Source organism: Cydia fagiglandana, chromosome 1 (genome assembly GCF_963556715.1).
Source record: "Cydia fagiglandana chromosome 1, ilCydFagi1.1, whole genome shotgun sequence".
In the NCBI taxonomy this organism is placed as follows: Eukaryota; Metazoa; Arthropoda; class Insecta; order Lepidoptera; family Tortricidae; genus Cydia; species Cydia fagiglandana.
Window position 1 is genome coordinate 1,733,954 of NC_085932.1, and position 144,179 is coordinate 1,878,132.

At 37.5% G+C, this 144,179-nt stretch overlaps 1 protein-coding gene across 2 annotated transcripts; it reads right to left on the bottom strand.

Moving 5' to 3' along the window:
• Positions 1 to 9,087: 9,087 nt before the first annotated feature.
• Positions 9,088 to 111,450, bottom strand: LOC134672593 (pyrokinin-1 receptor-like). 2 transcript variants are annotated; one of them, XM_063530579.1, is made up of 5 exons: positions 110,619 to 111,450; positions 88,682 to 88,788; positions 68,799 to 68,906; positions 34,306 to 34,482; positions 9,088 to 9,382 (listed from the first exon to the last, which is right to left on the bottom strand). In XM_063530579.1, the coding sequence occupies exons 1-5, from the start codon at positions 111,403 to 111,405 to the stop codon at positions 9,170 to 9,172; spliced, it is 1,392 nt and encodes a 463-aa protein (XP_063386649.1). In that variant the 5' UTR covers positions 111,406 to 111,450; the 3' UTR covers positions 9,088 to 9,169. The 2 variants fall into 2 exon arrangements, with proteins under 2 accessions (XP_063386649.1, XP_063386714.1); XM_063530644.1 differs by having other exon boundaries at positions 9,231 to 9,382; positions 34,301 to 34,482.
• Positions 111,451 to 144,179: the final 32,729 nt, after the last annotated feature.

Sequence of the window (144,179 nt, forward strand, 5' to 3'; positions counted from 1 at the left end):
TTTCAGATTATAATTTATATAGGGATGCTGATACGCAATAATGTGTCAACCCACATTAATTTTTCAAGAAGATGTCAACTCAAAAAATTTAGCATAAAGTTGACATTTGATTGCAAAATGGATGTGGGATAACTCATTTTTGCTAAACACCATCCATAGGTAAACTCTACAGTTTCAACTTAAAATAACACAAACATAACATAATTTGAGTTGTTTCCTAATATTAAAAAAGGAAAACCATTTTTAATATGCGTGCCACTCCACAGCGCCATTAATATTTGGCGCCCGCCTGACAGCTTTGGGACAAGTTAGTTGACATTTAACAAATGTTAAAATACCTAATATGGGCTTACAAAATTTTACACTTTTATACGTCACCACGTCAGCTTTCTAAATATTCCGTATAGTACCGTATTTTCAAGTTAAAATTGATTTTCCTTTATCACTTATGAAACTGTTGCTATGTCAGTTATGTATGACTGTGTTTTCTGAGAGATGTTTTAACTACCAATATACCGTCCGTACCTATCTACATTTTATCACAATACTTTATCAATTAATAATAAAACCATTCATACTTTCGTTCGCCAAACATTAAATGCATGGATCTATTTACATTATAAATAGATATATATTTATTTACAATGGATTAATTGTCTGTCCTAAACCTTCTTATCATGTTCGCAGGACGGAATGAACAAATTGTTTAGGCCCTTAAGTAATTAAGTTTATACGGCATTGTAATTTACAACATTTTATGCAAAATCAAACAACAATTTGCATAAATTTGATCCTTGTCGCTATTTATGTCGGGTTTATAATTTTCAACAGACTAGTTTGTTATTATAATGAACAAAAAGTAGCTTTACAGTTGAAACAACTATTATTTAGGGGTACTAATATGGAATATTTTCTTAATTAATTAAGGAAACTAGACAATATGAATAAAACATTTATTTAAATAATTTCAAAACTAACCCGGAGAGCCTTAAGGGCCTTAATGACAGGAACTTAAGGTAAACTAGCTCTTATCTAAATAACATGAGCATCAGACTCTTATTTAAGTGTTGAGGGAACAGTTATGGGTATAGCGAACTCTTTTTTAAAATGTTTTGGTAGAAGCGGCCTACTGACGGACAAACTTAAAAGTTACTAAGGGTATGAGGGCGCCAGAACCAGCATCTCTGGTTCAGTAATACATATTAGATAAAGGGTCGATCTAACCTCCAAAACTTCGAAAGACCGTAAACAATACAACCGCCACGTTGGTCAGGAACCTCTGCGTGGAAGTATGGAAACGCCAGGCACAGCTCCTTGCCACTGGTAGCTCGGCTTGCAGAAGCTGGCATCTTGAGGCCACCCCGTAAACTTGTAATAAAGACGGTAAATCTTGAAACCCTGAAATTTATAAAACTACTAAGTAACGGAACAGACATTCACAGAATCGAATAAATATACTGGACTACGAGTAGGTCGCTGCTTACCCGGGGCAGACAATAAGCGGGCGTAGGAAAGGACTTGCATAATTTCAATGCACCCGGGGCTTCCATTTCCAGGACGATTCACATCCAACGAGCTGCAATAATATAAAAACAATCAGCACTGCACTAACAAATCCATCCAAAACAATTAAGGAATCGACTAGCTACTTACGATTAGGCGGCTTAAACCGCGATATAGGTAGAAGCCATCAGACAGCACCAGGCCGCTGGGCAAAGGAAACGAACCACCTTGCTACGATCTCTTCCAAATCCAAAAAGAACGGCTAGCTACGTGGCGAGCCATCGGTGACAGATCAAACGACGGGGTTACCAGAGTCCGAACGGGGCTCGGCCGAACACCACATGACTTGACAAAAAAAAAAGCTTTCTTTCCTATTTAGTTTGCTTAGAATAATATTGAATACAACGCGCCGACGAATAAAAAAAATATTTGAAGACAATTTTAATTTACAACGACCTGCGATAAAAAAAAACCAAAAATGTAGGAAGGCACCGAAATTATTTTTAATCTAGCAACCTGGACCATGTTGTTATCGACTGAGCTCGCTAGATGGCGTTAAGGGTATCAAACGAATATGGGTCAGGGTCACATACTGTTCAATATTGAAAAAAAAATGAAGAATTAAAATTTTGTTGTTACACAGTATTAAATATGTGCTAGGTACCTATTGGAGTTGACCAAGAAAGTGTTATTTGTTATTTAAACGTCATAGTTTCATAGAAATTTGACGTTTAAAATAACACTTGCATTGCGTGTGCTATCAAAATCGTTGCAGAGTTTTCTTGCTCTAACTCTATAAGTTTAAAAGAAGTAAAGTCAGCATCAGCAAAGAGAATAGATAGTATAGAGGGGTCCTGTCATAGTAAATTTTGTAGTCACAGTAAATTTACTGCCATCACGAGTATAATTCAAAATAAACACGTATAAAATTATCAAAAATATGAATATATATGGATAAATGATTTTATTATTTTTATATCATTTTGACCATCATTCACTGATATCTATGTGTTAAAATTGTGAAATATGAAACGGTGTCGTTACGTCATCTGCCCGAGCATAGGCCTAAGGTGTGTGCGCCATCTATCCGAGAATGACTTTTTCTTGATTTCCGAGGCACGTTTTTTTCTTAGACTTTATTCATCTTATACGAAGTTACATATATGTCTTTGGTTAGGACACTGAGTACACTAGAGAGACCTCTAGTGTAAATTTCATTTGATAGCGTGACAAGCGTTTGCGTTATGTCTATTTTTGAATGGGATTATGAACAGCGCGCCAAGCAAGACGTTTTGGAAACACAAAATGACACTTTACGCAAACGCGTACTCCGCATCACGCTATCGAATGACATAAAATTACTTTTCCGATGAACAATTTCCTACTCAAACAGCCTGCTTTTGTGCCAATATCACGCAATAATTAATACAGAGTATCCAGCGGCAGATTTCCGATTTCAAATTCAAATTATTTTCGGACGCAGAGTACGAGAGAGACGCGGGGGGTGTTTTAGTTTCGCGAGGGTTGCGGATTTATTACCGGGTCGCAATACAAGTTTGAAACTGACATCAGAGGGGCTACCGCCAAAACCGAAATCCGTAATTTGCGGGGATCTTTCTCTTTTACTCCAATGAAGGCGTAATTAGAGTGACAGAGAAAAATGCCCGCAATTTGCGAACTTCGATTTTCGCGGTTATAGCCCAGAGCAGCGTGGAGTGAGGCGTATTGGCGTGAAGGCTTTTGATTTATTTAGTACCGAATGAATGTTCACTTGATTGAATGGTTCATTTTTCTTTCATTGCATTTTCACACGGTGCTGATGCTAAGATTATTCACTTTTTATTTTCTTTCACTATGGCGTCGAATGTAGTTGTGCGTCTTGGATAATTTTTTATTTGTGATAGTTTCATAAAGATGTTAAAAAGCAAAGAAAACGTCGACGTTGGTGGGTGCGAGCTTCGAATACATTAGGGAAACTAGCCATTGAATATCGTGGGCAAAAACAGCAACCAATTGGGTCCCACATCAAACCCGGGGTCGCGGCAAACCTCGACGGCGTTGGCGAGATGACCTTGACGCCTTTGATAGGAACTGGTGGGAGACGGGTCAAAACCGGGATGCGTGGAAAGGGAGGAGGGAGGCCTTTGCCCAGCAGTGGGACACTCTAGGCTCATATAAATAAATAAATAAATATTGCAATCATTTGCGGATGAACTTCAGTAATTTTGAAGAACTTCTACTATTAGTTGCATCAGCAATGGTAGCATGGTTCCATTTTTATTGCCTGTCAGCCTGTCACTATGCCCGTCACTTTCGCACTTACACACTTATTAGAAGTTGACAGGCATGGTAACAGGCGATAAAAATGCGACCGTGCTACCGCCGCAGTATATTTAATTACATAGCCGAATAAATCTTTAAATTTTACTGCGATACCTTGCTACTGGCGATTGTTTTGGATCTCTGGAATACTTTTACAGAATACCTACAAATACCATATGCTGCTTTTTCCAACAAGTCTAGGTACTACTACCCACAGGATACGAGAAAATATGCAAAATCGGAATGAACATTCACTCTGTGTTCACACTGTTCACTTTTTGTTCATTCGGAGTGCCGAATGAAAATATCCAACACTGTTGGATTATTTCACTAAAAATTCATTTTTCACATTTGTTTCATTTTATGTTCACACGTGTCACTTTGAGTGTAAGATGAATAATGAAACGGGAAAACGAACACAAAATGAACCGTCTGATCCCACCTTAAGACAAGCAAGACGCACGAGACAAGAAGCAAGTTTTGCATTAATTTCGGAAAAGGTTGGAAGATAGTGCGTAGGTACACAGTGAAGGTCGACATTCAGATAATATAAACGTACTAGTGCTCGACATGTTAATGCCCAATAGATGACGCCTTGCTGTCATCTTTATTGACAATGACTTAAGTTTCAAGATGACATGTACTTACTGGGACCGCGTTGTGCACCAATACGTTTACCTTACCTACTTAATGTGAATTACAAAAAATAAATCATTAATATAATCAAATTTTGATATCATAAATGGCCCTAAATTCAAAAGTGTGTGTGTGTGTGTGTGTGTGTGTGTGTGTGTGTGTCAGTTCTGACGCGCGACTGGAGTTTACTTCTTACGAACGAATATAAAATACGTACATAAATAAGTAATTTGTTAATTATCTCAATTATCACATAAATATCAGTTTAATGAATATCAATTGACTTAGGGGATGCGCAAGATAAGCTACGAATACCCACAAAACATAATCACAAAATAAGTAATAGCCATAACGTAACGTAACGTTTGATTTTACTCCCCATACATTTTCATACCCCCGGGCTTATATGTGAAGGATTTATATAAGGAGTAAACGCCACTTTAATTTTGACTATTATGCGTCATGAATTCCTACGCAAGCCTACATTTTAAGCAAACTCTCTGAAGCTACAATATCAAAGAGAAATGAGGAATGAGGAAATATTTCGAACATGGGATCGCATAATGTGACGTTCTCATTCAAAAGGTACCACAATGTCGCTTGCTACAAGGTCGCTCTGACAGGTTATTCGTATAAAGATGCAACCAAATTTCGTCTTTATCGTAAGCGACAAAATCGTACCTTTTGAACGCGAACGTCACATAGAGGTATCTAATAATGTATATTAGTTACAAGAGAGTTTAATTATGCGGTTAACCTTCCATCCTTTATTATGTGTATACAAACACATTCGTATTTATTTACCCCGCAAGCAATATTTACTTAACCGCAATAGGGGTGAGGTGGGATGTATAAATAAAATTAAAATAAATCGTATTTCATCATGTTTAAATTTGTTTGAACTTTGTCAACTTTACCTTCATTTATTTTTCCTTCAAAATGGTAAAACAAATTCAACTCTTTCTCTGTTGATACGTACCTTTGATGATATCTCTTTAATTGCGAAAACTATATCTAAATTATTTAAAGAAACATCAATCACAAACAATTAGAATTTATTACTTCTGAGCAATTTGTCCGGCTGACTATTTCCAGTATTTCCATCACTAAAAGGATTTAAAAATCTAAGCACGGACTTTGATCTGACGAAAATATTTTGCATCAAAAATGTCACATCTTAATGTGACGTACTCGATCAAAAGGTACCACTTTGTGTCGAAATTTGCTTGTATCTTTATACGAATAATCTGTCAGAACGACTAAAGATATCCGAGTTTATTTTGGATCATAGTTGTGAGATCATGGATATTAATTGGGTAATCTTACGGTATATTTTCAGGTAAACAGAACGATGGCACAATGCGAAGTTAATGACTTCATAGAGAATCAAAATCGCAGCAAAAGTAGGTAAAAAGTGCCGAGAGGCGTAGGCGAAGTGTCATCAGAAACATTGATTGAACGCTTTGCGAGCCGTGTTGGCGAACTGTAGTGCCGACCGCAGCCGAGCATTGGCCTCAGCTCAGCCGACTTGCGTACGTACTGTTGGAAGACTCGTCTCAACTTTTGGAATTTAAGTGCTGAGTAAGTATGAGCTAAATGAGCTTTTAAGCTAGTTGAGTCGTCTGTAGAGTTGAGTAACACAAACATAGCCGCCGCCATAAATCGAAGCAAGACATCTTACTGAAATTGAATGTTTTCGCTCATAAAACTTTCAGGCGTTAAGTCCGCCATTTGTACTCTTTTTGTGTAAATTTGTGCAATAAAGTTTAAATAAATAAATAAAATTACTCGCATGTTATTCCAGCTTGTCGTTCTAAGTATTCCTAGCAACTAAAAAAATATTACCCGCCTGTAAGAGTGCACCGTAAAAATTAACTTAAGATTCTCTTAACTTTGCAATGTCTACAGGAAAGACGCGAACGATACGAACTATAAAATCTGTATGATCCAATTGTCTAGTCGGTGAAATAGGCGTCAGATCCTGTGGTTAACTCGCCAAGCAATGAGATTGACTTCTCTTCCGGCTCTCTAGAGACGAACTGATATTTATTTCATCCATACGTGACATACATTTACCATCCATCCTTAACTTAAGATACCTACAGAAAAGACTAATGGGCATTTTCAGAAAAACGTGATCCTATTAAGGTTAAACGGTTTAAATGCAAATATGGGGTTATTGCGTTCTTTGAGTTCTTTAAACAACGTACATTACAAAACTCCGTCATATCGGGATAAAAGCCCGAGTCACTTAGAGAATAAAACGCATAGAGGGCGGTCAGACCAATCGTATTCGAGAAATAACGAATAGACGTAATAATCCCATAGTTGCATTTTAACCCGGTTGACCTTACTTATTTCCAAAAGTTAGAAAGTGTTATTTTATTTTTTACACAGAATTAGGAGTATTTACTGTTGAGTACATAAGTATTTACCCTTATTTTATTCACAGAAAAAATAACCAAAATTTACTGATGCGTAAAACATGGGAAATCTATTTTTATGTCGAAAGCATATACTCAATACAGAAAGTATTCTCAATATAAAAGCTCAAAATATAGGTGACCACTGACGAGCCTTCCAACAGTCCAAATAGCGTGCCTGCAAATCCAAAATCGGTCTGTGGATGTCAAAAACATACAATGTTTAATATTAGGATGCCGTCCATTTGGATGAATCCATTGTAACGGCATCCATTTGGAAGGCTCGTCAGTGCCCTGCTTAAGTAATTTGTCGAAAACCAAATAAGAGATATATTTTTCTGATAATGCTCTGTACATTTACGAAATGTAAATATCTCTATTTTATTTACGTTTCTAAGTTTTTATTGTACAGTCGACGTCAAAAATATCTTTACATTTTCCGCCTTATTACAACGGAGTAAGGTGCAAAAGTGTAAACATATTTTTGACCTCGACTGTACTTAAATATTATTGGTTGTATCATTTTTGACTCTTTCTTTTCTGTATTTTTGACTTGAGTAATTACAAATGAATGATTTCATTTACATTGGCATATCATAAACTTTATAAAAATATTGATTTTGTTTATGACTTTCCTATTTTACAAATTATTACGTTTAAAAAGGTACACTTTCATACACAAGTCCTTAAACTTGATATTTTACACCAATCACTCTATTATTATATAGCTATGCTTGGATAAAAAATAAACTAGCTATTTACAAATAACTTTTAACAATTTTACAACCAGAATTATAACAGTACGGGGTTAATTCAGATCCCAAATATATAAAGTATATCAAACGCTGGCATAAAATAATAAAATATCATTAAGGATAATTGACGCTATAAAATACAAATGTCAAACAATCAAATGGAATTTATGAGTTATCGTTCCAAACTTATAATGGAACCAGACGGTTAGGTTAACTTGGAAAATTGCTTTAAGGTCAAAGATTCTTAACCCTTTGAACGTCACGCCTATTATATAAAACACACCATTATATCCCGTATCGGAATGTACCTACGAAGGTTGATCTTAGCGCGTCAGTTGACACCGTTAGCGGTCAAAGGGTTAAACATATCTATATTAAGTTGATTTTTTTATTGTTTCAAACTAAGTATTTTTATTGTTATATAACAATAAAAGTACACAGAGATACAATTTTTGTTATAGTGGAGATACATTTTATTGAACCATATATTATAAAGATAATACAAAGATCAAAGGCAGCAAGTCGCCACGAGAAGCATTAGGAAAAATTCGAATGATTCCCACGAGTGGTTCCGAAGTCCTTGTGAAATGCGATCACATACTTGTATTTCTATTTTGAAGTTGATATTCAGCTACGGAATGTACATAGATATAGTTAGATCAAGCAAATTCTGCAGATACTTATTTAAATAGCACTCGCAGTGCAGGTGTTATTTTAAACGTCATAATTTCATAGAAGTTTCTATGAACTTATGACGTATAAATAACACTTGCACTGCGTGTGCTGTCAGAATATTTGAAAACTCCAAGGTCCTTCGATCCTAATAGAAAAAAAAATCTGAAATTTCGATAGGTACCTACTTTTTTCATTCTTCCCATACCGTTACATAAACGTTAAAAATTGTCGACACTCTTTCTCTTATTAAAAAAATCGTGATTAATAGTAGAACTGTCATTTTTTTTTTAAAGTGGAGCCTAAGGCCTGTATCCTCTACCCACAAAGGTGACTTCGTTAGGCTGTAATTGGTCTATTTAAATATTCGTCGCTCGTTCAGTGTAAGAAAGTGTACAGTGATATGAAAAATACATAATCCGTAAAAAAGAATGTTCTATGACTTAACTCTTCAATTGATCTTTGTATTAACGCTTTAAACAAATAATTCGCATTAACACTCAACTCGTTAACATAGTAAAATTAAATGCAAAAAATCTCCTAACTATGCCACAAAATGAAAGAAACCTCTTTCACATTATTCGATTCATTATTGTCTAACATAATACTACTTAACTCCCGGGACACAATTTGCTTTTCAAACAGCTCGAGCGGTATTCAGACTCAAATCCGTTACGATTCCGATATTGATATGATACGAATTTCTCCTTTTTCGTGCGCGTTCACTGGGTCGGTGTGGTGTGTATTCTTGTGCGCCTGCGTGTCGCGTCAGTCATATCATACCAATACCAAGATAAACAGAATCCTCGGCCATTCCGTTCCCCCTAAAGCCGGTCCATAGCTTTAGAGGGGCGTTTCTCAAGTCAACCCCCCTATATTACAATTCACTTGGTACATGTACGTGGCCAGTTCTTCGCCGGTGAGTTCGTCGTCGACTTCGCGAAGGCTGGAGTTGGATATGCTTCGGGGGGAGCCGACGGAGTCCGAGGGGTCCCGGAGCCAGGGGCGCCCCCAGTGGCCGTTGCCGCTGGGGACTTCGTTCACGACTGTGAGCTCCCTTCCGTTGAAACACTGCAACAAGGCGATGAATTAGTTTTTGCAGATAGCTTTGTTGTACCCGACACCTAACCTTTTTTAATCTACCTATAACTAACTAATGGAGCTGAGTTATATATGTTAATTTTAATATACATGTCTGGACAAAATGAGTTTTGTGGCGTTGTGGTTATCGCAGCGGTATTGTTTTAAATGGAAGCCTTAAACAAATTCTGGATTCTGAAACTTATATCCTTCGAATGTCGGTTAAAGTGTTCTTCATAGATAGACACTGCTATCCGTACATAACGAGGTCTCGCTCACATAACAGCGGCGTGCCAAGTGCAATATAACGTAACTTTGGATATCAATCAAAGCCACTAAGCGCTCTGAGTACCGTGAGACGCCCCGTAATGGCTCAACTAGGATTCGCAGGATTTGCGACTTTTCATCTTCCCTACTTCGAAGTCAGTGAATATAATGTTACACCGAAATGGAGTACGTAATTATTTGTTATTAAGTCAGCTCTTATTAATGTCGCATTCAAAATGTACGATGCCAAATAGGTCATACACAGATTGAGGTCTCTATTAGCCCTGTCTGTACCAGATAGTAAACAACATTTTGGTGAAGCAAATATAGATACTCGTATTTGCTACAGATTGGCTACTATAGCCTAAAGGTACCGTTCGAGTTCAGACAAGACAGCAGCATCAATGCAGCAGTATTGCAGCGCGACATCTGACTGCATTGCTGCGGCACATTCCAATCCGGGCAGCAACATAGATTTTGACATTTCCAGCAATGTTGGTGTAAACGGTGTAGCTTTGCTGCAGCGGTAAGCGGCCGATGTCACTGTCAAAATTTCCTAAATAAATTGGGTGCTGGACTAAGGGCAACATTCCATTTCTGGCCGCAGCTGCACTAAGTACGAACGCGTCGGTGTTTTTGTCAATTTCCGTAGAAAAATGAATGGTAGTGCTGCTGTCGTTGGAAATGAACTGTCACCTTAAACGTTCTAATCGCGACAGTAATGCGGCAACGGCATGAACTCAATTTATCAAGAAAATTGTCAGTGACATACCGCTGCTGCAGGGATTTTCTCGTTAAAACTACGACTGGACCCTTACCATGACTTCCGTAAACATTAAGCAAAACGTATAGAGTTGTACCTACAGTGCCTCTACCGGTCAATTAAAGAACTAAAACTTTCAACTGGTACCATGACCAATATTACCAGAAATTACTAGGCTGGCAACGAAAGATACAACTTTAGGTTTTATATGTGTGTATATTCTTGTTAAATGTAGGAACTTTATTAATAATATTTATTATTGCGATACATTTAAAACAAAATTTACAAGCAAAATATCTGGAATAAAGTTAAAAAAAATATTCATAAATGTGCGCCAACGTTTTATTGGTCCGGTCCGAGATCCGGCTCGATATTGCAAAATTAATCTGTTTGCCCACTTAAAACAAGAAATACTGCCTGTGGCAGGTATACGGAATTCAGATATAAACAAAACAACGCATGCTTATTAAAATATACTGAATCTGTTCAATGCTTTGAGTAAAAACGCTACAAAATGCTATGTAGGAGAGATCGAGGTGAATTGTGACAGGAGAGAGTTGTGATATTGTTGATTTTTTTGAATCTATTAACTAAAAACAAGGTCGCAATAGCGCGCGTTTGTTAGTTCAAGTTACGAGATTACCAACGCACACTGTTGCGAGCTCGCTAACAGTCATTAGATTCCAAAACATCGACAATGTCACAACTCTCATCTGTCAAAACTCACCTCGGTCTCCAACGAGTAAAAAACATAGAGGTGTACCAGATACTGTAGCTCTACTATGAGTTCCGTGAATGACAGTGAGAAGTGAAGATAGTGAGAAAGTTAAGGAAAATGTATGGAGTAATTGTACAGTGCCTCTACCGGTCACGTAAAGAACTAAAAATTTCAATTTGTACCATGAGTTACAAACGTTTTTACGCGAGTTTTCCATACTTGCCTAACTTCACACCTAAAACGCTCTCTTTCTAATTATATAATGAAAACTGAGCCAGAATTATTCTGCGTAAATACTTTACGCGAGTAAACGTGACAGATGTTATGGAAAAATACGTGCGTTTCCAACGTGACATTTCTGTCAACTTGTAAACACAACAAATACGCAGATTTTTCACGAATATTAATGCAATTTTCAACGTAATATGTATTAATTTATAACAGTACCATGTGAACTTCAAGCAAAACTTTAAGGGATAAATCAATTAATAGTTCGATAAAAGGCTGATTTAGTACAAAGGTAATGAGTTATACTTGACATCATATTTTCCTATTTCTACTGCTACATTTGCGAAAATCACATTGCTTACGAGCAGTTTTTGGTTTTAGGCAAGAAGCTGATTGAAAACAACATTTCCATGAAAACCCGGTTTGCATCATGTATGCATGTAGAAGTTACATATGTATTAAGAATTAAGGCTCAATACAAGGAGCGGTACATAGACATGTTGCTGTTTTTGTTGCTGGGTGCACATAACACATAGTAAGAATAAGACATACCGCAAGACCTATTATAATATTTACACAAGAATTGCTACGTATTTTATTAAGCATTATTATCTTAAATAAAATAAAACATACAAATGTTCTGTGGGTTTATTTATTTTTCTTTACTAAGTAAGTATTATTTTATTTTCCGTTGTTCAAATTATTGTGTTTGGTACCTAGGTAATCGTTTTTCATGTCAACTTGGTAACAGGAAATATAAAACTTTCTTCAAAAACTTTTGCTGGTGGTTCTGAATCTGAAAATTTAAATAAGATTTAAACACATTTATTGCCAAAAACCCGCTGCGTGGGTTCATTTTGTATTGGAAATGGGGCGCTTGGCACTGAAATATACTCGAGATCATAGAGGTACTATAAAATTAAGATCGCTATTAAGGTCATACGTAGGGTCTGTGCGGAAAGAGAAGAGTCGTAGGTATAATGTATGGGCTCCCCTAAATTTCACGACTTTTCTCTTTCCGGACACTCTATTAGATAATGTTACTTAGCAGTAGGAGACGGCCGCTGTCATGATGCGGACTGAAGCGGACCATTATAATACATACCTATTTTAATATTTCTTCTCATGTGTGTACTATTTTCATCATAGGTAATAAATATGTAGCCAAATGTAGCCTGTATAATCGCGCCGTATACTTTGCTTCCTATTTTTTAACACGCAATGTCATAATTTTAACTCGATTATTAATGATGTTTACGTAATTATCATATTTTGCAATTTTTGTCTTGAATACAATTATATTTTAATTTATACATTGTTTACTAACATTGATGTTTATTATTTTCGTAACTATGGCAACGTCAAATCTTTAAAAAATTGTAGAATGAAGGTTGAGTCAGTAACAAAGTGACAAAACTGGTCTTAGAGCATTTAATAACTGGAGTGGCCATTGAGTGCTTACTGTTAGGATTTAGGATTAGGGTTCCAAGCAGGAAAGAAAAGCTTGTTTTAACACCATATTGGTAATGTTTATTAATCTCAAGCAAGATCACATAGTAATGGCGTCTCATACGAGAAGAAAGAACACCTACATTTGTTTTATATTGACAACCGAATAAATCAAATATCATAGTCGTAGTAGTCTCGTAGGTATACTCTTTATTTTCTTCCTGACATTATTACTTACCCCTCTGCCGAAAAACTTGCACAATTGTGCAAACTTTTGTATGGACTGACATGGCTATTTGTACGTTACGTACAAATCATGTAGAAATAGCAATACATTTGACGTCCCCTCCCCCGCAAAAATCGGCAGACTGTTTTGTAAAGAAAATGACAGCGATGACATCTCCCTTCTAAATGCTCTTAGTGGATGGTAGAGATAAGGAATACAATCTCCATGTAATTAATAATGAAAAAGTGTCCGTCAAAAACCTTAAGAGGGAAGTATACTACGTAATCGTCCATACAAAAAGAGAAAACGTTTTTCCACTTCTAAATACGAGTATCTTCCATTCCCCATGATTTTTAGTACGGTATTGATACAATGAAAAACTAGGTTTATGGGTTTTCTTTTTTTGGCTACTCTGGAGAGATTTAGAAAAATTATAATAGCTGACAGCGTGCCCAGTTTTTGCAAATATTCTCCCATAAAGGAGTTTTCTCATAAAGTCATAAAGGATTCTCCTTACCTCTACCCTCCATATTCACGGCTACCATCAGTATATGTAACATTACTTTCTGTGCATCTCATTTGCACTAATATGCGAGAGCGAGATGCATAGATAGTAAATTACGTAGACGTGAGTATGTGTCAATTTTGTTATTTAGTTCTTTAGGTGAATCCTAGAGGCGCTGTATAAAACTCCGATATAACTCTTGCTCTGTTTTTTAGTATACTTAGAAAGGGAGAGCATCGTTTGGAGTGGAGTGAAGTTAGGTACATAAGACCGTAAAGAAACGTAAAACGTGACTCACGGCACGTTTATTCACCGAGTGTAAGTGAAAAATACTCTGCCAACTGATGGTAGAGGCACTGATATATTTAAATGAAAATGAAAATATTTATTTCAGACACCAGGAATCCATATTTTTGTCTACAAGACTATTAGTAGGTAACAAACAAAAAGAAAACTATAAAAATAAATGTTAATGTAAAATAAATAAAAGTAAGCAGGGAAAGTTCTTGTAAATAGGTAGGTAACTAAAGATAGCATCTAAAGATTAGTTTAATCCAATTAGTATGAATTACTGACAGGGTATTAAGTTTAAAAGAAAGAGATAACTTTGATTAATTAATAATAGAAATGTATTGAATAATGAAGTTTTCTTTTCAGTAAAATTTAGGTGGCAAAGTTTTATTTTTTTAAGGCGTACTTATGTCTGTTTATTCCTCATAATTAAGGCTTTATGGCGTGACGGTTGTCTGGCAAGAATGGCATTTAATTTAGTACTTCATTTTTTGCCTCTTTAGCCTTTTGCCTAAAACTATTCAATAAAATTTAACTGTATAAACCATTGAAAATGCATAACTTTTAGCAAAAACTGTAATAATAAGCTACCTTCTATAAAAAAACTTCCAAATCTAAACCTGATCCGTATAAAAAGAATCGCCCGGTCCATTTAGTTTCATTTCACTTTCATTACATTTTGCATGCATACTTGTGTAAGTTTAGAGTGCTCTCGACTTGACCTCTTCCTTAATATTGCCGAGTTGATGGCAAAAACTTCTTCTGAATTGTTGTCCTTCGTCTCGTGTGATATAGTAATATGTAGATTGTGAATAAATTAAATATAACCGCTAGAGAAGACAAGCTGACTGACTGACCTTCACACCGGGGCCTGTCTATATGTACCACGGACGTAGAGAGTAAACGGGATAGTGTACACTGGCCAAAAAGTGTGTCCACATGAGACATCAAACCTGAGCCCTCCATCTCTTTCTAATTAGGGTGACCATAAGTCATATGTATGTGGGATATTAGCATAAGATGGAATGTATAGTTTGGCCAGGATCTTTTCTCATTCGTACATAATCAGAGAGAATCATACTGTATTTTCCCTATGCTAATACAATTGTCCCAGAAAAGAGATGGATATAGTTTTTTTCTCTCCTGTAAAACACTTCACACAACCTTACTTAATTTAGTCGTTATAACAGCTTTTAGTCGTTATAAAAGCTGTTTCAGATGGGATGGGCGTATTTAATCGCGATCATGGTCGATTGTGAGGAAGGTGTGGTCCGCCGTACGTACATCAAAAACACAGCTATAAGAGAGAGCGAGACAGATATCCAGGATGGGGTAAAACGTTGTACTACGTAACTAGGTAATTCGCAAATCGTGTCGATTAAAAACACTGCCTTCGGTCGTGTTTTAATTTATCACTACTCACGAATTTGATTCCTACTTTCAACACTTGTATCGCAAATTATTTTATATTAATACTATACCGACTAGTTATCGATACCAGTCATTTTGTCAAGCCCTAGCGTAGCGTAACAATTTATGTTTATACACGAAATTATCTTGAGTATTGACTAAAATAATAAAATATTAGCACACAACGAAATAAAAACTTACATTTAACTGTGTAAACCGGCATCTTACACTATTTATGCTTAACAAAATACCAATCACTAACAATATCATACTCATGGTGTGTTCATATACGTGGTGACTTCCCTTTTGCATACTTAAGCTATTCTTTAAGCGTAAGCGTCATCGTAGATCTGTGATTGCAACAAAATTTTCTAATTTGCCGCCTTTGTATACTGACGGAAATGTGTGTCCAACCTATATAGAATCGATTACATATATATAAATAGTTAGAATTAACGTTTCAGTAATGAAATATTATGTAAGTAAGTATAAATATGAGTCTGTAATGTCTAAGGACTTTGATACTTTAATTTTTGGCAATTATATAGCTCTCATTACATGAATCGAATAATTAAACATGCCGAAATAAGTATATCTTTATTTATTTATTAGTATACTATTTAGGTAAACTTATTTTTACATTAAGTACGCAATAACAATTCTGTAAGACCGATCCAAATCGCACCGATATCATAGTCACCCTAATGAGTTTGACAATGTTTTCTTGATTGTACACGTGTGTGTGTGTGTGTGTACACGAAAAATATGTCATCAAGTTGGGGATACCAATTAATATCCAAAGTTACTACAATTTCTACCATATTCAATTTAATGTTTTTTATGTTATACACATGCTTGGTTTAATCAGTTAATAATATTGACATCATAATGATTAACAAATTATTTAAAAGATATCAGAACTGTAATCGGAATATAGCACTAAAATAGTATATGAAGGTAATTACTTTCAGTAGTATATTGATATAAATACTGCCACAATGGTATCTTTTTTACATTGGCAACATGTGCGAGTGAGACACGGGGCTCTGGTTTTTCTATCTCATGTGGACCGTTTTCTCTAGTCTGGTACGAACAACTTTCTGGCTCGGTGATAAGTTTCAATTTAGTATGACAAAAAAAGTGACAGTTCGCTCCCGATTAATATCTAACTTCCTGATATGTACACATTGATTAATATTTAGCGTGAGGACATATATTTGCCACTAAACGCACGCAGCAAATGTATGAACTCGCAACAAATACTAAATAATCAATGTGTAAGTATTTTACTACTACTACTACTAAATAGGTCTAAATGTGAAGAACGTGCTGACGTAAAATTGTAGGTTTTATTTTGAATATTTACACGTTTTAATGAAAGGCCTAGGGCAGACTCCATTTAGCCGAGTAATTTTAAACCGAAGTATACTTTCAGAGTTATTAAGGTGAAAAGTCAAAACCCGCGCGATCGACGCAAGTTCACTTCATACTTTCGCGCCACTTACGCTACTATAACGCTTATCAAATATATAATGCTTCTGATTTCGTAGGTAATTGTTATTTTTAAATTTACCCCGTGCTCGAAGCTATCCCAATACACTTTTAGATATTTTGATCCCAGAATTTGCTGCAGACGTTGGGAGTATGAAAGTACCATAAACAAGTGCTGGGTACCAAGCGAACGGGATCACGGACATTAGCTAATAAACTAAATATATTGCTGAGTAGAAATAAAATCGCTCATAAATCCAAAAATAAGGCCCGCAGGCCTTCGTAGGGTGCAATAAATTCTTACTCCAATCCGAGCCTAATAGTCTTATACAGCCGAAAATATTCAGGATCCTCTGACATAAAATATTACTTTGAGGTTTTGCCGGGTTTGTGAACGAACGCAGACAGAGTGAATAGATGACGCAGGCGTTATTACCCTGGCGTTCTTGATCAGATTTTATTTAGCCTTCTCAATGTTGCGGATTTTCAGTGGTACTAGTTTTCTGTAATCTATGATCTAATGTAGGAACTTTATAGCTTCTACATAATGGCCCTACTTTGAAAAAATCTCGCATCTTGTTCTGTCAATGAAAAGAAACATGTTGTGGTATGGTGAATGCCTGCCTTTCAACTTTGGGTGGTAGTGTGAGATACGAGTTTTTTTTAAAGTAGTGCCGATATGTATGTACTAGGTATAGCTCAGACGCTTATAATAAGGCCTTCCATTTCATTGTTTCCGTGTCAATGGTACGAAACACTGATCACCAAAATCGTGACTCGTGCTTGGCCGTTTTTTTTAACAAAGCCCAACTAAAAGAGCCTTGAAGGAACTGTTGTAGGGACCATCATTCGACGCGACAGGTATAACTAATCGAATAATTGACTATTTTAATTAAAAAGAAAACGCCCGGTTTCCAAAACCTTTCTGACCCAGAACCAATCACAATGTCAAATAAAAGTCACACAAGGGCGTACATTCGACCGCGGCCTACCACGTATCGACCGAGTCATTTGGCGAAGACGTTACGATCGGTCATCAACTCATCACATTCGCTCTTCCGACACAGACCATACATTGAACTAGAATTCAGCCATACTCAACCTTTTTTATGGGGTTCAAAAAGACGGTTTTGCCTTTTAACCCCAGGCCGCAAGATAAATTATGCTTTAAAGTGACGTTCGGGTAGCCAGAGTATGTATTTATTAACAGGATCACCTGGCGGGCCCCCAAAAAGGTTTGGTATGGCTGAACTAAATGCCGCAAATGCTGGTACTGTGTTAGTAATTTCTAACCATTTAAAATTTTGAATGCAAAGTCTCAACTCGTCGGGATCTTTTTAGATATAGGCCATGGGTCATCATCATCATCATCATTTCAGCCTATATACGTCCCACTGCTGAGCACAGGCCTCCTCTCATGCGCGAGAGGGCTTGGGCTATAGTCCCCACGCTAGCCCAATGCGGATTGGGGACTTCACATACACCTTTGAATTTCTTCGCAGATGTATACAGGTTTCCTCACGATGTTTTTCCTTCACCGAAAAGCTAGTGGTAAATATCAAATGATATTTCGTACATAAGTTCCGAAAAACTCATTGGTACGAGCCAGGATTTGAACCCGCGACCTCCGGATAGAAAGTCAGACGTCATATCCACTCGGCCACCACTGCTCGCCGGCTGCTCGGCGGCCATGGGTGCCATGCACTAAACAGTTAAGAACCAGGTACTCTATCGCGCTTGCATTTCGTACGTTCTGTATAAGAAGTTTGTTGCTACTGTTATATATTGGTATAAATTGCTTCAGTGCAAATAAAATAAATAATGAAATAACTATCAATATTTTGGGGACAATCTGACACTGATCGACCTGGCCCCAAATTCACCTATAGCTTGTACTATGGGTACTATGCGACGATATACATACATATGTACTTATATAAGTAGTTCCGTACATACTTATATACACAGATATGTTATCTATGTATGTATTGTTTTATCTATATACATATTTAAATAAATAAATTGAAAAATTTAATTGAATTGTTATAGTGGAAGTATTTACATACATGTGTGTTGAACTGAGTTGGATATCCAACACACTACACACTACAACACACTTATGCATGCTTTGGTCGCTACACTATTAATTAAGAGTTGATGATACGTCTGGTGCAATCAATGGTCTGTGGCTTCTAAGCCATTAAACTTGTAAACATGGCGTCAAGGATTAACAAATAAAACAAAACTAGGGCAACAGTAGGCCGCTTTCCTTTTCTCCACACTTGCACCAAAAGTGCTTTACTCAAGGAAGTAATGGATTTATTCTATTTTATATATATATCGTATGAGCCTTATTTCCTCACTTATATATATACACGGCAGGAGTAGCAATTTGTGGATTCGACTCAGCTTCGCATCGTTCGACAAAATCAAATCTCATCGACGAATTGTCTATTTCCGGCCCTGCAATAATGTACTCACTAGATATTCATATCCATAAAAAAACCGGCCAAGTTCGAGACGGACTCGCGTTCCAAGGGTTCTGTGCATTAAGTCCGACTCACGCTTGACTGCACATTTCTAATCGGTTTTCCTGCCATCTATATGTAAAGTACAGTACAGTAGCTTATTGTTAGCATAACTCTTGATAGTTTAAATTCACTTTATAATTTCAAATACAATTATATTTACCTTACCTTTAGTCTGGCTTGTATAATTATGTAGGTATTCTAGTTCGTCGTAAATATTATAGATTTTTTTGTGTGTTTTTAGGGTTCCGTACCCAAAGGGTAAAACGGGACCCTATTACTAAGACTTCGCCACAGTATAATAAAGAGTACTAACGTACAGTATGGACACTCCCTGCCTCCCGTTGAAAGTGCCGCCCACCCGCTCTCGGTTACCTCACAGTTACCGGCTGGCAAGGACGCGACGACGCGGTGTGCAGAGCGGAGGCCACGTAAAATATTCAAATATTAAACAAATATTTACAAAACCTATCAGATCACACTGAAACCAGTACAATACCTATATGAACAAAAAATCATGTTTACAACTTACGTAATATGTTGGTGGCCTGAATTTCCTTACAAAATTTTCGTTACTTTGTTTATACTGATTCAAAATAGGAAACTATTGTATAAATTGAGCTTAGATACCCACCTTACAACATAATACGATTCTTATTTCTTCCTAATTCGCGCAATGAGTTTTGAGTAATTGAGGTTATCGAACTTGACAACAAACTGGCGAGAACCCTCACACGTCTTATCTCACTCACACAAGCATGGTACGCGTTTACCTACACGAGCTTACCTACGCACACAGTCTGTGCGTAGGAACGCGTTTGTTTCATACATTTTATCGCCAGTGTCCGGGGTGTGACTTCGCTGTCCGTCCGTCCGTCCGTCCGTCCGTCCGTCTGTCACCAGGCTGTATCTCACGAACCGTGATAGCTAGACAGTTGAAATTTTCACAGATGATGTATTTCTGTTGCCGCTATAACAACAAATACTAAAAACAGAATAAAATAAAGATTTAAATGGGGCTCCCATACAACAAACGTGATTTTTGACCAAAGTTAAGCAACGTCGGGAGTGGTCAGTACTTGGATGGGTGACCGTTTTTTTTTTGCTTTTTTTTGTTTTTTTTTTTTAATTATGGTACGGAACCCTTCGTGCGCGAGTCCGACTCGCACTTGCCCGGTTTTTTTAGCTGTATTTTGTATGTAATTCGACATTAAGAGACCATATACATCTCTTAGTAATTGTAATACGTTAGATTGAATTGTTAGTTTTATTTTATAAAATTGTTGATGTTATTATTTTTGCTTTTATGTAAATTCAATGTTGACGTGTAAAAGTGCCCTTGTGGCCTATTTGCTGAATAAATGTTGATGTTTGATGTTGCATAATTATTAGTAAACTAAACACAAACAAGTAAACAATACATTCTTCGCCAAGCCTGCGGGCTGGTAAACAAGAGCCCATAATTCTAGCGGTTTATTAGTACCTACCTACACCGTAACTTTCTACATATGTAAACACATGTAAACAAGAGCAAAAGAAACCCCTTAACACGTTCGCTGCGGCATTCATGTAACTCGTAATTAACCATATTTTGCATCCGTTCTTTCGGCACATTGCCACCGCAGTGAGCGTATTAAGGCTCATACTAAAGAAATTAGGTACCTACCTAACGTTATTTTGACGAGAAAAATCGTGTGATTCTTGTAGAATTCTTGTTTGGTTAATCTGTCTTGAAAATATGTGTGTGATTTTTAGAATATCTCTTTAAATAGATTTTTTTACGCTACATATTAATCTCCCACTTCTACTGTATAATCAAGCGAATAATTAAAAATTATATTATAATTTTATAATTTAATATTTGGTGTAATGTAAGTAAGTAACTGTAACGGTTATGATCTTTTTTGATTTTGAAAATCGCTCACGCCGATTAGTGCATGCGAAATAAAGTGAAAGTCGTGCGTGATATCAAAGTGAAGGTCGTATCAAAACCAGTTCAAGACTGTAACAAGTTGTTACATCTGAATCGTGCTGTTGGGCTAAATGTAGTTGTTGTAACTTTGTAACAATGTAAAGTTGGTAGGTACCTAGGTAGGTAGCTATTACAGTAAATGTGCTCAGTCACACAGACTTACTGTCCGATTCGAACTTTAAGATACGTCAATTAATAGATCTAGAAACGATATGGATGACATATGTCGGTGTCAAATGTGAATTTCTTAAAACAAAAACCATACCGTTCTAATCCATATCGTTTCTAGATCTATTAACTGACGTAGGTTAAAGCTCGAATCGGGCCGATTGCTACATCAACCACAGCTGCCGCCCCAAAGTCATTTCCCTTGATGCTTTGTCTTTATCTTCCCCATATTATATCCCACACATACGCATTACAATTGAATGAAGAAATATATGAAAATATGTGTGTTATTTCAAAGGGACAAAAAGGTTATGTTCGAAAGATAATGTGTAAAGGAAAGTGAGAAGTGACGGGCGACGGAAAATATAATGATAGTATCATATGGAATAATTGTACCAATACAAAATTATCTCGCTTAATCAAGATGATATCACTTCAATCCAGATAATATCATTTCTGTGAAGTTGTAGCGGCAGATCACAGCATACTACTTCGATTTCGATCCAACAAATACAATAAATAATATATATTTGTTTGTTTATTACTAATATTTGTTCCTGAGGTGAGTTATGGATATTTTCTATATAAATACATATAGTATTTATCTATAACTATTATCTATTCTAGTAGGTACTTACAACACAAGCGTTACCGTAAAAGTATAAAACTTTGCCCACTTACATTACTTTCATGTTTTTCTTTTCTTCACTTTCATCAAAAAGTGTATCTATAATTATTTTTAAGTTAACTATACCGCTTTTACTGAACTATTACGGTACTGAGCTTATAACGGAACTAGGTCGATCTGTGTAAAAATATTATATTTTATAATATTACAAAATGAAGCAAAATTATGTTGTTTATTGCTATAAATTGCGACGAACTTGTTATGCGTTCGTGCATTTTAATTACGTTTTATATTAGTATGACATTGAAATGAACTCGTTTAGCAAGTTATTCATCTTTAAGTTAACCCATCTTCAATTCATACGGATTCGTAAGATTAAAAACAAACAGTTCTACTAGGGCCACTTGTGCGTGCTAGGGTTAACCAACTAACTCTTAGTTAATCTTTTCATCATCATTGGCCTTTACGTCTATTGCAGACGATTTATGGTGTAACATACATTACACCGCCTGGGACGGAATTAAGGAAACGCAGGGATGCCCAGCACCTGCATTACCCTCTTACATACAGGGCTAAACTCTACACAGATTACTTACTGCATAAACGGTTAACTCCGAGTTAGTCGGCTAACCTTGGAACCTGGAAGTATCTTGTTATAAACACATTTTGTTGAAAGCACAGACTAAAGGATGTGTTATTGCATTTTAGTACCTTTATGGAATTACATAGTTGTTATTTGTGACGTTCCACGGAAAAGTTCCCTAATGGCGGCCGGCGCTTACGTCGCATAGCGCCGCAATAATATTGGAGCGGTGTTAATAATAACGTAAGCGCCAACCGCCATAAGGTACCTTTACCAGTGGGACGTCACATTTGGTGAAGCTAATTTCAAATAACTAAGTTTACCGATAGAGAACGTGATTCGTTTCGAAATACCTATGTAAATTATTTTGATTATTAGGATTAGATAATTTACTCTTTTTTGTGAGAAAGTTATTTAGTATTGGGTGCCATATAAACAATCAGCAAAAAAATAATTACCTAACCTAACCTCAACCTAATTGCTCGGCAAAACAACATTCTGTTGTGCAAATCAGAATTTTTTGAAGGCCGTTGTTTTAGAGACGTTTAAAAATATTTCTTTAGTATTTATAAGTAGTCCATGCTTGAATTAAACAAGTCATAACATAAGTCATACTAACATGAAAATTATTTTAAATACTACAAGACCTTGAATATCGCTCACGCTATGCTGCTGCATGTGAAATGAAGTAAATGTGTATGACATGCGTCAACCACCAAGACAATCGTCTAGGTCGTATCAAAACCAGATCCAAACCTAACACGTTGTTTAATTAGAAACAACCTCCAAGTAAAAAAGTTCACAAAGTTTATTTAAACAAAAAATACTGGAATGAAAATATTCTCACAACAAAGGGGATATAGTTAAACATGTACGTGGCTGCAAATTGTGTGATATGAAAACATTTTCCAGAGGAAATATTATTTTACTCGTATAATATTATTATGTAGTCTGAAACCTGATTTAATTTAGTTCCTCTGAACATACTTTAAAAATTTTTGCTGAAAGAGAATGCGCTTACGTCGCATAGTGCCGCAATAATATTGGAGTGGCGTTAATAACAGCGTAAGCGCCAACCGCCATAAGGTACCTTTACCCGTGGGACGTCACTAGTTAATCTCTAATTCATTTCCCGAATCGCGCCGTAAGTAAGTATATAGGCTGAAATATACTCTGCGTAGTGCCTATATAGGTCATACTGAACAACTTTTATTATGGGACCACTGCCTAAATCGCGAGAAAACTTAAGGATATTTCATACATTTCGTTATTATTGTATCGTTAATATATCGATCTTAGGTTTTTTATATGTAGGTACCTAAGTACCTAAAGATTTTTCTTGTTTCCTTCCCGTCAATGAGTAAGTAATATTTTACGCATCGTTTGTAATTTATATGTGTAAAAAACCTGTTATTTGTAAATATTCTGTGTTTTGTCATGTCATTGTTATTATATTATGTATGATGTTGATTTTTTTTCGACTTTTTTATTTTATTTGTATTAATTGCTGAAAAAAACATTCATTCATCACCGGCGACCCGACAGGCTACATAAAGTGTATTGCCGCAAATGGACTCATTAAAAAGACATAAATCTTGAACTGTTAGCATTAGTCCGTACCTACACGTATAATATGTACAGTATAGTATGTACACGCTCACGCGATGTCTTCATGCCGTGTAAATCTTATTGGTTTAGATCAGTGGTGGGCAAAGTACGGCCCGCGGGCCATCTGCGGCCCGCGAATGGATTTTATCCGGCCCGCCACCGGTCGTATAAAATAATTAGAATATGGGCTATATGGCATTGGCCCACGATTTTCACGAATCAAAATAAATTTTGACTACAACTCTGGCCCTCCACTTAAATTTCCTAAATTTCTGGCCCCCAATGAAGAAAGTTTGCCCACCACTGGTTTAGATTTTTAGAGATATGCCAGCTCTATTATACATTGAGCTCCGTTCGTACAATAAAAACCTCAATAGTTTAGTTTTAGTTAAACTAAACTAAACTTAAGCAAATGTCATATACTAAGAAAAAGTGACCAAGGCCTCCAAAGCCCCAGGCTGGAATTGAACTAGCGTCCGGCCGAGTGGTTCAGGCACCTGCTGCGATAGCAGAGGACGCTGGTTCGATTCCAGCCTAGGGCACTGGAGGCCTTGGTCACTTTTTTTTAGTATATGACATTTATTTCAGTTTATAATTTATATAGTAGTGTTTCTACTTGTTAAAATCAAATTAAAATATTTTACTGAAAAATACTTTAATTTGTTCAAATACTTTTAGTTTTAGTTAATTTATCTCAACTATATAATTTTCACACAGGTAAAATATACATACATTACAGCTTGAACTATTTCTATTTATATATAAAAATAGTTTTTTTTAATCATGATACATAATATCATGTTATACTGCGACGCAGCACAAATTCATATTGAGATTTTTAACATGTCCTTCCCCGGTTTTCAAATTACATATTTCCATGCCGAATTTCATCTAAAGCGTTTCCTAAGAGATACAATAGAGACAGACAGAGCTTACACATTTATAACATTACGAGTAAACAACTAAAAACTTTGATTTAAAATTTCTCGATTTTCGCCTTTGAAACATAATAACATAATTTAATTTCCAAAATTAATTTACCCCGAAAAATAAGAACTGTAGGTTTTTGCGTAATTCCTAGGAATTATAATTAATTTTTATGGCATACAATTATTGAGAGGAACATGCATAATACCTGTATTAGTGGAAACAAGTTATTCGAGGCGAATTTTAATGATTTTAGGGTTCCGTACCTCAAAAGGAAAAAACGGAATACTTATAGGATCACTTTATTGCCCGTCCTTTCGTCTGTCCCAAGACTCCCAAGTCTGTTGTCTGTCTGTTGAAATCAAGTCTGTCAAGTCTGTTGTCTGTCTGTTGAAATTAAAACTATACTCGTATACTCATGTCTACAGTCCCTTGAAGCTGTGAAAAAATCTAACTGCCCAAAAATCCGACAAACTATAAATTTGTAAAAAAATAAAAAGTAAAACTAATTAAACTAAGTTCAATTTGTACGGAACCCTCGGTGGACGAGTCTGACTTGCACTTGTAGGGTTTTTAAGAATATATAATTTTGTAAACGTTGTCTTGTCGGCCTTCGACTATGAATTCTAATAATTTAAATACTTACTAGTTTTTATATATAACCCGGTTCGGTCACATCTCATCGACATTGCATATTTAAGATATGGATTTAATATCATTAATTAGGACCAAATATGTTAAAAGTAGGAAAAATTAAAATCTTTGGTATAAAGTCAGCATTATATTAGAGAGACCAAAGAGATCTTTTATATTTTCATCTTTTTTCCCCTGTATCTATGTACCTATATTAATGGACGTAGTGAAGCAAAAACGTTCCAACCCACCATGGGCGCGTTTTGGGTTGGAACGTTGTTGCATTGACTACGTAAATTTGTATTAATGCTATCTCAATTCTCAACAACAAATTATTGTGAAAATAGAAATATCAGCTATAGAAATTAAAGTATAAAAGAGTACCTATTAGCTAATGAATTGTTTTTTTTTTTTTAGAAGCTGTCCAGGTGTGAAGTATCGCTTCACCTTATTTAGGACGCCCAGCTTTCTGGCCGCAGTTTGTGCTTCGTTCGTTTGTTTGTGTTTGTGTTTGTGTCTTTTGAGATAGCGCTTTTTGGTTTACTGAGGCAGAATATTTACGCGTATTTTAGACTTTATAGTGACTTAAATTGGCCTGAGGATAAAAATAGTGACAATACTGACAATTGAAATATTTAGGTATTTCATAATATTAAATTTTGACGACCGGTCTGGCCTAGTGGGTAGTGACCCTGCCTATGAAGCCGATGGTCCCGGGTTCGAATCCTGGTAAGGGCATTTATTTGTATGATGATACAGATATTTGTTCCTGAGTCATGGTTGTTTTCTATTTATTTAAGTATTTTATTTATATATTATATATATCGTTGTCTGACTACCCACAACACAAGCCTTCTTGAGCTTACCGTGGGGCTTGGTCAATTTGTGTAAAAGCGTCCTATAATATTTATTTATTAAATTCCTCATTTATTTATTTAATTAAATTTATTGCAATTAATATACAGGATGATAAACCAACGCAGCGACGGAATATATAAGATGAAGATCTTAATATATTTTTGACTTAAAAAAACGGTCCATTGGGTAGGCACTTATCTGACACAATATATCACTGAAAGTTATCCCATAAATAAACCCCGCTCGAAGCTTTGACCATAACGCAATACACCATTAGCCGCTATTAAAAACGGATTAGTCAATAAAAGTTTTGATTGGTAATCTATAATGTCAAAACCTTTTGCATAGCATCACCATTATGGTAACATTCCATTTCTAACCGCAGCTGCATTACTGTCAATTTTACTATGGAAATTGACAGTGACAGCGATGCGTTAGAAATGGAATGTTACCATTACATTAAGTACAACATTTATTTTGATCATGAATGATGACATGAATTAATTAAAAAACATTTGACGACGATGACGATACAGTTTTACTCGCGACACAGTTCTACATAATAGTAATACTTCAGTAAGATAAGATAACTTAAAAAAAAGTTATTAATAAATTGTTAAATTAGAACCACTTTCAGGTGTCTAAGCTGCAATTTGGGATGTTAGGTAAGTTCGTACTTCCGATGACCAACATGGAGCTGATCTGAAGATGCAGCCGCAAGGTAGCAAAAGAAACACTTCGATGGAAAAACATAAACACGTTGAGTTTAGGCTCTTTAGAAAGATCTTGAGAAGTAGATAGATAGAATAGGTACTCTTTATTGGCACACCTCAGTAAAAAGATACAAAAGAACAGAACAATTGACAGAACACTGATTTAAACTTTCACGATTATTAAACATTATTAACATACAGACAACAGGCGATCTTATCGCTAAATAGCGATCTCTTACAGACAACCTTTGGGTAGCGGAAACAGAGAAATAACCGAAAAACAACTCTGAACTACTCGATAGACATGAAAAGAAAAAGTACAGGCGGCAGTAAAAATGTGTAGGTATCAAAAACATTTTAACGGTAACTTGTTTCTAATCAAAAGCAAAAAATCAAATATCATTTATTATCAGGCAACTAAGGCCTATAGATACATACCTTACAAACTAACATACATACAATAGTAAAATCTTAACTACAAGCTAAAAAATTGATTCTAATGAAATAATTGTTTGCCATACTATAAACAAGTACCACAGGTACTGAGAATGTCTTTAAATAAATCCAATACCGTAAATTAAAAATGATAAAGACAAGGGTTTAGTCTAAATATAACCCTTCAATCAATCTTAAGCGAGGTTGAGACATTAATAATAAAGGGATCAATTTCAAAGGTCGTTTATCCCTGTAGATATACAGAGTGTAAATCCAATACGGGCAATAAATTAAACCGGGCCCCAATTTCACATCGGTGACAGGTGCGAGAATTGTAAAACATCACTGTTGTTGACGTCACAGGCATCCATGGGCTACGGTTACCGCTTACCATCGGGCGGGCCGTATTCCTGTTTGGCACCATCATTATTATTTAAAAAAACTATATTATATTGGAAAAAAACAGATATTTCTCTTGCGAAGTTTCTGACAATTGTCAAGATTTAAAAGAATTGTAGGTAATTCTTGACAGGTAATGAGTTATATGTCGGAATTTTGTGACAATTGTAGTGTTTCTTGTGACAATTGTCATAAACTTAGCAAGAGAAATATCTGTTCTTTTCCGATATAATAAGGTTTTTTTAAATAATACAATGATGGTGGCAAACGGGAATACGGCCCGTCCGATGGTAAGCGGTAACCGTAGCCCATGGATGCCTGTGACGTCAGTAACAGTAATATTTTACAATTGTCGCACCTGTCACCGTGGTGAAATTGGGGCCTGGTATAATTAAATTTATCAGTGTTGTTACACTTAATACTGATCGCATAATTAATTTTCAGAAATTTACCTAGCAACCATCCACGATAACGTATGGTTCCAAGACCTTGCCCGAAAACGCGCAAAGAGGCATAATCCACCCGTCATGACTCCCTGCTTCAGCTGCCTTAAATGCGGTCGCAAATGCCGGTCCCGCATTGGCTTATACAGCTACGAGAGACGTTGTTCCTCGCTAACAAACGCTGCATAAATCATCTGTCAAGATGCTAAAGGCCTGAATAACCTAGCAATGTATTGCAAACATTACGAAGAAGAAACGAAACGAAAACAACACACAAGTCATAAAATACGAGCTTTTTATACTAACTGCCAACAAGCGTTGACAGTAAGTATTTTAAAAAGCTCATATCTCGTAACTTATGTGTTGTTTTACATTGGGGGTCGAATTATTTTGTATCCTGACTGATATTTTCATTGTATTTCTAAGTAAAAAATATTTCAATATACTTCTTAGGTCCTATGCTGACCATCGTTTAAATATTCGCCCGTATTGGATTTACTATGATAGAGGATGTAATTTTGATTTTTTTGTTTCTACCTACTTTAATCCCACAAGCTATATTTACGTTTTTGACATTTAGCTAGAAAATAAGAATGTTAAAAGGTCGTGCGTGGTGCGATATCCTTTGATTCGATTACATAAAAATCTTATAATTATTTTTATATTAATATCTCGATAAGATCTTTATACAAGGTGCTCTTAGAAATATATACCTAGTAGCTATATATTTAATCAAGGGCGACGAACGTACCGAACTCAAAGGTTAATTAGATACTTATTAAGGGATTCACACACTGACACCAAGATTTGCCGCAGCGAGCGACAGAATTAACAATGTGCGTTAATACTCGTAAGGGGATGTGCGCGGATATTGCATGTTTATGCCGACAGACTGCCGTATTCGAACTTCAAGATATTCACAAGAGACGTCTAGATACGTTATAGTTTAGATATCAACTAGTTCTCTTTTGCAGCGCAATTCGGCCAACTAATGTCACTTTTACGTTAGATCGAGTAAGATATCTATTAGATGTGAATTGGATCTCTAAGTCATATCCTGTGGAAAACGTTCAAGAGTATCTCCAGAATCGCGCAAATGTCAAATTTGACAGGTTAGATTTTAAACATATCGTTATCGTATCTTGGTGATGTCTATTAGATGTCTATTTCAAAATCCGAATCGGGCCCTGCATTACTACCGCTAATCTCAAAATTGATGTTGCTTCCCGGATTTTTGGAATCCTCGACTTAAAATAAATACCTGAGCAGTCACAGTTGGTCGCTTTATAATTTGTGATTGGTTTATTAGTTTTCAACCTATTTGTACCCCGTAGTATTTTAATTGCTTACTTAAATTTTTAACGAAAATACGTGTTACGTGTTGGTATTATTAACACTTTTACTACGCACATGCTCCAGTCCAGAACACATCAAAAAGAACTTATACCTATTATATGTGTAACTAAATACTGTAGCTATGTAGGTACGTAATTAACTAATTATGCATTAAAAAACTCTTGTGATCCTATTATGAAACGAACGAAGTGAGTTTCATAAACCCAGACTCGTATTTAATACCTTTCATTATGTAGTTTTCACATAAACTACTATTATCCTAAAGTACGAGTATGGTCCAGTTATAATTAACGTTGATTCTTAACGAGCCTTTACATTTTGTACTCGTCATATTTATTTTTGAACTTCGATACACGACTATTATTTACATATAAATACTTAATTTGAAAAATACTTATACATAATTTTACTGGAACTTGAATTTGGACCAACTTACAACAAGTTGTGGACTAAACGTTACCTGATTTATTACTAAGACTCTGCTGTCCGTCCGTCCGTCCGTCCGTCTGTCACCAGGCTGTATCTCACGAACCGTGATAGCTAGACAGTTGAAATTTTCACAGATGATGTATTTCTGTTGCCGCTATAACAACAAATACTAAAAACAGAATAAAATAAAGATTTAAGTGGGGCTCCCATACAACAAACGTGATTTTTGACCGAAGTTAAGCAACGTCGGGCGGTGTCAGTACTTGGATGGGTGACGGTTTTTTTTGCCTTCTTTTGCATTATGGTACGGAACCCTTCGTGCGCGAGGCCGACTCGCACTTGCCCGGTTTTCTTTCAATGGTTATTCCCAAGGTAATAAAATAATAAAGCTGGCGAAATACCGTTATTTAGAGAGGCTTATATTTAGCTATACATATATGGCTCACTGATTTTTATTTGATTAAACTACTATGCAATTACTTACATGCGGCTATCTACAAATTGGATTATTATTATATTTGAGCAGCAGAACAGAGGGCCTACCGCGAACCACGTTCGACGTGTTGTCCACTTACTGTCACACTTACATACGAATTTACAAGTGTGACTGAGAGACAATATGTCGAAAGTGGTTTGCGGTAGGCCCTCAGGATACAATCAGTCAATCACAATACTTACCTAGAACGGCTACCACCAGTTTTGACATTAACAGATACGCTCGCGTCTACGTAAATTACTTTCTATACATCTCGCTTGCACTAATATGCGAGTACGAGCGAGATGCATAAAAAGTAAGTTAGGTACTTAGACGCGAGCGTATCTGTCAATGTCAAAACTGGTGGTTGTGGTTCTGGTATATTAGTGCGATTGAGATGTATAGGAAGTAAGTTACGCACACGTTAGCGAATATGTTCGTAATAGTTAAATTTTTTAAAGGAAGTTTATAAGTTGTCCACAAATTTGTGTTGGTCACAAAGTTGATTCCCTCTAATAATCCCTTGATCGCCGTGTAAGAAAAAAAACAACGGGTTGCACTCCGGGAGTGCCGAGATAAGTGAAAACTAGTCCAAAATGTCTGCAGCACTATTTATAATTGATCCATCCTCCTATCTATTGAAAAACTTTAGTTCTGAAATTGCTGGCCAGTGAGCTTAAATTATTAGCGATAATTGTTTAAAATTCGAATAGTCATTTTGATATTTGTGTTTGTTACATATGCTATAAATTTCAACGTGACTTCCATTATGGCTTTACGTACAAACAGCAACACTCCTAACTGTACATCGGTGGACCTTATTACAAAAGGCATAAGGTCCACTGATGTACAGTTTACAGCGTGGCACACATGGACATATATATTACTTCGTAAGGACGCGGCTAACGAGCACTAAAAAGGGGGCCGCTACATGGGTGTGATATTTGCATTTATCACACCCCGGCGCTCAGTCGTGTGGCGAATTGCGCAGTAGAAAGTTGTCACGCAGCATAACACAAAAATGCCTTATTGCGTTGTAAAAGGGTGCAAAAACCATTATAGGAAGTATAAGAAAAAAAATGGGATCTCATATCATCGGTAAGTAATTTCCAATTAGGTTTATTTATTGCTTAAAACCAATTTTAAACGATAATTTTATTTCATTCTCACGAGCAACTGATGTTCGCTCGTACGTCATAGCGCTAATGCATTAACCTTGTAAGGACGTCATTTCTCTTTGGAAGTTATTATGAAGTAGAAATGCATACTGCGTGATTTGTATAGGTAAATTTACTTAAATATGATTAGTTGATTACCTACCGGATATAATTACCGAAATTAAAGTACCTATTGTCTGTCTTACAGAGTTTGTTCCCGTTTCTTTTACATAATTATTAAAAACATTCAAAATAACAAGATCAAGTATTTGTTATTGTTTTATTCGTTGACTTAGGTACCTAGTATATTAATTCTTGTCAGGTACCTATAAGTTTTTAATTAACTGTAGGTAAAACTCAAAAAAAATTAACAGGTGAGCGCTAGAAACAAAGCGCGCATTTTCAAACACCGATTAATTCACATCGCTGTATTTAATACTTTCCATTACCTACTTATATTTTTGCATCATGTTTGTGGACAGGTGGCACGCTCTCATTTCGGAGGCCAAGATTATCTTTGGATCACTGAGCCAAAATAGTTAGTTAGTTTGTATTGCTGTTTCCTTCTTTTTTACTCTACCTGTTTTGCAAGCAAGAAACTAACAGAAATAGTTGTTCGCCCCATTTTACTCGCGAAAGCTCGGGAGGTACTTATCAAACTGTACTGCTGTAGCTAGTAGCTCCCCCAACTTGTCGACCTTGACAGAGCCGGCTTACACAGGGCGGCACACCGCACGGCGCGAATATTTAAAATATTGCATTGCCGCCTGAGACGATAATGACATCACGAAATAACGTAGAAGAACGGAAACTTATAAGGATAAGTTCGCCCATTTTAATACAATACATATGTTAACTAAAGCATTTATTACGAGAATCATAAGTAATACATAGGCAAAGGGTTAGGTTAAGACATATGTAGGTAGGGTAGAAAATTGGTTTCAGTCGATGTGTGGAAGGGCGGCACCGTCGTCGAACCCAAGCCACCTGGCGGGGGACTTCAACCGGTGGCGTGTGCCTCGGATGCACATGCAGGTGGCACGTATAACGGCGTTACTGATCCTGCATCTCAGCCAGCTCAGTATGGTACTTAGAGAACGGTTCCAACGTTGATATATGGTTTCTGCCATATGTTTTATAACGGAGGACATTTGGGGTGCATAGACGCTGTCAACAGATGTTTACAAGTGGTGTGAAAGTTGCATGTCGCATTTCACAGGCCGTGGAATATTTTCTCTGGTTTTCGTCTTCAGCTGATTTTAGTACAGATGTCACGGGTCGTGAGAGGTAAGAAGGAGCGTCAGTGTCGACAACACGGATATCAAACAACGCCAACAAATACAACAAATAATTTTGATTAACCATAAACTTAATCGACGCTCTTCTGATATAAACCGCGAATAAACTTAACAAGCCTTGTACGCCCGTACAAAGTTATCGCGAGAGTCGAGTTCACGTAGTTGTACGCAGTGTGTAACAGATGGCGCTTTTTTGCTGACATGAAGATCGCAACGGGCAATTCGTATGCATGCGCTCATCCATAGTTTATATCTATGGTGGCACATAAATGACCAAAGTCGGTGAACAACAAAATACAAAAAGGGAAATAGGATCAAGTTGGGTGTTAAGTAAATCGACTCTGCCGAATTACCCTTTGGATACGGAACCCTAAAAAGGACATCGCAGATGCGAATATGCCCACGGCTAGATTAATACACAATATGCCATTGCTGTTTAACTAGTTATATACCCACTTAGGTACTATAACTACTTATATTAGATATCTGCACATGATCTGACATATTAGATAGTTGTCACCGTCAGTCCATTTCCAACGACAGCTGCATTACTGTTCATTTTACTATGGAAATTGACAATGACAGCGACGCGTTCAGTACCGGTAGTGCAGCAGCGGTTAAAAATGGAATGTTACCATAAGGCCGAGGATATCGCGACCGGCGGCGCGGTGAGCGGCAAATCAATACCATTCATATAGCGCTCGAACAAACGTATGAACGGCCATGATTTCCCGCTAGCCGCACCGTTAGTCCGCCGCCTTATGAGACATAATATATCTTGAGGCAGGATAAGGGCTGATTTAGACGGCGCTTGGCGCGCGGCGCGCGGGTTGGTTACGTCCAATTCAACCGAGCGATCAAAAACCGAAATATAATAAAATTCACATGCGAGTTCTCGCATCGTCTAAATGAGCCCTAAAGAATGAAGCCCAATTTATTGCGATGTCTGACCTCACCTGCGCTCGAGGCGGCGCGTCGTACAGCTGCGTCGTGGCGGTCGACAGACGCCGCAGGCGGCGACCGCTGCGTATACGCTCGTCTCCCGCGCGTAAACGCTGCGACGCGAGCAGCGCGCTGTACGTGCGGCCGAGACGCGGCGCGTTTTTGCGACCGCACCAGGAGGATAGGGTCACCTGTACAAAAATGAGAAGTGAGAAAAGTTCGTAGGTAAGAATAGTGATGAGTAGATCTTATTTAAGGTATATTACAAGAAAAAAAAAACACTATAAAATGCGTAATTTTCATTTATTTTTAGTTGTATATCGTTACTCTGCCTATCATACTATAATCTCAGTATAAAATAGTTATTGATATAGACGAAGTGCCGGATAAGCAATTTTTTTAAAGAGAAGTATCTGCTTATAGATATTTTCAAAGTCAGTAATTGAGATGAAAGGTAAAGACCCCCGCGAGTGCCGCGACAGCCATATCATCCGTCGCAAATTTCGCGCGGCGCGGCATAGGTATCCAATTTCCTGGTTTTAGGTCTCTCTTAACTTAAATAAAATTGTTTTCAGAGAAACGAAATACGTCATGGAAAATAAAATCCGTTGCGTGTCCACAAGATTCGAATAGGATAACAAATTGTCGTGGGCGGTGTCAGAATGATATTTGATATTTACTAGTGATGTACCGACTATTGATTTGGCCGACTAGCCGACTAATCGGCGCTCGAATGGCCGATTAGTCGGCCGACTAGTCGGCTAGTCGGCCAGATTATTAGTTTCGTATAAGTTTAGGTGAAAAACAATAGTTTTGCTCTTTTGGTTGCGCAATTCATATATTAGCTTGGCTAAAAGGTATTCTCTACAGGTTCAAAGACCTATTACAGGAATCCTCGTTCAATTTCTGTCTTTCTTTTATTTTGCGATCCTGAGCAGATCGTCAGTAGGTACAACTTGTAGGAGGTATTTCCAAGGCTCTATTTCTCGTACGTAGTCGCCAGTTAAGAACCTATCCCCTGTGGTCAGCGTTTTTACGAGCAACGTGCCCTGTTTATAAGTCTCTAAAATTTGCAATAACATTAATAAAAACTGAATTATAATAAAATCCTTTAAGTATAGAACTTGGCCATGAAATTACACGAGAATCAGTTGAGATCGACCTGTAGAAGAAAACACCAGCCACCACCACCATACGATAACGATCAAACGGTCAATTATATGAACAAAAGTTTTCACACCCTGAATAGGTATTTTGGTAAAATAGACATAATATGCGAAAGACAGAGGAGAATGGAAGAGAAAAACATGTTGTGCCGACCCCACATGACGTGGGATAAGGGCAGGGGAAAGAAGAAGAGACATAATATGCTAAATATTGACTGTTGGTTTCATTTTTTCTGTTTTTCTTTCACTAATAAAGTGCCGACTAATCGGCCATTTTTGCCGACTAGTCGCCGACTAATCGCCGACTACAAATGTGGCCGGATAGTCGGCTTTCCCGACTAGTCGGCGACTAGTTGGTACATCCCTAATATTTACCACTAGCTTTGCGGTGAAGGAAAATACCAAGACACAACCTACACACCCATATATGCGAAGAAATCGAAATATTCTCTTCTTGTTGTAACATAAACACAGTGAACTTATTTACAACGTTATGAAGAAAAAAAACGTTATGATTATGTTGGAGTTTGGAATTTCATCGCTATTTATTTACAACATTATTATTTTGGATCGATGTAATAACGTTATTAATGAACTTGCTGTTGCCACTCGGTATATCTAAACTTAATAACTGGCCGCAGCGGGCAAGGTGCAACATATTAAACTAATTGTCTACCTACGTAGCTACCCGGCTCCATGATCCTATTCGAGGTTGTCAAAAACATGGCGAAAATTGCATACTTACAGGTTAAATATGATTAAAATAATGCTTGAATAACGTGCTCATTTTATTTATTTTCTTTAAGGGTACAAAAATTTGTCAAAAACCATCAATAAAACATCTTAAAATTTAAACTACTTATTAAAAAGTAAAACCACACTAAACTAAACTAAACTAAACTAAATATTGGACGTGATGATAACGTTATAAATTATAACCACGACGGTATTACAAGGTCTGAAAATAGTTTATTATGGGCCAATCCACACATACCTATACGTAGTCCGTGGTCCCTTTAATATTTACCTGTTAGGTACTAAAAATAGCAATACCAATAACATAACATATTAAATATCAAAGCCCTTAAAGATCAATCTCAATAAATTCTTCTTCGATCGGTTTTTGATTACGGTATCTCTTCCCATATCAATATATACCCCCTTTATCACCAGTTTAGTTATTTATACATCGCTCAGACCTCGATGGGTGAAAACAAGCAATTTCGTTAATACATCATGTAGAATAATAATTTTCTTAATATAATTTTTGATTTTCATAAGAAAATTTGCTAACCGTTTTTTTTTCAATTCTTAGTTACAATTTACTCGGGTTCTAAAAAAATATAATGTTTTTATTGACATCGCTAAATTTTCGCGAGACACTTTAAAAAAATTAAACCCTTCTTGCTCCAAATTATCAGTGCCGGATTTAGACATTTGCCGCCCGTAGGCTATGCCGATTTTGCCGCCCCGATCCGCCGCGCTTATAGGTTTTTATTAGTGTTCCGTACAAAACTTTGTTTACGGAACACTTATGGGATCACTTCGGTCTTGCAAATCAGTTAAATACGTTTTTCTCAGAGACCGTTTGACATAGATACCTAAAATTTGGAACAGTTATAGCAATTACCACCACTCATATTGTGAATAAGTCAAAACTGCTTATTTCTTATTAAAGGGGGAAATTTAGGGGGTTGAGAGGGGTAGGCTGAAACTTTTTTCATTTGTAAGAATCGTGTGGGGTACCATTAGAAAGCTTGCAAAAAATTGAGTCGATGGACTGATTTTGACTTCATTTTAGACTGCAATAGTTTCGTCAAAAAATGCATTTAAAGTTGCAAGTTTTCATACAAAAATTTTCACCTCTGTCCTGGCGATTTTCGCGAAAACTATAGCTAACAGGCAGCTGACCAGTCAATACCCAACTTAAAGAAGCATGGAGACGGCGGGAAAATTATCAGCTTAACTTTATCTTTATTAGTTTTTCAACTGCAGCTTGACCTTTGGTTGCTTAGGGCTAGCTAACTGATGCTTACACTGGTCAATTCATATTAGGCGAGAAACATCCTTAGTTAAAACTTTGGCATTGAAATTTATGACTTATGTCTTTGACATAAAGTTTAATTCTGCTTGCTTATTTTTGTGGGATATTTAATTTTATCTTAATAGCCTATTATAAGTATGAGAGAGATCTACAAAATACGACCTTATTATATTGCAAATAAGTTTCAATTTCGAACGGGCTTTCCAAGCAATGGACTAGCATCTCAAAAATCTGAAAAATTCAAATTAAGAATTCCGTTCTTGACTGTCGTTGTGTTTTTTTTTTCACAATAGGACACATAGAGTTAGTAAGGCGTATAGAGATAATAAAGTCATTTAATATTTATGAACAGCTTTGGCCTCATGTATAGATTTTATTGAGAGTATCTGATTCGTCGAAACAATATACACAATATTCCTTTTCATTAAGTACCATTACATTTCTGTATTAATTGTATAATTATAATATCTATTAATTATATTCAGTACTTATGTATATTTTTGAACGGATCGGTGAGCAACAAGATTCAGGGCTATAACCGCGAAAATAGAAGTTCGCAAATTGCGAGCATTTTTCTCTGTCACTCTAATTACGCCTTCATTGGAGTAAAAGAGAAAGATCCCCGCAAATTGCGAATTTCGGTTTACGCGGTAGCCCCTCAGTCCTGTTACGAGAAAATAATTTTGGAAGACATTAATAAATAGTACCTATATGACAGTTAAATATCACAGTTTTTTAGAAACAAAGGTAAAATTGACGAAATATTTAAAGTAAGCCGATCTTGTTTTTTAGCAGTTCTAAATAATATTAAAGTCTATATATATGGCATAGAACTAGAAACAAAATCAAATAAAAAATAATAATGAGTTCTAAATTCAAATTGAAGGAGTTATGTTACATTTTAAGGTATTATAGGCCAAGCGCGCACCACGATATAAATTTTTGCGACACGATTTTAGAATCGCGCTGTAATATATCGCAGAAAATTCACTGCGCGCACTGCGATGAAAATGAAAAAGTCGACCAGTCGCTTGTCATGAAACGTGTCTTTAATATGCGATTGCTGTATGACTGGTGATCCCCGTCTATTTCCATAATTAAATGGTCAACATCTAGCGTCTCATTTTGAGACTCCATTGGAGGTGCAGGTGCCGAGATGTTGGGGTTTGGAGAGCGAAATGCCGACTGAGGTCCGGCCGGGGTGCGATTTTATTATCATAGTGCGCGCGGGGCCATACAACTCCGCATGCTGCAATTCACTTTGCGACAATCGCGTCGCGAACAATTGCGGAAAAATGTGACAAATCACAATTTAAAAATCGCTGCGATTTTTTTGTCGCATATGCGCCCACTAACATATAAACACATACGTTGCATTTCTGCGACAAAATTATCGCAGGACAAAAAATCGTGGTGCGCGCTTGGCCTTACTCTAAATTATTATAATACATCAAGCATTCGCGAGATGCTCGACTTCGGTATTCAAACACAAAGCAATAGTACAAGAATCTAACTAAATGCAAAGGCCGAAGGAGCGATTCGAAGATCCGAAGCGTCCGACAGACGCGCGCCTCCCGTAACTTTTCCAAGTATTTTTAAGTACAAGTGTCTAAGTCGCAAAATCCAAAGGCTGAAGTCGCATTGGGCCGAAAGTCCGAAGCATCCAGGAGGTCAGTTCTAAACACAGGTAATCAATACAAGTGTCTAAATGCGAAGGCCGGAGGCCGAGCTCCGCGTAGGGCCGAAGGCCCGACGCCTGCAAGATATCAGTGGTTAAACACAGAACTGACAGCCTGGACGCTTCGGGCCTTCGGCCCTACGCGGAGCTCGGCCTTCGGCCTTCGCATTTAGATACTTATACTATTGTTCTGTGTTTAAGTACTAACATCCTGGACGCTTCGGGCCTTCGGCCCTACGCGGAGCTCGGCCTTCGGCTTTCGCATTTAGACACTTGTACTATTGTTCTGTGTTAAAGCACTGACATCCTGGACGCTTCGGGCCTTCGGGCTACGCGGAGGTCGGCCTTTGGCCTTCACATTTAGACACTTGTACTATTGCTCTGTGCTAAAGCGATGACATTTTGCTAAAGCTCGGCCTTCGGCCTTCGCACTTAGACACTTTGTACTATTGTTCTGTGTGCGTAGTTGAATACGGTACCCTAAAAACAGGCAAACAACCTCTGTAAAATGTAACGATGCGAGCGGTACGGCTACCATCAGTTTGGCATTGACATAAACGCTACCGTGGGCGTGAACGTAATTTACTTTCTATGCATCTCGCTCGTACTGACATATTAGTGCGAAAGAGATATACCTATAGGAAGTAAATTACGTTCACGATATCGTTTATGTCAATGCCAAACTGATGGTAGCCGTACGGAACACTAAATGCCTCGAGCTATCTCGGACTTGGCCAAATTATTTAAATTACTTTCCTATCAGAGGCGTTTCATTTTTTAGTACAACACACCACAGCCATATTAAAATGCATATAAGGTGACGTCACTAATGTCACATTTTAGATACAGATATATATGTGCCGTTTTTGTCACTCAATGACGATGCGACCTCGTTATATTTGCCTGATCTGGTGTTATGGTGGGTACGGCTGGGTTTTTTGCCATTGAAAAACAAGGTGAGGCATTACCAATGCCTAAACATTGGCAGTCTGGCTGGATATAGCTAAGGAGTTCGGTCGGGTCTAGCAACGAGTCTGCTCGAGGGACTATGCTATACAAATGGATCGCTAGCTTTTTGTCCGGTAGACGCATATGAGCCGTATAGTAGACGGAAGCTGCTGCGATAGTGTGAACATTACCGCTGGCGCTTCACTAGGTTCTATCAATGATAATCATTGCTATGCAGATTGCAGATGACAGCTGTAGTAGGGATACGTATTACACAGGCCGTGCTAATATCCCTCATTCTGTGGTGCTGGAAAGTCATGAAAAGCTTGTATCTGATATTGAGAGCTCTCTATCCATCCTGAGTTTCGGCATGGGATCGGAACAATTTAGTGAGATTCAATACCACGAATACACAAGAATCGACGATGATCCCAAACTCACAATGTAGTCAGATGGTGGTCAGATAGGTCACAAAAAATGTAGTTAGATAAATGAAAACGCGAGCGTAGCGAGCGCGAATTTTTTTCGAGAATATAGTAGGTAGGCACATTTTTAGGGTTCCGTACTTCAAAAGGAAAATATGGAACCCAGCATTATACTACCAGGACACAAGAATCGACGACCATCCCAAAGTTACAATGTGGTCAGATGGGTCACAAATAATAAATGAAAACGCGAGCGTAGCGAGCGCGAATTTTTTTCGAGAATATAGTAGGTACTGTAGGTAGGTACATTTTTAGGGTTCCGTACTTCAAAAGGAAAATATGGAACCCAGCATTATAGGTACTATCAGGACACAAGAATCGACGACCATCCCAAAGTTACAATGTGGTCAGATGGGTCACAAATAATATGTAGGTACTTAAATGAAAACGCATATCCATCCTGAGTTTCGGCATGGGATCGGAACAATTTAGTGAGATTCAATATCACGAATACACAAGAATCGACGATGATCCCAAACTCACAATGTAGTCAGATGGTGGTCAGATAGGTCACAAAAAATGTAGTTAGTTAAATGAAAACGCGAGCGTAGTGAGCGCGAAATTTTTTCGAGAAAATAGTAGGTACCTACATTTTTAGGGTTCCGTACTTCAAAAGGAAAAAACGGAACCCATATAGGATCACTTTGTTGTGCGACTGGCCATCTGTCTGTCTCAATATAAAGGGTCTTGACATGACAGAGGGCGGCAAAATCGACAAATAATGCTTGTTATTTAAATTTTACAAATAAATTCTGGTCGACCCTATCTGAACGGCACGTACAATATTTTTTTGACCCAAATTTGCCGCCCCCTAAAATCTGCCGCCCTAGGCTTCAGCCTACTCAGCCTAGTGGTAAATCCGGCACTGCAAATTATGCTCCAGTAACTGGACTTTTGGACAAAAATTACCAAAGTTTCATACGGGTCAATTTCTGAACACGATTTTTTTTCTGTCCGTGATGAAAATCGCGGGTTAGCATCAATTAATACTTACCATTTTTTTTTTTACATAAAGAAGCCACACTTTCACACCGGGTTCCATATGAATTCACTGATTAATTGGTTTTTAGAGTACACTTAAAAATACCTAAAGGCTCAAATTACTACTCCCGTGCCCTGTCCGGAATCTACTTTTGAGCATAATGAAAAATCCTACGAAAAATTCTACATTAGTATCACTAATTTAGTGTCAAATACTTAAACTAGATGATATTTACTATCACTGAGCATATACACTATTAACTTCATTGTGGTAAATAACTCGTGATCGAAGTTTAAATTTTGTCCGAGCGCGCGAGTAAAATTTCGTCGGCAAAACTCAAAGGGCTCTCACAGCCGACGTCTGTATCTGAACCGCCTCGTGTCCCGCCTCACCTGTACTGGCAGTATTCGGCTTATTCTCAAAGCAAGCGGATGTACGTCAAGCCGCGGCGTGTTCGAGCAAATCGCATAAGTATTGCGGAATCCGGGTGGGCGACAATTTTTTTCTAATTTCGATGCCCCTTATAAATTTTATTTCCCACATAGCTTTTCAAAAACAATTGTCATATTTAGGAGCCCTTTATGTATCTTTATGTAAGCGATAACATAACAGTTTGGTTAAACACGATTTAAATTTTTGGCGATTTTTTTTATTACGAATTCTAATTTCCGTGCCCTAATTCCCATAGAATATTTACCTAAAACAGCTGATTAAGTGGCACGGGAATTAGAAAGTATTACATTTATTGTCAACAAATTTTTAATTGGGGGCACTGTAAGTTAATTGGCAATGTTTACGTCATATTATTATTACATATATATATATATTGGCATTGAATATATATTATATGTAATAATAATATGACGTATATCTTTCTATTTTACATTTAAGGAAATCTCAGAGAATGCTCAAAAATCTATGAACGGTTTTTTAGTATATACTTACAGGGTGGACCCGAATAACCCGGGCAATTTTAATACGTAAGGTAAGATGGGGTAATAGGTACAAGAAAAATTAAATATATCCTATTCTTACTATATTATAAATGTCAATAACATTCTATCTAAATAACATTTAATTTGAGCATGTAGTCTAAGAATTAATACACTTTAAAATCCCTTAGTTTTGTCACTGGCACAATCACTCTCAATCAATATTATTTTAAGGTACTTCTAGCATACCCACAAGTTCCAAATTTGAAACGTAATTAGGTTTTAGCTTTTTAAGCCAATAAAAATCTAATAATACTGCAATATTAGTCACGTTCTAAAGATAACTGCATAATTAAGTTTGTAATCCTATAGAAATATATGCGATAACAACGTTACCTTTTAGTTCTTACAATTAGTAGGGAAAGTAAAGGTACAGTCACCTGCAATAATATGTTACACAACGAAGGCCGCAAAAATATCTGACACGATCATATTTCTAGAGCCATAAGAGCGTGTCACATATTTTTGTGGCCTTCGCAAAGTAACATATTATTGCAGGTGACTGTACACTACGATGGACGATGTGAGTATGAATAAAGATGTATTATGATATGTATATACATAGTATCAGTATGGTATGGGTATGTTTACCCGAAAAGAAGGACAGCCTACAAAAAGAGATGGGATCATTTCAATTCATGTAAAAAGATGCAAATCTCGCAACGCAGTTCTTCTACTCTACTACAAAAAAGTTTTGGGATGTAATGTGAAACCAAGTCGGTTATTTTAGTCAGTGCCAGGGGGTATTTTGTAAGCAAGTTTTTTTTAGGAAGATTATGATATTTTTGAGAAATTACTTAACCAACCTACACTTTGAAGATTTTCCCGCAGGGCAGGGACACCCCGTATACCGTATAATGTGTAAAGTAAGGCGGGGTAAGACTAACTTAGTTTATTTTGATCGGGGCAAGACTAACAGTATGAGGATTCCATACAAGTGATAGTCTTACCCCGGTGATAGTCTTACCCCACCTTACCTCATATGTGTTCAAACAATTTTTTGGGTTATTAATTTATGAAGGCAGCATATTCGATTTCTTGAGATTAACTTACACAATAACTTCTTCTCACTGTGCCCCTATTTATTTCTCAGTATCATTTCCTATAAGACCATATACCAGATCATACACCTTGTACCTATCTACATGCAGATACATAATGACACTTTTTAATGAATAGTTTTGTATGTAAAGGCGGACAAGTTTACGAAACTACTCAAAGTATTGTTTTGAAATATGTACATTTTACTAAGAAAGAGAGATTAGTTGCCATTAAAATAAAGGAAAGGATTAGTCAAATACGTAGTTTTTAGTATAACATGCTTTCGTAGATTTGTCGTTCGAAACTAAAATTAAAGAAGGTAAATATGTCCGATGCCACTTCAGTATGGTTGCAGTATATTATTGTAGATTAAAATATACATAAATAATAGTTTTAAGTACCAAAATAAGTTAAGAAAACAATTCCCGTGCCGTGTTCTAATTTCCGTCCTAGTAAAATCTAATTTCCATGGACACACTAATTCCCGTGCACTGACCAAAATTTTAAATTTAAATAACTTTTATAGTTTTATGAATATTTTTATCCCATAAGAAAATTAATATTTATTATATTTTTTATCAAATTCTCAGCATATTTTTTTTTGGGTAATATTGGTATTTCAAAATTCCATGGAAATTAGACAAAAATGCTCGTTTGGTGAAATTGACCCATACCGTATATCAAACACGAGTTTTGAAGGATTTGTGTTACTTTTTTAATGCTTGTTGTTTTTTTTATGTTATAAGATATTTGCCATAACGAGAAAACGGCGCGTTAAAGGACGGATGTCATGGGACCAGGAATTTCCTTAAAACAGAGTCTCTTTTCAATTAACCCAAAAACATTGCTAATTGCGGCTTTGAATCGTTATAATCTTATTTTCATTTCAGCTACGTGCTTCCCAACTCAGGTCCCAGGAGACAAACATTACTAAATTCAACCTCAAATTTTGAAGGTAGGGAAGGCTGAGCTCCTGGTTTCTTTTTAGATTTGAGAGCTTTAGGTGAATGAATATATCCGTCACGCTAAAAGACGCGGCCCCTAAAACTAGTGCGATAAGGTCAACTGCAGCTTAGGGAGAAAAACCTGCGTCAAAATCTCAAAAATTAGAGGTTTCGTACTCGACTGTTAAATTTTGACCAGGACGTTTGGAGAAGGAGCTCTAAAACTTAAGCAATCATAAGGAAACTTTTAATCTAAATGGTAATTAAATTATTTGTGTCAGACTGTTTGTCTTGTTTTGGCTAATTGATATCAGTGTTGAATACCATGTTTTCATTCGGCCTAGTTAGTTAGGCGATGTTAGAAGTGCTCTAGCGCTTAAAAAAAAAGAAAAATATCAAAAAAGCAATACAGTCCGACACGGATGTTGTTAATATTAATCTGTGTTGAATAAAATATTGCTCTAAGGTCAAAAACCACGGAGGAAACAGTCGAGTACGTTTGTATAGAGAAATTACTACGCCCCTATCCTCTTAAACTAATATCTACTCTACTTAGCTATCAATTAAAGTTGTTGTTCAAAGTTGTTGTTTGAAGACTATAGTAAGCAAGTCCATTTCAGCTTGTTGACTTTTAAGTTTTCAAGTTATTTTAAGATAACGATATTTTGTTAGCTCACGAGGTGAATGTAGGTTAAACTGAAAAATTTTGCACCGAATCGGCTCTTAAAGACTCTCTATTCTCTTCAGATTTGCACTTTTTCCACAAGAGTGGTAAGGTAATTAGATGCAAAATTTCGAGATATTGTCTCACGTACGAGTATCATGTAGGCTGGTGGAATTGAATTTTAAGTGATGATTTTAAATGATAAAAGTTTAATAGGATTAATACTTATTTTGATTTGTATTTTTCTCGCGTTAGTATGGTGAAAATGATTGTGTATTATTAAATAAATATTGTAGGACAATTTTACACAGATCGATCGACCTAAGTCCCACAGTAACTAAGGTTTTTCCTGTGGGCACTAGACGACGACTGATTGTCACTGTGACAAGGTACGAAATGGTACTAAAATTAAATTATTTCGTCTGTATCAGACTGACAAAATGTAACGAAGGGTTATGTCGTAATTTCCATTATTTAAGTGGCCCACTCTTTTTTTACAATTTTGGAGGTTTCCCCATTGTATAAATAGTTGTAGGTATAATTTACACCTATCAGAGTGTCAGACATAAAACATCATAACAAAATGACTCTGATAAACTTCACAAGGAGTAGAAAATTGCATGAAATTCTCAGAAAATAGGGGGGAAATGGTATATATTACTTTGGATCCAATATCTGACATCTGATCGTACCATAAGAAAGACAAGGAATGTCATATTATTTTCTTGCTTGTTCTGTTTACATGAGTAGGTACTGAAAGTAAAGTACCTATAATATATTTACGTAACCGTAGAGATAAAAAGTGTGTAAATCCAATATTTCCGATAAATTTGTAAATTGCCTTTGTAAATTATTTTGAGAATAATAAATATCTTTTACCCGAAATTGACTATTATGCTATGGGGATGTAGATAGGGTGCGTGACGTATCACAGCCACAGTAATCCAAACGTCCACTTTCTCCAATAAATATTATAATGTCAAGAATATATACAACACAGAAGGAATGTCCAAAGTTCGGAAGATAGAAACACAGAAGGTAACAGTACGGAAGAAATATAGAAATAGAAATTAAGCGTCAACAAAAGCATAAGCGATAGCGAACGTAATGCGTCTAGCGGTCACAAGCGACATGCGTTTCGCGTCAGTACTGTGCATAGACTGAGGCGGGGAGCGGCGATGGCCGGCCGGCACGGAGCGGGTCTCAGAACCGGGCGCTCCGAACAAAGGATTGCTATCGCGGTGCGCGTGTGCATTGCACCCGACTTGTTGGCAACGTCAAGAATTGACGGACGATATGTAAATATAACGTGTATATGATTATTGTGTAAATGTAAATAAATGTATATAAATAAATATGTGTATATATTAATATTATGTTTTATATAAGAGTATTAATATTAGTTAAGTGTAGTGTAAGTGTAGGTATAAGTGTAAGTGGGAAAGTAGCCCACATCACTCCCCCCCAGAGACCTGGTTAAGGGCGATAATAATCTGGGAAACGTACTTGCCTTCCCGAACGAGTAGTTTTAGGTACGTTAGCCTGACTTGGCCCAGGGTCACTATGCTGCCTCCCGCGCAGGATGTTTTCTGGTGCGGCAGGTGTGGTCGGCCCCTGATCAGCGAGCTTCAAGTCCTCGGACAGGTAATGCGCTGGTTTTAATCGGTCGATGCTCACGGTAACCGGTTTACCTTTAATGAGGAGTTTAAAAACTTTATCAGTCCTCTCCAGGACTTTGTGCGGGCCTGAGTATACAGGCGTTAGAGGAGCGCGTGAAGCGTCTTCGCGGAGGAAGACGTATTCAGCTGTCGCTAACTCTTTAAACACAAAGATCCTGTCCTTGCTGTGGCGTGAAGCTGGCGTAGGCTTCAACTTCGAGGCGAATGAGCGTAACCGTGCGGTAAAATCGGCGATATCTGTGGTACCGGGTACGCTTGGGTCAAAAAATTCGCCTGGAAGTCGCAGCGGCTCGCCGTAAAGCATTTCGGCTGAGGACGCTTGCAAGTCCTCTTTAAAAGCGCTGCGTATGCCGAGAAGCACTTGAGGCAACACCTCGGACCAATTGGCGTCAGCATGGCATGTAATGGCGGCCTTGAGCTGCCTGTGGAAGCGTTCCACAATGCCATTGCACGCTGGATGGTACGCGGTCGTGCGTCTATGCTGGAAGCCGATGGTCTTAGATAGATATTGAAACAGTGTGGACTCAAATTGTCGACCACGATCTGTGACAATATCTACAGGACACCCAAACCTGGATATCCAGCCAGCCAATAATGCCTTGGCCACCGTCTCTGCCGTGATGTCCGCTATTGGTACGACCTCTGGCCACCGCGTAAAGCGGTCTATGGCCGTCAAGCAATAGCGGAAGCCTTGTGAAACAGGGAGGGGACCGATTAGGTCAATATGTACCTGCTGAAAGCGAGCCCGAGGGAGTTCAAATGTGCCTAGAGGTGCAGACACATGACGGCTCACTTTGGACCGTTGACATGGCACGCAAGCTCGTGCCCAGTCTCGGCAGTCCTTCCTTACGCTGGGCCATACAAAACGCTGGGCTACAATCTTAGCACTTGTGTTGGCACCAGGATGACTTAAGGAGTGGAGACTGTCGAAAACGGCTTTTCGGTACTGCTTGGTGACGAATGGTCGGGGAGTCGGCGTACTGACGTCGCAGTACAAGGGTTCAGGGCTACCCGGGAATGGCATTCTTACCAAGCGCAGGGATGACGAGGCCAAGTACTCAGCAAGCTCGGGATCAGACACTTGAGATCTAGCTAGATCGGCAAGATCGAGTGGTATCGCCAGTTCTTCAATCCGAGATAAGGTGTCGGCCACAACATTGTCTTTGCCGGATATGTGCCTTATATCGGTTGTGAACTGGGATATGTAGTCCAAGTGCCTAAACTGCCTAGGCGAACAGTTATGTTTCCTCTTATGGAAAGCAAAACTGATCGGCTTATGGTCAGTATAAATCGTGAAGTGCCTCGCCTCTAGCATATGCCGGAAATACTTAATACCCTCGTAGATCGCAAGCAGTTCGCGATCATACGGCGAGTATTTGGTCTGGGATGGACTCAACTTCTGAGAAAAGAAAGCCAACGGCTGCCATACCTGGTTCTGCAGCTGCTGCTGCAGTACCGCACCCAGTGCCATGTCTGATGCGTCTGTGACCAACGCCAGCTTAGCCCGACAATCGGGATGAGCAAGTAACGCTGCGTTGGATAGGCTTTCCTTGGTCTCGTTGAAAGCCTTCAGAGCATCGCACTGCCGCCGGTACTTGTGTAATGGGCGACATAACGGTATTTCCTTTGTCTATTTTGCTCGACACTTCTACGTACGGTTTTCTGATGTTATCCTCTTGGTACTGTGTTCTTCAGGGGTCACCAGTATGGGGATGTAGATAGGGTGCGTGACGTATCACAGCCACAGTAATCCAAACGTCCACTTTCTCCAATAAATATTATAATGTCAAGAATATATACAACACAGAAGGAATGTCCAAAGTTCGGAAGATAGAAACACAGAAGGTAACAGTACGGAAGAAATATAGAAATAGAAATTAAGCGTCAACAAAAGCATAAGCGATAGCGAACGTAATGCGTCTAGCGGTCACAAGCGACATGCGTTTCGCGTCAGTACTGTGCATAGACTGAGGCGGGGAGCGGCGATGGCCGGCCGGCACGGAGCGGGTCTCAGAACCGGGCGCTCCGAACAAAGGATTGCTATCGCGGTGCGCGTGTGCATTGCACCCGACTTGTTGGCAACGTCAAGAATTGACGGACGATATGTAAATATAACGTGTATATGATTATTGTGTAAATGTAAATAAATGTATATAAATAAATACGTGTATATATTAATATTATGTTTTATATAAGAGTATTAATATTAGTTAAGTGTAGTGTAAGTGTAGGTATAAGTGTAAGTGGGAAAGTAGCCCACAATGCCTTTTGTAATAAGGTCCACCGATGTACAATTAACAGCGTGGGCAATGGTACATAATTGTAACCCTCTGCCCTATGTTATATGTAGTAACAAAGGAACTTCAATAAACAAAAATAACTCCCGCACCCCATGGGACGTAAGCACTTACAACCTCCCGCTTTCATTTCGGTGTGAAACAACACATAAATGTCCCGGATACATAGACTCTCTCAAATAGACTCCGTTTTATGAAGCAAAAAGTCTTGCGTCAGGTGAACTCTATGTTAGGTTAAATATAGGGTCGGATCAAGGTAACGTTGTTGCACAGACTTTGTTGTGACTAGTAGTTTCAATTCCACATTTAATTTGACCAGGAGACTTAATTTCACTAGACTTAAATCGACCGGGATATCGTGATTACCTTTTGTATTGTTTTCAAGCTCCCGATATTTCGATGATCAGATGCATGTAACTGCGTCGAAATATCTTGAGCTCGAAAACAATATAAAAGGTATTCACGGTCCATATCCCTATCGATATGAGTCAGGAGATCATTCAAAATAAATGAAGAAGCTATCAGTATATTTTTGACTTCGAAAAACGGTCCACTGTAAGTGTGTGCATTGGTCAATATTCGTTGAAAAGATTAATCTTAATATGCTTCATCTATTTGGCAAGTCATCCGTGTATTAATATAATTCAGAAAGTACGTCAGTGCTAAAAGTTGAGGCAGCATTACCATAGTCCCAGATTTATTGCGAGACCTCTGGCATACAAGCCCAACCACACTGCTAACACAATCTACACCTTATTGCAAGTCATTAAGGTCCTCTTGTGGTCAGTCAGTGTTGTTATTTATTTAAAATTTAAATCAGGCAACAAGGCCCATATTACAAATACCTTACAGACTAATATACTCGTACATATGTATAGTTGGTGTAGCAGGTGTTGTCGGTAGAAAAAGGCGGCTGAAAAATGTAGGCACGAAGGGAAATCGTCTCATAGAAAATTTGAATTTCGCGCCTTTTTCTACTGACAAGACCTGGCCCCAATTTCACATTGGTGACAGGTGCGACGAATTGTAAAATCACTGTTGCTGACGTCACAGGCATCCATGGGCTACGATTACCACTTACCATCGGGCGGGCCGTATTCCTGTTTGCCACCATCATTGTATTATTTAAAAAAACTTTATTATATCGGAATAAAACAGATATTTCTCCTGCGAAGTTTCTGACAATTGTCAAAGATTTAGAAGAATTGTAGGTAATTCTTGACAGGTAATGAGTTACATGTCGGAATTTCGTGACAATTGTAGTGTTTCTTGTGACAATTGTCATAAACTTAGCAAGAGAAATATCTGTTTTTTTCCGATATCATAAAGTTTTTTTTAATAATACAATGATGGTGGCAAACAGGAATACGCCCCCCCCCCCCGATGGTAAGCGGTAACCGTAGCCCATGGATGCCTGTGCCGTCAGCAACAGTGATTTTACAATTCGTCGCACCTGTCACGTTGGTGAAACAGGGGCCTGCTTGACAATCTATACTATATACCGGGTGTGGCCTGTAATACGAGCAAATAATTAAGACATAGATTCTACTCCTCAAACGGTGATACTTTTGTTAAACAACTTTTAAAAATTATGAAGTATTTAGATTCCCTATTTTTCATACAAAATAAATATTAACTTCAATGAATAAACTTTAAAGTGTATTAAAAATCAAACCACAAATTATTTTTAAAAGTCGCTGAACAAATGTTGGCCAGTATGAGGAGTACAGCCTACAGTTTAATTTTTTGCTCATATTACAGGCCACACCCGGTATAGTTAAAACTAAACACTATTTAGGCGACGGTGCGGCTCCGTTATAGTAAACGCAAGACAAATTTACGACTCTGACTGTGATAGGGACATATCACTATCACACTCACTCTACCTACGGCCACGCGAGTGGGAATGAGAAGTTTTACGACCTCGGTCGTCCGTTTCGTTTGGGTCTACTATAGTCTACCTAACTAAAGTACGACACAGTATCGTTATATGTGTGGAATTTGACGCATTGTTACATTTGTTACATTAACCGCCATTCTGACGTACTTAAGCAAAAAACGTTGCTACCCTAAACTTAATCACAGGATTCCTATTGTACTTAATAGACAAAGGAAAATTAATGGGTCTTAAAGTTACAGAAAATAATTATTCGCCTTTGTTCTATAAAAAGCGTTTGAAACGACTTTTTGTCTACGGCAGTTGTTTTAATATTATTTCCGTGTTAAAAATCATTGCTCTAGGGTCAAAACCTTTGTATCAATAGATCAATCAATATTTTTTATTTGCTATTAGTTAAACATAGGTGCACAGGTGTTACAATTAATTACTTAGTACCTATCTGTGTCTTACCAGCATTAGGTATAGGTATACAAATTCATTTGCGTTGGTAGTACTACCAATTGTGTGGAAATGTATGTTGTATTGTATGGAAAATTACCACTAGTCTTGCCTCTTAAGATTTAATTGTATTTCTTTGAAAATAATAATTATGTAGGTACCTAATTTTACATGGGTATGTAAAAATTTACTTTTATCGAGGTTTAAACTTTAAATTTAACTATTATCCCCCCTCCTACCTTCACGGTAGGTACTCATAATCACGCTCGTGGCAACAAGAAACTGAATTGGAAGCATTCGGGGAAGTTTGATGAAGCCTATTTATATACATGTATATTAATGAAGCACGTGTTTATTACATGCAAGGGCGCAAACTAATTGTATCTTATTAAATTAATTAAGGTGTAGTGAATTATGTAAGCCTAGCCAAGATGACAATCGTTGATAGAAAAAGCCAATAGAATTAATAAATAAATGCTCCATGCATTCTAGTCACCTGAATTTTCGTAGTAGGGTACATCGCCAATTACTAGCCACCCCCCAATTACTGGCCACTTAATTTGATTTCTATTTATAGGTGAACAAAGTTCATTTTAGTATATAAGGTACGAAAATCCAATTATTAGCCAGTTTTCAATTACTGGCCACCTATTCCAAAAATGAATTCTATTTACAGATAAATAAAACTCATTTTCAGTATAAGGAAAATGGCCAGTAACTGAAATTTATCCACAACCCACTCGTTCAATAACTGGCCGCCTCTTACAAAAATGAGTTCTATTCACCTATACACAGAATTCATTTTAGTATAGGTGGCCAGTAATTGAAAACTGGCTAATAATTGGCGATGTACCCTATTTGTCATCCCGCTATATTTTTTGCATTTCGTTTGGAGTTTGTCGATATACGATTGGTATGTTGGCTAATCCCCCAGTACAGCTACCACCAGTTTGGCACTGACATAGACGCCAATGTGAACGTTACTTACTTTCTATGCATCTCGCTCAATTCAAACTAACAATTAAAGTAATTTTGTATGGGTATTGATCATTTTAATACAATTATTGTAAGTAGTTAATCTACTTCCTTTTCAGAATAAATCACAAAAATGCGGTTTTATAAAAAAGGCGTCAACCTAAATTTCAATCCATCACTTCATTTACCTGGGTATTTGAAATGTATGGGAATTATCCGCTATAAAACATTAATAAAACTAGATTCTTTACAGGATCAAAAGAAATGTATTTTTCATCTCATGACATTGTCAACCAAATCGAACGAGCATAGACACACGCGGGAGGATACATACCAGCTCCTCCACCCTTAGCTGAAGAGCCAGAAGTTATAAATAAACATATCTAACTAAAATCAAAACATTGCAACTGCACCTAAGTTGTACATAAATGACAACAACCTTAAACATAAATTAAACTTTATAATTAACAGCCTTCCGGGGTCTCAAAACCCTACTCCCTAAGCGTTCGACCTCAACTGTCGGTGGTGGCAATTCTGTTGGTTCCACCGTCACTGGAGGTGTGGGCTCTCCGACCTCTGCCGGCGGTGCTTCCCTCTCCTCTAGCTGCTGCGGCAGCTCTCCTACGTCTACCTGTGCTTCCCCATCCGTCGCGTCTTGCCATTCGTCCGCAGGGTCATCGTCTATCAATTGGAATGGCGTAGAAGAGGCGGATAACGAATTAGCAACCTCGCGCTCGAGGTGTACATCTGGGTTACTAACGTAACGCCTCAATTGGTCAATATGACGTTTACAAATTAAATTATTAATATCTAACTTAACTAAATACATTCGGTTTCCTATTTTCTCTATTATTTTACCCTTGTGCCACACGGGTTTCCTATTAACATATGAGCGACACCACACCCAATCGTTCACACGAAATGTCCTAGAATCATTACAAGTTTGTATAATTTCCTCTAACTGATCCGATTGTTTTTTACACGGTGGGCGTAACAGATCCAATCTGCAGCGTAAGTCACGGCCCATCATTAACCGCGCAGGGGGCGCGCCGGTCGAGCAATGTACGTTATTTCGATATTCAAACAAATATTCTTGAAGCTTTTCATTAATTTTATGCTTACAGGTATGAGTATCTAAAATAGCCTTGACCATTTTTTTACAGGTTTTAACACTATTCTCAGCCTGTCCATTGCTGCATGGATGGTAAATTGGTGAAGTGAGATACGAGATACCGTTAAACTTACAGCAATCAATAAACTCCTGAGAAGCTATTTTGACGTCATTATCGGACACAATCGTTTCAGGGAGGCCGAACCTAGAACATAATTCATTTAATTTTGTAAGCAAGTGTTTGGTAGTTGTACCATTAGACATATCAATACACTCTAGCCATTTGCTATAAGCGTCAATGACTACTAAATAAGTCGATTGCGCGACCGTCATGTAGTCAATATGTATCCTAGTCCATGGTCCCGCGGGTCGCGGCCAGGGCCGGGGCACGGCGCGTGGCGGCGCAGGCCGCAGCGCCACGCACACGCGGCAAGCGCCTACTGCCTGCTCGATGTCGCGGTCGACGCCGGGCCACCACAACCGAGAACGGGCGACGCTTTTCGTTTTAACAATGCCTTGGTGAGACCTGTGAAGTTCTTTTAAAATGTCGTTTCTGTACTTAGTGGGTATTACTACTCGGTGTCCTCTAAGTAGACAACCATCGACTAACTCCAGGTCTGTTTTACATAAGAAATAAGGCAAGATACTTTGACATATAATTTTACGTGGCCAGCCATCATTAACATATTTCATTACCGTCTTAAGCACGCTATCTTTTGAAGTCGCTTCGCGAATGTCTTTATACGTGACCGGCAATCCTTCTAATTGAAGTGAATGTAAGGCTGGTGAACAATTGTCTACGTCATCTTGCGAACCCTCTTGGGGTACCTGGTCCAACGGGGCCCTTGAAAAAAAATCGGCAACCACATTTTCCTTACTTGTTGTATATTGAATTTTATAATTGTACGCAGATAGGAATATTGCATACCTTACTAACCGCGAAGCTGTGGTCACTGACATGCCTCCCTTCTGGCCAAAGATTGCCAACAACGGCTTATGGTCAGTCTTTAAAATAAACGGATCCTGTCTGCCGTATAGATATTGATGGAAGCGTTTAACACCAAAGACAATGGCAGCCGCTTCCTTTTGCAGTTGACTATAATTGCGTTCACTCTGGGAAAGAGAGCGGGAACCGAAAGCTAGCGGACGTTCACAGCCAGCGGCGTCGACTAGTGCTAACACAGCTCCAAGACCCGCGGGTCCAGCGTCAACGGTCAGCACCAGTTGTGCCGTCGGGTCGAAGTGTGCTAACACGCGATCGCTGCTAAGTTCTCTCTTCACCCAATCGAAAGCCTCCTGCTGTCGATCCGTCCAAACCCACCGTACGCCGTCACGCAATAGTTCGTGGAGTGGCGCAAGTATAGCCGAAGCATTAGGAACAAAATTCCGGTAATAATTTACCATACCTAAAAAACGCTTCAACTCTGTAGTATTGGACGGCTTAGGTACTTTAGCGATTGCCTCCACCTTTTTCGGACATTTGTGTAGACCATCCTTATTAATGATATGGCCCAAATACGTTACACTGTCCTGAAAAAAGGCGCATTTGCTTTTTTCTAATCGAAAACCTGATTCCTGAAATCTTTGAAAAACTTTTTCTAATCTTTCTAAATGTATAGTTTTAGTCGGACCTGTCACACAAACGTCATCAAGGAAAACTGTCACACCTTCAATTCCTGCCAAGAGGTTCTCAATAGTGCGCTGAAAAATGGCCGGAGCACAAGCCAGTCCAAACACGAGCCGCTTGTACATGAACAACCCCTTGGTCGTATTGATGGTCGTCAGTTTTTGAGACTCATCTGATAATTTAATCTGATTGTAGGCCTGACTACAGTCTAATTTAGAGTAATGTTGACCATTGCTTAGTTTAGCGAAAACCTCTTCGATCCTAGGCAAGGGGTACTTATCAACGTGAATATCCTTGTTTAACGTTACAGAGTAGTCTGCACATATTCTAATACTACCATTAGATTTCGGAACCGGAACAATCGGCGTCGCGTATTCAGAATGGTTTACTGGTTCTAATATACCGACCTCCACTAACCTTGCGAGTTCGGCCTCCACTGCGTCCTTAATAGCAAAAGGCAAAGGGGCAAACTTAGCTTGTGTATGAAAATGACCTAAGGGCGAAATTTTATGTCCATTGTAAAGGCACATTTTAATATTCGTTTTTAGAAGTTTCTTGTGTGAAAAATGTTTGAAATACAGCTCGCTTGACATTACATTCATGCCTGACCCAGAGTCAATTTCCATGGTAAGGTTAACATTGTCATCAAGAATAATAGGAACTAGGATTGGTTCGTTATTAACTGACCTTAAGTTAAAAAGTTGACATTCTTTACAGTTACTGATTGAATCCTCTTCATCGGAACTTGGGTTTGTCCCCACGTTAATATTATTAACGGACTTAAGCTTAGAATTGCACATTTTCAATAGATGGCCCTTCTCTTTACACCTTTGGCAGCGGTAGTTTTTGTACCGACATGTCTCAGCCGCGTGGCTCTTCATGCCACAGACTGCGCAACGATCTTCTTTCTTGTACGCCTTCTCAGGCGCGCCAGGTCGAGCAGCGCGTGTCCACAACAAGGGTTCCTCCTTGGTTACTGTAGTAGCGATCGCCGTGGCGCTGGCTGTAGTTGCGCGCGCCTGACTCGCGACAACTGTCTGTTGCGCTACTTCTAAGGCCTTGGCGAAAGTAAGTTTCGCCGCATCTTGTTCACACACGCGATCTCTTACTTTTCCTGGTCGCAGTCCGAGAACGAAGCGGTCGCGGTACACCTTATCGAAAGAAGATGCAAAGTCACAGTGTACAGCCAAGCCTCGCAGTCGAGCTGCCCAATCCTCCACGCTTTCTGCCTCCGCTTGCATTGCGTTATAGAACTTACTAAGATCCGCAAATGTTGCACGTTTCGGGGTCAGATGGTTATTTAATGCTTCTATCAACTCATCAAATTTAGAACTTTCTACCACCTTAGGATGAAGTAAATTACGAAGTAAAAGATAAGCTTCGTCGGATAGATGAGTCAACAAGACGGCCCGTTTCTTGTCCTCGGAATCTATTCCATTTAACAAAATGAACTGTTTTACCTTGTTACAGAATATTTCCCATTGTTGCGTTTTGGGTTCAAATGCACTTAACGTGCCGATAGTCATCGTCGCCATGTGAAATGTATGGGAATTATCCGCTATAAAACATTAATAAAACTAGATTCTTTACAGGATCAAAAGAAATGTATTTTTCATCTCATGACATTGTCAACCAAATCGAACGAGCATAGACACACGCGGGAGGATACATACCAGTATTACCTTCATTTAGGGGTGTTCTTTGATTATTATATGTAAATAGTATAAATTAGCGTAGTATATAACTCTATTGCTCTACTAGATTCGTAGCATTTTACAAGTAAAATTGTACATATGTGTGGTGACCTCCTGTTCTTTGTAAATACTTCATGCGGTTGTCTATGTAATCTGTGACCTGCGTTCAAACTTCTATGTAAGTAAGATTTCACTAACACGTGTTAAAGTGTTCCAATGGAGTTCCAAAGTGTTCCAAAACTGAGGTTTCCACGTCTCGGTGGAACTTTGGAGTTGAGAACTATAGTTGCGAACAGAACAAGAGAAATTCCTTTCCGATCAAGTTGATTGAGGGGATCAGAAATTCGTGTTTCGGCGGATACATATAAATCAAGCAGGGAGCGGAGCGGAGTGAATGTTGGAAACAAGCAGGCGTACATAGGGTACAGAGACAGCTTACCATCAGGCGGGCCGTATGCTTGTTTGCCACCGACGTTGTATTTAAATAAATTAATAATTTAGAAAACACTAGAAAATCACGCTTGATGCCTGATCGTGTTCAATGTCCATTACGTGCAAACACGACTATGATACGATATTCCATCATGGAATGCCAGTGCCTACCTTCCGGCTTCATCATCAGACCTTGAAACCTAATTGTGGTCAAAGTTCATTACAAGACTTTTCTAACAAATCCAAACACAGCTATGATACGATGTTCCATCATGAAGTTCCAGTTCATATCTTCCGGCTCCATCATCAGATCAGTTCGACAGTACCATATTATTGTATTGTAACCAGAACTACATACAGCTGCCAATTTTCTTGACGCTATTGTAAGTATGGATATCACGATATTAACACGTTCATATATCACTTTTCAGCTGTTGGAAATTAAACTTTATATTAAATAGTCAAATTTTAAATTTAATTAAAGTAATCCACCACGATCCGGCGGCCTGCCACTTGAAGGGATATACGTTTCTAGTAAGCTGCAGTGTGGTCTCGGAGAAGACTAAATATCTTCTAGCTGGGCATTTTCACTTAACTGTGTACCATTAACGGCCCGTTAGCAATCGTCACAAAACTGACGGTCAATGTCAAATCATACATTTTGTCGGGAATGTGACGGTTAGACGTTACTGAAACACAACTTAAGTCGCGCTTACTGTACAAGTTAAAATGAAAATTCCCAGCTGCGCGAGTTGTTTTAACTAACCGTCTTGTTTTTGAAAGTTTTGCACACTAGGAATGTTACTGGGTCAACACACAACACTCATACCTAAATTATGCGATTAAGTCCCGTTTTTGTAAATAAAGTACGTACTAAGTAAAACGTTTCCTTAAATGAAGCAATCAAATATACCAATAAAATACGTCAATCAAAAATACTTCTACTCAATTGACTCGGCACCTTTTTTTAATGAAGACGTAAAACAAATGCCACCGTTACTTTTTATGAGCCATCAACTTTATTTGACTTTTAGATCCTTGGATATTTTTTATCTCAGAAGATTGAGGAAGTAATAGATTTCAGTTTATTGGGTCAAGTATGTTGTTGTCTTGTTTTCTGCCCCTAAAGTATATAAATGACAAACGGAACTATTACTAAGCCTCCGCTGTCAGTCTGTCAGTCGCGTCTTATGGCCCGTAACAAGTAAACTTACTTTTGATGACGCCATCTCGTGTTAAAACTTTTTTATTTTGACCTTCTCTAAGGAATTAAGGATGACACACGCTAGACGCTAACTATGACGGCTGATCGGTGATCACGTGGTGCTTTCCATAGAAAGCGAAGCGCCGGACGGCCCGGCCCGGCCCCGGCCCGGTCTAGCCTGAGTCATCCTTTACTAGGTAGGTGACACTTTCAAAAACGATTTGGATCTACTTTTGTATGTGTCATGGACAGCGGTTTTTTATCCAATTTTACGTTTACATGTCATAAATAGCAGTAAGGTGTCAGTTTTCATATGTCCAAAACTAATCTATATTTTTATCAAGCAGATACGTCTGCATACGGTATTTTTTTAATAAGGGAAAAGTAAAATGTAAAATTACACCGCTTCGGGCTGGATTCGAACTTGCAACCTTTTGGAACACCGGTCCGATCGCTCTTAACCAACTGATTTTCTCCGTTCCTTCATTTTGTCTACACGCCTTCGGCCACTTGCACCATTTACTAACCGTTAACCGGTTAACCCCGGGTTAGTAGGATAGTGCAAGTGACGCTTAGAGAGGCGCATAGCATTCTCTACTGCAGTAAGAATGTTGTATCTTAACGGTAACGGCACTGCCGGCCTAGCCAAGGTCACAATCGCTATCGCTTCGACAGCGAAAAGCCATATGTCTCTCTATCACTCTTCCATATTAGTGCGACAGTGATAGTTGCGTTTCGATCGCTACGGAGCGTAAGCGATCTGCATCTTGGCTACGCGGCCAGGCCTGTTGTCGAAGCGATAGCGATTGTAACCTTGGCTAGGCCGGCTGGAATCTCAAGTGAGCATTCAGTAGTAACAGGCGCTCACTCCGCGATTTTGTGGCGTTGCTACAAATACATTCGTTCCACACCAGTTTTGGTGGCTAGCCATAAGCCGCGTGTGGCACTGTCGCCACCTAGCGGCCATATCTGTCCTGATCATAACACACGCGTTTTGTTAGAGAGTGAATCTTCAGTACCTAGTACTATTATTTATTCTGTGCCAGTACCTAATAATGACGTAGAAACTTTGACGTAGATATCGCAATTTACAACGATGATGAAGCATGTTTACTATGTGTACCATCGCCCACACTCCTAACTGATCATCGATGAACCTTATCCCTTTTGTAATAAGGTCCACCGATGGACAGTTGCTGAATGAAGAATGTTGCTGTTTGTTGGTAATTGTAGGTCTTCACTATTTACCAGACTCATTTCATAGTAACCACAGGTCTAGTACAAGATTGCTTGTCAAATAAGAAAAGTGCGAAGAAAATCTGAATGGTGTCAAGTGTCATTGGGAAGTAATAAATTATTTTCTTTTGCAGTTCCAAGATCCATTCATCATCTCCTGAATAGGCAGCTTTTAGTATTTTCCACGTTTTCACATTTTATCAATGAATTCATTCTAATTGTTCCACGCAATTTCGCAGCTACGAGTATGAATCTCAAAAGTGGTCACATTTTTACATATTTGTAGTATGCCTCTTTCGCAATCATGCTCATATACGTGATGGCATCCCTTTTGCACACTCCAGTTAACTTTAAACGTAATGGGTCTCATTCTAGATCTGTGATAGTAACAAATTGTTTTGACGTTTCATAAAGACTTCGCGCCACTTACACCAACCCACTAACCCGGGTTAACCGGTTAAACCGTTAACCCGGTATAAATTATACTGTTAACCATGGTAACTCCAGTTTTAAGCGGTTAACCGTGGGTTAGTTAATAGTGCAAGTGGCCCTTTAGTATTTTACTGGTACAGTCACCATCAGATACATCGGAGCGGCTAAGGTGCTCACATATATCTGAGCACGCCTCTATTGTCAAGGCGTTAGAGTGCTTGTTCAGATATTGTGAACACCTTGGCCGCTCCGATATATCTGTTGGTGACTGTACACTTCCCTATTGTACCACTTTACCAGTCTATTTTGTCTGTAATAAAACCACTAAATTATTCGAGGAAAATATAACATTTAATGTTGTTGTATAGGCGATACACCTTGAAATTAATTAACATTTAACGGTACCGTCTCAAGGCGTCGCGGGTCAAAGGGCAGCTTCAAACAACTAGCTGCCAGGTGAATGACTCGCGCGTGATGGCTTCAACTAACATTGAAGCCAATTCTAATTTACATTGTGACACCAAAATGATATCTAAATTATGTGAGTTACCCTCGCGTTATAGTTATAGTGCGGACAAGTACAGCAAAATTCTCGTGCGATTGACACCTTTTAGATATAATGTTGATGTCACATAGTAAATTTGAATTGGTCTCATGGCTTGAACAAACATTCTCCATTTGTGTCATGATGGCGGCAAATATGTTTGTGCAATTAACATGGTGGTACAGTAGCACCTCCATGGCACAACTAAATCTCAAGGGAAACTGTAAAACATTCGTTTTAACGAATTTTCATCATCACTGTTTATCATTTTAGAGAGGTTTTTATAAGCTTTTGTTTGTCTTAAAGAGATTCCGAGTTACAGAGGTAAGACGAGTTACGAGTTCGTAGTAAAAAGGTTATTAGTTATTACAGTACATATGGCCCTTTAAATTGTCGACATAGTTACGTAATGTGCTTATTATAGCACCGGTTTCGTAATGTAGCACCAGATGTACTGTAAAGGTAATTAATAAACCAACGTTTAAAGTACAGTTTCAAGTTTTCAAAATTTCTTATATTAAGTTTTTCTTTCCTTCTATTCCGTTAGGTACCACATACTAGTCTATGAAAAAAAGGTGACGAAATGGAAATAAAAAACGGGACACTTTTTTCTCTTTTTAGCTCATGATTCTAAGTAGAAATAACATAAGACATAAACACACAACAAGACATAAATAACACATAAGACATCGACCTAATAAGATTTTTAAATTTTTTAACAAAAACAAAATGGCCTAAATAACAACTATGTGTAGTACTTATTTGTAGATCTACCTTTTTATCCTCTACCCTAAAAGGAAACCTAGGCTTACGTTTCTATCGAAGGTGATTTAGGGTTTAACCCATCTCCGGTATCCAGGGTCTGAAAGACTCGGTAGAGAATGATAATAGATAATAGTGCCAAGGCAAATCTATTTCCTATTTTTACAGTTCCGAATCCTACTTCTGAATATGTATATATGTATATATCTAACAGTCGTAAGCGTAGTAAAGCCGAACGGAAGGCATGTCGAAATTTAGAAATCCAACTTGATTTTATTTTGGGGCTCGTGGTTCAATTTTAGAATCATTTGCTTGCTCGGGTATCAATCATATTAACACGAGCGGTTAAACATTAACTTTGCCCCCTTGTGAAACAAATAACTATTATATGTAGCTTCGTCGGTTAGTGGTTACCTTTCGTCCCTTATCTGTTCCAAGCCAATTGGATTTTAATTTAAAAACTCGTGGATATTTCATCAAACCGATTTTTATACTATAAATCTTAAAAACACAAGTTACTTTTTCTTATGAAATGTACAATTAATATTATTTATAGTGATGTACCGACTATTGATTTGGCCGACTAGCCGACTAGCCGACTAATCGGCGCTCGAATGGCCGATTAGTCGGCCGACTAGTCGGCTAGTCGGCCAGATCATTAGTTTCGTATAAGTTCAGGTGAAATACAATAGTTATGCTCCTTTTGTTGCGCTATTCATCATATTAGCTTAGCTAAAAGGTGTTCTCTACAGGTTCAAAGACCTATCACAAGAATCCTCGTTAAATTTCAGTCTTTAGTTCTTTTATTCTACGATCCTGAGCAGACCGTCAGTACAGCTTGTAGGAGGTATTTCCAAGGCTCTATTTCCGTATGAAGTCGCCAGTTAAGAACCTATTCCCTGTGGTCAGCGTCTTCACGAGCAACGTCTAGCCCTCACGAGCCCTGTCTGTCTCTAAATTTTGCAATAACAGTTCCTCATGGTTCTAGCATTAAAAAAAAACTAAATAACAATAAAAATAATTAACTGTCGAACTTGCACATGAAATTACACGAGAATCAGTTGAGATCGACCTGTAGAGGAAAACACCAGCCTACCGACATACGATAACGATCAAACGGTCAATTATTTATATGAACAAAAGTTTTCGTATGCATCCTGATAAGGTATTTTAGTAAAATAAACATAAAACATATGGTATTCTTTCACTAATAAAGTGCCGACTAATCGGCCATTTTTGCCGACTAGTCGCCGACTAATCGCCGACTACAAATGTGGCCGGATAGTCGGCTTTCCCGACTAGTCGGCGACTAGTCGGTACATCCCTAATTATTTATCATTAGTGCTAAAAGACATTGAAATACCATGAAAACAATCATCTCTCGCGTTCTCCCGGCGTTTTGGAGCCCATGGGAGTCTAGGTCGGCTTGGCAACTAATCCCAAGAATTGGCGTAAGCACTAGTTTTTACGAAAGCTGATGTTTCCCTTCACCGAAAAGTTACTGATAAATATCAAACGATATTTCGTAAATAAATTCCGAAAAACTTACTGGTACGAATGGTACGAGCCGGGGTTTGAGCCAGCGGCCTCCGGATTGAAAATGGCACGCTCTTACCGCTAGGCCATAGGCGTTTTTTTTATAATACTATGCTAATGATAGAATTCAAATTAGCAAGCTGATTTAACGAAGAAATTGTCTTATCGAGGTTTAGCTTACAGTTCCAGAGTCCAATATTAGGGTCAATTTTCAAATAGGCATTTTTTGCTGTCCCACGGCTAAAACTCGAAGTCCATAGGACTAAAAGACTGGGTATGTATATATTTTCATTCAGTGTATTATAAGCTTTAAAAATCATGCACAACTGTACCAAAAATATTATTTGGTCCTGACAAAATCGCATTTAAAGTTCCAAAAACGGAGAAATTTGCCGTTTTTCGCGTGTCCCAGTGGCGGCATCGCGCAATAAAAAAAATCATAACTTTGGATGTAGGCAACGTATCATAAACAACTTTGTATTTCTATAAAGAGCATTTTTCAGAGAATTGATTTAATCATATTGATAAATTAATGCGTTATTTAATAAAACAAGGGAGGCCTTTTTATCGCTGTCCCGCGCGGCACCTGTTTTGTTATGACTTAAATATACCCCCTATAATCTTCTTTGTCTATTGAATAACGGTTAGATTAAATTTACAACGCAATAGTGCGGTTAGTTGGGCATCGATTGAATCAAATGTAAACCCGGAAACAGTTTAATTTATTTAAAAACATATAAAAATCTCTTTCGATATATTTTGGTACGACTACAACGACATTTGTATGGACGCTGAATACGTTGGTACATAGTTGGAATAAAAATATTTCTTTTATAATAATAGTTGCAAATATAGTGTTAAAATATATAGTAAAATAAATAAGTGAATCTGTTGTATTGTGTAGGAAATATCGCTAAAAAATATTATTGGCGACATGTCGCGACATTTGTATGGCGACATTTATACGGCTATTTTGACCGTATAAATGTCGATCGTGGCATACAAATGTCGACATAGGACCATACAGATGTCGAGAAGGTGTTATACATATGTCGTCAGGGTCTTATAAATGCAACAAAAATAATAAATAGTGGCATATACATGTTGATACTGCCATATAATGTCGAAAAAATGCCGTATACATGTCAAAAGCGCCTTACAAATGGCTAAATAGTGTCATACAAATGTCGATCTTTAAACGTCCATATCTAGCTAACTATAAATAGTACAGAGGTGCCTCCTACAGTATATTTTTTGTTGTTAAGAACCCTTCTTAAAACGATGATTATAAATCAGATTTTTCAAAAATAAAAAATTGCCATACAAATGTCGAAAAAACACCCTCTTCAAAAATTGACCCATTAATGGTATGTACCTAACTCGTGTGATAACACAAACCCCGGATTTACATAAGTGATTGCCGTCGTACATTTTAATCGTAGGTTTTGTATGCAAATGTGATAAATTGGTAGCAATTTATTAAAGTTTCAAACGCTCAATAAAATGAAGGTTTTGAATATAAATCATTCAAATTTACACATTTGGTTATTTAATAATGTTTGCAAAGCTTCGATTTAAGTTAGTATGGAATAATAAAGTTTTTAATTTAAAGTTAAGTTAATTAGAACCTTAATAATCATATAAAAAGTCTTGAATTTTACGTAGGCCGGTAATACGATGTTCGAATAAGCTAAACGGCTGAAATAAAATAAAAATATATACCTATTCTAAACAGCAAGCGAATCCAAATGTTTTCATTATGGAATTCTTTAGATAACAATTTGTTCACGTCATCATCATAATCAAGTATTACAGATTTACAGCAATTTAATAGGAATAACATCCCATATTGGGATACCCTCCTCCAATTGAGGGGGGATTTAAATCTTCTCGGGGCAGAGGTGTACGGTTGGAGCCGGTAAAGGTTTATTTGACGTTCATAAGCGCATTGTAATATGCCTACTTGAATAAACTATTTTTTATCTTTATCTTTTATCTTTAACAAACTTTTATAGGTACCAAACACTAAAACACTTCAAAGCACAATATATAAGGAAGGGAATAGTAAACATCCAGAAATAGTAACATTACTCTAACCGAAGTACCTACAAAGAAAAATAATGATTCTCGTGAAAATTTTCCGGACAAAACCAATATTTTTATGAGCGTTTTATGGCCTGAACATCGGGCTTTTATCTTTAATGATTACAACATTTAGATGTTTATAGGGCTGATAGTTTTGTAAATTTTGTATTTTACCATCCGTTTCTGAAATGAATTAGCCCATCAAAACAATAGGCCTTTCATTTAGATTTCTTTTTTTATAGGGTTCCGTACCCAAAGGGTAAAAACGGGACCCTATTATTAAGACTCCGCTGTCCGTCTGTCAGTCACCAGGCTGTAAGATTTCAATATTTGGTAAGCTAGAGTTTCTCAATCTGTACAATATATTTGTGTAGATAAACGGATAATTATATACATGTTTTCAGGACACCTAATGATTTCGTACTAATTTGGCCCAGATGAGGACTCTTCAAACCAGCAAAATTTTATCCAAAATAAAAACCGGCCCATTTGTGAAAAATGTCGGAGCAAAGTTCAGTATTATTTTACCGATAAATAGTAAATGAGAACTATTTAAATGGGTGCCAAGTTGTATAGATCATCAGATAAGTAGACAACTTTATACAATTACCTACACAGCTGGACGCCAAATTCCAACTTTCTAGGTCGTGAAAGTCGAAATAGGTTAAGCCCGCTCCACACTCGTGCGCGAATCGCGGCGCGAAGCCGCGAACGCGAGTCTGGAGTCGATTTCGCATATCAGCGAACTACTTAGACTCCACACTCGCCGATTCACGCGCATAGTCTGGAGGGCGCTTTAGGTCGTTGAACTAAAAGGGTTGGCTCGTATTCCATTACGTTCCATATTAAAATGATATCAATAGTACTTCAAGTTACTTTTTAACCGACTTCCAAATCTCAAAGAAGGAGGTTATCAATTCGGTTGTATGTTTTTTTTTTTTATGTTTGTTACTCCATATCTAAGTATATGCATACAGATTGGTCCCGTTTTTGTCAAAACCCAGTTCTGATGATGGGATCCATGAGGAATCGAGGGAACTCCTCAAATCTTAAAGGCATACATATAGTGACTTTTGGGTTTTTATCAACAAATCAAGCATATACACCCAAAAAAGTGACATTTGATGAAGTGGAACTGCTGACGATGATCAGAACGGAACTCTTTAAAGACGCATAGTTCACGGATGGCGATTTGTCCTCTTCGTTATGTTTGTTAAGCAAGTTAAGTTTTTAAGCTACATTTTTGTCCAGCTCGAGTTCTGATGATGGGATCCATGAGGAATCAAGGGAACTCCTCAAATCTTAAAGGCATGCGTATAGAGATTTTTGTATTTACATCAGAAAATCAAGCATTTTCATTAAAAACTGTTGCATTTGATGAAGTGGAACTGCTGATGATGATCAGAACAGAACTCTTCAACGACGCATAGTTCACGGTTGGCGATTTGTCCTCGTCATTATGTTTGTTAAGCAAGTTAAGTTTTTAAGCCACATTTTTGTCAAGCTCTGAGTCGAGTTCTGATGATGGGATCCATGAGGAATCAAGGGAACTCCTCAAATCTTAAAGGCATGCGTATAGAGATTTTTGTATTTACATTAGAAAATCAAGCATTTTCATTAAAAACTGTTGCATTTGATGAAGTGGAACTGCTGATGATGATCAGAACAGAACTTTTAAACGACGCATAGTTCACGTTTGGCGATTTTTCCTTTTCGTTATGTTCGTTAAGCAAGTTAAGTTTTTAAGCCACATTTTTGTCAAGCTCGAGTTCTGATGATGGGATCCATAAGGAATCGAGGGAACTCCTCAAATATTAAAGGCATACGTATAGATTTTTTTGTATTTTCATCATAAAATCAAGCATTTACATTAAAAACTGTCGCATTTGATGAAGTGGAACTGCTGATGATGACCAAAACAGAACTCTTCAATGACGCATGGTACACGTTTGGTGATTACGAATTTCGATTTTGACTTGGACTGGGACCCGGACTCGGACTCATACCCGGATCCGGTTCGGACCCGGATCCGGTTTGGACCCGGACCTGGACTCGGACCCGGATTCGGACTCGGACTCGGAACCGGACTCGGACCCGGTCTCGGACCCGGACACGGACCCGGACTCGGACCCGGACTCGGACCCGGACCTTGATCCAGAAAACCACTATGATACCTTAACTAAATAAACAACTATGATTACCTACCATAAAATTAATGTAGGTATAAAGTACGATGATGCCAATCTTACTAGCCCCTCCCGCTTAAACCCCCGTACACCGCACGGCATGCGCCATTAAGTGGGTTAGGTTAGGTTTGAACTGCGATCCTCACAGAACCGAACAAGGATTAGGTTAGGTTAGAACTACGAGCCTTACAGAAACGAAATGCTACTTGAAAAGTGGGTTTGATTAGGTTCGAACTGCGATCCGCACAGAACCGAACTGCTATCTGAGGAGTGGGTTAGGTTAGGCTAGAACTACGACCCTCATGGCTCCTCTTCACGATGGGCCAACGCCGGCCACTCCAAGGGACGCATTTATGCGTTAGAGGGAGCAAGTGATATTGCTATCTCATTCTACCGCATGGCTGCGTCCCTTGGAGTGGCCGGCGTTGGCCCATCCTGTAGAGGAGCCATTATACAGAAGCGAAATGCTAGTAGAAAAGTGGTTGGTTTTACCTCCTTTTCTACATAGTGTACCATCTACAGTAATCTTTCATCGGCCCCCATGGAAGTCGGTTTTTTTTTCTTAAAAATTATATTGGCATAGTTTTTGAATCCTCCTCTTACATAAATAAATATGCCTAAATCAATAATACCTATTATTACAAACTGCTGTCAGTCTTCCGGATTCTGGACATTAGTAAAGTTAAAACCGTTTTTAGGGTTCCGTACCCAAAGGGTAAAACGGGACCCTATTACTAAGACTCCGCGGTCCGTCCGTCCGTCCGTCCGTCCGTCTGTCACCAGGCTGTATCTCACGAACCGTGATAGCTACACAGTTGAAATTTTCACAGATGATGTATTTCTGTTGTCGCTATAACAACAAATACTAAAAACAGAATAAAATAAAGATTTTAGTGGGGCTCCCATACAACAAACGTGATTTTTGACTGAGGTTAAGCAACGTCGGGCGGGGTCAGTACTTGGATGGGTGACCGTTTTCTTTTTTGCCGTTTTTTACATTATGGTACGGAACCCTTCGTGCGCGAGTCCCACTCGCACTTGCCCGGTTTTTATATTAACTTAGTATAATGTCGGTAATCCGTATAACTCCTAAACATGGCATCGTTGCGCTTGTAATATAAAATAGCTTATGATATAGCCAAATAATAAATTTATAATGTATTCCGTGGATATCGCCGAGGGATCCGACGACCAAACTTTCAAACAAACGTAAATTTTTAGAGTTATTGAGATAAAAGGTAAAAATCCGCTCGGCGCGGATATCTCTTATTTCCCTCTAATTTCTTGGCATTACGCCACGTCTAAGTATAGGTAATTGAATTTCGGTGTAACTAATTCTTACTGAACTTAGTTTCCGTGCAAGGGTCTTGGCTCAGAGCCAACAAATAGACAATGATGGGTAAATTGGTTGATCAATCCGCTTACCTTGAAGGCGTTTCTGAATTTATTGGACATGATGTTGTAGAGGAAGGGGTTGATGGCCGTCGACAGGAAATACAGCACCCCCGACAGGAATGTCAGCACGATGTACACCTGCGGACATAACGTTTTGTTAGAAAAAAGGGGTCAAAGAAATACATCGTTATTTTTTAAATAGGTTTAGCTTTTTAAATGACAATTTAAAAAAATACACTTAAATGAATACAAAAATGTATATTATATATACAGTCATTATTTAAAGAAACATATACATTAATAAATATTAAATATATGATAATTTTACACAAACCGACCTTCCACAGTAAGCTCAATAGGGCTTATGTTGTGTGTACTAGAAGAGGATATATAGTTGGTCAAGCAGGTCTTGCAAATTTGAAAAATGTAGGCGCGGATATCGTCTCATAGAAATTTTTAATTTCGCGGTTTTTCTCTACTGACAACAAGATTTGCTTGACCATCTATATATAATATAATATCTGTAGATGATAAGTTGAAAGACATGCCGACAAACATACATTGGACGCTAAAATATAAATATAAGTAGGTATATATTGTGCCCTATAAAGTGATAAAATATTAAGTTAAATTTTCACGATTATTTGTATTACACATACTTATGTTAAAATTAATATAAGTATGAAAATATAATCACCTACACGATTACAGGTCGTATCAAAACCAAAGACCATTTCAAATTGTCAGATTCGGCCTCTCATACACGGTTAAAGTCGCAGGCAGAGATTATTAAGCAAATACAACAGTACTCAATCGCAAATTAAATTAACTAGGAAATTACGTCGGACGTTCATTAATTAAGTAAATTACTAAATTGACTTTAACGGAGGTTAGCTTCAGGGCCCTTTAATATGCGCGAGTGTCCCGTTACTCCCGTTCTCGTTAATAATATTTCTTGTCGCAAGACAAGATGGAATTTTGTTTAAGGATAGACAGTTTTAACTTTCTTCACCACTTAGATGGTTAGCAGTCCTTAATTGGGCTTTTCCCCAGAAACTTCCTGCCTCGCGCAGCGCAACTGTGTTTTCCATCGTATTTTCTCGGCAACGTTCGTATTTGTCATGCTGCTTCAGTCAATCTCAGTACTTTTCGTACTGAGACTGACTGAAATAGCAAGACACGTTTGTACGTTTCCGTAAAAATACGATCGAAAATAATTATGCACTACAACTGTACCTATAGTTCGTTTTTTTTAGCATTAGAAAGAACTTGCAAGAAGGTAAGCGATCTTGACATGTCTTTTAATTGAAAAATGCTTTTTAAAAATCAAAAACTATTACTTATGAAAGCAGAAGAATATAAATGATCGTATTAGATTCATAATTGTTACATATTTGCCGTAACTTATTTTTAAAATGTGTTTTTCAATTAAAAGACACGTCAAGATTGTTTACCTTATTTCTAATGCTAAAAAAAACGAACTATAGCCAGAGGTATGTCCGGATCAGAATCCGGACCAATAAATACGACCTTCAAACCTTCAAGAGCGTACTCCTATCTTAAAGGCCGGCAACGCACTCGCAACCCCTCTGGTGTTACGGGTGTCTATGGGCGACGGCAATTACTTACCATGAGGTGATTCGTCTGCTCGCTTCCTCCTGTTTCATAACAAAAATTCTCTACTACAGCTTGTCCCAAGGAACATACCTAATATAATACCGGGTATGGCCTGTAATATGAGCAAAAAATTTAACTGTAAGCTGTACTCCTCATACTGACCAACATTTGTTCAGCGACTTTTAAAAATAACTTGTGGTTTGATTTTTAATACACTTTAAAGTTTATTCTAAGACGCAATGTATTGCGAAATTTGTTATGTTTAAGGCGTGACAAGCAACGTCAAATCACAATGATATGGCGTGGCGATGGCGTCCATTGAAGATAATATTTATTTTGTATGAAAAATAGGGAGTCTAAATACTTCATAATTTTTAAAAGTTGTAGAACAAAAGTTTCACTATTTGAGGAGTACCATCTATATTTTAATTATTTGCTCATGTTAAAGGCCACAGCCGGTATATCTATACGGATTAATAAATTGCCTTGGTTGAACACCAAGGCCTGATAGCGGAGTCAGTTATGAAGTTGACCCAAAAAATTTTTATTAAGCTATGAGCTTCATCACATATGATCTTTGAGTAATTCTAAGCATTTCAAGCCTGGGAGGCAATAAGGGGAGGGGGGGTACAAAGATGGCCGCCACCCGTCATCATTCAAAAAAATGTGTTCTGGTCCTGGTGGCTACTAGGGCAAGTTTGGTATCATTTTCGTATAAACCGGAGACGTAGAATTCATTGCTGATATTTGTTTTTTTCAGCTTCATAGTAATTTTACAAGAAAAACGTAAAAAGATGAAAATTTAGGATGGAGGTTTTTGTTTTGAGAGCTAATAACTTTTGTATAGTGGCCAAAAATATCATATAAAAAATACTATAATAAAGCGTAATTCATGCAGATTCTAAACATATACACGTTGAGTAATATCCTACTGCAAAAAGATGGTGAAAAAATTATTAAATGACCGCAGCGCGGGTAGTTGGACTTTCGTTTACTCGGAGTAAATATCTATGGAGCGGCCATTAACAGGCGTTCCCCTCTGCAAAAAGATCGCGGCCGCCGGTCAAGGAGGTTATATAAAACTAGTTGCCACACGTTATACGCCATTCAGCAAACGTCAGTCTAAGCGGAATGATAGGAGCCGAAAATGCCGAATTGCAGCATTTTCTCATGCAAAATGAGATCGGAAACGTCTAGTCTACAAAAAGAACACGTTTCTTATCATATTTAAGTACTATTACATCTAAATATTATCAAATAGTGCATTAATTTTGCAAATAACTAAAAAACATTGTCAATCTGACAGTGATACCAGTGATATGATATTAGATCTAATTTAGGGTAATTCTAAAGAAGACTTTCTAAATATTAATTAGGTACGAGTAGAATTTCTAATAGGAAATATTATGCGAAACTCTGCGTAGGGGGCGCGACTACCACAATCCATCACAATCTGGTGGTCCGCCGCGGAACAAGAAAATTTAAATTTCGTTATCTAACCTCTCTATCACTATTGCATATTTGAGCGATAAAGTGAAAAGAGAAAATTTACTAGCTAGCTTAGTGCTACACTCTGGCGGCAGAACATTGCAGTAATATGCCCTATTTGCTATGCTTTTTGTTATATAATTTATGTAACACATTATTTTCATATAACACCTTAGTTTCATATCAACCTAATCTATTTAATCAAATTAATAGATCTATAAGAATAAAGAAAAGGGGGACGGGGGATCAAAAAGTAGTGGAAACCATCTCGCGTGATTTGTGCACAACCCCTAAATAACGTAAAATTACCATACATCGTTATCGCGGGAGCAAATATAAATTTATTAAAGAAGTGGTAAAACAGACTGCCCGTTTAGTAAAAACAGACCTTTCTGCCTACACATTATAAGCCTCCAAGAAGTTCATCATACATAGCACGAAGTTTTTGTTGCATAATGTTCATAAATCTTGCTTTACACTCTGTTAGTAAATAATGACCCGGAATCGACATATCAAATAAATATTCATGATTTATTTTGTACAACATTATTTAATTTTTGTTGATCTTAAGTGATTTTCGTAATATACGACATAAATTTTCTCTATGTTTTCTACTCTTAATCTGCGGCGTCGTGCAGTAAATATCCATTTTAATTGGCTAAATGATCTTTCGACTGCTACTGTTGTAATGGGTGCGTTTTTAAAACGACGGAAGTAATCAAATGTAGAACGATATATCGTTGAATCTAGTACTATCTCCTTCTCCGATATCAGTTCACACATTTTTTTCATAACTTCATATCCGGCATTTTTCTGCAAAACCACTTTGAACTTTTTTAAAATCTGTTTTCCATCTTTATTCAAAATTAATTTGGATATATGTTTGTATGTATTTTGTACTATGGTCAAACTTTCACTAAGAGATAGATTTTGGCACTGCAGTTTATTTATAGCATCTGGTATTACTTGCAGATACTTTGCTATGAAATTTACATCTTTTCGAACTTTTGCACTGAGTAAAGATTTTTTTGCTTTGACGATGCACTGTGCGTCTGAATTACGAAATGTGTCTATAACGCTTTTTATTTCATCAAAATACTTGTTGTAGTAAGTGGTAGCCTCGATCCATGTTCCCCAGCGAATAATTGTTGGGTTTGGAGGCAAAGGAATTCCATTAAACATTTCTCTTAATGCTTTTACTCTTTTCGGAGATTTGCGAAATACTTTCTTTACATTTGAAATTAATAGGTTAACTTCTGGAAAAAGAACACGAACTTGATCGGCAACTCTGTTAAGAGCATGGGCTAAACATGTAACATGGACAATGTTCGGAAAAAGTGTTTTCAAATTTCTGCCAGCTTTCAACATATACCCCACACCATCAGTCAATAACAACAACACCTTGTCATGCTTATTGTGACCAGGGCCCCACAAATCATCCAGGGCATTTTTTACAGTATTAGTTATACTGATATTGTTCGTTTCATTTAAACATTTGCTTGACAGCACGTGTGGAGTTCCAACATCATCTTCAAGCATAGCACCTACTATAACGTTAGCGATTTGACGACCTATAGCATCTGTGGTTTCATCAACACTTACATATATATACGCGTCTTTTAATTCGTCTCTAATTATATCCATCTCTTTGTCGTATAATTCATTCACGCAAGTCTGCCTCAGCAAACATTCTGAAGGGACCTGAACAGTTTTTTCAAATTTTCCAGATACACAATCTTCAATGAAATTTTTAAATACAGGGTTCTCTATTTGAGACCACGGTATGTTACAGCTTACTAGAAATTTTGTCAGTTCCAACCTAAAATCTTTTTTGAGAGAAGTGTGTCTTTCAGAGTTAAAATGACGTTTCACGGAAGATTTAGTTTTACAAAAACTAATATTGCACTTCGAGCAAAATAGATTTGTATCGCGAGCCTCTAGCTCAGGATAATCCTGTATAAACAACCCCACAAATTCATCACATGTTATTTTCCTTCGAGGCATTTTAAAGGCAACTTCTATTTGATTATGTTGTTACAAATAAAGATCAGTCAAGATTGACAAATGTCTAAATTGACTGATAAGGTTGCGTACCTAATAGGTAATCTTTTTAAGTACCAATCAAGTCAAGTATGGAGGTAAGATAGCATTGATATTCAATAAAATAATTATACATTTTAAGGTCGTAGGTATAAACGTTTCTCTATACGAATGTCATTTCTGTTTTTGACTGTTTTTTATAATCTTTCAGTATTGTCAAATCGTATTTGCTCCCGCGATAACGATGTATGAAAATTACCGATAGACTATTTTTTGAAAATTTATTTTTCCTTTAGTTTCTACATATAGCTGGTCAAGCAGATCTTGTCAGTAGAAAAAGGCGGCAAATTTGAAAAATGTAGGCGGGAAGGGATATCGTCCTATAGAAAATTAGAATTTCGCGCCTTTTTTACTGACAAGATTTGCTTGACCAGCTATATATTTTTATTTAACATGTCAAATATATTATTAATTTAAGGTATTTACGGCTGTCACTTTCCATAAATAGGCACTTTTAATTTATTACTCTGGTATCACCGTACCAATATTAGTGATGGGACACCATAAAAACCAAAATCGGTAAAATCGATATAAACATAATGAATAATATACAGATGGTCATGATGACTAGCGAACACCATCCATATCGTACAAACCTCAAGGTGTGATATTCCTAGGCAGATGATGATCTGCCTAGTGACCACCAGCCATATCGTGCTAACTTCAAGGTGTGATATTCCTAAGCAAATCATGAAACGCCGGCATGTCATGATCTGACTAGTGACCACCAGCCATACCGTTCAAACCTCAACATTTAGGCATATCGAATAAGTAGGATGTCCTAAATTTTAGCAAATGATAACCATTGAAATGGCTTGACATCCTACTTATAGTACGTGTTTGGGTAGCGTATGATTTTAGTACCTACCTAGTATCTACGCATTCTGCTCCAAATGCCACATAGAATGCAGCACTAGAAGTGGCAAAAAATGCAAAAGGCAGATTATTAAATGGCGGCGTTTCATGATATGCCTAGGAATATCTCGATATGCCCGATTTAACGATCTACCGCCGATATATATACTAATTATCCCCTACTCAATATCCCTTAAATGACATCCTATGGCCGCGTTCCATCTCTGTCATCATGCAGATCTGCATGCTCGATAGTATATTGCATTGCTTTCAGAAGTAAACCAACATGTAAAATATTAACTAATGAACTGATAATAAAAAATCATTCTATATCAGCTTGCAAGATTGGCCCTAAACAAATTGACAAACTATTAGAAATAACATCTAAACAATACAAAAATTGAAAGTTAGTAAAATGCTGGTACAAAGACTTGATATTGTATTATTATTATAATTGATAAAAGCAGAAATTAAAATTCATTGTCAATTTTATCGACAATATTATCGACGCGTCCCTCGCACTACCTAGGTTTACTTAGAACTGACGTCATCTCGTTCACGGACAGGGTTGTCTGTGTTTGTTCTTGTACTTGTGTGAATATAGTTTTTGCTAGTGTTTGATAATTTTGTCGTGTGCGTGTGTAGCGACGTATGCTAAAAATGCATTAGTGTTAACATTATTTGTGTGCGTTACCTCGTCCCCCGCGCCAAAAACGACAGAATTTTTCAGATAGAAATTAGTGCGCGTCTCTACTCCATAGATATTTACTCCGAGTTCGTTTATCTTGCGGACCGTCGTTTATCTTACAAAATGATCGAGTACGAGTATCTACGTAGGTATGCTTACTTTGCTAGATTTTATGATGACGAATAAAATACTTTCATCCAGACATAATTCATCATACAGACATAATTTTATGCACTTTAATTTTAATGCACTTGCAACGATTTGAGTGGGGCCTAGTGTTATTTGACCGGTGTTTTCTGTAAGGTGGAGGTAAGTACGTACTTCTCCAGTTGGGCTCTGCTCGGATAGATCTGGAATGACATCCGCTGTGCTGTGCCCTACCACACAAAGCGAGATGGCATTCACAGTGCCCATACCTCTCTTTTGAACGTAGTTTAAGGATATACCCGGGTTCAAAATTGGGTCCGAGAAATAACTATTATAAATGAAATTTTTCTAATAAAATAGCGCTCTTATTTTTGCTGATAATATTAAAACACTATTTATGAGAGAAATTGTACTACTTAGGAAGAGGCAAAATATTTATTTTCACGATAATTTTCATGCTATAACTCACTTTAAGTAATTTTATAGGTACTTACTTGTTGTTTTTAATAAATAACTTCAACCTGCACATAATATTCATTTGGATTTGATTTGGTTTGATTTTGTTTGATATTTTACATTTCATATTTGCTTCAGGTTGGTGTGGTGAAAAATTCTGTGTTTCACTCGGCGGCAAATTTTGTTTAACCCTCGTTCTTTGAAACCCTTACAACGCTCAAGATTCCATTTTTCGTACCACTCACTACGCTCGTGGTTCAATTTTGAAATCTTTCTCTTGATCGGGTATCAATATTAATCGTAGTTTATGCGTATTTATACTATTTATTAATATGTACCTAGTACTGGTATTTTTTTTTTCTTTTTCTTTAAGTACTTATTCGCTCTCGTCGTCCTTTATGTGTATCCAAAATTCTCATAGTGCTATTTGTCCATATTAAATTGTCTTTCACCTGTTAGTATCTGATCCTTTCTCATTTTCTCAAAGGTTAGCTGGAAGAGATCCCTTTTAGGGATAAGTTCGCCTTTGTACATAACATTTTTATTTTTGTTTTGTTTTTGTCCATTTTATGTAAACCTGTTTATGTGCAATAAAGTGACATACATACATACATACATACAATATTAGCACGAGCGGTTAAACAACAACTTTGCCCCCTTGTAAAACAAATAACTATTATGCGGAGAGCTTACATTTAGAAATCATAACAGCTATGTATATTTGTCATACTAATATAGGTTATGCAAGTATGACTTGGTGACAAACCAACGAAGCCCCGCCTCGCGGGGCTTGTATTTTCTGCTCTGAGGGATAAAAGGTAACTAACGAACCTAACCTAACCCAACCTGAAATTGCGGTTGTACATGATCTTATTTGTTAAGCGAGCCGCCCTCCTCTTTAGACATGGGGATACCTGTGTGTATTTTTTTAACCTATACCAGAATTATGTCTGTGTACTGGAAATTGCGGACATTAAATATACAGAAAGCATTTTATTCGTCATCATAAAATCTAGCAAAGTAAGCATAGTTACCTACGTAGTCGTACTCGACCATTTTGTAAGATAAACGCCGCCTAGCGAGAGTCCAACTACCCGCGCTGCGGTCATTTAATAATTTTTTCACCATCTTTTTGCAATAGGATATTACTAAACATGTATATGTTTAGAAGCTGCATGAATTGCGCTTTATTATAGTATTTTTTGTATGATACTTTTGGCCACTATACAAAAGTTATTAGCTCTCAAAGCAAAAACCTCCATCCCAAATTTTTATCTTTTTACGTTTTTCTTGCAAAATTACTATGAAACTGAAAAAAACAAATATCAGCAATGAATTCCACGTCTTCGGTTTATACGAAAATGATACCAAACTTGCCCTAGTAGCCACCAAGACCAGAACAGATTTTTTTGAATGATGACGGGTGGCGGCCATCTTTGTACTCCGCCCTCCTCGACTAGACGCACGCTTCTTATCGCCTCCGAGGCTAGAAATGCTTAGAATTACTCAGAGATCATATGTGATGAAGCTCATAGCTTAATAAAAAATTTTTGGATCATATATGGCAGCGATCCGTAACTGACTCCAGTATGAACGGCTTAGGGTGGTATTCTACCTGTCCAATTTCTTTATTCAATGTGTATTTGCTTAGTGCACAATGCCCATTGGACCATGATACTGGACAGGTTGAATACCAACCTAATATTAAGTGTCAAAAACATCCTATTTAAATATACGGAGGTCCCAAATCCATAAATATGTTTATAGGACTGAGATCTCAAGATTGACCTCGATAAACTGTTTTATTACGATAGGACGAAAGCTTTTGATACAGGAAATACCAGTCTCTATAGTAGTTTATGTGACTGCTACATAATGAAAGGCATTAAAATACGAGTGTGGGTTTAAGAAACGAACGAAGTGAGTTTCTTAAAAGGATCACACGAGTGTTTTAATGCCTAATTATGTACAGTTACATACACTACTTTATCTACACACATATTATTACCTTCTATTATATATTCACTAACCTCATATTTCAACCGACATCCATCGTTGCTGTCTGACTTAACTCGCAGATTTGAGAGGTGGCGGCTTCTAAATATCTTTTTATCACTCATTTTACACGATACTTTTGCTTAAAGTTTGTTTAAAAACAACTATCAAATCAATTTTATAACCTAAAACTAATTAAAAGATGAAACTGTAAGTCAAATGGCGGTAAATGAAAACTTTTTTTCACAAATGTCACGCATCCGTAGTTTTTTTTAATTCATAGACAAAAGAATGAAGTCCCTATTCTCATGCCACTCTAGATCAAATGTCGTACGGTTTATATTAAAAAAATATACCGAATTGACGTTCCGTATCGATAATTGTTTTAATATCTATGGATACTAGAATAGACACCCACTTGAGTTTTGACAGCTGTTCCAAATTTAAAACTCATAACCTTACAAAAATCTGTAAAGTTATAACTTTAAAGTACAAATTTTACCTACTACCACAGATAAGAAAGTTCTCATAGTAAAATTGGTTGTGATAATGCTGGTCATTTCCTACGTTTTCTGAATGCATTTTAGAGCAGTAATGATATGTGCGTAGATAAAGTATATTTGATACTGAGTATCTAGTAATTTAATATTGCCGATAACGGCCATATTAAATTACTAGATATTAGACTACTACTATAACATTAGGTACTGAATCAAATAGTACTAATCTAATAGTCAATTTCTATAATATTCCTTTTTATTTTTGTTATATAAATAATTAATTATGTACTATGTGTTATAAATTCAGACATCGTAAGTTTTACAGCATTTTTAGAATAGAATAGAATAGAATAGAATAGAATGTTTTTATTCGTGACAAAAATTATAGATAAAACAACAGGTAACACTACCATGGTCACGAAATGGTCCCGACTCAGCAGGTGCTAGCCTAAAGGCTAGCGCTGGTCTTCCGTCGGGGCCATGGACTATTACGACTAAATTATAAGAGAACACATTATGACTACAATATTATGTAATAAGACTAAAATTACAGTTAAGATGACAGTTAAAATGAGTGGCGGTTGTAGAAGAGACGAAAAGCAGTAATACTAGGAATGCGTCAAGGGTGCTTAAATGTAGCTAGTCTCAAGTTTGAGGCACTCTTCGTTTGATTGGTGTTCGAGCATAAACTTTTTTAAAGTTGATTTAAAACTGTGAATGCTTTGCAGGTTCCTAATAGGAGGAGGGATGTTGTTCCAACACTTAGTGGCTGCGTAACGAAAACTGCCGCGGAAGGCTGCTGATGTGTGTCTATGAGTTAGAAGTTGAGTCGCAGATCGCCGACCCCCGCGTGACACGGAAATGGACAGCTTCTCGTACAAATAAGTAGGAGCCTGAAGGTTTATTACACCAAAGAGCAAAGAAGCAAGGTGCAGCTTACGGCGGTGGTGCATTTTTAGAATGTTGTGCTGATTAAGGAAAGGTGATACGTGGCCTCGCAATGGAATGCAGAAACAGAAGCGAGCACAGGCGTTTTGGACACGTTGTATAAGTCTTTTGGATTTACAAAGAAGTCTTGGTCCAAATACCGCATCCAAATAATTTAATTTTGATAAAATAAGTGACTCAACTAACCTAACACGCAGTATTTCATTGATGAAAGGTCTAATTTTGTACAACACTTTTAGTTTGTAAAAACACCTCCTTACTACATCAGAAGTATGCTTCTCAAAGCGAAGGCCACTATCCATCAAAAGACCCAGGTTCCGAGCCTCATAGACTTGCTCGATCGGCTCGTCTAATAATGTGACTTTCAAAGTAGGAGTTAAACCAGCCAACTGGTGTTGGCTACTAGATGTGGTACTTACAGTGTGTGATACGTGAGCCGATGTCAGCAGAGTATAAAATAAATAGGATCGGGCCAAGGATAGAGCCTTGGGGGACTCCCCTGGTTAATTCAATAGGATCTGAGGTGGATGTAGAACCATCACATTTAATTTTTACATATTGGCTGCGCATATTAAGGTAACTATCAAACCATCTTACAGTTTTGCTATCAAAACCATAATATGTCAATTTTGACAGAAGAAGATCAATATTTAGGCTGTCAAAAGCCCTAGAAAAATCAAGTAGAACCAACAGAGTGCACATGCCCTTATCTTGCGAGCACAGTATACTATCTGTAACATCCAGTAAAGCTGTAGTTGTACTTCTACCCCTTCGGAAACCTGACTGAACATCTGGAAGTATATTGTTGGCCTCAAGATACTTAGTGAGCTGAGTGCACACAGCCTTTTCCAATATTTTTGATATGCAGGGTAAAATGCTGATTGGTCTAAGGTCTCTAAGCTCAGACGGATTAGAGGTTTTTGGCAGTGGTTGCACAATAGCCAGCTTCCAGACATTAGGAAATGTAGATGTCAAAATTGAGGTATTAATTATTTTAGTAAGCAAATCAGTAGTGTGTGGTAGAGTCAAAACAAGCATTTTTAGGTTAACACCGTCAGATCCCTCGGCATTCGACTTTAAATTTCGAACAATTTTTAACATTTGCTCTGAGCTAATAGTTTCTAAATGGAAAATAGAGTCACGAAACCTGTGGTACTCAAGGTAAGTCAATATAGATATGGGCAATCTTGATGTACTTGGTAATGTTAAAAAATGTTTGTTTATAGTGGTAGGATCATTGAAGTATGAAGGTATTTCTGTGTTTTTAATTGGTAGCAGGGTAGATTTTAGACTTTTCCATAGTATCTTGGAATTATGAATTTTATTATTTATGTTATGATTTATGTATGTTAACTTCTCATTGAATAAAGCTTTGTTTAGAATCGATTTAAGGTCCTTGTAATACTTCTTTTTACTCTCAGTCCGGTTTTTGGTGCAGCGGAGTGGTGTTAACTGAATCGGTATAAACAATTTCAACCCTAATGATTAATTAGCATTAATTACGTTAATATTAACCTTAATTTACCATTTCAGTTGGAATTATCTAGAATTAGTGACGTCCCACGGGTAAGGGTACCTTTATGGCTGATGGCGCTTACGTTATTATTAACGCCGCTCTAATATTATTACGGCGCTATGCGACGTAAGCGCCAGCCGCCATAAGGTACCTTTTTCCGTGAAACATCACAATTAATTATTTATATAACAAAAATAAAAAGGAATATTATAGAAATGTACTATTTGATTAGCGATGTCGTATAGGCTGTTAAAATACAATGTTACTCAACACTTCTCATACGCGGCGGTGAGGAAGAAAGTTCTAGGATGGAGCGGCGGTGGCCGAGTGGAGTTAACGTCCGTCCGACTTTCAATATGCAACGTGGATTGAAAGTCGGATGCCAGATCCACGTGGCCACCTCGCTCCTTCGTGGAATTTCTCCCTTCTTCTTGAAACTTACCTATGTACGTATATCTTTTAATATTAACTACCAATAGCCTTTTGGAGTAAGATATCATCTTGAGGTAACCGAACTATTTCCAATAAGGTCTAGTTTCAGATCAGATCAGATGACAGTCGCTTTCGTATAAAAACTATTAGGTCGCTACTTGAAGCGGACCTTAGGATCCTTTAGGGCGTCCGCTAGCTGACGCGGTTGCTCGAAGCGAGTGAGAGAGTGAAGGGGGTTAACGAAAATTAACCTGCCGTATTCGAACTTCAAAATATTCACAAGAGACGACACGTACCACGTACTAGATCCATTCTAGATACGTTATAGTTTAGATATCAACTAGTTCTCTTTTGCAGCGCAATTCGGGCAACCAATGCTACTTTTACGTTAGATAGAGTAAGATATGTATTAGATGTGAATTGGATCTCTAAGTCATATCCTGTGGAAATCGTTCAAAAGTATCTCCAGAATCGCGCTAATGTCAAGTTTGACAGGTTAGATCTTAAACATATCGTTATCGTATCTTGGTGATACCTAAAATATATCTAATCAGATGTCTATTTAAAAATCCGAATCGGGCCCAATATGAGCAATGCTTACTGGCGCGGACGCTTGCCACGGATTTTACATACAAGTAGGGAATGCTCCCGGTACTGAATTTGTATGGCGAGAACCGGGAATTCCCGGTTCCGGCACTGTATTTGTAACTATAGGAAGCCAATACCGGGAGCACTCCCTACATACAAGTATAATGGCATCAGCGAGCTTGCACCCGCTCCGTGCACCCGCGTCAGCCAGCGGACGCTTTTAAGAAAGCGCTCAAGTTTAGGAGAAAAGAAAGAGGTTGAATTTCGCTCACTCGATTCAAATGTATTACTAGACTGCCAATATCTTTTGATCAAGGTACACTGCGTATAATGGAAATATTGTAACAGTTAAGAGCTCACTTTTGAACCTGCATTTGACAGTTCATTTCAGTGACATGAAAGGAACATCAATTTCGAAATAAAAATTCTCTGGCAACACTGTATTTTCATTTTTCAAACTTCAATAGAATGTTCTAGGCATTGTCAAATTCTATCCGACGCAATATTTGTTTTATCCGTTCGCTCTGTTATTGACGTGTCAAGTTCTTGACGGGTATCTAATGGTATTTTTTACTCCATTGTACAAAGTTATGTTTTTCTAGCGTGATTTATATTGTTTCTATAGTTTACAATACTTATATACTATTATAGGGTTCACCCTATAATAGAATTGACCCCGGTATTGAGACGTGACGTAACTAACATTTACTCGTCGTATATCATACGCATATACCATACGCATTTTTTCAAAGGGGGTTTCAATATTATCAAATATCAAAGTATCTATTTGTAAAGATTTCCCTTACAAGGATAAGTTCGCTTTTGTAAGAATGTTCTGTGTTATCCTGTAGGGGCCTACAGTGATTGGCAGTCTTTAAATTAATGATATTAGAAAAATTCAATTTGTTTTGTTTTCAAATTGAACGAAAGAAAAACAACTCTGTTCCATTAGTAATGATTTTAATTTAACTGGGATTAATTTGTACCAATGTTAGGACAGTGGGACAGTGGATGATATGTCTCTCCTTGTAATGTTTTGTGAAAGTTTTTTATACAACAAAGTATTTTACTGTTACTATTATTTGTAAATTTAACAAAACAAACGCTTGCACTCTGTCCAGTGTATCTAATAAGTCTAATAATGTAGAAACGTGAAGTTTATTATCAGCAATAATAATTAAAATTAGTGCTGTTCTCTCATCATAGCCGTAAAACTATTTAGTACTAGCTTAAGTACCTAGCTTAAGGCGAATAACATTCAATAGAATCGTGAAGAGGGGAAAAACAGCTTAGTAATATTAACTTTATTTAAAATATTCTACCTACCTGCCCATTAAATACCAGTTTTTTTTTTAAATTATTAGAACAGCCTTCTAAAGCACCTAAGTTTCTAGTAATTCATAATTTATTAGTTCGAAATTCATAAATCTACAGAGATATTAAATATATGATTAATTATATATTAAAACAAGTCATCACTTATTCTAAGCCAAAGATTGCTTAACATGTTCCGCTCAGTGACGAGTAACTTCAACGGGAGCACGCGTTGGCAGATCGACGCAATTTAATTTGTCTGTGTCTCATTTAAGTTTTGTTATTAAACTTTTATTTTTTAATTTTCCATAGAAACATATTTTTCTGACATAATCCGGAAAATTCACCGCTTCGGGTAAGATCCATTTATACACTCAAACCGTTTCGTCTACCTAAGTTTTATACGCATTTCTGTGTTTTTTAATTTCTAAATTATATCCTTCTAAGTCTTATATTCATCAATATAATTTTTGAAAATAAATTTAACTTGTTTTTTTAGAAAGTTCAGTTCGGGTGCAACAATATTTGCCAACGACCGGACCTCGCCTTAACGCGGTGTCACGAGTTTATTCTCTGTAAGAAGACATTTTTTGCTCGCAGATGCTGGAATGTTATCTATTATATAATATATTATAATAACATGATATTAAATTATGCTTAAGCGGAACTTAATCGTCTCGACTCGCGTTACGTCGGAAGTAATACCTAAATCTTAGAACTTAATTATACGCGATTAAGTCCCGTTTCATAATTTAATCATGTGTAAAAGTTAAAATCAGTATCATAACATGTAGGTAATTGGACGCCAAATTTTAAGAGTTAATTAAAGCTAAAAATTTGTAACAAAATAGAACAGATATATTATGACGTGTCACGTATGTATATTGTTGCAAAGGCATAGTATATTATATGCCTAGGGCATTAAAGTAAGAATGTCCCATATCACATCTAATTGTTGGCCGAAGCGAAGTAGAGGTGGATAAACGTGTGATCAGGATTTCTCATTTATTGCCCGATGTGTATATATACTATAAATTATGCAATATAATTATTAATTATGCGCGTGCGATAGAGATAGGAAATGACGTGTCAATGTACGAAATTCTTCATACCTAGCGTCCTTATTTTAGTTTAACGTAGCGTTACTCCCAGTAAAGGATGGGACCCAGAGCGGTGTCTTATCAAAGGGGCCATTAAATCATTGTCATAACGTTGTTATTACATGTCTTCGGGAAATAGGCACTGTGATTTATCTGATGGCTTGAAATAGGTTTGAGTAAGTTATTGTTGCCCACTAGACGTTCGTAAGTATAGTAACTAAACTAATTAATTAAATTTAATAAATAATTAGGTATAGTCTGTCAAAAAATTGTAGAAATCAAAAAGTGGCAATACTGTAGTGTCGACCCTTTCAAAACAATTTATACAAAAAAACGCGACGACAACACTACAGTATTGCAACTTTTTAATTTCTAATCTCATTACTACTACTAATAATGTCGATAGTTCGACACTACCACTCATAAAAATAAAACCAAAATCCCATTACAGCCAAGCTGCAGTAGGTACTCGCTACTGCAGTCACAATCCGAATGTCAACTACGGAACCTTCGAAATTGAGGTAGCCACGTATCAGCGAGCATATTGGATTAATAAAATATTGTTCTGGTCCCAAATTCAGAGGCTTACTTTTTGTGCCCCCTAAATTTCAATTTTAAAAGTAATCCCGTACAGAGCCAATCGTCCAAACCGATACCCAATATGTCGCGGTATACCCAATTGTTGTTGACAAAAAAACTGCGGCCCGCTATTTGGAGGGTTATTTGGTTGCGGCCCGCATTACCATAAAATTGCTCTTAGCACGAACCCAGACCACAGATTATATAGCGCTACTAGATATGCCACTCTTTGTTATAGACATAGACATCATTTATTAAATTGGTAATAAGGCATTACAAGTCACAATTTTTAAGCATATTTTTATCGATATTAAACTTTCGTGAGACATATTTTAAATTGTTTATACGACATGTCGCCAATAGCGACTAAAAATTCAAGTGAGTGAAACCGTTGTCGTATAAACATATTTTTATCATCTTACATCTATTATTTACACTATATTATTGTATTACATTATATGTATTACACTTGTAAAGAGTTGTAAAGATTATAAAGAGTAGTGTAATACTACTCTTTATAATCTAAAAATTCTTTAAAACTATAAAAGCTTCCCTTGACTAGCCAGTTTTTGAGCCTTGTTTTAAAGGCACTAAGCGTTCACGCTTCTGTGATGGAGAGATATAGGTTCCTGTTAGCAACCATCATCATTATCATTCAACTCAGACGAAATTGCGGGTGCTAATATGTAATAATAATGAATACCACTACACCATCTCGAGGAAGTAATTTTTAATTGGAATATAATGTACTTACCTCATTCAAATCCACTTAAAATTGTTAAAAAAAATGCTAGGTAATTACATAGTTACAAGTAGTATTTCGATAAACAAATGTGTAGTAGGAAGGACCGTTAGGTACCGAATAAAGCAATACAATGACTAAAATACATACAATACTGTAAAAATATTTTCCACGGAAAAGATAAATTAGGACTACGTTTGTATGGAGAATCGATCGTCTCCTTTCCTCGTAATGAAATTCCTGTATTAACCTGTCGGATCCCACGGCTGAAATCTGAGCCACAAAAGGTTAGTGACTTTTCATACAAAAAAAATGTTGTTTGTATGAAAGGTCACTAACCTTTGTGGCTCAGATTTGAGTCTTGGGATCCGACAGGTTAATAAGGAATAGCATATCTGCTCCATATCGATTTATGCCATCTGTGGCCAGACTAAATCTGTCACGGAAGAGGACGACGAGGGTTGGTCATATAAGAACACGTCCATACACTCTTAAATGGCTATTTAGGCTTCACTGGGAACACTAGAACACTATTACTCCACGATATAGACAATTATCATCACACCAGCTCGTAAATACTCGCTTTATTATTCAAAAACTGACGAGAAAATTGCATTTTATCTACAAGAGCGGCAAAGTAAGTTTATACTAATTTTTATTTTTTCCTTTTCCCGGCTAGTAGTAGAAGGCGTGGCTCTCTCCGCGATTTCGTCGCTTTGCTACAGGTAGCTAAAAGTACATCCGTTCCGCCCCAATTTTGGGGAAAGCCATAACCCGCGCGTGGCGCTGTCGCCACCTAGCGGCCATATCTGTACTGATCGTAACAGACGCGTTTTGTTAGAAAGTGAGTCTTCTGTACCTAGTACTATTATTTATTCTGTGGTAGTAGGTAGAGTTAGACCAAGACAAGTCTGCAACGATTTTGATAGCACACGCCGAGCAAGTGTTATTTATTTATACCAGTCATATTTTCATAGAAGTTACCAGGCTATTACAACTGTTACAAGATAATTCAGGATATTCAGACACATTTGTAATATTGTTAATGAATAAATAAATAAATAATAATGTATCGTTGTCGCTAAAGAATCTATAAAATTGTTCATGGATTTATTCCGAATCCGATTTGTAAGTCTGCCCACTAGGTCAAGGAAAACGCCTTTTAGACGTCCGTTCCGGTTTAGGTTCCGTAGTCAACTATACTGCAAAACGTAATTCAAGACCAAAAAAAGTGAGATAATGTTGCCATTGCAATAATTTGTTTGTAAAATTGTAAATTCCTTTTGATAAATAATCACGCTAAGATAATTTATTCATTAGTAATTTTACTCCTACTATTTAAAAAAGTACTTTTATTTATTTATTTGTACATAAATACAAGACGCGCTAGTAAAAAAGTGGCAACATTTCTTACTTTTTTTGGTCTTGAATTACGTTTTGCAGAGTAGAACCCTTATAGTGTCGCCATGTCCATCTTTTAAGCGCGTAATATGGCTATTGTTGGAAGTAATATTGGCATATTAATTGCAAAGACATATTGAAAAAGAAAGATATATTGAAAAAGTTGTATAAATACAGTTTGGTAAACTGATTTGTCAGGAATATAATATTTTTATTTTAAACTTTCGCGTTTTAAATACATATTAACTCACAATCAATTCGCGTTAGACCCGTCTATAATGTGAGTTAATATGATTTGTCAGGAAGTTTTAAGCCGAACTTTTTCCACATATTAAGCCAAATATAAGTATTTCATTTTATTTACACTAAAAATTTAAACCTATCAATATATTATTCAATCATTAATTTATGTTTATAAGCATTTCTTTCAGCAATAGATGTTTGAAATATTTATACATGTAAATACCAATTTTATATTATACTGAGCTATGGCAATGGGTCTTTGCTTTTCAAGCCCTATATTAAAAACAAAATGGCTGCTCAATATTTTAATATTGGTTTCCTTACTTTGTGGACTGAATTTCAACCTACACAGTAAATAACATTCCCTAGATAGGACCAAATGAAAAACTAATAAAATGGCGGCCATGAGAATGCTTGACATTCTGTAGGCGCTCGACAAAAACGTGCCTCGATAAAAAATATTCATACGTTTTCGCATTCTGTATAAAACGTGGCTGCTCAAAACAAACGGTATCAAATGCAAGTAAATAAGTTTTTGTCATAAATTTAATTTTTGGTTTATCTCTTTTATCGTTGACTGTACTTTTTTATCACAGGCAACTAGTAATACTCATCCATGATTCCAAGTAGGCATATTACAATGCGCTTATGAACGTCAAATATAGCTACGCCGGCTCTAACCCTTACACCACTGCTCGACAAGATTTAAATTCCTCCTCAATTGGAGGAGGGTATACGGGTGTCCTGCCGAGTTTCTAGCCGGTCCCGTATAGGGATACCGTATCCCTATACGGGACCGGCTAGAAACTCGGCAGGACACATCTTTTCAAAACTCCTCTTCTTCCTCGCGTTATCCCGGCATTTTGCCACGGCTCACATAGGAGCCTGGGGTCCGCTTGACAACTAATCCCATGATTTGACGTAGGCACTAGTTTTTACGAAAGCGACTGCCATATCTGACCTTCCAACCCAGAGGGGAAACTAGGCCTTATTGGGATTAGTCTGGTTTCCTCACAATGTTTTCCTTCACCGAAAAGCGACTAGTAAATATCAAATGATATTTCGTACATAAGTTCCGAAATACTCATTGGTACGAGCCGGGGTTTGAACCCGCGACCTCCGGATTGCAAGTCGCACGCTCTTACCGCTAGGCCACCAGCGCTTCTTTTCAAACCATCACATCAAAATCAAAGAAGTTTCTTACCAGATAGAAAGTGTCCGTGGGGTGCTCCAGACTCTTCCCGTAGATGGCGAGGAGCCTCTGGACGTGGAACGGAGCCCAGCACACGAAGAACGACAGCGCCACCGCCACTGAAGGACAAAATATCCGAATTAACTAGGAGCATGCATTTTTAGGGTCTCCCTTAGGTATATAGAATAGAATAGAAAAAGTTTATTTGGTGTCAAAATAAAACTTTTACCTAGAAATACATCTTATTCTAATACATACTAACACCAAAATGGATGCCACTCAGCATTTGCCGATGGCTAAGATACTTAGCCATGGCGCTGGTTTTCAGGGCAACCAGAGAGAAAAAGACAGTAAAAAAAAAACTAAGCTAACACGTGAGAGAAGGTGAGCTTAAACTACCTATGGCTAGATAAAAAACAGTAAATACCTACATAGTATGTATATCGACGTGAATCGGCAAAAACCGATAGGAAAAAGATTTACGTCTGGGTCATAAGAGTGAAAAAGTCTTCGTTCGCCTCGGCTCGCATCGGCCGGCGCCTAAGAAGGATGCCTACCGGTAGCTATTCTACAACCGTTCTATGTGTTTAGGTGATAAAATAAGTGCTAAGTGTCGCTTAATTGTTTGTTGGGCCGTTTCTACTTTCCGTGAGATTCAAATGTCTGTAATAAACCTGCATTCTATTGTACCGCAGAAACTTCCAAATAACGAAATTAAACACTGTACCGCGTGTAAAAAGGTACTTTATACAAAAAGTGCGCGCTTTATGACGCCACATTACACACGGCTGCGCCAGATGGCAGCCAAAAGGATCTTGAAAAATAAGTTTAAGTATGTATATCATTGCCATAAATTTTTTCTCCGTAACATAAGGAATCTCCTGGTAAAGGTAAAAGGGTTTGATATACATTAGGGACATTAGGGTATATTCATCATATAGATAATTGTTTTTTTAACTTGAATATCTTTACAAAAATTTGCGGTTTTTTTTTTCGATAATTTCACAAACCGTTACCTCAAGGTACTGCCATTTGTCTCTGAATTTGCCCTAAATGGGCTATAACTTATAAAGACCTTAAAAATTACATGCAGTTTGGACAAAAAGATCAAATCCAAATAAAATCACAATAATTTTACATTTAAAAAAAATTACCAATTTTTATGTGTGGAATCAAAATTTACCTAAATTATTCATAAAAGTATGTCCAGATCGCAGATTTATAATGACGCTTTAAAGCTAATAAGTTTTTGGCAAAAATTTCATTTTTGGTACAAGCTTTTATCGCTGACTGTACTTTTCTTTCCACAGGCAACTAATACTCATCGAGACAATTCTAAAAACCCCAAACACAATTAGTTTGCGTTGTTTCATCACAGAGTTCCTATGGCCACCTCAGGTCTCCATCATTAGATCAGCTACATGACACCATAATATTACATTGTCACCCGACTTACGTACCTATGTATGCAAAATTTGAGCTAAATCGGAAACCGGGAAGTGGATCAAATTTAACTTGCAAGATTTGATTACACACAGACAGACAGACAACGGTCAGGTGAAAGTAAAAAATAAAAGCTTGTAAATAAGACAAGATAAAAATAACAAGATCACGTGTGAAAACCGTGACCACTTTTGAGCTTCATAGCGTCCGCTAAAACGGCCGCGTAAATGTGGGTACCAAAACGTAAAGTTCGCCAAGGAGCCATTCAAGAGATACGATGGACGATATCTTGGAATAGGCATACTGTTACAAAAGCAAATAATGTACGCAAATCACATATTATTTCTGAATTTAATATTTCCAATGACACTTGACATCATTTTGATATTGGTCGCGTTATTGATTTTTGACGTAGGCAATCTTGTACATTCTAGATCTGTGGTTCAGACGGATAGAGTTAGACCAAGAAAAGTCTGCAGCGATTTTGATAGCCCACGCAGGGCAAGTGTTATTTATGCGTAAGCATTTCATAGAAGTTTGTCGTTTAAAATAACACTTGCTCTGCGTGGGCTATCAAAATTTCTACTCTAAGATTTTTTGATTGCCGCCTTGACATTGGATATTTTCCTTCAAGTACCGTAAATTATTCATTCTATTCAAGTACCTACCTACATATTCTGATTTTTTTAAGAAGGAAAAAGACTGAAAATCGAAGTTTTTGTATTCACACGCCGCCAACTCACCTTTACCCATAAAATGTGATTGGATTGCACTGGGTCTTTTTTTACACTCACATAAACTCAAAAGAAACGACAACGCGTCACTTTGTGAATTTGCTCACAAATTTGGCCCCTTTTTAATGCTTTTGAGCGTAGATATGAGTCGGTTGAGAAATGCAACATAATATACTTAGACTGTTTAATGTGTTGATTTTTTTATGAGTTATTAAGAAATTCAAATATTATTTAGTTTGTATTTTTTTGTCCCAATAAAGTCTCACGAACAGTTAGAAATTCAACTCATTTCATTGTTGTAAAACATGGCTAAGTATTTTTTAAGACTTTAACTGATGTTTTAATGGCTTTACTGATAATAACAGTTTAAATAAAGTAGGCTCTCAATTTGTACGCTTACAATAAATTAAAGGAGTACCTTAAATTTAATTGTTGGTACATTTACAGCACAGATAACTTCTAGTCGTATTTTAATTTAAGGATATAATGGCCGACAATTTTCTCAGATAATGCCGCTACCGGCAATGTTTAACATTTTAGTTGGCAGCTCCCTTAATTTTTCATTTAAATTTATAGTTCCGTTTCTCACGGCTCGATTCGGGAAATGCTATAAGTATTATAACTTATAATAGGCAATATTATAAGTATTATAACTGATACTAATGTTGAACCTAGAAACAAAAATTAATAGTAATGTAGTTAATAACAGATAGACAGTACATAGTTTACAAAATTGTTAAAATTAAAATTATTTTTCTTGTCTTAAGTTAATTGGTCTCCCGCGATACAGGCCAAGCCTAGTTAGTGCGGGGATTCCTGGAATCTCTGAATGTCAACTCTTACCAGAAACTCTTTCTGTGCAATAAAAATATTTTTTACTTTTTTTTACTTTATGTCGGCAAGAAGCAATCTATTCTAAATTAAAGTAAGTACCTAATGTAAGTACATATGACTATTTTTAAGAGCGCTCTTACAAGAAAACTCGAAATAATGCAAAATTGATGATACTAGTCGACGAAATTCAGGACTTTGTGCTCATTATTAGAAACAATGAGTACTTGTTCCAGTAAAAGCGTCTTCTTATCTTTTTAAATATCGTTGTAAATATTAGAAAAAGGACTTATTAAATTAGTAATGAATTTTTTTCTGATGGTCGTTTCCGAAAAACCCCGTGAAGCACTGAACGGCAAGCTCTTATTTGGAAATGTTGAGAAGTTTACTCTGCTAAACCTGGCTATTTTGTATTACTAATACCCTGTACTTTAGGCATATCAAACGATATTTTTCCTACATACCTTTGAGAAAGAGAAAATCAAAGTAAAACGAACTCAATTTTCTCTCCGAAACAAGTGTCAATTTCTGCGAAAATCTACTTAATATCGAAGTCATTTTCATACTCAAGCAATCTGCAACGTTTGCTTATTCTGTTGGTATACATTAGTGTTTATGAAATTCTACTATAATTTTATGGCAATTTTTTGAAAACTACTCTATATTACCGATGACGCGCGCTCGCCAGCTCAGTGCCGCGGCAGAGCTTGTACAGGTAGGACGTGTGTCGGTCGGCTCCGCACATTTTCAACGGCGACGACGAGGTTTTTTATCATTGTGTGCGGCGGGCGCCGTGTAAAACGCTATACTGTGTGCGTGTAAACCGCAACGAGAGACTTTGATCCTAGCACTGTTTTTATAGTATTATAATTTATAATGGTACAGTTTAATAAACTACCGGACAGGATTAAAAATATTTGAAACGACCTGACATTCTATATGTATTTATTTGACTCAAGATAGTACCGGGTCTGATGATGGAGCCGGAAGGTGGTCACCGGTACCAATCAACCATGCAACTAAACCACTTCGTGTTTAGGCTCGTTTTATTCGTCTTAACATGATCTTTGACACAAAATAGTACTCAGGGTCTGATGATGGAGCCGGAAGGTGGTCACCGGTACCAATCAACCATGCAACTAAAACACTTCGTGTTTGGGCTCGTTTGATTCGGCTCAACAAGATCTTTGACTTAAGATAGTACTCAGGGTCTGATGATGGAGCCGGAAGGTGGTCACCAGTACCAATCAACCATGCAACTAAACCACTTCGTGTTTAGGCTCGTTTTATTCGTCTCAACAAGATCTTTGACACAAAATAGTACTCAGGGTCTGATGATGGAGCCGGAAGGTGGTCACCGGTACCAATCAACCATGCAACTAAAACACTTCGTGTTTGGGCTCGTTTGATTCGGCTCAACAAGATCTTTGACTTAAGATAGTACTCAGGGTCTGATGATGGAGCCGGAAGGTGGTCACGAGTACCAATCAACCATGCAACTAAACCACTTCGTGTTTAGGCTCGTTTTATTCGTCTCAACAAGATCTTTGACACAAGATAGTACTCAGGGTCTGATGATGGAGCTGGAAGGTGGTCACCGGTACCAATCAACCATGCAACTAAACCACTTCGTGTTTAGGCTCGTTTTATTCGTCTCAACAAGATCTTTGACACAAGATAGTACTCAGGGTCTGATGATGGAGCTGGACTGTGGCCACGGGTACCAGTCTACCATGTAACTGAACCACTTCGTGTTTGGGCTCGTTTGATTCGTCGCAACAAGATCTTTGACACAAGATACTACTCAGGGTCTGATGATGGAGCTCGAAGGTGGCGACGGGTACCAGTCTATCACATAACTGAACCACTTCGTGTTTGGGCTTCGTGTTTGGGCTTCGTGTTTGGTTTATCACCTAGTGTCAAAGATCTTGTTGAGACGAATCAAACGAGCCTAAACACGAAGTGGTTTAGTTGCATGGTTGATTGGTACCGGTTACCACCTTCCAGCTCCATCATCAGACTCTGAGTATCACCTAGTGTCAAAGATCTTGTTGAGACTAATCAAACGAGCCTAAACATGAAGTGGTTTAGTTGCATGGTTGATTGGTACCGGTGACCACCTTCCGGCTCCATCATCAGACTCTGAGTATCACCTAGTGTCAAAGATCTTGTTGAGACTAGTCAAAAGAGCCTAAACATGAAGTGGTTTAGTTGCATGGTTGATTGGTACCGGTAACCAACTCCCAGCTCCATCATCAGACTCTGAGTATCACCTAGTGTCAAAGATCTTGTTGAGATGAATAAAACGAGCCTAAACACGATGTGGTTTAGTTGTATGGTTGATTGGTAATGGTGACCACCTTCCAGCTCCATCATCAGACCCTGAGTATCACCTAGTGTCAATGATCTTGTTGAGACTAGTCAAACGAGCCTAAACATGAAGTGGTTTAGTTGCATGGTTGATTGGTACCGGTGACCACCTTCCGGCTCCATCATCAGACTCTGAGTATCACCTAGTGTCAAAGATCTTGTTGAGACTAGTCAAACGAGCCTAAACATGAAGTGGTTTAGTAGCATGGTTGATTGGTACCGGTAACCAACTTCCAGCTCCATCATCAGACTCTGAGTATCACCTAGTGTCAAAGATCTTGTTGAGATGAATAAAACGAGCCTAAACACGATGTGGTTTAGTTGTATGGTTGATTGGTAATGGTGACCACCTTCCAGCTCTATCATCAGACCCTGAGTACTGTCTTGTGTCAAAGATCTTGTTGAGCCGAATCAAACAAGCCCAAACACGAAGTGTTTTAGTTGCATGGGTACCTATAATTTCTTTCGAGTAATATACGTTCATAAGTACGAGTATGGGGCTATTCATAAATTACGTCGTTTCAAATGGGAGGAGGGGTTTCTAACATCTAACATCGGATGATGGTAGCATGACGTAGGAGGAAACAGAGTCATCCGAAGCATGATTTTTGGATGATTTGAGGGATGGGGGGGTCAAAAATAGATGACGTAATTTATGAACAGCCCCTATGTACATTTGCACTGCATTTAGTATTTTCGTACTTACCAAATAACAGTTTTAGGACTTTATAAGTTAAGTACAGTTAGTGTTGTTATGGTTGATTTCAATATGCTTCGCGAAGGATCAAGAATGTTTAATCCATCATTGTAGTGCGAGTGTGGTAGAAGGGATCGGAATACTGAGCTCGCACGGCCTGCCGCAGCGCTTAAAATACCTAAACTCGCTCAACCCCGAAATGTAATAGCACTCTTAACCTATAATAACTCCCTCGCCTTCACCATTATTAAGATATTTATAGTTTTAATGGCTACTCGTACATATTTATATACTTTTTAACCTCTTAAACTTTTACATGATCTAGCCCGGTTTTATGACTTTGTTTTTCATAAAATGCTTACAGAATGTTAATCTGAAGGGTTGTTTACGCCGGTTTAATACATTACCACAGTTCTTACTGAGAAAAAACTTTTTATACTTTTTCAGTACAAAGGTATTGATTTTTTGTTAGCATTAGTATGAAATGAGCTCTGTTAAACAAGCATTGGAATCTCATCCCCTAAGGGGGTGAATATCGGGTTAAACGTTTTAACAGAATATTTTTTTCGCCACACCAGCTCGGAAAGGTTTACTTTGCACCTCAAAAACGGATAGCAAACTGTAATTCACATGTGAGGCAAAGTACCTAATCAAATGCAAATTTAGAGTTGTTTTCTTAAATTATGATTTTGGATGATAAATATTTGATAACATTAATTTGAATTTGATTTGGTTTGATTTTGTTTGATAATTTACATTTAATATTTGGTTCAGGTTGGTGTGGTGAAAAATTTTGTGTTTCACTCGGGGGCAAATTTTGTTTAACCCTAGTGCTTTCAAACCCTCGCAACGCTCAAAATTCAATTTTTCGAACCACTCGCTACGCTTGTTCACTACGTTTCAAATGAGCGGTTGAACAACAACTTTACCCCCTTGTGAAACAAATAATTATTTTTAAGGTACACCAACACCTTACGCTCTGAGACTAGAAGCCTGTGTTACGCGATCGAAGCCGCGGGCAAATACTAGTCAGTTTACTGTAGTAATAAAGATGGACGACCCAAACACGCTCTTATCCCCGAGCCTCCATTCAAAAGAGATTAAATATATTTGCATAACTATGTATTAATGCGACACGAAAACGACATTAGAGTGGGTGAGGGACTGTAGGGAAATAATGTTCGCGAATAGAGGCGTAATTTTACTTGAGAATGACAGAATAGTTGACTGGTAGAGAATGCCTTATGGCATTAAGTCCGCCTTTTGTACTATAAGATTTTTCTTTTGTGCAATAAAGATTAAATAAATAATAAATAAATAGTACAAGATCCCAGAGCCGCAAGACCTTACTTATTTTCTCATGAAAAAAATGTATAGGATAGTGTTAGAATGTACTTTTAATGTGTGCATACTTGCTATATTGCGCGAGCCCTACTTCATACCTACACCATAGACTAGGAATCCTCTAGACCGAGTTTAGAGCAATTATTTCATGCAACCGATGATGTCAAAAATGCGGGGTGCGCCGTGCGCGGGACGAGGTGAGCGAAGTCCGGTGCCGTGATTGGTCCGTTCAAAGACACAGACGTCACACATAGACACTTTCGACTCGAACATGGAGTAAAATTACCGTATGCGTGGCAGAGGGAATAGCGCGACTATGCTCAGTCTGGAGGATGTTTTGTCTGTCCTACACGCGTTCCTGAGAAAAGGGGTCTTTACAGACGGGCAGATGGACAGACCGATTTTTCGTAGTCCGGATGAACTACGGAACCCCAAAAAAGAAAGATAAAAAGTAGATTCGTAAACACGCCGGTTAAAGAAAAAAATATTCAAACAAATAATAATAATAACTGGACAAGTGCGAGTCGGACTCGCCCACCGAGGGTTCCGTACTTTTTAGTATTTGTTGTTATAGCGGCAACAGAAATGCATCATCTGTGAAAAATTCAACTGTCTAGCTATCACGGTTCATGAGATACAGCCTGGTGACAGACAGACGGACAGACGGGCAGAGAAGTCTTATTAATAGGGTCCCGTTTTCACCCTTGGGGTACGGAACCCTAAAAACATAGGTGAAAGAATGTGTCATGAAATCTACGAGCACACTTTTGACAGGCGAAATCATCATAAATTTTGATGGAAGCCATTTTTAAAAAAAGAAGCCTCTATGGTTACAAAATAGATGCCAAAATAAATGATTGTATGTAATTGTATGATTTAAATTTTAGAACCATAGTTAAGTCGCGAAACTCACGAAGGACTGAGAAAATGGCATAATAACGCAGAATAATTTAACGTGTGAAGTCTCAAATGAAATTTTGCGTCAAATTTAATTATGCTAATTTAGTAACATAAACTCTGATGTAGTTTCTTTTCACATGAATTATGATGAAAGAAATTTAACGCTCATTTTAAAATCCACACAAATTCTGTTCCAGAGACCTGTGTGCGATTAAACTACAAGTTCCACTGCCAACAGGCTGTCGCGACCTAGTCCTTGCCTCGGCGTACATGCCTGGAGAGGACGAGCCACCGCCTGCCGAACTACAACGACTGGTCAGCCACTGCGAGAGATCAGGCCTCGCAATAATCATCGGGGCCGACTCCAACGCACACCACCCACTGTGGGGAATGGAGACCAGCAACAACAGAGGTAAGACACTTGTTGAATATCTTGTGACTACTAATCTAAACATTCTAAATATAGGCGCTGAACCAACATTTGTAAACAAACGATGCAGGACGATTATCGACCTGACTCTGGCTTCGGAGGAGGTCAGTGAACTAATTATGGGATGGCACGTCTCCCAGGAGGCCTCCTGCTCAGACCATAGGTGGATTCGCTTCAATCTACTAGCATCTAGAGACACACCAACCGCCCGGAGGAATCCCAGGAAAATGGACCGAGCCACTTTTAGGAAGGTCCTAGGGGAAAGCCTTGACCGGCTTCCACCGAGGGATGACCTTCGGGAACCGGCTCAGATAGAACAGCAGGTAAATATCTTAACTGATACCCTCGTAGACAGCTACCACAAGGCGTGCCCCTTAAAACCACCGGCAAAGACTGCCATAAAGGGTCACCAGTGGTGGGGCCCAGAACTGGAGAGACTCCGGGGGAAAACAAGAAGACTCTTCAACAGGGCCATGAACACAACGGCTGAGGTGGACTGGGAAAACTACTACGAAGCCAAGGCCAGGTACAAAAAGAGATTGCGGTACTGGAGATCCCTGTCATGGAGGAACTTCTGCAGCAGCATTGAAACACTTGACCACGCCAACCGGGTGAGGAAAACCTTAGCGCACAAGCCCACATCACAATTGGGCTCACTGCGTAAACCCGATGGCACATACACATCTAGCCCTGCAGAGACCCAACGCCTTCTCCTGGTAACCCACTTTCCAGGATGCGTAAGTCTCGCCGATGCAGATCAGCAGGACGAGGAATACAGTACAACGGACAACAACTGGCAAATGGCGCACAGAGTCGTCACGGCTGAGAAACTCAGGTGGGCCATAGACAGCTTCCATCCCTTCAAGGCGGCTGGTCCGGATGGGATCTTCCCCGCTCTCCTACAGTGGGGTCTAGGACTCATCCAGGAAACCCTGACCGACATCATGGCAGCCTGCCTAGCCTGGGGGTACGTGCCCAGGAGATGGAGAGATGTGAATGTGGTATTCATACCTAAACCAGGTAAGAACGACTACACAGCTGCCAAATCCTTTAGGCCCATCAGTCTCACATCATTCCTGCTGAAAACTTTGGAAAAACTGTGCGACAGGGACCTGAGGGACCGGGCGCTAAAGAACATACCGATGCACAACAACCAGCACGCGTACAGCTCAGGTAAATCTACGGAGTCGGCTCTTCACATGGTTGTAAGCCGCATTGAGAGAGCCATCCACGGCAAAGAAATGTGCCTCGGCACTTTCATTGACATAGAGGGCGCTTTTGACAAGACTCACTTTTCCAGTATAGGGAACGCCTTGGAAAACCACGGCGCTGAACCTGGACTAATAAAGTGGATCATGAACATGCTAAATCAAAGGACAATAAGGTATGTAGGTGAACCGCAGGCCGTAGCGGCGGTGCGGGGATGCCCTCAAGGGGGAGTTCTCTCACCTCTGTTGTGGAACCTAGTAGTCAACAACCTCATAACCAAACTGAACGAGGAACACTTCTACACAATAGGCTACGCTGATGATCTGGCAATATTAATATCAGGTAAATTTGCCAGTACAGTATGCGACCTCACCCAGGCAGCTCTTCGGATCGTAGAACGCTGGTGTAGAGATTTTGACCTATCAGTTAACCCCACCAAAACAGAAATGGTAATGTTCACCAATAAAAGGGCACTTGGCAACTTTACCAGACCAACACTCTTCCAGACTGAGCTACAGCTGACCGACGAAGTTAAGTACTTAGGGCTAACGCTCGACAGTAAACTCAACTGGAACAATCACATCAACAAACGCATAGACAAGGCGGGAGTAGTCTTCTGGCAGTGCAGAAGGATGATTGGTAAGAGGTGGGGACTCAACCCGAAAATTACCCTTTGGCTCTATAAGACTATAATCCGCCCCCTACTCTGCTACGGTGCTCTGGTTTGGTGGCCAAGAACAAACCTAGGCAACGTACGAGACAAGCTACAAAGACTCCAGAGGCTCGCATGCGCGGCCACCACTGGCTGCACGAGGTCCACTCCGACTGCAGCCATGGAGGTCATGCTAAACCTTTCACCGCTGCACCTACACATACAACAAGAGGCCAGTCTCTCAGCGGTAAGGTTACCCTCAATATATGGTCTAACACCACAGGAGCTCTTCACACAGCATGCCTGGAAAAAGTATACAGCGAATTTCCAGTGCTCATGGCGGGCACGGATCGAATTCACAAACAAGCCATCTTTGACAAAAGGTACAAAATACAATTATTTGAGGACGACAACTACGAAGGACTCAATCCCCGGGAGCTGAGAATCTTCACTGATGGGTCCAAAACAGACAGCGGATCAGGCTCTGGAACCTTTTCAGAAGACCTGAACATGTCAATCACCACTCCGCTAGGAGCCCATAACTCGGTATTCCAGGCTGAGTGCATGGGCATCATTAACGCGGCGGCTGCCATCACTGCAAGGAAGGTAGTAGGATCCTCCATCCGCATACTCTCCGACAGCAGAGCAGTCTTAATGGCCCTAAAAAGCCATATAGTCACATCCAAACTTATACACGAATGCCACGAACGACTAATGGAGGTATGTCAGAACAATAAGATCACCTTACAATGGATCAAAGGACACAGTGGATCCCGAGGTAACGACGCCGCGGACGAGCTCGCCAGACAAGGATCGGGTGCGGGGGCGATAGGCCCGGAACCGATCCTCCCGATACCGTTTAGTAAGGTACGCTCAATGCTGCTGGCACGTACAGGGAAACTACACACAGAACACTGGCTAAACCAAACTGGATGCAGACAGGCCAAGCAGGCCATGCCTAGCATGAACGGTAAGCTCACAAGGGCGCTCCTTCAACTAGGAAAGGTTCGACTGAGTATGGTAACCAGTGTCATAACAGGTCATGGACTTTTTAACAAACATCTTTTTATAACAGGTGTCACAGACAGTCCCCTATGCCGTGGATGCATGGAGGAAGAAGAAACAGCCTCTCACGTGGTGTTGGAATGCAGCGGATTGGCCCCATACAGGGCAAAACATCTCGGATCCCCGAGTGACCTCCCCGAGGTCCTACTCAACATCAAAGGTTTGATAGGATTCCTCGAGGAGCTGGGCTGGCAAGACTAGCCCACCCCCTATCACGCAAAATAGGCGCAAGACGTCGAGTTGCGGAAAATCGCCCGAGCTACAATACAATACAAATCCACACAATAATTAGAGCAGCGTCATCTGTTGTTCAACACAGACAATACAGGCTGACCCAAAAATATGAGGACAAAGAATACTTAGGAAAATTTTTCTTAATTTTTATACGTCTTGAATGTCATTAAAAATTTGAATTGCAATCATTTAACTAAAACAAAACGTATTATCTTCAAAATATTCTCCTTTAGCTTTAATACACAAACGCAAACGTTCGTTTTAATTATCAAAAAATGCCGTGGTAAGAAAATTATCAACGTATTATTTTTGGACCATTCTGTGTAGTAAAACCAAGTGTAAAAAAGATTTAATAATGAATTGTCTTCGGGAGCGGTAAAAATGGGTCAACTCCTATGGAAATATTGCCTAGTTTAAGAGATACATGACATTTCCGTTATCTATGGCAATCCTGGCACGGAACCCTAAAAGCAACAGATTCCATAAAAGTTTCAAATTTAATCTGTGCCAATGAATGAAAGTGCCATAAAAAGTTTTATTACAGCGTTTGGGATGAAATACTTTCATAGAGGAAACGAATATTGCTGGAGTTTATGACAATGGAAAATGAAAAGCGAACCGTCTATGGAATTATATCTGGCCAAGTGTCATAGATCATTTATTTTATCAAACCCACGTTGTCAGTACAAAAAGTCACGAAATTCTTATTGTCATTTGGAGCACAACGCCGCACGCCTACAGTTTATAATTTGGCGTCTTATGCAAGCTCTTATTTAGCTGTTTCTTGCTTCTGTCCTGAATTTCTGTATCTGTAATCAAATGTTACAAGTTGAATTTGACCCATTTCCCGGTTTGTAATAAGCTTCAAATTTGCATAGGTACAGTGGAAACTCTGTGATAATACCATGCAGCCTAATTGTGTTTGGGGTTTTTTGAATTATCTCGATAAGTATTAGTTGCCTGTGGAAAGAAAAGTACAGTCAGCGATAAAAGCTTGTACCTAAAACAATTTTTTTATCAAATACTTATAATACTGACAGTAATGCCCAAGTATATTACAAAATTAACTGTGTAAAGTAGACACGTCAGCTAGATAACCAGTGATACCACAATTTTAAGACACAATTTTTCGTTTATTCTTCTCCTAACCTTCAACATTGAGTTGTTGAGAATTGATGTTAAAAAAGTAATAATAAAAAATGTTCCACCTAGCAACAATTAGAAACTAAAATTACCCGAAAACTCCTCAGAGGGCTTACTTTAACTAGCCAAGACGACAATCGTTGATAGAAAACGCCAATCGAAATTTCCGTAATGTATGGAACTAGTCATTAGTCACGTGACTTTTCGTAGCATCTGTCATTCCGATACATTTTTACTTTTCGTTTGGCGTTTGCCGATATTCGATTGTAATTTTGGCTATACCTCATTATCTGTAACGGTTGAATAGTTGTGAATGGTTTTTTTTTGACAGTATCATGAAATCTACGAGTATGTCAAAGGCACCTTTGAAGTCCCTCAAAACAAAACAATCTCATTAGTCTCACAAAAGACACGCAACAATCGAGATGGAGACCGGTATCTCGTAAATTAGGCTAAATAATTACAATCTTATTATAATTGCCACAAAGTCAGAGCAATTATTAAAAGACATTGTTGAAAATAAAGGGTGAATTAGGAGGCAATGTTCACAGATACACGACTTGAAAGGGTGTGCTTTCAACAAAGGACTATACCGAATTTAGCTTTACAATTAGTGATGTGCTGACAAATATTTTCTGAATTCTCCTTGGTAATATTCCCAGTAACGTTAGATAATTTTATAAATAAGTCATGCACTATGTGTATGTGTAAAACTTTAAGCCACTACATAAATTCCATTCTGTAATCAGTTTGTTGTTCGAATTAATTCCGCGAGAATTTATACGGTAAACAATTGAACGCGTTTACGAATCTCACTTTACAGTAAACGTGAGCAAAGAAGTTTAAGGTCAACAAAGTGAGGGAGTGTCATTACAAATTTGACAACAATGACGTTACCACAATTTTTCATTACAAATGCAAACAACTTCGTCCGATTCTTAACCATTTGTCTGATATGTACTTATTTAGTTTTAATAACAATACAATCTCAAAGGTAGGTAGAATATATTTTATTTTTATGTAGCTAATGCTACAAATAAGAAGAAACCGATCACAAATACACCTCCCCAGCTCCATTTCAATTAAGCACGAAAACCATCAGATTTATGTCGATAGCTCACTTGGGCAAGTTCCAAGAAACTGGAGAATAATCCCACGGGAAATACTGCTTAAGTACGTCCCATATTTTTATTTCTAAATTATTGCGTCTTGTTTATACGCAATACATAGCATCACCATGAAAACTACGATGTTATTATCCTATGATATAACGAACTTATTAGCTAGGTACTAGTGAGCAGGAATTGATCACATAATGCAATTCACCAGATCCAATTCATTTAGGAGCGAAACCCATTATCTCGAAAATCCCACGGAATACGAAAATCATCCTACAAAATAATCCTACGGGAAATTGACGTTTCTATTTGATGAAATATCACTTTTGACACTACGCCTCCAGCTGGCGTATTATAATATATTTACCAAGGGAAATTACGCTTAAAGACAACACTACTGGAGTATCTATAAATTATTGCTTGGCTTATACACAACACATAGCGACAGCATGAAAACCACGTTCAATTGCCTTGAAGGGAATCAATTGTGAGGGTTTTGTGGCGAGATTTATGGGACTTTGTGCATTGTTGTTATGGAGATACGTGTATCGGTTGTGGGAAACATGGTTTATAACTTTCTAATATTAGTAGTGGAAAAGACGACAAAGAACAATTCTAGAAAACATTAATATTTACTGTTTTTTGACGTGATAACGTCTTATAAATCGATGAACACCGGTAGCATGCACGAAAAAATGTCACATTGTGGACAGATCTCCATTGTAACGTTGTGGACAAATCTCCATGGTAACGTTAATCACATTCAATTAACTCCTTCTTTGTATTATACAAAATAATGATAAACCAGTGATAGTAATTCAATTCATATATAAATAAAAGTATGCAATTTTTCATCAATGTTTTCTTATGACGTTATCACGCAAAATTATCGTCCGTAAATCGACTTTACAGAAAACCATTTTTTTAATCTTTAATTTGTGTTTCAAATATTTGGATTCGAGTAAACCTTCGATGGCGACTTCCTCCGGAAGAAATCATTTTGAAAAAGTCAGTCAAATTTCCCCCCTTCAGGAATCAAATTGAAATAGTGTTCAATTTCTTAGTTTTGATCCACACGCTTATGAACATTATGTTTCTTTCCAGGTCCTACAATCAACAGTTTAAACAGGCTGTGCGTCGTCTGTCACGACCCCTATTCGACAAGCGACGTTTGACGTATCGTGTTGATCTCCCGTTGATGTGGGAAAAATCATAAGTTCTCGAATACGTACAATGTCAAAATTTGACATTAACAATCCACAACAAGCAAACCAAACCGAACCCTTAGTTTAGAGTTGAGTTTTGGTTGTACCAAATGATATTATCCACCGTTGATGGAATCAACACTCAGTATGCAATAAAATCAACTGTTGATTTGACGTGGATGCGAAATCTAACAGTTGTACATGTCGAATTTGGCCCTGTGTCTTTGAGTAGGATGAACTTTCATAAGTTACTCTCTCATTTTAAATCGTTTATTTGTTTATTTTTTTTTATTATATGGCGGCGGCTAGGTTCATGTGACTCTTAAGATTGACTAATAGGTATTTATTATTGTCCCAAAGAGTATTGAAAACACAGACAAAATATCCCTTTGTCTCATTGAAAATCTGGTTCCTAATAAATCTCTATTTAAATATTTATTCTTGTATTTTAGAAAACTCGCTGGCACGAGTTTGGAATTCAAATGGCAGCGTTTTATTTCAGATTTTATCAGAGAAAGCAATAACATTATTCTGAAAATGAATTAAGAGCAAACGATCTAATTTAGATTGTGATTGGCGCCTATCTCTGCGTTACAGAATGGTAGGTTCCAAATAAATTAAATTGAAAAAAAAAAATTGTCTTATCAAGATCAATTTGTCAATATTGCATAAATAAATCATAAAATATCACCCCTCGAAGCTATGTTATTTTTTTCATATTTTTCATAATACTTTATTGCGACCATGGTAATATAGGTGTTACACAATATTATAAGCAGTTTCACATGGGCCCTGTAAGGGCAAAGCAAGGATGTATGTACATACTAAAATTACGCTAGATTATTATATAATTACACAAAATTCTTAAAGTCAATTGAAAATCGTAAAAATTGTAGTCATTAGAAAAAAAAAATTAAAATTCCTCCAAATTCATCATTTAGATGTCAATAAATCAATATAATTAATTAATAATTCTTTATAAATTTTAGACAAAACAAAATAACAAAACAATGCAGGCTAAGGTCAATTATTATATGCGATATCAAATTCATTTATATTATCTTTATAAAACTCGTCAACTGAGTAATAACATTTCTGTATTAAAATTTTCATTATTATATTTTTGAACCTAGTATTGTTATTTTGTTTTAATATATTTGGGGGTATTTTATTATAAATTTGGGCACATCGGTAATATGGACTTTTTTTGAAAATAACAAGGTTCGCTTTTGGCAACGCTAACTGATACCCTGTCCTTGAATTATAATTATTACAAATCTGATTCTTTTGCACGAATAAATTATAATGTTTCCTAACGAACATGATTGCTTCCAAAATGTAGAGGGAAGGCAGTGTCAGGAGGTTATGTTTTATAAAGTGTGGCCTTGTTGTTTCTCTCCTTCGAATATTTACTAAAATTCGGACACATCTTTTCTGTAGAAGAAACAGATCGTGTGCATCAGTGCTCTCACCCCATAAGATAAGTCCATAACGTAGCCAGGAGTAGGCATATGCGTAATATGCAGATAACGATGCTTCGAAATTTGTATTAGTTTTGAGTACACTAAGGGCATATATGAATGTGGATAGCTTATTTTTTATATTTTGTACATGTGGTTTCCAATCCATTCCACTATCGACGGTTATGCCCAGAAGTTTGAACTGGTCAACTTGTTCAATAGTCTGGTTATTTAGTTTGAAGTATATTTCTAGTTCTTTTTTTTGATACGGTTTAAACTGGACGATCTTAGTTTTACTTAGATTGATATCTAATTTATGATCTTGTAGCCATTCAAAAATTGTGTTAGCGTAATTTTCTAGTTTTTTATGACATTCCTCACTTCCTACGCAGTTAATAAGCACTGAAATGTCGTCTGCGAACATTATGCATGTAGTATCTAGTTCTTTTGGTAGATCATTTATGTATGCTAAGAAGAGGATACATCCAATTACACTCCCTTGCGGTATCGATGTTACTACGCGGCGCGATTTGGATACCACGGCTTGTATTTCCCCAGTGATTTCGTTATAGTGGTCTATCTGTACATATTGTGACCGATCTTGTAAGTAGGATTTGATCCAATTGTATGCATTTCCTCTGATACCAATGCCATAGAGTTTTCCTAGAAGGATTTGGTGCGATACTTTATCGTACGCTTTTGTCATGTCAAGAAATAAGCCCACTGAGTATTTTTTTTCATTTATGTTGTGTAGAGCCTCTTGGACATATTTAAATACTGCGAGTGTGGTCGAATGCTGCTTTCTAAATCCATGTTGGTTTTCATCGAATATATTATATTTTTAAAAAAAATTGTAATGCCTATTTGTCATACACTTTTCGAATATTTTTGACAGTGATGACAGTAACGCTATTTGTCTATATTTTTCAGGATTTTTAGCATTTCCTCCGGGTTTTAGAATAGGTTTTACTTTAGATTGTTTTAAATTGTCAGGAAATATTCCTTTTTCGAAAGATTGATTGATTAGCTTCGTTAAGGGTATAGTCATTTCTGATGCGCATGCTTTTAACAGGGTAGTAGGTATTTCGTCAAATCCAAAACTTTTTTTATTTTTCAATTTAGATATAGTATTAAATACCTCTTGTGTCGTAACGGGTTCGAGATAAATTGAATTTGTTGTCGGGTGGCGGACGGGCCGGCCGCACTTCTCGTGATTTGTTTGAGACGTAGATGGTTCGCCTACAGAAATGAAGTAGTTATTAAAAATGTTAGCGATTTGTTCAGGCTCACGTATAATTTTGCCATTTTTTTCTAGACGTATATTTTTGTGCCGCGGTAATCGCTTGAGCTTAGGAGAAGTTGTTGCTTTTATAATGCTCCACATTGTTTTTGTTTTATTGTCTGAGAATTGCATTTTTTTTGAGTAGTCTAATTTTTTTGATGTTCTAACACATTTTTTGAGTATACTCTCATATTTTTTATAGTAGCTACGTAATACAGCGCTATCTGTTTGGTTCGAAAGTGATTTTAATAATCGTTTGTGCTTGCAAGCTTGTCTCAAACCTTTGGTTAGCCAAGTCTTGTTTTTTATTGTTTTTTGTTTTACTTTAATCTTAGGTATATGTAAGTCTAGTAGTTCATTTATATGCTGAGCAAAACAATTATAGTTTTTGTTGACATCGTCGTATATTAGAAGTACGTCCCAATTTATGTCGTGTATTGCTTCTTTAAATGAACTGACATTTTTCTCGTTAAATATGCGTTTAAATGTATACCAGTTTACTTTTCTTGTATCGTAATTTGTCGTTTGTTGATTATATATAAGGCTTTTGTGGTCGGAAATGCCGTAATCGTATACGTTAATGTTATAATTATTTTCTATGTTCGTGAAAATGAGGTCTATGCAAGTGCTTGAGTTTTTTATTTCTCGTGTCGGTTCTTTGACTATTTGCCGAAGATTTAAATGAACTTAAGGTGGTAATTAATTTTGATGAAGCTAGGGTGTTAATCGAAACATTTATATTAAAGTCTCCGCCTAATATTATATGTCGTTTTTGTTGTTTCAGATTAATCTTGTTCAAAAGTTTATCTAGCGCTTCGTAGAATATATCCGTATCACGATGTGCCCTGTATATACAAATAATTAATAGATCTAACTTAGGTATTTCTAGTCCGCAGCACTCAAAAATGCTCTCTATTGAAAATTGGCTGATGTCCTGTCTTTCCTTATAGTCGATGCCTTCCTGTAGTAGGATCGCCACTCCTCCACCACTTTTATCACTCCGGCAGAACGACGTAGCGAGTTGATAACCATTTATTTGAACGTAATTTTTTTGTTTCTCTGTTAACCATGTCTCTGATATGCAAGCTGCTTGAATATTTTGCATTTTTAAAAATGTTTCTATTATATGAGTCTTATTTTTTATACTCTGTGTGTTTTGGTAAAGGATTTTAAAGTTGCTCTCGAAAGGAGTCCCGTTGTAATGTTTCAATTTGATTGGTGTTGGTTTGTTCGGTTTTCTCGGCTTGCTCTGGTATCAAGGTTCCTTGGTCACTTTCATTGTTGCTTAAGGGTGAAAAGTGGCTTTGTTTTTCTTTGGCAACATCTGGAGTATGTTCTTCGCCATTTATATATAGCCGGTTATTCCTGATAAAGGCGTATTTTCCATTTCGACGTGCCTCTAATTGAAGCTCTTTTAGCTTTTTTCTTTTATCGAGGGCCTCTCGTGACAAGTATTCTGATACAGCGTAACCACTATTTCGAAAGCACATTTGTCGTTCGGTTACGTACTTTGTCATTCGTTTGTTTATGAGTTCAACCACTATGGGACGCCGGTATCCTGATCTTCCAATTCTCCTAATCGATTCAATATATCCGTTTATGTCTATCATAAGTATATCGGAAAACATATTTGTTATACGATAAATAAGCTCATCTTGCGTTTCTCCGCCGTGCTCATCTAATCCGAATAGCACGAATTTCCTTTGGTCTTCGCTTCGGTTCTGGTCCGTGTAGTCAATGCGGTTTCGCAGTTCTCTCAAGCTTGATGCTATCCTTTTATTTTCCATTTCCAATAATTTTAGTTGGTCATTATTTATTTCAGGTAATGTTGTGTCTTGAGGTATATGCGCTTGATTTTCGCTCTTTAATGCAGAGCACTCAGCTTCTAAGGATTGTATTTTGAATGATAAATCTTCTATTTTTAATTTCAAGTCGTTTTGATCTGTGGTTATGTTCGCCATACTACGGTTTATCTCTAACTTAAAGTTATACAGGGAATTTTGAATTTCTTTCTGGATGAGATTCTTTATTTCTGTTTTTAATTGAGCATTTAATTCAGATATAATTGACTTTTTTTGTGAATCTAGTTTTTTGTCAAGTAATTCACTTATTTGCGCAAGTGTGATGTTTTCGTGGCACAGAGACTCTACTACTTGCCCCAGGTGCATCTGCGGCCTTATCGAAGTATTTGGGGAAGTTATCGTGTCTCCGCGTATACTGCTTACGTCAAATTCATCGCAAGACATATTCGTTGCGTCTGTTATATTATTATGTAATGTAATCCTGCTCAGACCGGCCGGTGTCGCTGGTGTATCGTCATTCCGGCGCCGTCGTGTTATGGCTTTACACGCCGGACAAGTCCAATATTTATTGTATCTTTCTTGATTTTCTCTGAATTGAGCAGAGGTTATGCACAAACATCTGAAATGGTATCTTCCAGGGCAACATGAGCATGTAAGCAACTCATTTCTGTCTATTTTATCATCACAAGCTAAGCAATTCATTTTGTATGCGTACGGTCGGTAAAAGCAAACTTAATCTCATATAATAGTAAGCGCGCGCTTTGCAAAATACAAGCTACGAAATACGACTCTAACTCGCAACAAATAAAGCTTAGAGCGAACTTGCTCGAGTGTCTTCTTATAGGTGTAGGTGTGTGCGTGCAGGCGCGTGTGCTGTCTCGTTGCTCGCAGATCTGGTTTAGTTGCCGCCTGTGCGTGTGCGCTGTGCGTGTGTGCGTAGAAGCGAGAGCCGTGCGGGTTGTCGAAGGTCAGGGATGAGACGGATAACGATTATTTTTTGAAACTATTTTACTTGTAGCTCTTGCATTTCTCGTCCGATTTCAATAGTTTTTGCACCATCACACAACACGAATTAATCACTACATATTAGTATATAGAACACTACTAGAAACTAGGAAAATTATAGTTTATCGATTTAAAATCACGGAGAGCACTGACACAGTGACTTTGCGCAATGGCGCGACTTTTAACTAAGATAAGGACTAATGCTTTCATAGGACAAGTGGTCCAAATCCTGATAAGGGCATTTTTTTTTTCCGGTGTCTCACGATGTTTTCATATGCGACTTACACAATACCGCATCTTCAAGACAAAGTTTGGTTTTGCGAGCCACATAAGGGCATTTCATAATCCGGATAAGAATTGTTGATGGAGTCGCCATTGCCGGATACGGCAAGGAAGAAGAGAAGAGACACAATACCATACTGATTTATTGTGAATTTTCCATCCCCTGGTACCACAAACGAAAGTGACGCGATAGTACTATTCAGTTTCAAACGATCAGTGTATCGTATGGGATTTTAAGTGTAAGGATACAAAATGAGATTTAACGCTAACGCGTACGTCCGTCACGCTAACTTCCATAGACCATCAGGCATATTATAAATGTACTTATCTCACAAGATATGATATTATAACATAGCGCTCGTATCCGGAGGTATCTTCTATTGCGCACTTTGTATAGTGTCACACCGGGGTGCCATCAATTTTGGTGGCTGAATAGACTGATATCGCTTATAATGAGGAAATAAACGTAGCTTTGCTGTATAATATCATAAATTTGCAAGCAATCAATAACTTAGATCAACATTAAAATTACGAATACTCGGAAGCAATTGCGTGTTAATATATTATGTTCGTGATCGTGTAATCCATGTGAAATAAAGTTTGAAAAAATGAAGTAAGCTATGTATAGAGATAGCTATTCATATTTTTAACAGACGTGTTATGATCTAACACAAAAGCTACGTTTTTCCAAAAACTGCTGACTGAACGCACTGCATTTTGATTTTAGAAGTATAAAAACTCACCTAACATTCGTATGACCCTCCTCTGCGAAGCGCTGTTTCTATACCTGGTGGCGCCCGCCGGGCGGCCATTGCTCTCCACCGAGAGCTTCTTCACCGGGTGCAGGATCCGCGACGTCCGCAACTTCACCCCGATCAGCGCGTACAACACGGTTATCACCGACATCGGCACCACGAAAAACACGAAACTAGATATCACAAACACTTGATGCACCCCGTGACCTTTCACTGTACACGCGCACACATTTTGACCGTTCTCCACATAGGTCACCAATCCGAATTGCATCGCTTGCGGAACGGCCGTACACAGCGCCATGAACCATATCACTACGATAAAACGCACAGCCCTAGAAAGTTTTGACATTGTATGTGACATAAACGGACGGCAAATTGCGATGTATCGTTCTACTGTAAAAGCTGTTATAGTTAACACTGTAGCGTTAGCTGATGTCTCTGAAGCTAAACCAAGAATTATACACGGCGCCTCTCCAAGCGGATAAGTATAGGGGTTCCATAATCGATGGAACTCAAAAGGCAGTCCACAGACTAACAGCATTAAATCCGAGATCGCTAAACTGAATAAGTAGAAGTTAGTCGCCGTGTGCATGGAGCGGTTTCTGGCGATGACCACGCAAGTGCTGATGTTGCCAAGGATGCCGGCCACGAAGATGATGGCGTAGGTGATGCTGAGGGGAACGAGCAGGTCCAGGGACTCGGGTTCTCCGTAGCCTCCTGAACGCGTTGCGTTCGTGCTCGCGTTCAGGAACACATCATCGAAGTATTCTTCCATCACGCGGCAATCACATCACTTTACCTGTTGAGAAAGAGAAAACAATTTGATGAACGCTAATTAAGGAGACATCTCAAAATATGCGTAACTTATTTTGCTACTTTTGTGGATAAAATGCAACTTTCTCATCAGTTTTTGAATAATAAAGAGAGACTTTAACGAGCTGATGTGGTAAAAAAAACTATTCCTACGCCGTGCATTGTCGCTCGTGTTTCCACGCTTTCGCTCAGCCAATAAAAGAGGTCCAGTGACAATGAATCCTTCCAATTAGAGAGTAAATACAGGCTTTTCGGTGATTGAGCGTTTTGTGGAGTTTATTTAGCTGATTGAACGCAAATATCCTATCAAGTTTCATTTTATAAATGATGAGGTTATATAATAATAAAATATAAATATTGTTCGCCGTAGCAACGTAACTATTACGCATATTTTATGAACGAGGCATATTTATGTCCGGGTGGCGCTGGCGAAATTTTAACTGGCTAAAAGAGGCTCTATCTAAAAAAAGCCTAAAATGAATTGATGATCCAAGCTTCTATAGCTGACAACTAAAACACATTGAGACAATTCTAACGAACCAAAACACAATTAGGTTGCGTTGTTTTATCACAAAGTTCCTACGGCCACAGCCTGTATCCATCATTACAATCATCAGTTACTATCGTCACCAAACTGACATACTCATAAGTATCAGCTCAATCTAATAATGGAAAGTGGGACAAATTTAGCTTGAAAGATTTGACCCGAACATATGTACATACACACAAACATTGCGAGTTAAAATAAAAGCTTGTAAAAAATAGAAGTAGAGTTCTAGTTTTATACTCTTGTCGCACAGTCCAGTCCGGTAATAAAAAGTAGAAAATTGTGGGCGCTGCTGTGTGTATGCAGGCTACATACATTATACTCGGTATGTTACGTTCCATTCAGTTGATGTTTAGAAACACCAAACAATTTTTAATGCACCTAGGTATTTTATTTTGCTTCATAAATGCGTTCTGTAAGTTGGCTGTATGCCACAATATTTCTTTGTTGTAAATGCAACAATATTTGTTTATTATGACTTATGACACATATCGCTGGCCCAATATTAGGTACAGGGTTCAATGTTTCACTTTTATCGAATTGAAATTTGAACATTGTCATAGTGATATTAAGTCGAATTTCAACTATCTTGAAAATGTAACATAGAACTCTGTAATATTGGGCCAGCGATGTGTCTCGTATTTGGCCAGAAAACTAGTTTTTATCTGTTCAATATCTTAAATTAAAATCGCAATTACATAGGTAATACTTTATTGATATCATATACATATTTGCCATATAAAACATCTCAGTTCCTCTTCATTCGATTTCCGCTTTTTTCTTATCCGTCTACACAGAAACAACACTCGACTTGAGAAAACTATTTGAAAACAATTTAGCGGAGCCGCTCAGGCGAGAGTCTCCGGGTCTCAGGGTCCTCAAAAGACACTCAACTTGCTTCCATTTTCTCCTTAAGCCTTTATAAGGCAAAGAGAATACATTCTCCACAAGGATCTTGAGCTTTACCACAAAGAGATTGGGTTCAAATTAGCGTAATATTTAACAAACTATGCCTGTTAAAGGGTTTATCGGGAAACGGTATTTTATAACCCAAACAATTTACGGTTATAGCGCAAAGCGACCGATCTTTGTACGAAAATAAGGTGTTTATGTATGTATGCGTATAAAGTTTATTGGTTTATGGGCTCCCCATAGTGGTACCTATTACTGGTATAAGGATATACGACCATCAACGGAATAGGTGACGGGAAAGATGAAAAGCTGTGTTCAACGGGTCGTTTATTATATGATACCGGAGCGTCATCCATTATTAAGAATTTGTTTATCTACAAAATGAAAAAAAAAACAAAATTATTATTTATTTTGTGATATGCCAAACCTGCATGATGCAGCCGCCGCGAGCACTGGCCGGTGTTGAAAAATATAATTATGCCTTTTCGTCTTTTGTTTTTTCTCGGCAATTTAAAGGTTACTTAGTAGTGAAGGTTACAGGAAGGTTTTTCAAAGTCAAACGACAGCAACAAGCTTACAATGATGTAAACAATGCTATTTCAAAAGTAGTAAATTGGTTCAATGTTAATAATTTAATGTTAAATGAGAAAAAAACTAAATGTATTAAGTTTGTCACTAGTAGTAACGTAAGGCATGTGCAAGCAAGTGTCATTGTGAAGGATGAGGAATTGGAATTAGTTGATAGTACAGTTTTTCTTGGTATAACTTTAGATTCTAAACTCCAGTGGGGTCCCCATATTGCTACTCTTTCGAATAGACTGAGCTCTGCAGCTTTTGCAGTGAGCAAAATCCGTCAGTTAACTGATGTGAAAACAGCTCGATTAGTATATTTTAGTTACTTCCATAGCATTATGGCATATGGTATTTTACTGTGGGGCGGTGCTTCAGAGATAAATACCATTTTTGTTCTGCAGAAGAGGGCTATTCGAGCAATATACAAAATGAACCATAGAGACTCACTTAGAGATAAATTTAAGGAAATTGACATAATGACAGTGCACTGTCAATACATTTATGAGAATATTCTGTATGTACATAAAAATATTGTAAATTTTAGGAAAAATTGTGAAATCCATATAGTTGCATCTGTACGGTAAATTATACGGCTATTGCTGAACCAAAGATTTCCTTTGGTAGGATTGGTCCTTAAGGCCTAAGGATGGATTTAAGAAGTGGAGCCACCGCGATTTTTGATGTTAGTTTTTTGAGGTTTTGGCAGCTTCTGCTCTGGAGGAAAATAGGGTCTCAATCTTTATAGAGGCATTAATTATGCTACTATTCCAAGTTTGGTACCATATTCGTATGACTTAAGGATGCCAAATTCATTTTAGGACTCATATTTGCACGATAAAGATGTTAAACTACGTAAAATAAAATAAAAAAGTAAACATTAGAGTATTTATTTAAAAAAATCTAACACAAAAAATTAAAAAAAATGGCACAATGATTCCTAGCCCTCGTCCTCCAATACCTCTGGATCCAATTCTAATCATCTTCGATGAGTGCTTCGCGGTCCATTACACTGTAAAAAATATAGAACAATGACTACCCAAAAAAGTAGAAACAAACAAGCAAGCAAACTAAAAGCGAAAGTTATTCGAACATAAATATACCTGGAATTATCGCAGTTGCCATTACAGGTCTTGCAGAGTGTGCATGGCATTCCTTCTCGCCTACAAGAACAACGGCCTCTACAGCTGTTCTTACATCCACATTTTACCAGCTCTCGCGCCGCATCCCAGCTACTGTGCTGGGTTGTCCGTATTGGCTGCCATTGTGCTTCCTTTTCAGTCCATCCCCAGTTTGATGGGGAGGGAATGTCGGGTGAGGAGTCAAAAGAGGGTGGTTCACGTTTGTATGGGAAAAATTCAAACTCTAGCTAGAAGAAGCGCCACCCTCTCATTTTGTTACACTTGTTCTGTTGACTAAATATGCCAAGTTTTGTAATCTTATCTCAACTACAAGGGGGTGCTCAAACACTTTGAAATTTTTCAAAGTTGTATGAAATCCAAAAAAATTAAGTTATTATTTTTTTGAGTTTTATGTAAGTAGTAGTTTTCACATTATTTGAAAGTGTGATTTAAAAGTTATTTGGTGAAAAACCATTTTTATTTCTATTTTTTATGATTTTTTTAGGTGAAATTCAAAAAATCTTACTTTTGAAAAATTATAAAAAAATGAAATAAAAATGTTTTTCTACTTAAAAACTTATAAATCACATGTGCAAATAATGTGAAAACAGATACTTAAATAAAATTTTGAATAATAAATACTTGTTTTTTTTGGTTTTCATACAACATACAAAATTTTCAAAGTGGTTGAGCACCCCCTTGTAGTTGAGATAAAATTACGAAACTTGGTGTATTTTATCAGCATAATAAGTGTAACAAAATAAGGGGGTGGCCCGTCGGAAAATAAAAAAAAATGTTTTTTGAACCACCCTATTGTCCCCATATATAACCTGCTTGGTAGGCTGCCCTAAGTGTATGCATTTTAAGAGCATCTCTTGTGGGGGGGATATTCTTATTCTGTAAAGCCTTATTTTTTGCGGCACTGCAAAGCCCAATCAGTGCGAGTGCGAGGCAATGTGGGTATATAACTACATACCTAAATAGAATTGCGTATTATTTAAAATTCATATTACAACTAGCTGTTGCCCGCGACTTCGTCCGCGTGGAATGTTATCTTCAACATTTTACATCTTTAGTACCTATAATTTTCATATCCAAGCAATGTTGAAATTACTTTTCTTTTTTAGCAAGTTGTATGAAGTTTTAAGTCAAGTGGATTTTGATGTTGGTTGCTGAAATTACTTTTCTTATATTCTAATAATAGGTATGCCCTTATACAAAGATTCAAGTTCCACACTCACAAAATATCTGATCTTCATACAAACTTTCAACCCCTTTCTCACCACCTTAGGGGATGAATTTTCTAAAACGCTGAAATTAGTTTTCTTGTATTTTAATTTAATACCTTTTTACAAAGTTTCAAGTTCCAAGCTTAAAATTAAATTTGCACCCACGACCCAAGCCGAACTTTCATTTCCTTTTTAACCCCCTTAGGGGTTAAAATTCCAAAAACGTTGCAATTACTTTTTTGTAATCGGCTATTATGCCTTTTTAAGAAGTTTCAAAGCATTTGTAATGGATTCAAACATTCAACCCCTTTTTAACCCTGTTAAGGAATGAATTTTACAAAACGCTGAAATTACTTTTCCTGTCTTCTAATAATAGCCCTAAAAGTCCCGCGCTCGAAAAAAATTTTGATATCCATACAAACTTTTAACCCCTTTTTCACCACCTTAGGGGATGAATTTTCAAAAACGCTGAAATTAGTTTTCTTGTATTTTAATAATATATCTTTTTACGAAGTTTCAAATTCCTAGCTTAAAAGAAAACTTTAACCCCATACAAACTTTCATCCCCTTTTTAACCCCCTTAGGGGTTGAATTTGTCAAAATCGCTTCTTATCTCTTGTACACTTTATAAATGTAATCTGGTGTGCAAATTTCAACTTTCTGGCTTTTGTATATAGTTTCGGCTCTGCGTTGATGAATCAGTCAGTCAGTCAGTCAGGCAGGACACTTGCATTTATATATATAGATTTTTTTTTTTACTATCTATTGACCTAAATATTATTTCAGAACTGACATTTAGGCATTCGATTTAATCGAAAATGATACCAAACTTGACTTGTATACCTAAACCCTACGCAGTTATTAACCTCAGACTTTGTTAAGGCTAAAAACCCCCCCTCCCCCCACCTGCATGAAAAATTCAAGTGGATCCACTTCGTAAACCTATCTTAGGGATCCAAAGATCAATCCTGCCAAAGGAAATCTTTGGTTCAGCAAAAGCCGTATTCTTCGTTTTTTTGTAGTGTACCATTTCCACTAATAATATTAATACTAGAAATAAACATAAGTTCGCAGTGCCCTTCACTCGGCTCCATAAAATTAAAAAATCATTCATGGGTAATTGTGTAAGATTTTATAATAAACTTCCAAACCATATTACTGAATTATCTATTAATAAATTTAAGAATTATGTAAAGCGTAAACTTATTTCCAAAGCTTATTATACCACACAGGACTACATGAATGATAATACAACGTGGGATTAATTGTTATTCGAAATGATTATTTTCGTTACGTTCGGCGAAATTTCACTTTCTCTGACGACAACCTGCCAGGCCCTCCGCGTCGAGTCTTCATCAACGAGCGCCTCACACGCACGAATCGCCTCTTGTTCCACAAAGTTCGAGAGCTGTGCAGGGAACATCAGTGGAGGTTCTCGTGGACAAGGCGAGGCCGAATCTATGCCCGTCAAGGAGAGGGAAAGTCAGCTTTCTCCATTCGCTCTGACGCAGACCTGCATCGTGTTTTTGGAGTCAGCTCCGTCTGAGGTCTGGGCGGGCAGCGTAGGTAGCATATCTTTTTGTACACTATGGCACGGCAATGGCAGTTTGTTTATTTCGGTCAATTTTAGCTTCTATACAAAGTTGTTCATAATCTGCAGGCTCTGGTATCTATGCGACACTGGTTCTGTTACTAAAATCCGTTTTGTTAAGGTAACGTCATCTGTCAGGTGGTCGGTCTGGTCTGAGGTATATCTATATAACTATAATAGTAAATAAAACACTTAAAATAGGTTTGTACAATGCAGGTTCTCTTGGCACAAATCATGACAATTTCATAGCGGCTGCTACTCGGCAGGATGTTGATGTGTTGGCGATCAACGAATCATGGTTAAGGGCGGGCGAAGAAGGGCGGGCGCCGACACTTCCTGGATATAGTTTCCGGCATATTCCTAGGCCGCAGGGTGACCGGTCGCGCGGTGGAGGCGTAGGCTTTTATATTAAGCGTAATCTCAAAGCTCGGACCTGGCCTCACCCCGTTGACCCGTTGCATAAGCTGGTGGAGCAGATGTGGATCACGTTTACTCTCAACGGCAAGAAGCTGGCAATTGGAACGGCATACAGACCACCTTGGATGGACCTACAACTATTTTTAGATGCTGTAAGTGACTCAATAAGTTCAATTCGCAATTATGATAACATAGTAATACTGGGTGATTTTAATGTAAATCTATTGAACAGCTCTGACACAAAATGCACTCAATTCCATAATTTTGTTACCAGTTTTGGACTATTTCAATTGGTGTCTCAGCCTACACATTTTACTGACACCAGCCAAACGCTGATCGATATTGTGTGTTCAGACATGCAGGCAAAAAACACTACCATTGATCATGTGGGTTCCCTGTATGGTCACTGCCTTGTGGTTTGCAACTTCAATGTCAAGCGTGAGAAATTAAAGCCTTATCACATTACCTACAGACCTTTTAAGGAAATCTGTGACAAAGACTTAGATGTGGACCTGCGGGACGTGAAGTGGGACTTAATATCAAATCTTGGCAGTGTCAATGACATGGTAACAGCATTCAACCAACAAGTGCTTAGTATATTTGATGTACATGCCCCTCTAAAAACATCCTTAGTAAAAGTACAATCCTACCCTTGGATTACTGATACTGTCAAGTTAATGATGCGGTTGCGTGACGACGCTGCATCAGACTTTCACAAGAACCAGAATGATGTAAAAAAAAAATACTACAAGGACTTGAAATCTGTTGTGAATAAGGCTCTATATTGTGAAAAAGTGGCTTATTTTAAACAAAATATAAACAATAAAATAAATAACCCAAAAACTTTATGGAAAAACCTTAAATCCACAATATTGCCTAGTAAGAATAACCTTCACTTTTCAATAACCCATGTACCTTAAATAAACATTTTCTCGATCTGCCAGGAACTTCAGATGTAGCGTTGTCACAGCTAACTTATTTTGAGTTCCATAAGTACAGTGACACAGTTTTCCATTTAAATACAATTAATTCTAATGAAATTACTAAAATAATTAGAAGTTTAAAATCTAATGCGGAGGGTGCTGATGGGATAAATTTAAATATGCTTATTTTAACGCTGCCTTACACAATTGATATTATTACTAGTTTAATTAATACCTCTATCCTTTCATCCACCTTTCCGGATATCTGGAAGTTAGCAATTGTAAATCCCTTGCCTAAAATAGCTAACCCATCTGTGATTAAGGACCTTAGGCCAATTAGCATACTACCTTGTATGTCTAAAATAATGGAGAAAGTTGTCTGTGCTCAGTTGACCACCTACCTAGAAACCAACAACATTTTGCCGGATGTCCAATCGGGTTTTCGGAAAGGATGTAGCACTACAGCCGCTTTACTTGATGTTTCTGACAACATTTTGGATGCTCAGGATAAAGGCATGTGCACTCTTTTAGTGCTCCTTGATTTCTCGAGGGCTTTCGATTGCTTAAATATAAATCTACTATTATCTAAGTTAACCTACTATGGTTTTGACCAGAAAACTATAAAGTGGTTCCAAAGTTACCTCAGCAATCGGTCGCAGATAGTTAAAGTGTGCCTTGATGATGGTTCCTCCCTTTTTTCAGAAAAAGCCGAGCTTACTAGAGGAGTCCCTCAAGGATCGGTACTTGGCCCGCTCCTTTTTATACTTTATTCTGCTGATATTGTGTCTCACATTAAGCATTGCAAATACCACATATATGCAGACGACATACAGGTCTACATATCATGTAAGCCATCGGAAGTTGACACTGCCATAGAGAAACTTAATCAAGACCTCACAAGTATAGCAACCTGGGCTACAAAAAATTGCCTACTGCTTAACCCGAATAAAACAAAGTACCTTGTCTTTGGCAGCAAGCACCAACTGGCTGGTGTCAGTAATTCAGTAGATGTTATGTTAATGAATGAACCAATTGAGAGGGTGTATGAAGCACGAAACCTGGGCCTATTAATGGATTGTGGACTTCGGTATGAAAAGCATACCGCAGAGGCTGTAAGAAGTTGCTTCTATAAGCTTAAGGTGCTATATAAAATTCGGCCATACCTAAGCGAAACCTTGCGCATTCAACTGATCGAGTCACTTGTACTATCAAAACTTAATTATATGGATGTTGTAACTGGGCCTAGGCTACTTGCCAAAACAAAAAGACTCATACAACGTGTTCAAAATGCCTGTGCTCGCTTCTGTTTTAATATTCCTTTGAGAGCCCACGTCACTCCGTTTCTTAATAGTCATAAGATCCTCAAAATGCAGCACCGTCGTAAACTTCATTTGGCTTGTTTGCTCTTCGGAGTTCTGAAGTATAAAACCCCTGCATATCTTTTTAACAAGTTATCTTGCATCACGCTCCGCGACCGCCGTAAATGTGGGATTCAATTGTTGACGCCACGCCACGCTTCGGCAGCTTTCCGGGGCAGCTATCGCTATACTGCCTCAAAATGTTGGAATAACGTGCCACCGCCAATGAGGAACCTGCAAAGTATTCATACTTTTAAAACGAAGCTTAAACAGTACATGCTTAGCCACCAACTTAGCCAGGAAACCTGCTTACACGATACAAGCTGCCTGTAGTTACTGCTTTTACTTACCACTTAGATTACGTTCCCTCTGCATTGCCATGGCACATTACTTTTAAAAATGTTATTCTCGCCCTCTTGTGACTCTCTATATGTAGTTAAATCTGTAAGATCGATAAAATATTGCTTAAACTGCTTTTGTTCGTAACAAATCGACCTGTTTTATTTGTCATTTTAGTTTAGTTTGCGCATGGACATATATATTACTTCGTAAGGACGCGGCTAACGAGCACTAAAAAGGGGGCCGCTACATGGGTGTGATATTTGCATTTATCACACCCCGGCGCTCAGTCGTGTGGCGAATTGCGCAGTAGAAAGTTGTCACGCAGCATAACACAAAAATGCCTTATTGCGTTGTAAAAGGGTGCAAAAACCATTATAGGAAGTATAAGAAAAAAAATGGGATCTCATATCATCGGTAAGTAATTTCCAATTAGGTTTATTTATTGCTTAAAACCAATTTTAAACGATAATTTTATTTCATTCTCACGAGCAACTGATGTTCGCTCGTACGTCATAGCGCTAATGCATTAACCTTGTAAGGACGTCATTTCTCTTTGGAAGTTATTATGAAGTAGAAATGCATACTGCGTGATTTGTATAGGTAAATCTACTTAAATATGATTAGTTGATTACCTACCGGATATAATTACCGAAATTAAAGTACCTATTGTCTGTCTTACAGAGTTTGTTCCCGTTTCTTTTACATAATTATTAAAAACATTCGAAATAACAAGATCAAGTATTTGTTATTGTTTTATTCGTTGACTTAGGTACCTAGTATATTGATTCTTGTCAGGTATAAGTTTTTAATTAACTGTAGGTAAAACTCAAAAAAAATTAACAGGTGAGCGCTAGAAACAAAGCGCGCATTTTCAAACACCGATTAATTCACATCGCTGTATTTAATACTTTCCATTACCTACTTATATTTTTGCATCATATTTGTGGACAGTAGACATGTGTAAGTAATGCTCGTAATATCACAAATGAGATATCTCTCGAACACGTAATATGCCATTACTCGTCACTCCGAGAAATCAACCATTACTTCAAACATTACGCATCACGCGAGCCGAGCGCCGAGCGCGCGACCACGCGAACGCCAACGACCGGCCGAAGCGCGCGAAATGGATTCAATTCCACTTAGGTTGACGCGCCGATATGAATGGTCAGTTAAAGTCTACTCACAGAGCGCGTAATATGTAATGTCACTTGTGATAGTGTCATGTTTGTTCGCCATGCCATGATTGCTTTGTTATCTCACTCGCACTCGATCTCAGCGCTCGGTCGCTCTCGCTCTGCGATGCTTTCGGCTATCTTCGGAATAATTCGGATCGGTCCGCTCGGCCGATCGCCGCTGTGCGTTTAAGTAGTCGCAAATTTCACTAATATTCTTACGAATAAGATTTTCTGCATCTGCAATAGATTTAAAACTCTAATGCGTCCGCGTAGAGTTTAAAATGTTTTCTTATAAGAAGAGAAGGACGCGGCTAAATCGAGTAATTTGTTTGAGATTTTGAAGTTGACGAAAACAAAACCGTTTTTTATTATTGTTGTGAAATGTTTGGTTGACTTTCGCGGTTCGCGGCGCTAAGTACGACTTATTACTTGTTTATCCCGTAATTTAATTGTGGATTAGTGCATATGAGTGTAGAAATTTGATTTGTGTATATACTGTATATAGGCTGTTTATTTATTTATTTATATATTATATCCGAGACGCCATAGAATCACTAGAGTGCCGTGGATGCGCTGCGTAATTGAGGAGATAACTGTAATGTGGCCATCTCGCGCGCGCCCGCGCGCTGTTTCACGTTCGGGTCATGTTTCGAGTGATGAGTGATGTGATATCTCAGTGTACCATTACGTGTTCGGAAAAGTGATGTGATATAGCATCACTTTTCGAAGCACTGTTTCGCGCATGTCTAGTGGACAGGTGGCACGCTCTCGTTTCGGAGGCCAAGATTCTCTTTGGATCACTGAGCCAAAATAGTTAGTTTGTATTGCTGTTTCCTTCTTTTTTACTCTACCTGTTTTGCAAGCAAGAAACTAACAGAAATAGTTGTTCGCCGCATTTTACTCGCGAAAGCTCGGGAGGTACTTATCGAACTGTACTGCTGTAGCTAGTAGCTCGGCCAAATTGTCGACCTTGACAGAGCCGGCTTACACAGGACGGCACACCGTACTGCGCGAATGTTTAAAATATTGCATTGCCGCCTGAGACGATAATGACATCACGAAATAACGTAGAAGAACGGAAACTTATAAGGATAAGTTCGCCCATTTTAATACAATAAATATGTTAACTAAAGCATTTATTACGAGAATCATAAGTAATACATAGGCAAAGGGTTAGGTTAAGACATATGTAGGTAGGGTAGAAAAGGGGTTTCAGTCGATGTGTGGAAGGGCGGCACCGTCGTCGAACCCAAGCCACCTGGCGGGGGACTTAAACCGGTGGCGTGTGCCTCGGATGCACATGGTGGTGGCACGTATAACGGCGTTACTGATCCTGCATCTCAGCCAGCCCAGTACAGTACTTAGAGATCGGTTCCAACGTTGAGATATGGTTTCTGCCATATGTTTTATAACGGAGGACATTTGGGGTGCATAGACGCTGTCAACAGATGTTACAAGTGGTGTGAAAGTTGCATGCCGCATTTCACAGGCCGTGGAATATTTTCTCTGTTTTTCGTCTTCAGCTGATTTTAGTACAGATAATATGTCACGGGTCTTGAGAGGTAAGAAGGAGCGTCAGTGTCGACGACACGGATATCAAACAACGCCAACAAATACAACAAATAATTTTGATTAACCATAAACTTAATCGACGCTCTTCTGATATAAACCGCGAATAAACTTAACAAGCCTTGTACGCCCGTACAAAGTTATCGCGAGAGTCGAGCTCACGTAGTTGTACGCAGTGTGTAACAGATGGCGCTTTTTTGCTGACATGAAGATCGCAACGGGCAATTCGTATGCATGCGCTCATCCATAGTTTATATCTATGAGTTTGCGCAGCTGCCGCATGGCGCTAGATGTAATGTCAGGCGTAATGTACGGCCAAGATGAGTTTGACCTGATAATGTAACAGCTGTATTGTACGTAGTAAAACTATACATAGTAATTTATTGTAATGTATTCTTGACTAATTGCTATCTTTGTCCTTTGTATTCTTATTACTATCTTTGTCTTGTGTATGTATTAATTTTGTTGTTAATTCTCTTGTTATTCATGTTACCTGTCGTGATTGTTTCACCGGATGGTCTTATCGGAAGATCAGCGCTGGAAGTCGCCAGCAACATGCTGAGGTGAGACCATTTCGTGGCACTTTCTCTTTTTTATGTTTCTCTGTTTAGTATAAGTTTTTATTTTGTGTTTGTGCTTACGAATAAAATTATTTCTATTCTATTCTATTCTATTCTATTCTATTTATTTATTAGGTATATTTGATTATTGATGAGGAAATGGATATTCCGATGTAATATTATCTACTTGTTTGTTACTTATGCTTTTTTTTGACATTTAGATTTTATTCTATAAATTCTAGACTAGTATTTTTCATACATTTTTTTTTTAATGTTTGACGATCCTTTTGTGAAATTCTTAGTGTTAAATTTGACATGTATAATAATCCAATTTTATTACGGAATAATATTAACATCAATAAATTGCTCTGATAATTAGATTAAGATTAATTACGATTCATAAGAGCTTGTTGCTAGGCCTACATGAATAAAGTATATTTTGATTTGATTTGTTACCATTTTAGGGCCGAAAGAAGGTTAAAAAAACACTTGCCTCTATTATACCATATAATTTATATTGTCTGTGGATAATTTACTAATTTATATTCATAGCAATATTAATTATACTAGACTAGCCAAACCTGCATAGAATTAAATACTTAGTGTGACCACATAAAATACAAGCCCTTTGAGAAAAACTTTGTTGTTATGGCAATAAAATGACTACAAAACCAGAAAAACCATTATAATCTGCAATAGGTAACGTAAATTTAAATGTTAATTCAAAATCTAAATTCCGTTTTTTACCCTGTCCGTCTATCAATGTCGTTTATAAAATGATTGGAATTTGAAGTAGTCAAACGAGTTTTTTGGATAACACGAGGTGGTATCATTAACAACTGTTATCGTTATAGCATTAATTAATATTATAATATTTACCACTTAAAAATTGTTGTGTTTTCGTCTAAATTCGAAAAGGTATTCTTTTACCTTTTCGTTATCTCTTTTATATGCGTGTTTCATTGTTTATTACGCAAATCGCCATTATGGTGGACTGCTGATAAAAATAATAAACTCATCAACGGAAAATAATTTTATATCATATTAGATAATCTAAATAAAATCATATGAAATATTGATTGTTTGCTCTTTAGGTGACATAGTTGTTTGCAGTTATTGCAGCTTATTAATCCTCGTCAATCCGTCGCGCTAGTCTTCAATGGGGTGGGGACCTGAGTGAAGACTTTGGGGACTCTACACAATAAATTATTTTTCTCAAACATGCAATGAAATATTGATGTTATGTTCCTTATAATAGGCTGCGAAGTATGACGTTTCAGGTGCGGCTAGGACAAAAGGTCGTTAATGGAATTTCATACACATCTTGCAGGCCTAGGCCGGCAAAGTCCTCTTTTTTAATTTTCATTTCACAGATATTTGTGACACAGCATCGTGGCATTCATCCATTAAAAAAAACTAGAGGCAGTATATGCTTCATGGTTCGTAATGACACTCTGCCCCTACGCCTATAAAAAAAAAAAACAATGTTTGCTATAATTTGCAGTTTTATTTGTATAAAATCAACATGAACTTAATAAATAATACATTCTATAATTTTATAATTTTAAATTATAAATTTAACTACACAAATAAATACATTTAAAATATTTCATCTAAACGTCAGCGGTAAAAAGGTCTACTCAAACACGCGTAGTTATATTTTTTTAATTGTTATGGAGGTAAAGTTGAAAAATATTCATTCTGTTTTATTGGATTTATGGTGCGTTGTTGATTTTTTGACTTTAATATGAGTTCCGACGAAATAATGAAATTAATATTAATTGTAATCGTAGGTGTTGGAATTGGCAGCGTAAGCAGAATTGATTTTAAATAACTTGCTGCCTCTGCCGCCAAGTCAAAGACGAAGTATGTATATGGTTGCTTATGGCAATTTTATTATTTGAGAAACTAATAAAAATGGCTTACAGTTTATTAGAAACAGTTTTGTGGCATATTTTAAATGAATGTAACTACAAATTCGTCAACACTGTGGAAATTATACTTATTTACTTCATGCATAAAGCAACGATGTATGTGAAACATGATATCAATATGAAAGACTATGTAAAGTTATGTGACGAAAACGACAGTCAGACGGATACAAGGCGAAAAAATCAAAGATACATGAAAATATACGGGTAGTAAAAATACACGACTCGTGTAAAACATACGCGTGATAATGATATAGGTACGTGTTGGTTATATTTTGGGTGTAGTTTACTTTTAATTTTTTCTATAAATAAAACTTGGGTTTTGTGGATTTTTTATTTTATTTATTTCATTGCATGTTTGAGAAAAGCACTATACATACCTCGGCGGGAAATGGGGTTGCCCGCGCTCAGACCTATCCGGCTATATGTCTTCGGCCGGCAACCCCTTTCATCCCGGCCTCTGTAGTAATGTACTATATTTATTTACTGCATGTTTATGATCCCTTACTCGGGTGAAATTCACCTTTTATAACTATTGGCGTTTGGTCTGCGACACTCTGCGTATTTTCTCCCTTGGTTAAAAAAGTACTATTTCCACTACCCACGCTCAAAGTTATTTGTCAAATGTCAAATCCAATTTCAATGTCCATAATACCACAGACAGATGTGATAAAATCTCGACTTTCTTAAAAAGTTGGGAGAATTTGATTTTTCTTTCAGAATTCGAGGAAAGTTCGCTGTCGTCTGATTGTTTGATTAGGCTGCATCCTGAGAATGTTTTTATGTGAGATTGTGTTCATAGGATTACATTGTTACAGCGAATTCACAAGGCGATAAATGAGTTTGGACAATAACCGGTCGATAACTTCAAGTGAAGCTGTTCGACAGCGATTGGCTTATCTGGGGGCCTATATAAACATTATTTTAAAGAGTTATAACATCTACAATGCCGGACGAAAAGAAAATTTTATCGAGATGGCTATAGATTTCGATGGGCGTTTTCTGTCAACGATTGTCATCTTGGATAGCCCCCCAGCCGGCCTAGCACAGGAGTGGCACGACTGTATCTCGCCCGCTTTTTGTAAGTGTATTAATTAGAGGGGGGCGGGTAGTATATGTCGCGAGCGAGATAGGTACTGTTGCGCCACTCCTGTGCTAGCCCTGCTGGTGATATCGCACTTGTGACTTGCGTGAAATACCCACAGATTTCATTTTTTTGTGAATGACGTATGAAAAAACAAACATTTCTTTCATTGATTTAGTGCGTCTTATATTAAAATAGCCACTAGGAAATTTATAAATATAACTTAGTGTTTATATTTACGTGCAGCTAAACAAAAACAATAGCATTTATTTGAATCATAATGTTTATGTTTCCTTGCATGTTTTGACGTCCACGACCATAAAACTGACATACATGATGGCGCAGTAAGTAGTAACTAAATATATATTTGAATGCCTATTATTACCGTCGTATCGTACTATGTAGCCGTGGAGCGGACACATTTATAGTAGTGTACCCTATGATGGGCGTGGAACCAGTAATGGGACAAAAAACCACAAATCCTGTAAAATAAGTGTCTAAATGTAGTTTATAAACACTGCCTGTATATTATCATAAATAAGAGTCCTAGAGCTGTTTCAGTTTGAATTTTTATTAAATTTGGTTGTTTTTTAAGAAATTGGCGTCAACCCAAAAGTTGTCGTGTCACTGAAAAAAAATACCACTACGAATTCTTAACAACTTCGCTAAGAGAGGTGAGTTAATTTATTAAATTTTAATTAATTAATACTTGATGAAAACTAGAATGTGTTTTGTTAATTGCATTTACCATGAGATAAGGTATACAACATACTATGTTGTGACTCCACAGATGTAAAAAAAATAGTGGTATTTGGCCCAATCCCATTATAGGAGCTGTAAAACTGCATACCTCCTATAATGGGACAATTTACATAATGATGCTTGCCATGCCATCATTTCATGTTTAAACAATAAAATGTAGTTACGAAATATGTCAACCAGGAGGTATGCTCGGACTTCGGATAAATTAATATCGTTTTTCCAAACTTTCATTTAACTTGCCCTGTTAGTTAGTGTGGGTCAAATCTTGGTAGCCGAGTTTGATCCACTTTCCGATTTCCGATTGAGTTGAAATTTTGTATTCGTAATTAAATATGCAAATCGGATGATAATGCAATATTATGATAACATGGACCAGATCTGATGACCTATTTCAATATTTTATACTGATAGAGCAGTGTCCATTACTGGGGGGCCCATTACTGGAGCTTTGGTGTCCATGACTGGAGAAAAATAACATAGTTTTAATTTGTTAAGTATGTGGAAACTCATTGCAGTATCTTTGATACAACACGCCTAAAACATGAAAGACGGATAGGACTTTCATCTTTCAATACGCTAAGCGGTAGACCATTCACATGTATTAGGGAAATATCACAAATACTCCAAATTCCCTCTTAAATGTCCCATGACTGGTGCTGTTACTATATGCCTCGAATTCTGTTTATGTTGCACAAGAATTAGTTTTTATTGCCCTCGACAAGTTTTAAATGTTTAGTTCCGAGTTTATAAACAAAATATATATGCGCAGGCTTTTGGCACAATGTGCCCACTAGGGCAACTAGGTAATAATTGTGCTCCAACAGTTCTTTTTAGGACGGAACCCTAAAAAGAACTGTCAAAATGTAAAGTTAAAAACTAAAGTTTTTTTAACTATATCGTGTTATATATCAAATAAAATAAAGGAGCTCATTTTGAAAATTTCAAATATATTTTTTTTATAATTTTACAATAAATAGGTTAGAATTTATTTAAGAAAAACATATCATTCCAAATTTTTGAGTACACATTTTAAATTGGGTAGGTAAAGTTTTTTGAAGATAGGCAAATTATATTTTTTCCCGATAGTATTCATTATAGCGATCACGGAAATGCAGCTCTTTTATTTTTATATCATTTTATTGATTAAATATAATTTTTTAAATGATCGATATGACGTTTGTGAGGTGAAATGGCAGACTCGAGTAATTAATTCCTATGCGCGCAGTAAATGGGCCGAGATAGAAAAAAAATCGATGTCAACTGTCAGTGTCATTCTTGGAAAATAACTTGCAAATAATTGGAAAATAATGGTCGGACGAAACCACGGACGAAACATTTGTGTTTTCTTGTAATTGGATGTCGGTGTGATTTCTAGAATGAGTATTTTTAACGTCCCTAGCACGATCAACACGGATATTTTGATAATGATAACGATTGCTTTCGACTACTTGGCACTGCTTCTTGGAGAACATTTTCATTAACGCCTTCACCACGACTCTTGGACTGCTACACGAGTCATTTTGGATCTCAGTATCAACACAATAGATGGAGACGATCCCGGAAACGTTCGAATGGAAATAGAATATTACAGAGATGAACTCAAAAGTGCGTCGTACCGTCTTGTAGGAAGTACAGACGTTACTTTCCAAATTCAGCGTATTTGAGCACACCAAAGTCTTTAACAGCGATTCGGTGCCAAACTTTGAAGATATATTGGCCAAAATGGTAACTTATACGTTTGTGAGGACTATATAAACGTGATTGTTGTATTATACATACATGATGATTAAGATTGTAATAGTCTTATAACTAGGTCGTTGTTGGCTATTATATATGGGCTCGGCAAGGTGTTCACAATATCTGAACACGCACGCCCTGATAATAGAGGCGTGTTCAGATATTTATGAGCACCCTAGCTGCACCAATATATCTGATGGCGACTGTACTTTAGAAAACTTATAATATAAATCCAAAATAATATAATATAAATCCAGTAAATTCCGTTTCGTTTTATTTTATAAATCCACAAATTATTATCCTTAAGCATTAACATTACAACAGTATATAGGATCACGCTGTGTGGCGTGCCCTTGAAGAGAGTTGAAAGGTTCAAATATGGTCAATATGGATAAGTATGTCTGTAGGGTAAATGTGCTTCACGTTGGGGCCTGTTTACATATTGATTAGTGTTGATTGCGGGTTTAATACATTTGCCACTATACACAAGTAGCAAGTGTATCAACTCGCAAAAATACTACATTTTTGCTTCCATTGAGGTATACATAGTAAGCACTATTCTCAAATTATGTGAGGAAATAAAACAAATTCAATTTAGTAAAGCGTATTTAATAGGGGTAAAGTGACGCGAATACAATTAAAAAAACAACGCATATTCTTAGTTTATATTAAATGTAGATGGCTTTTTAGTTTTCACTTGGTCACAGAAATACGCTAAAAACCACTTTCAGAGTAGGTGTTTCTTGCGTTTTGGCTGTCCTTGTGTCCTTCCACAGCATGAGCATGTCGTAAGTCCTGTTGTATTTGTCCCTGGACTTAGCAGGAAGCTAGTTATTCATTATTAAGTTTGCTTCTGCTTTCAAATGAGGCGGTGTGCCGTCTATTCCAGGTCGTTTTCGTCACTTGAACTCATTTTGTTTATTACGAGTATTAAAATAACAAGCGGTAACTTATTGAGTATTGCACAACGAATAAACTTTGCCGCCTTTTATTTGCATATTTTTTAAAATTATATTACCATAGATACTAAGCATACGGTACGCGCATGCGTCAATCCGCGCGCACCGCGCAGCGCCCTTTCGCGGTGCTAAAGCGGTATCCAGACGGGACTGATAAAATCGGTCGATTTGATCAGAAATGAAATTGGCGTCAATCTCCAATTTTAGATTTATGGTGATATTAGAGACATTTAAATTGAAAAAATGCCCCATAACGAAAATACTGCTCACAAATTGGTGTTCTTGTGTCCGCACCTCATTTTATCGGTCATTATCGGCGGTTGAATTCGGCGAGCCAAATTGGCGTTTGCGTCCGCACGTCCCGATTCGATCGGGCAATTTAATCAGATTGGCGAAAAATTGACTAATCTGGATACGCCTTAAGCAACATCGAGTTCACGATAATTTGACATATAATAATAATAGATTTTTAGCATAAGTTGCATTTCATAAAACTTAACCCAAATCATTTGTACATTTTCAAGTCAAAGATAAAGACATGTTGGTTTTAAAATTTTAATAAGTATAGACCATAACATTGTCATGATCTTGTAACATTGTTAAAATAAGAGAGTCTCCCATTTTCATTTTATTGCATTTTTTATAAAATGTCTTTAGATTCTCGGGATATCTTGGTCCTAATTCGATTGCTCTTTTTTATGGAAATAATTATATCCTTCAGATTCACAGGATGCTCGAGGCTTAGCCGAATAACACTGCAAGGAAGTATGTCATGGCTCAATGGTTCTAATTAGCCATCAGTATAATACCGCCAATGAATGTTTACATCCACCTGAAAATAAGAACAACATTCATAAAATGAGGATAACCACACAAAACTAACAGATGGTTGAAATTGTTAGAAAAAATTAGACCGATTTCTTGTTTACGAACTTAACAGCTCATGGCAATTTAATAATAAAAATCAAAACACAAGTGAAGATAGTTTTATGTACCTATGTATTTCACGGATACGTACTCCTGTACGGCCATTGCTCCTCTAATTCAACGGCATTGTGCTTATCACTGTTATGATAATAATTTCAAATTTGTAGAATCTGCTCGCAATCTCGTATGAACTCGCTTATTTTTCTTGCAAAACTCTGTCCAAGGGTCAGCGCAGGGGCCGTCGTGTAGGGGTGGGGAAGAAAACGTTGTCCAATAATTATGCAGTGCCAAGTTATCGAAAGTAAATTCAATCTTTGTCCAAATACGCGCAGATGTCGTGGGGAATCAGAAGTCCGTGGGTCGTGCTGAGGTCGTCGAAAATCTCAATGATAACATTAATAGCAATTCGCAAGGTAACATGAGGCTTGTCCGTTATTTTTCGGGAATGAGAGCTAAGTGACAGTGACAGTTGACATCGTTTTTTTTTCTATCTCGTACCATTTACGACGCGCAAAGGAATTATTGGGATCTGCCATTCCACCTCACAAACGTCATATCGATCATTTAAAAAATTATATTTAATCAATAAAATGAAATAAAAATAAAAGAGCTGCATTTCCGTGATTGCTGTAATGAATACTATCGGAAAAAAATATAATTTGCCTATCTTCAAAAAACTTTACCTACCCAATTATTTAGCTAAGAAATTTTCTCATATTGTTATCTACTCAATGTCTAATTTAGTCAGCCACAACAATGTATTTATAAAGTAATATGAAAAACATGTTGTTTCAGTTGAAATGTTTAGTTTAGTTTAATATCGCATTGTGTTCGTGTTGTGTTCAATGTGTCCATCATGATGTGAATGAGGCACATACATTTAAAGTAGGTATATGTCGTATGTACCTATATTCAAATACGTTCGGCCGTTTTTGAGTAGTAAGATAATCATTATTTAAACACCGAAATACACAAATTATCACGTTAATCAATCAAATCAATCAATTAATCAAAGTTTTATTGATAAAATAGAATGAATGATATTATTGTTATTAACAGTCATTTATTTTAATGGAATGTCTTATTACCAAGTTTCAAGCTTACAATAAGACTTGAACTACATACAAAATGTCAACCCCCTTTTAACCCCTTTAGGGAAAGAATTTTAGAAAATGCTAAAATTATTATTCTTGTGTTGTAACATTGTGTCTTCCTACGAAATTTAAAGACCCTCACTCACAAAAAGTTTCGTTCGCAGTACAAACTCTCAACCCCCTTTCCGCCACTTTAAGGGTTTATTTTATAAAAATCCTAAAATCACTTTTCTTGTATTTTATTAAATATGTACCCTATTACCTTTCTTAATACTTAAATCGCATTATCTTACAGATGGATTTACCAGAGTTTGAAGTAAGCGACTCAAGTAAGTATTAGTGTAACCGAAACGACCACCCGAATGACAGAGAACTAATATGATTCCAATATCATCCTAATATCGGTTTGATACCAATGCACGTTTGAATTGGCCTGTACGACATTTATCAAAACAAAAAACCGGGCAAGTGCGAGTCGGACTCGCGCACGAAGGGTTCCGTACCATAATGCAAAAAAAGGCAAAAAAAAACGGTCACCCATCTAAGTACTGACCCCGCCCGAAGTTGCTTAACTTCGGTCAAAAATCAGGTTTGTTGTATGGGAGCCCCACTTAAATCTTTATTTTATTCGGTTTTTAGTTATTTTTTGTTATAGCGGCAACAGAAATACATCATCTGTGAAAATTTCAACTGTCTAGCTATAACGGTTCGTGAGATACAGCCTGGTGACAGACGGACGGAGGGACGGACGGACGGTCGAACCGGTCCCGCTGATACCGTACACCATTTCCCCCAAAGCTTTTAAACGAACAAATGTTTTGAACATTGAAAACTTTGTGGGTTTATTAAACAAAATGTAGCCCCTACGAAAGTAATTAGGTGCGTCTACTGTTCACGGCCCTTGGACCCCACTTTGTCAGGACCTTAATTAATTAGGCTCATCATGGTCCCTATCACACGTACTTTATGGGAAAGTGGGATGTTTATCGGTGAAACATGGACTTCAGGTTTCTAAAGTTTCCATTATGATACGAGTATTGTATGAACAGGGTTATTAGGTTACGTTTACGTCTAACCTTAGCTACACACAGATGTACATGTACCTACATGTTTGGCACAGATGTACCAAATCAAAGCCAGTGTGTCGGCCACAGTAAGCGAATGCTCACGGAAAGCAGCTCTACGGGAGGAACGGCGACGTGTCGTTAAACGAGTCGCTCAAAAGTTTACATAATGGCCACGACCACTCTGTCAAGAGTGTAACAAAGAAGAAGAGGAAGCACAAATGTAGTGCATAACCTTTAACAATCGTATTTTCACAGAAACGCACGTACGTGTGCTATCAGTCAGTCTCAAAAAGTATGTACCTGCTGAAGTTGACTGAACAAATAAGAACTTTTCCGAGAAAACACGATGGCACAGGATTATGCACTTAGATTAGAGATCTGTAAGGGGCCAATACAAAGCCTTACTGAATAATTATAATTATAACAAGGCCAACCCCGAAATAATAATCAACCTGTAGGCCATCTGAGTCGGTGATGTGTGATATAATATTAACCATTATTACGATATGTTATTTTGAATTAAAAAACTATTTTTAAAAATAGTATAGCCGATCTCGTATGAGTATTACAACGTAACTAGGATACACACTCGATGATAGGCACATAACTCACACATCGGCCAAAATCAAATCAAGCCAGCAACTTGTAATATTGGGCACCGATTTCCGATTCGGCTCCCAATCCTCAAGGTCCAGCAAGTCTCGTACGCAATTTTGCATGAAATTGAGCAGGGAGTCATTCCGATAGCTTACCGAGACTCTTGTTCATTATGATGAGCATTCGTATGCTAACTCGGGGCACGAATACTAAGCCCCCCCCCCACATCTAGCGTCTTTCGAGCGGCGGCGTCAGTCGGCGTCTGGTCAGCGCTATGGAAAATAACGTCGCTGCGCAGTTGCGTCGACGTTGCGTCGGCAGCGCCCATAGTTGTAGACGCCGACGCTCGAAAGACGCTAGATGTGGGGGGGGGGGGCTAAAGTGATGAGTGATATATAATATATGCATTTGCTCATTGGAAACCCTCTATTACTGTAAAAAGGTACGAAGGAACTTATATTAAAATGATATTTCATTGAGTCGCCAAAAAGCCGCTCCCGATAGTAATTACGCTCTTTTAAAACGACAGGCTGAAATAATGTGAAACTTGGAATGAACATTTGTCTATGGTTCTAGATTTTGTTGCTAAAAATTGTAAATTTAAGTTTCAGTTTAAAATCTAACTTCTACACTCCAAGACACACGATTAATACGAGAAACCAGTAAAAAAGCGCTATGGCTATGATTTTTCAAAACTCCGCTGGCTGGCCTTGAGGACACAGCAACACTGGTTATAAGCGACTAAGTTTTTCAATAAAATACTTTCACGCAACGCTGAACAAATAAACAAATTGATTCTGACGATCTCCTCCTTAAATTAACTTATCTACGAGGGATATTCTACTTTATATAAAGAATGTTGTGACATAGGTAAATAGGTATATTGCACTCTCATTTTCTCAATTCACCTGTATCAAAAAATATATAAACCAGAATGTTTATTTTCTCAAACATGCTCGGAAATGGTCGCATTTTGTTCGTAAATCGAAAACGCAAAGTGCCTAATTTTTATCCCAGCGACGAAAACGCACGGCCCCGCGCGTCCGTTGTGGACGGAGCGGGCAAAACAGAGGGGTACCGCGAAAACCGGAATTCGCAAATTGCGGGGATCTTTATCTTTTACTCCAATGAATGCGTAATTAGAGTGACAGAGAAAAATGGCCGCAATTTGCGAACTTCGATTTTCGCGGTTATATACGAGTAATACCAATGAAAATCCGCAACATCGCGAAGCCCCACTAAAATTTTGTCAGGATGTACAGACAGCAGCGGACTTGCTAAGCGGGCGAGGTGTTCAAAATTACCTTGAGATAGTCAGAGATAGTTGCTCGACATTTAAAAACTTGTATTTTCGCGATTATTGCCCTTGCCATTAGGCTGTACCTGCCGAAGAATATTGCTAAATATCGCTAAATCAGGAAATCTCTACAAAAAGAAAGTATTTTTCCTCCAACTTCCTGAATATTTTGAGCAAAGTTCGTTTATTGGTTCTTCGGTTTCCGAGAAGTTTACTCGTAATTTACTGTTTTTTGTCGCAAATGTCATTTACAATGTTTCGATGTTCCAAAACAAGAAATTTTTGAATGGATCCCGATATTTCCGGACCATTACGACGTTCAAAACTTCAAGAAAAGAGCGTTTAAAGGCTGGCAAGCGGGTGTCCATGAGCAACGGTTATTGCTTATGACCAGGCTATTCGACAACTGGTTCGTGCCCTGTAAAAAATCATGGTTGATAGATTGCATTAATTCTAATTTGTATTTTTTTAACTTTAAATAAATATTATAGGTCATTTTTTTACCCAGATTGACTACCTAATTGTAAGCCCCACGGTAACCTCAAGAAGGCTCGTATTGTGAGTACCTACTTAGACAACCATATATATACAGGGTGAAATTTAAATCACTGGTCATATTCATTCCCGGCACTAGGTTACACTTAAGGAATCTATTTAGCGAAAAAAAAGAGTACATTGTTTTTTTAATTTTCATTTTTCAATTTTTAAATATTTTCCACGAGTCGTGGTCACCCTATTACCACAAATGTAAACAAACCTAATAGTAGGTTTTAACAACAACATCAGCAAAACCCTTATCTGACCTTAACTAAACCTTATAATCGTTGCAATAGGGTCCACCCAGTTAGTGTTGGCTATGGTAGGCAAGTTTATCAATTTCGAGGGTAGTCTAAACTAAACCATTCCGCGCTAGCGGTAAACATAACGGTAAACATAAATGATTAGTCACTCGTCACTCGCCAACCTTAAAATAATAATCGCGCGCGTAAGGTTAAAAAAAATGTTTTCGAACCGGGAATATTACGAAGTGGTACGGTGTTATTTATTAAGTGGTGAGTGTTTACGTGGTGCACAAAGATTATACGAAATGGAATCCGTTCCACGCCTTCGCAGACAAGGATTGAATCCAAGAGTACCATCTCGTGGGACTTTCGTTGCGTCGATTTTTAATCAAATGTACGTAAGTTGATTTAATTTTTTAAATACGCCTGAATGCAAAGATTCCTGACCTAGTTTTTACTCATTGTTTTTAAGCCACGGACGTTTTGTTAATAATCATTAGTCAGAAATAACATTTTAGATTAAAAATGGGTTGCATTTGCATTTTGACGGTTCTAAGCCCGTTAAAGTATGAAAGGAAAAATTAGCAACTTATGTAGGTAATCTCGCTGCAATAGGGTTCATAATTGGTGACGCGATTGCAAACAGTGGGAGGGGCGGGGTGTCAATGACCTTAACTGATAAGAGAGAAGCGGGTGTAGTGGGTAGTTGTCGGTTCACCATAACGTACGAGGTTTTTAGGACAACTTGATGATGAGTTATTTCGAAAAAAATGTACTATGTAAAAGAAAAAACACGTGTTTAATATTTTTTCGAGTTCTTTCGGTTGTTTCAATTTGGCCAGTGAATTAAATTTCATCCTGTATATATATACAGGGTGATTCATGAGACGTGAGCAGGACTAATCCTGCACACTCAGTAACTGATAATTGATCGATCACCGTCGTATTTAGGTGAAACAACCACACTTTTTCCAATTTTTTAACTTTTTGGCGAGGGCAAATTTAATTCTCTACAATCATGGTCACCCCACAAGACCTAATTAATAATAATAAAACCTCTTTAACCGTAATGACAGCATTATGATTACAAAGAAATAAACTGTCAAATTTGAGTGAGATACGATTTTTCAAAAGTAACCAGACCGTGATGACATTCAATTTGACACAGAATATCGGTAGTTTAGTATTCTAATTGTAGGGTGACCATTCATGTCGTAAATAAATTAATAACATTTTTTTCAACACGACTAGAAAATTAACGTTAACCCCACTAATACTGATACGAAACAGTTGCTTATAATTTACGAAATGCGTAGTGTTAGTCCTGCTCACGTCTCCTGAATCACCCTGTATATATATATATATATATATATTATATATATAAATACTTAAATACATAGAAAATAACCATGACTCAGGAACTTATCTATATCATCATACAAATAAATGCCCTTACCAGTATTTGAATTTGAACCCACTAGGACAGACCGGTCGTCAAAATATTTTAAGTATGTGAAAACTCAACCGTTAAACTGAAATTTGAGCGATGACTCCAGCAAGCATCAGCTACATACAAAATAGCAGACAAATGATGGATCGGTCTCATGTTGTTACATCCAGGAGTTACCAGGTGTTCCGTCACCCAGGAGAGCTACTCCGTCAGCGCGAGCGACATAAACTAATACAAAAATGGACCAATAAACTAAAATGCAAAAATAAAGTTTAAAAGGGTTATCATATACAGGCTGTTTGATACATCGTTTGCCAAATTAAAACGGCACATAGGTTGAGTCATTTTCTATCTTTCCAGACCTAGAAATTTTTAATTTTGCGCACGTTTTTTATCAGCTCTATGCCAGTTTTTCGTAAATTTCAAATTTTTACTTGGGCAGTAGTAAAAAAATCCATGGCCTTTTTTTTCTAGACATGAGTAGATAGCAATTGACTCAACCTATCTGTCATTTTAATTTAGCAAACGATGTACCAAACACCCTGTATATTCGACGTCGTAGAGCAACATTATCGTGAACACTCGCGAGCAACGAAACGGTATCACTTCACATGCTTATTCGATAACTTTCCTAAAGTTTGTGCAGCTTATAATGACGTCATACGCGCATTGTAATATCTTTACTTTTGAACCGCATTTCTGAAGAAAATGGTATCAAATGAAAGCTGATGAGATTCTACTTTTGTAACCACTCGCAACGCTCGTGGTTAAATTATGGAATACTTTGCTTGTTGATGCCCGAGTATCAGTATTACCTAGCACAGTGTGAGTGGGTAAACAACAACTTGTAAAACAAATAACTATTGTGTTGGTATATATAACAGAATGAAATAAATATACTTACTATGAGACTATAGAATAAATGTTACACATTTTAAGTAAACGGCCAGATCCATCGATCGAGGCGTCATCCATCGGTGTTTGACATCACTACGATAACCGACAATGTCACATCACTAGAGGTGGTCGTCCATCTTAGATTGGTTTTACGCGAGAGCGTCCTCGCATATTATTTTCAGATCTATACTCTCATATATGTGATTCCCTAATAAATATTGTTAAAAGTGGTGCTCTGGTGTTTTTACTCTTACAGCTTCAGAAGTGCGATGTGACCTTTTCGCCTACTACGATATATTTTGTCGGAAATTGTCAATACAAAATTAACCGGGCGTAGTCCTTTCTTGTTTCATTGTTATTGAACGTTATCGTTATATAAAATAATGAAACTGATTGTAATGAGTAAACGCATCAACACCACTCATCAGTTAGGGATTAAAATATACAAGGTCTTACCGTCTAAGACCTACAAGGATAAACTTACAAAACTAACCTACTAAACTACTGCCGCCTATCTTTTCCTTGTGTTGTGTTTGTGTTTACTTTCAGATACCTATTGCAGTTATGTTGCAGTGTATGTGTTTACGTTGCATCATGACTGTCTAAAAAAATACATATGGACAGTGTAATACAGCTGACTCCAAGATTATGATGAATGATGATGATGGAGATTGCAATGTTCACAGCGGGGAAATGTAAGACATAGACTGACAGTATGGTGTAATGTTGGTACTTATGAATTAAATAAATCCTTGGGATTACAAAGTAAGAACCAAAGTTAACTCAGGTAAGAAGTCGTTGATCCAACACCTAAGAATGCTCCGGGGTCATAGTGGTAAATATTCACTGCTTCTCTTATATGTTGTGTTATTTTTGTGATTCATGTGCTTTCAGATACATAACATAATGTGATTATATACACCTGACACATTAACACAATGCTATAATCATTTTCTAAGGTTTGTATTCCGGTGTGAGAATTATATTCAAGTAAAAGTCATACAAAACAATTTTGGTAATGTAAATTTAGCCTTGATTGATACTATGTGTATGGTGATATTATGCTTTCACAATTAACAATGAGTGCTACTTAATACTTTCCCTTTACAGTCAAATTAAAATAGATTCCAAGTTTTCAAAGACACAAACCGGTAAGGAAAGTGAATTGTTGTTTCACATATGTGTGTGTAAAACATGCTTATTGCAACTGAAATAATGCTTTGTTAGTATGTTTTTGAGTTGTGTAATTTCCAGAAATTTGACAGCAATGATTCTTGAAGTGAATTACCATACTGTTGAAGGCATTAGAGCGCCTATCAGCTCAGACCTCTATAATGAACCCAAATCGACATGGATAATATTTCAAAGTTAGTTGGTTATGGATGCCAGTTATATTATGTTCAAGTAATTCATTATATGCAGAAAATGTTGATAAGTGACTAATCTCTGATGTCATGGAAAATGAGGTATTTATTTAGAAATAAAATGATTGTTCATGTTTTACATGGATACTAATGGTTAGTATGTGTTACATGGACTGGGTTGGTAAAATGCGCTTTGTGAATAAGCAAAAGGAATTATTGGCATCTATTTGTAGCTGGTTAGTATTGTCTGTGACAGGTTTAGTCACTCCATGTTTCCGGAGCCTCATCGGGCTGAATATTTTAAAAAATGTTCCATATCTCATATAACCTCATACATCCTTGCAATTCCTATTAAGTTGGAGACATACTGATATAGTAAAAGGCAGTATCTCAGTAAAAAGTGTCAAGAAAATTAACAAGGATAATTTCTGTCTGTACATATTATAGATTATGAATTTATGAATAAAATGTCTATCCAACCATTGCATACAATATATAGTGTGTTGACATGTTGTGATTGTTGTTTTATTCATGGGGATGTTGGTTTAAGTTGAAATTGCAAATATTTTTCACAAAAGTCATGTTTTAAAATTAACCAAAGACATATATTTAAACAGACTTACCAAACTAATGAAAATTTTATTGGCATGATATTGTCAAGTGTTTGAGTTATTGACAATGATAATCATTTGTGTTCTAACAGTATTTTACAGATGCATTTCCTTATAACGAAACTTGATTGCTGGTGAAGTTTTGATCATAACTTTATAATAATTGCACCGGTGAAGTATGATTACAGGAGTTTTCAAGGTTTAAATCTTATGAAAGAGATGGACATATTGAACTAGATATTTATTTACTGAGCTGAATATGATACTAATAAAGCAGGTTGTTGCTAATGGTAAGCGAGGTAAATACTTTCAGGAGTCAATATGGACTTTGACGGTCTACATAATATACATGTCTTTTACATGCAAGTGCTACTGGACTCTAAACCTACCGGTCAGTTAAATGTTAAATGGATGAATATTAAACGAAGGTAAATAGCTTGGTTAAAGCTTTCTAAGTAACTATTTTAACCCGTTCACTGCTGCTGAACATTGACCGAAGGATATCATGTCATCATGAGTTACTGTTTGAAGTTATTAATGGTTTTCGTCTGAACTTGTAGTGTGTTATGGTACTGTTTGCATTATAAAACAGTACACTTTTATTGCTTCTGGGTTTCATAAATCAGAAGTTAAAAAAAATAATAATAATAATAATGATTCACAAATTTTGTGGGTTCACTAAGTAATTGTGGTTTATTATGTTATCATTTACCTTAAAATGTGTGCTTGCATGGCATTTAACAAAATTATTTAGATTTGTGCAGGTACAAGTTAACCTGGAGAATTATGTGATGAGTTACCTACACATAAAGTGCACATATACAGCTGAAAAAAATTAACCATGTGTGCCTTGGGATTGGAAACTTTATGGTTTAAGCATATGTGCCATTGATTCGGCTGATTGATCATTATCAATATACACTTTCATGATGGTTGAAAAATGCAATTTGTGAAACCTCGGTAAGGCGAACCTGGGTAACAGAGGAACCTCGATAACATGAACTTCTGTTCAGGGTCTACTGTAGTTCAACCGTGGTATAGTAAGAGTGTGGCCTTTATTTAGGGGCACGGAAGAGGCACGCCAAGTTGCACATGATCATTTTACAATGGGTTGCATAGCAGCAACTGCTTATTATTTTATGTTTTCAATGCTAAAGGCAAATGCTGTTATTTCAGGTACTGTTTTCAGATTAGAAACTGACTATATTCTCAGACTAACAACTGAGTTATAATTTTATTAAGAACTCGGATTGAGATCTGAGTTTTGATTTTATTTATATTACTTACTCTCGGATTCGGAACCGAGTTGTGATTTTGTTTTATTCCAGATTTAGAACTGGGTTACTGTTGTCATACTAATATGTTTTGTTAACGGGTTTGTCGACTAATGAAGGCAAATGCTATTATTTCTGGTACCGTTTACAGATTAAGAACTGACTATATTTTCAGACTAAGACTGAGTTATACTTTTATTAAGAACTCGGATTGAGATCTGAGTTTTGATTTTATTTATATTACTTACTCTCGGATTAGGAACCGAGTTGTGATTTTGTTTTATTCCAGATTTAGAACTGGGTTACTGTTGTCATACTAATATGTTTTGTTAACGGGTTTGCCGACTAAATCTAGAAAATAAACACATTGTGCTTGATTAAATATTGTAGTAACCATGGTAATGCTTGCGATATGTTATTTATGCCACCCCACTGTTAGCCATTTTACTCTAAAGGCTGGTTCATAATTCTACCGGTTGCTTCAATGTCTGCTATAGAGCTTTAATTATTGTGTGCTCTTTAAGAAGTGCTATTACTTTTGTCTTGGCAAGGGATGCTATCCTTAAGAGGCTAGTTCCTGGCGCCGGTAATCGCAACAAAGGCTTAAAGGAGCGGTCTGTTGCTTGTCACTATCCTTAAGAGGCTAGTTTGTTCCTGGTATCTGCAGTGCAGGCCTTAAGGGGTGCACCGCTGTATGTCATATAATACTATCCTTAAGAGGCTAGTTTGTTCCTGGTATCTGCAGTGCAGGCCTTAAGGGGCGGACCGCTGTATGTGATATAATACTATCCTTAAGAGGCTAGTTTGTTCCTGGTATCTGCAGTGCAGGCCTTAAGGGGCGGACCGCTGTATGTGATATAATACTATCCTTAAGAGGCTAGTTTGTTCCTGGTATCTGCAGTGCAGGCCTTAAGGGGCGCACCGCTGTATGTGATATAATACTATCCTTAAGAGGCTAGTTTGTTCCTGGTAACTACAGTGCAGGCCTTAAAGGGCGGACCACTGTATGTGATATAATACTATCCTTAAGAGGCTAATTTGTTCCTGGAATCTGCAGTGTAGGCCTTAAGAGGCGGTCCATTGTATGAGTTATGAGATTATCCTTAAGAGGACCATTCTTTCTACTACCGATAACTGTTTTATCTATATCATACTATTTGTTGTTGACCTTGAGAGGTTGGCTTGAGACTTTGTTTACAAAATGATATTTTAATTACCTTAAGACTGATGATCTCAAGGTTACCTTGAAAGGGTTGCTTGCCCAAATACCTTCTAGAGATCGCTAGCGCAGTTCCGGATCTAGTTGAGGTTGAGGTAGTGCCTGTTCAAAATGCCCAGTGGAACGAGTGCGTGCAGTGGGCTCCGTGACAGCCTTATCGTGAAGGGCTGACTTCTACGTTCGTTGCCCCTACAAGGGCACTGTATTCTAGCCTGCATGTGGTATTTTAACACGGTAATGTTTTCTTTTTGTCCAATAATCAAATCTGTGGTTATCTGCCATTAGTCACGATGCTAGAAAGCGGTGACATGAAGTACCTACTTGATAACGTCGCCATTAAGGGTGATTATGTAATTTATTAACAATGTTGCTAAAGAGCGCTCATGAGTTCTGTCCAATAATTAATTTTATGGCTATCAAGCCGGACCTGTGATCAAAGGGTCTAACTGTGCCATTTGCGCATTAATATATCGTCCAAATCTTATCATGATTATTTTGAACTACATTGTGGTATACTAATGTCAAAGCCTGTCGATGGCACTAGTTCTAAGGGTGAATTATAACACCTTATTATACTAAGGAACTGAGGCTTTCACATGTATGTTATAGAGTTTCGTGAATAAGAGTTTGTACTGTTTACATGTGCTGTATCGGAGGGCACCTATGCACAAGCATGAGACGTGTCCCACGTTAGCCTCCCACCAGTTGAGGAGCGAACTCAACGGAGGAGCCAACTACCGCCACCTGGTGCAGGCCCAGCTTGCTGCACTGCGTTGGCTGCGGTAGTCTTCAGTGGCGGCCTTGATAACAGTGACCTGACGGGACGTAGGTCGGGTCAGAAGATGGCCGAGCTAAACGGCCAGATCCATCGATCGAGGCGTCATCCATCGGTGTTTGACATCACTACGATAACCGACAATGTCACATCACTAGAGGTGGTCGTCCATCTTAGATTGGTTTTACGCGAGAGCGTCCTCGCATATTATTTTCAGATCTATACTCTCATATATGTGATTCCCTAATAAATATTGTTAAAAGTGGTGCTCTGGTGTTTTTACTCTTACATAAGTTAAACCCTTGTCATTATGTACTATACGTAAGCAGGTCTTATGAAAATATTATTTTATTTGAAAGCAATCATGATACCTACGTAAACAACTTTTAATGTTACTATAACATTGTTAGTATCTATCAAGGGCGGGTTAATTGGTAGTAAATATAGGCAATAATCTGACATCACACTTGTAATGGATGTACAAGTAGTAAAATTCTCTTTGTAACCGCTGTCTTATCTGACAGGCCTCCTATAAAACCGCTACAAAGTACAAGGCGTTAAAACGTAAAAAATATGCGTTTAATCTGCAATA

Coding starts and splice junctions, on each gene's coding strand:
- LOC134672593 (XM_063530579.1), bottom strand. CDS start 111,405: ATGGAAGAATACTTCGATGATGTGTTCCTGAACGCGAGCACGAACGCA. Junction 88,789..110,618: donor GAGGGTCATACGAATGTTAG/GTGAGTTTTTAT, acceptor TTTGTCCTTCAG/TGGCGGTGGCGCTGTCGTTC. Junction 68,907..88,681: donor CCACGGACACTTTCTATCTG/GTAAGAAACTTC, acceptor TTATGTCCGCAG/GTGTACATCGTGCTGACATT.